The following is a 144,179-nucleotide window of genomic DNA, read 5'->3' as shown; positions in this document are numbered from 1 at the left end:
GTAAAATTTCCTCATGACACTGAAATTTATCAACCCCCATGTCCAGTGTTTTATTTTACTTTATTTTTTAAAGATTTGTTTATTTATTTATTTGAAAAGCAGAGCTACAGAGAGGCAGAGGCAACAAGAGAGAGTGAGAGTGAGAGAGAGAGAAAGATCTTTCATTTGATGAATTACTCCCCAGAAGACTGCAACTGCCGGAGCTGTACCGATCCAAAGCCAGGAGCCAAGGGCTTCTTCCAGGTCTGCCACATGGGTGCATGGGTCCAAAGAGTTGAGCCATCTTCTACTGCTTTCCCAGGCCATAGCAGAGCGCTGGATAAGAAGTAGATCAGCCATGACTTGAAACAGCGCCCATCTGGGATGCCTGCACTGCAGGCAATGGCTTTACCCACTATATCACAGTGCCGGCCCCTGTCCAGTGTTTTAGATAAAAGATGATTTGCATTTTGCCACTGTAGAATAGAGTTGACCTCTTCCTAAATTATAGATTTGTTTATTCACTTATTTATTTGAAGGAGTGTCAGAGAGAGAGAGAGAGAGAGAGAGACAGAGATCTCATCCATTGGTTCACTGCTCAAAAGCAAGCAATAACTGATATGATACAGTACTTCAAGAAGTACTGTATCCAAGTCTTCTTGTGCGACACAAATACACAGACAGCGGTATCCTAACTGATGTCTTAACTGCTAGGCCAAATATTTGTTCTACATGGTTTGTAAGTCTGATGACTTGACACTTATTATAAATCAATCCTCTTTGTCTCCTATAATGTTTTAGTCTTAAAGTCAAGTGTATCAGATATTATTACATTTAATCAATCTATCTTTTTTTTTTATTTTTTTTATTTATTTGACTGATAGAGTTAGTGAGAAAGAGAGAGACAGAGAGAAAAGTCTTCCTTCCGTTGGTTCACTCACCAAATGGCCGCTATGGCTGGTGCTGCGCCGATCCGAAGCCAGGAGCCAGGTGCTTCCTCCTGGTCTCCTCTGTGGGTGCAGAGACCCACAGACTTGGGCCATCCTCCACTGCTATCCCAGTCCACAGCAGAGAGCTGGACTGGAAGAGGAGCAACCAGGACTAGAATCAGCAACCATATGGGATGCCGGCACCGCAGGCGAAGGATTAACCAAGTGAGCCACAGCACCAGCCCCAATCATTCCATATTACAGTACCATTTTCAAGGAGCAGCTGATTCTTTCAATCAGTTATGTTCTGTAAAGTTACTCTATATTCTTAATTAGTAAATATTGCACTTTAGACCAAACAGGATTAGTTTGCTAATTTGAGCCTCTGGTCACAACCTTGTCATCAACCAATAAATATGTAGCCTCATTTCATTTGCAATCCTGTTAAAGATATATGATTAAATATGTATCATTGACTCCTGAACACTGACTCAGTCCATGTGTGCACGGAGCTTGACTAACACACATATTGCTCTTCAAATTTATTCCAGCTTTCTTGCATTTAGGAAGCATTTAAGTACTACACTTGTGAGACATTTTGAGCAGAAAAGTAATGAACAAAAAGAAAAATTGATAAAGTTTGCACTAAATAAACCATAGAAAAGACACTTGTTTAAAATGTGAGAGCTGAAACAAGTAGGCATAGAGTCATAGAGTCGCCTTCATTTGACTTCAGTGGAGAACCAGTGAATCAGGTGACTCAAGTTTTTGTTGTTCTGTACATGCCTGCCTAATATTCACAATATTCATATTAGCTTTACATACTGATTCATAAATGCAGTATCTGTGAATAATGATAATTGATTGTATATATCTCTATGTTTTATATATGAAATCTTCTTTGTATTTACCCAGAATTTTATACTTAAAATGTATGTTGACAATACAGAAAAGTGAGTGGTTTGGTTATTCATTCTGCTCACATCTCCTTTCAATCAGCATAATAATTTACTCTCATTTCATATAATTACAGATAATAGTGCTCCAAAATGTTCATGGGAAATGCAGTTAAGAGATTAGTTTACTTTGTCTCAACGACTTCTTAATTCATTCATAGTTTTTTCTTAATATGAATTTTCCAAGAACCCTGAGAAAGTCCTTCAAATGAATACATTTCAACTTTTTGCACCAATATAAACTTAGTTTTTAATTCCATTTTCCAAAAACTATTTGAAGTCCCTCAAAGGCCTGAATTTAGGTCTAAAATGTTATTGTTTATCATTTCTATTCTGCTAGTTGAGTCTGTTTCTTGTTTCTTTGCCCTCTTTTTTCATTTTTTGCATTATTCAATTTTTAAAAGACTTTAAAATTTATCTGTTGGGTTTTTAACTATATTATAGATTTTTTAATTTCTGCAGTATAAGAATTAATATTATAATGCTTCCTGTGCAGTTCATTTGCCTCACTCCCATCAACCTTTGTGCTATAGTTATCAATGTATTCCATACTGCCATTTTTATCAATGATAGACTATACACACATTGGTGTCTCATAAGATTTTATGGACTAGTGATGTCATGGTCATCTTGGTTTGTATACTCTTACATTTGCACAATGATGAACTTGCTTAAAAATATATTTCTCAGGTAATATCCTTATCATTAATTGATACATGACTGTATCATATATGTATATACATGTATATATATAAATACTGCATGAGAAAAGAATTACATGTTTTCATTTATATAGTCACATTTATTTAATTTCTTTTGCTTCTTATTGGTTTTTGAAGATCTGAATCTCTATTATGGTGAGAATAACTACATTTGCTATTTTCAGTATGCTCTGTGGAAAGCACACTGTGTAGGTTTTCTTTTATTAAATATGCCTGCAAAGGCCTGTGTTGTGTTGCAGTGGGTTAAGTCTCTGTGTAGCTGGCATCCCATACCAGAGAACCAGTTCAAGTAACAACTTCTCTACTTGCTCTTCACCTTGCTGTTCAAGTTCTAGAAAGCTAGTGGAAGGTAACCACTGGGTCTTGGGGCCTCAGAAACCCATGTAGGAGATCTGAATAGGATCCCTGGGTCCTATCATTAGCCTGGCCCAAATTGGCTGCTGCAGCCATTTGAGAAGTGAACCAGTGAATGAAAGATGCATCTCTCTCTCCCCCTTTCAAATATGAAAATAAACACATCTATAAAATAAATAAGTATGACATTATTTTGTCATAGTTCTTGAAGACTATATTACTTAGATATTTAATTCTAGATTGATAATAATTTTTGATTTAAACACTTTAAAACTAATTTCAATTGTCTTCTAGGCTTTATCACTTTTTGACATTTCGATAGCCATTCAGATCACTGTTCCCTTGTGTTCCAGTTACCCAAAGTCACATAAAAATCTCCCCAAGCTTTGTAGCTTAACATCAGCATCTCCATAATGACTGCGTGTTTTCATTCTGTGTAGAATTAGGTAAGGGTAAGCTCATCTCTTCCCCATGCCGTCTATGTTGAGAAGGTTCAAATTCAAATTCGGAATTGAAATTATTTGGATGCGTACTCATTCAATGTCAGTTATCAGTTATGGGAAGAAAAAGATGAGGGTGGAATACCCTGGTGCCATTCTTCCTTTTCAGCACTAACTTATTTTTTTAAAGAATTTTTTTATTTTTTATTTTTATTTGACAGGCAGAGTTAGACAAGGAGAGAGAGAGAGACAGAGAGAAAGGTCTTCCTTCCGTTGGTTCACTTCCCAAATGGCCACCACAGCTGGCACTGTGCCATTCCAAAGCCAGGAACCAGGTGCTTCCTCCTGGTCTCCCATGTGGGTGCAGGGCCCAAGCACTTGGGCCATCCTCCGCTGCCCCTCTGGGCCACAGCAGGTAGCTGGACTGGAAGAGGAGCAACTGGGACTATAGAACCTGGCGCCCATATGGGATGCTGGTGCCGCAGGCGGAGGATTAACAAAGTGAGCCATGGTGCTGGCCCCTTCAGCACTAACTTATCTAATCCATTGGATCATTTGTTCTCACTTTTCCTGTGCAACCTGTGTACTATGGTTCATTGTGGTTGCCGCCCTCATGACCTTCATAATTTTCTATGGAAGTTATGAAAGCAGAAGAGATGGGTAAGAGGGCAGCTCATTTGGGTTTGGAATTCTTCACAAAGCATATTAAATTATTTTAGAGAAATTCGGCTTTTAAATACAAAGTAGAGTTCATTTCTACCGCCACAAGGGTTGCATAATAAATGATGAAATACTGAAATTGATATTCTTCCAGAAACCATCCATCTTCTGTACATTTATTAACCAGACAAGATTACCTTTTACTTCTTTCTTTAATTTCGGTCCTGTTCTTGGACATACTTTTAGATTCTCTGTCCAGTAGACTTCATCAACAGCTTTCTACACAATTTTTCTCATTCTTTAGATCCAAAGATGTTTTCAGTGTTAACCAAGTTTTATTATATCCTTTTACCCTCTATCAAATGAGTCCACTTCCCTTTTTTGGCACGGAAGATTCATGGTGGAGTTTTCTTAGATTTATTCTACCCCCAGAAAATGACTATACACTAAGAAAAAAGCAATTAATGCTTTACATATGTCCAAAGTCTTAGTGCAAGTAGTAAAATCACACTCAAACATTTACTGAACATCTGGTTTCCGAATAATGTGTAATTTATTCAGATAATATAAAAATTATTAGAACAATTGAATTGGTGATATAATTTAAAAACTGTTAAATAATAATATTTAAAAATGCTAAAACAAGTGCCAGACAAAATAGCATTGGTGATCTTTCTTGCATAGCTATTTAGTTTTAAGGTTGAAATAACAGCAGCAGCAACAAAAGTATATACTAGTTTCTTTAGTAAACTAATTTGCATAGAACTTCACAGCGCATAAAAGTCTCTATATGTCCTCACAAAGGTAGATATAGATGCAATGAATGTTAATCTCAAAGTTAATTCTTATTTTTTATAAATACTTATTTCTCATTTCCTGAAACTGGAAATATAAATGCACATACTGAGCACAATTTTCAGATTGTTATTTGATTCATAAATCTTTAAACAGCTCAAATAACCCTCACCCTTTCAGGTTGATATCTTATTCTATTAATTTAATGGTATCTCATGTAGCACTCCGAGTGTACTACATAAGCATACCAAGATTCCAAATCGGTGGATTTTAGTCAGTGGAGCATCAGCTGCCTTAGCCACCAGTTCTTCTGTATTTGCCAGCTCATTCCTGTACTAAAAGTTAGTTTAACCTGGAACTTTGGAATTCTCTCTGTTGGTATTGGCAGAAGGGTTCAGTCTGTACAGAAACCCTTTAAAAATTGCATTTGAGGACAACATGTAGCTTCTTTTCCTCAAGTTGCTCAAAAGTGCTTTTAAGTTCTATTCCATTAGCTTCTATGTTTACATAAAAGTAAGTTGGTGCTATGAAATCCCGAGAGTTTATTAAATTTTATTATGTTGACTTTAAAAATGCTTTTCTTATTTTCTTTTCTTTATAAGTTTTTTTTTTTTCTGAAGTGGGCAACATATATCCCTAAATTAGGAGGGTATTACATCAGCTATGTATTTTCTTAAATTTATTTATTTGATTGATTTGAAAGGGCAAGTGACAGGAGTTGGGGAGAGGGAAGAGAGAGAGACAAAGAGTTTCATAGTGAAGGCCAAATATTTTCTCAAGAGTGGCAAGAAATAAAATAAATTATAGCCCAAGAATTCTTCAGTGCTGATACTTGTCTATTTTTCTCATCTCTCCCTGATTCCTTTTCCCAAGTGTCCATGTACATGTCTATGGGTGACTCTTCTGCTCCTCATATCAGTGTGTCTATAATGTTACTTTTATCTGGTAAAGACTTATTCCCATTAGAATCAAGGTCCTGATTTCCATAGCCTTAGATTCAGTCAGTGCCTCAGTTATCTTTCCACAGTGTGTTAATTGTATCAAAATCATAGAATTCCTTGACTCCTACTCCTCTTGACAGGAGCAGTCATACTTTTTGTTGACTGATTCTATAGTGCTTGAAACATATTTGAGGATATTCCTAGATCCTTTATAAGTAAGCATTTTGAAGTGTGTTGTTCTTTAAGTTTTAATACACTTTTTTAAACAGACGATCAAACAAAAAAAAATAGTTTGCTAAGTTGAGACAGTTGGCGGACTTGATTCCTATCAGTATGCGTTTACATTCTAGAACCAGACACTTTTTTCTTTAGCAAGAAACCTATATTTGCATGTAAAACATGCTATAATTCCCACATTAGAAGACCTTTTATTTGAAAATCATACTATCTTTAGAAAAGATTTATTTATTTGTTTTAAAGGCAGAGAGAGAGAGAGAAAGAGAGAGAGAGAGAGAGAGAGAGAGATCTTCCATCTGCTGGTTCACTTCCCAAATGGTTGCTACAGCCAGGGTTGGGCCAAGCCGAAGCCAGGAGACAGGAATTCTGTTTGGGCCTCCCACACAGGTGGCAGGGGTCCAAGTACTTGGGTCATCTTCTGTTTTCTTCCCAGGTGCATTAGAAGGGAGCTGGATTGGAAGTAGAACAACTGTAGCTCGAGTTGACCCTCCAATATGAGACACAGATGTCTTGGCAACTTAAACCTCTGCACCATAATAGTTCCCCTCCCCCCAAAATAGTGTTAAGTTTAGAAAATTTAGGATTTATTAATGGGATACTAGAATAATTCATGCAGTGAAATCTCAAGCAATAAGTAGAAAATGGATATACTCCAAGAGCTGGAGTGCAGGGAAGACATGGAAATTATTTACTCCTGGCACACTCACTCTCTTTTTTTTAAATGTATTTATTTATTTGAAAGTCAGAATTCCAGAGAGAGACAGAGAGAAGGAGAGAGGTAGCTTCCATCTGCTGGTTCACTCCCCAGACAGCCTCAACAGCTGGGGCTGGGCCATGCTGAAGCCCAAAGCCAAGAGTTTCTTCCAAGTCTCCCCCTTGAGTGAAAGGGGCCCAAATACTTGCTCTATCCTCCACTGCTTTCCCTAGGCACATTAGCAGGGAGCTGGATTGGAAGTGGAACAGCCAAGACGAAAAACGGCACACATATGTGATACTGCCATTGCAGGCAGTGGCTTTACTGGCTAAACCACAACTCCGTGGCACACTCACTCTTAAACTAGTGTTCATCCTTTTCTAAGAGCCTTCTTTAGTCTCTTGGATTACTTTGTGTTCATTTAAATATGGATCTGTAACTAGACAGGTCCTTGAAAAATCCCAGGGGAAGATTCTGACCACAAGATAAGCACTGATCAAGAGTGACAACAGAGCCTGGGTGACTTCTGTAACCTTGTCTAGGAACAAGAGGCTGTGGGATCAGTGTTCCACACTGCAGCGGTGGGGAGAATCACTCCCCCCTCACCGGAAGTGTCCTTACCAGAGGAAGGGTATTGGACAGATGGCAGCAGCACATGCACATCCTAATTGATATCCAAAAGTAATATTCTAAAATACTTCAGAGACTAGGAGTGCGGCACATTCGCAAAGTTCATTTAAAATTTCTCTCCCAATAATTTACCTATGGAATAAACTGAACTGCTTCTAATCAGAAGAATGATTTAAAAGGATTACCTTATTCAGTGTTTCTCAAATCCTCTCTTTACTTGAAAGCTTAGGTGGCAACGGAATGACTCCCAGTAGGGGAAAAATATGATACTTATTGAGATATTCTGCTTTTAGACTTACTTCAAAATTTACTTTGGCATCAGACCGGAATAAAACTCTGCAGTCCTCCTGTGAAACACCCCAAACTGGGTAACTGTAGCAGCCCCTGAGGCTACTTGGAACCAAATTCATTGAAGCAATTACTTGAGCATCTATCTCTTTTCTAAACATTCCACTTCTTTCTAATCCAAAGCAGTCAACTACTGGACAGCTATCCTACACTTCTCCCAATAAACAAAATTTTATTTTTAAAACCATTGTTTCCCACTGAAAAACATATCTGAAAGAAATCACCTTAGCAATTATATATCCTTTTCAGATCAACATAACTTGGTGATGTGTACTGACTAATGTGTTGCAAGAGATTCCAAGGATATTTAACTCATAATGGGGAAAGTAAGTGGAATTTTTTAAAAATCTGCTCCCTTTATTTCATTATAGGAATTAACATGGAAGGCTTAAAGCATTGTTTTCTAAAATGAGCATTTGCTATTTTCAGTTAAGCTTATGTGAGTGTATAGCAAAGAAATCATTGCATGAATTAATGAACACTGATAACAACTCACTTACCTTGCAGAAGAATGGAAGGTACAGTCTTACCCATTATAAAACCATATGAATGTTTCTACAAAATCAAAAATGACAAAAAGCATGTCACACAGTATACATTTTGATAGAAAAAAGGAATTTAAGAAATATTGAGTTTTTCTAATGGATGATATTAAAAAGCTAATCCTTGGCCGGTGCCGTGGCTCAATAGGCTAATCCTCCGCCTTGCAGCGCCAGCACACCAGGTTCTAGTCCCAGTCGGGGCGCCGGATTCTGTCCCGGTTGCCCCTCTTCCAGGCCAGCTCTCTGCTATGGTCCGGGAAGGCAGTGGAGGATGGCCCAAGTGCTTGGGCCCTGTACCCGCATGGGAGACCAGGAAAAGCACCTGGCTCCTGCCATCAGATCAGTGCGGTGCGCTGGTCACAGCGCGCTGGCTGTGGCGGCCATTGGAGGGTGAACCAACGGCAAAGGAAGACCTTTCTCCCTGTCTCTCTCTCTCTCTCACTGTCCACTCTGCCTGTCAAAAATAATTAAAAAAAAGCAAATCCTTATGAAGACTGCTTTTAAATACAATGGCAATGAATGTGAAATAACAGGATGTTTCAGGGAGAAAGAAGAATAGACAACCAAAAGCAACCCAGAGTGATAGCTAACGTGGAAATGAATCCATGAACAAACTAAACAGAGAAGGACAGAATTATCAACCAAATGAGCAATCATTGCTTGTTTGGAGTAAAACAAACAGAATTTGGACTTTAAGACATTATATCACTCACAGACACTCAGTCACAATACTTGAAAGGTAGAATGATTATTTTAAGGTGTACAAGGGTCCAAGAAACAAAGGGCCTAATTTAGAAAGGTGAAAGAGCAGATAATCCTCACCTGTTTGCTGTGAATACAGCCTAGAGAGAAATTGGTATAAATTAAAATTAGAATTCTTTAGATTTCTAGAAAAATGCCTTTCAAGTGGGTTCTCAATAGCAAATACAAGTTCTAACTCACCAGAATGCCTTGCATATAAAGTGCAGGCAGCTATTAAGAGAGTACACAGTGAATATATATGCATGCAAGTACAAAGGGTCTTCAAAACCTTCATGGAAAATGCATATCATGAAAAAAAAACTCTGAATGGATTTAAAAATATTCTTAGTTTATTAGCTCTTTTCTAATGTACTTAAGAAAGCAGCAGGTGGCCCACATGCTTGTGCCCATGACACCCATGTTAGAAACCAGGCTGGCCTCCCAACTGTGTATCTGTTGTCATTTGGGGAGCAAAAAAGTGAATGGAAGGACTCTTTCTGTGCTTCTCTCACTATAATTCATTCTGCCTTTCAAATAAATAAATAAATTTCAACATAACAAAAATAAAAAAAACCGCTTAGAGCACTATAAATTTTGTAAAATACATACATTGGGTATTATACTTCGAAGGCCAAGGAAGAATCTTACATTAATATTCGGCATTTGCACCACCGTTATCCATCCTTTAGGGCACACATTTTTTTCTCTGTGATAAAAGCTGAAACTATGCTAAACCAACCAGCTTTTCATTTCCCCAGGAGATAAAAGGAAGAGGGAATAAATTGCAGTTGGACTGTTTTCTACATCAAAGAGAGTATGGGGTAATTTCTTAAATAATATTGTTATGATTATGTCTCCTTGGGAATAAAGGGAAATAAGCATCCTGAGAAAGCTGGAGAATTTGGTTTGTAAAGCACTCTTTTCAGATGGAAAGGTATAGATGAAATCTTACACATAATACTATGTATTTCCTTCTGTTATTTCAGGGGTTCACACTTGGCTTCACAACACTGTTGAATCAACACTGCCAACAACAGCAACAACAAAATCCCCCTGCTTTTAATGAAATGGCCTTAGAAATAACAAAGCCATTAGGAAAGCTCATAAAGGAACCATAGGGAGATGGCTTCATGTGCATTGACTGCCTTTGGTGGCACTGGCCCTAAGTGAGATAACACTTGTTCATATTGCAGCCGTGAGAACAGCCTGAGCCTGTCACACCCTTGTACAATCTATCTAAGCAGTTTGAACTTAAAACCGTATGTCCTTGTTTCTCCTCTTGAAAGAGTTCTTAAAGTAACTACAATGGTAAACCAAAGACCAAGGCAAGCTACCATCTACCCTCACTCATTTTAAGCAAGAATGCTTGCATTAGGAAACTACATATTTTATCTTGGGCTCTAGGATAGGGGATTTGTTGGCATGTGTGTTTGTGTGACTGTGTGTGTGTGTATGTGTGTGTGTGTTGTGGAGGAAGGGGAGGGTCAGAACAGATGATGATCTCATTGTTTTATTTTGTTTCCAAAAAAAAAAAAAAAGAGAGAGAGAGATTTATTTGTTTATATGAAAGGCAGAGAGAGAAAGAGAATCTCCCAACTGTGATTTTATTCCCCGAACAGCTACAACCAGGCAAAAGCCAGAAGCCTGGAACTGCATCTGAATCTCCCATGTGAGTGGTACTTAGGACATCTTCTGCTACTTTCTCAGGAACATTAACAAAGAGCTGGAATAAAATCCGAACAACCAGGACTCAAACAGGTGTCGCTCCCCCTCTTCGTGGAGGAACGACACAGGACCCTGCACTGTTCTTTCGTCTGCTCGGCCCTCCCCGGGTTTGCTGCTGGTTCTTCCCGGGTTGGCTACTATCCCTTCCACCTCCGTGGAAGGGCGGTTCCCCCTGGCCACATTCCCCACTTCCGCAGGGGAGTGGCACACCGCCGGCCGGCTCTCTGGGGGCTGCACAGGTGTTCCCTTAGATGTTCCCCTTAGATGTTCCCCTTAGATGTTTCTGGTGCATGCCGTCTCTCTCCTCCTTTATAGTCCTCCTCTGCCAATCCCAACTCGGCTGCCCACACGCCGAGTACGCTGCTCTCCTCCAATCAGGAGCAAGTCCTACAGTTTATTGGTTGAACTGGAGGCAGCTGTGCAGAAGCTGTTTACTTCTCTCCCAGCGCCATATTGTGGGAGAGCAGATGCATAGAATAAGTCTTAATTCCAGTAACTCAGTCTAGTCCGGATTGCTCCCCACAGATCCCCCTTTCTTTTTATTTTTTGGCGTTGATACGCGCCTGTCTTCGGTGTCCCGCGGCACACACTCTGCTCTGCTTGCTAGAGTTGCCACAGGTTCTTACAAGTCCTATCAATCAGGCAAACCGAATCCGGGTCCTCTCTTCGCCATGTTGTGAGGAGGTTTTTAGGCGCTGATGCGTGCCTGTATTCGGTGCCCTGCAGCGCATGCTCTGCTCTGCCTGCAGGGGCTTACAAGCCCTAACAATCAGGCAAACCGAATCCAAGCCTTCTCATTGCCGTATTGTGGGGGAGACTTATTAGTGTTGGTTCGTGCCTATCTTCGGTGACCTGCAGCTCATACTCTGGTCGAGCTGCTTGCTGGTGCTTACCGCCTTAATCAGGCAGACCGAATCCAAGCCTCCTAATTGCGGTATTGTGGGGAGGCCTTACTGATGTTAATTCGTGCCTGTCTTCGGTGACCTGCGGCGCATAAGCTGCTAGCCACCCGCAGGTGCTCATCGCCTCACTTAATCAGGCAGACCGAATCCAAGCTCTCACATTGCAGTGTTGTAGGGAGGCCTTTCTATTTCTCTATTTCTCTATCTCCGGGCATTCCTATTTCTCCCATTTTACTTCTATCTTCCAGCATTCCTATTTCTCTCATTTTACTTCTAAACTTCTGTTTCTCTTATCCCTGCGGCTTCCCGGAGGCGCTCGCCCCGAGGCTGCTTCTCGGCACCTCGCCCCGCGGCAGCTTCACGGCTCTGCACGGCTTCCCGGCGCCTCGCCCCGCCGGCGGGCTCCCGGCTCTGCGCGCACGCTCCGCGGTCTCCACGCACTTCGCGCCCGCACCACGGCCTCGCGCCAGCCCCGCGTTCCCTATCTATTCACGCCCCGTGCTCTCTCTGCACGCGGCGGCTTCCGCGAATGTTTCCGCCACCACCGGCATTCAGTCCAAGTTCCCCGGACTAACCTGGCGAATTCCAACCTGGCGGCCCACGTCTCTGCCTCTGGTTCCAGATCTTCGCCTCTTGCTCCCCGGGGTGACTTGAAGAATTCCAAGGTGGCTTATATCTCCGCCTCGGCCTGCACTCGCGGCTTCATCCTCCCTAACATTTTTCTCTACCCGGTATGTTTCCTTAAGTTTTCTTCCAACAATATTCCTCTCATTTCTCCTGGCTACTCCCCACAGTCCGTATCCGAGTCCAAGCCTCCTCCAGGTTTCACTTTCGCTTTCAATCTCCTAGCTTCCCCGCCATAGTCCGCATCCCAGTCTATGAAAGCTTTCACTTTCGCATTCAATCCTAACTTCTTTCCCACAGTCCATATCCGAGTCTATGCCTAGACTTTCAATAGCTTCTTCCGGCACCTTTTCCGTCCAGCTTTTCCCTAGGCTGTTTGCTAGTCTCTCTCTCCGATATTTTCCCTAGGCTGTTTGCTAGTCTCTCTCTCCGATATTTTCCCAGTTCTTCCCGTTTCTTCCCTCCTAAGTTTTTTATCCGTCCTAGGTTTCCTATCCGAGTCACGGCACCATTATGTCGCTCCCCCTCTTCGTGGAGGAACGACACCAAACCCTGCCTAGGCTTCATATCCGAGTCACGGCACCATTATGTCGCTCCCCCTCTTCGTGGAGGAACGACACAGGACCCTGCGTTGTTCTTTCGTCTGCTCGGCCCTCCCCGGGTTTGCTGCTGGTTCTTCCCGGGTTGGCTACTATCCCTTCCACCTCCGTGGAAGGGCAGTTCCCCCTGGCCACATTCCCCACTTCCGCAGGGGAGCGGCACACCGCTGGCCGGCTCTCTGGGGGCTGCACAGGTGTTCCCTTAGATGTTCCCCTTAGATGTTCCCCTTAGATGTTTCTGGTGCATGCCGTCTCTCTCCTCCTTTATAGTCCTCCTCTGCCAATCCCAACTCGGCTGCCCACACGCCGAGTACGCTGCTCTCCTCCAATCAGGAGCAAGTCCTACAGTTTATTGGTTGAACTGGAGGCAGCTGTGCAGAAGCTGTTTACTTCTCTCCCAGTGCCATATTGTGGGAGAGCAGATGCATAGAATAAGTCTTAATTCCAGTAACTCAGTCTAGTCCGGATTGCTCCCCACAACAGGTGTCACAGTTGGTGGCTTAATCCTCAATTCACACCACCACCCCCTTTACTTCACAGTCATTTGTTTCAATAGCTTGAGTAGAGCCAGTCCTTAGTACAATCCTGACAAGTATAGTCACTAGGGAGTTTTAGGATAAGTGATTATTCCTTTTGCTATCTGAGATGTCCTTCAAAATTGAGAATCTGGCAACAGTAAAGAGAAGGGGATTGGCTGCCTTATTATGATAATTTTGAAGAGGTGCTCTTCTCCTTGAATAAATTAGAAGCAGTCCAGAGTTGGTAAATAAAGGTTGAAATTCTTAAACATCAATGGACTTAGATGGGACTCATTTCAGTTTGCTATGCACATATATCAGTCGCATTACAGATGTTGAAACTGTGCATCAGCTGTCAAATACCGAGGACATTGAACACACGCTTGAATGCTATTATGTATTTATTGGTCACTTATTTGAACTGAAGGCTTTTAACAGATAATCTCTGTATTTAATGGCCTAATAAGATAAATTATATTTGTCAAATGTAAAATATGGGGAAACTGAAGCTTAAGAAATGTAAGTAATATGTTTCAGGTGATACAGCTACCAAGGACCAACTATGAAAAGCAAATCTAGGCTATCTGATCCTAAATTCTAATTTCCTCCACCACAGTGTTAATTATGTAAAGTAATATGTATTTTCATAATGGTAATTTACATGTGATGCATTTTTGCTCTCCCTGAACTTGTAGTAACGGCCACCAGTCAGTCTCATACATAGAAAGTTAGGCTGTGAGATCATTTGCAGAGGGAGAGTATATATATGTAGTAGTATGGGTTGAAAACATTGAAATAATCATTTTTAAGGAAGAAATCAAGTGACTAAAACTTGTTTAATAAAAGACATTCTTCACTCAAATATCGTTTCTATTCATTAACATAGTTGGAGGACATAAATTCCCTAAAGCTAAACATAAATTTAATATAGAATCAATGTCCACATAGTATGAATTCATTAGTATGCATATATTTGACATTAAATATATGTATTTTTGCATTTTCAATATATATGAAGACACACCTGTTAACATAATGAAATGCTAAAATTATTTGTGAAAGATGTCTCAAATGTTCTATGAAAATAATCTAGTTCTGTATTAGAAAGAGAGTTAAAAGAAGAATCATTCAAGAAAATTTAAATCTTAACAGATTATAATTCCTTTAATATTTTAAGAAACTGATGAGAAATGTTTTACAATATTTATATCATATTTTAGATTTACAATATTTCCCTCATATTTAAAAGTAACTGAACCAGTTGCCAAAAAATAATATGAAATATTCTGTTTTTCTACTATTAATGGAAATTCAAAGTTTCTTTTAAAAATTATATTTTATTTGAAAGGTGGAAAAGAAGACAGAGAGATCTCCCATTCACTGGTTCACTTTTTAAAATCTCACAACAGGCAGGTATTGGCCAGGCTGCCAGGATTGGGTCTCCCACATTGGTGTCAGGGACTCAACCACTTGAGCCGTCACCTCTCAAGTGTGCATCAACAGGAAGCTAGAACAGGAAGAGGAGCTGGGACATGAACCTAGGCTCTCCATTATGGAATGCAGATGTCCCAAGCAGTATCTAAACCTTTGCACCAAACACTCAACCATGGATAGTATATTCTTATATATAGTATTAAATACAGTCATATAATTTCATGGTTATTTATTTCCAAAAGTGTATTTATCACCAAAATATTCATTCAGTGACAGTTACAAAGTATCAGAAAATCATATAAATGGCCCTCAGGTCACTTCGTATTAGAAAAAGCTATAGGTAATTGCCAATAAAGCAATTGTACAAATTATGAATTAAATTGCCTTGGAGGTGTGAGCATTTTTACTAAAGAAATCACTCCTGGTAAGTGATTTTAAGTACAAGTGACTTCTACTTTATGAGGTATTAGCTCAGAAAATCAAACTGCCACTTAATCTTGCTCTAGTGAGCCTATTGTCTTCATTTCATGTCCTTCTTGGGATACATTTTTCTCTGTATTCTGGAGGATTTATTCATGAACTCCCATTAGCATTAATAGGCGTTGTATAACTCTATCCCCTACACAGCCAGTGGTAAATGAAATCCCAGTGGCATAATTTTCTGCCATTTAAATGAGTCTTGAGCTTTATAAAATACAATTATAGTGCAATGCTACTAATGTAAATACCGAGAAGATATGGGAAAGGGAATTAAAGGTGCCCTTTATAATGACACACGATAGGCTATACCTTCTCAAATTAAAAGCCACAATTGAGAGAAGTTCACACAATATCCATTTGATCACTAGTTTGGGGAACAGTCTTGTCTCTTTTGGAATTAATAGACATTAAATCTAAAACCTGACTTAACCATCAGATCTCATAGCCTTTTTTTTTTTTTAATAAAGGAAGTAATGTGGTAAAGTTTTTTACTGGTACTACTTAATTTCTCAAACTGTAGTTTTAGTGTTTATTGCTCACCTTTCTTGCAAAAGACTGTAATGATTTGTAGATTTATTTAATCTGAGTAGCCTTGATTTTAGAAGACTTACATCATTTCTTATGGCGTGGCCAAAAATAATGTTAAGCAGCACATCTTGGAGGGGATGGGGAGGTACATGAAATTTATAACTCTAAAAGATGCCCAGCTCCTGCAGTTAAGAGCGATGATTCTTTTCTTCACTCAAAGCACCTGCCAGGGCTAATGCAGTATCAAGTTTGGCTCTTCCATGTAAACAACTGTAATGCATATTAAAATATAACATGGACATATCAGGAATCACACTTTTCATTAATTTCACTCCCATATAATATCAGTGCTCCTTTCCTTGCATGATCAATGATTTGTTTCTGTAGGCCTTGAAGTAATTTTTAAAAATATTTTTTGAAGCCCTTTATAAAAATGAACCCAGAAGGAATTTCATGGTTGCTTCTTTTTTTAGGAAGGAACCATGTGGTAATCCTCTAATAGTTTGGTGGAACTTTCTTTTGTACCGAGCAAGTCAACAGAGGGTTTGTTTAAATGGAACAAGTGGAAGACTGGGTGAGACGGGGCCACAGAGAAGGAAATAGAGAAGGAGCAGTGAAAAATGAGAATGCGGGATCACTGGGGAGCATCCCAGAGCATTTGTCAGCTTGAAGCTCTGACCTTGATGGTAGGTGGAGATTACAATTACAACCTGATGCCATTGATTCTCTTCAGTTATTACTGTCTGATACTGAACTCTGCAGTAGGCCCTTTGGATTCAACAAACTTGCCTAAGTGTCCTTTATCTTAATATTAATAAATTCAAACTTCTGGATCTCATTTTCCTAACAATGATCTTGAATAGTTGTTAGCATTGAAGAAAACAATGGATATGGTGGCAGCTAGTTTGATATTTGGCATATAGCAATGTTCCTTACACACAAAGGGAGAGAAATGTCCTGGCACTGTAGCCTACCACCGCCGCCACTGCCAGTGAGACCTTCTGTTTTGTGGATTACAGACTCAAGCTCTGTCATTCAAATCTCAGTTTTATCTCATGAATAATTTTAACTGATTGCATATGAACCATATACATTATCTTTTGAATAATCTTGATTGATTAACTTACTTGATTTTATGTTAATTATTTAATACATTCATTTCAGTATTTAATGGAATTTCAATTGCTGTGGTATTCTCACCATAGTTGTTATCCAACCCCAGAGTGGCTTTTTCTTTCTAGCAGTTGTTTCAGATCATTTTTGGAAGTTTGTTTGAATCCAGACATCAGAAGAAGTACAAAAATTGTACATAGGGCCAAAGGGGTATAAGAAGTTTTCATAAAATGACACATTAATGTCACATAAAATGACACACAATAATGTCACCGCTTGTTCAGACCGGTAAGTGCTATTACATTTGGGTTAGAAAAGTTGAGCAGAAGTTAGAGTGTTCGTACGTTACTGGTTTCAAATTTATTTCTCCACCTTATCCTTCTGAATCCATGGTGTTTGGAGAAAGCTAATATATACAAAACAAAATGTAAAAGAATGAAGCAACTTCTGATGTAATTGTTGTTTTAGCTCTTGTTTATATTCCTGTAGAATTGTGTTCTTTGTACTTTTTTCTTGCTGAATATTATGGTTAATGATGTATTAAGACTATATTTATAGAGTGACTTGAAATTATACTTCTGGAAAATTAAAAAGAAAAAGGAAGAAAGGAGGGCATTGAGGGAGAGTGAGGAGGAAGAATGGAAATATGGTTATCTTCTTAGAACTGTACCTATGAAATAAACGAAGTCAATTCTTTTTATGTTAATAAAAATTAAAAAGACATGTGCCACTGTGGTGCAGGATGTTAATGGGGAAGGCTGTGAATGCGTGGGGGCAGCAAGACACAGCAACACTCTAACTTCTGCTCAATTGTGCTGTGAAATATAGCTACTCTAAAATAAAGTCTACTTTCTTTAAAAAAATGAATTGGAATCAGCACTTAATTTTTATTATTTTTCTCACTAAATGTAAACTTTTTAGGAAACATGATCAGAACAAGTTTTGTTTAAGTTGTTGTTAGAATGCCCTTATTCCAAAGAACAGTCTATGAATCTCACAAATAATACAAGGGTACTTCAACAAGATTGTGAAAAAATAAAATTAAAAAATAAATTTATTTTGGTGGAGAATTTTAATATTCATGCTCTTTTTTCATAGTACACATTTTTCACAGACTTTTTGATGATCCCAGTATGGGAAGGTTCTATTGGGTTGTTTTCTGAAAATGTGTTAATCTCTGTTGAGCCAATTATAGATGAGAACAGCTATTTTTTCTGAAACTCACAAAGCACATGTACAGAAATAAATTTGTTCTCAAATGCATGGGTACCTTAGTCAGTCATGATTTGACTGTACTGGCATAGCTTTTCCTATAGCAGCAAAAAAGTGTGGCCGTTATCAACACCATTCAAAGGAAACGCTGTACATCTTTTGCATGTATCCTTAAATCAAAAAATAACTGTCATCCAAATATCGCAAAGGTTTGCATGTTGTACCTCTCCTACCTCAGTATCAGATTAATAAATGTTTATAACACAAAAGTTAAATTAAATGTCTTGTCAAATCCTAATCTAGTGATGTAATTACAATAGATCCTTCCATACATATGCTGCTATAAAACAATTCTACTTACTCTTAAATGTGTATATAACTAATTCTATGCATGACCAGGGGCCAGCAAATGATGCTTCAGTCAAAATCTAACCTGCTATCTGTTTTTGTTGCTTTATTTGTAAAATAGCCACAGACATGAATTTATATATGTTGTGTGGCTACTTTTGTGCTACAATGACTGAACTGAGTAGTTGCAACAGAAATATATCACATTAACTTAATATATTAATAAGATGAACCTTTACAAGCAAAGTAAAGCAACCCCTGAATGTATATGAGGAAAGTTACTAATTTTTATATTTGCAAATTAGATATACAACGCATAATAAAATCACAGATAGTGTATGCTTCATAAAATGTTTAATAATATTTAACAAATTTTAATAATAAATTAAACTACTACACAATTTTTCTTTATACTAGTAGAAAATGTTGATTATTTTATAAGACAATGCCTCAGTGCATTAAAAATAATTTTATTTTAAAAAATATTACAGGGACTGGTGTTGTGGCATAGTGGGTTAAGCTACCACATGCAATGCTGGAATCCTTCATGGGTGCTGTTCAAGTCTTTGTTGCTCCACTTCTTTTTTTGTTAAATTTTACAAAATAGGAAATCCAAATGGCCAACAGGCACATGAAAAAATATTCAAGATCATTAGCAATCAGGGAAATGCAAATCAAAACCACAATGAGCTTTCACCTCACCTCGTTTAGAATGGCTCACATACAGAACTCTACCAACAACAGATGCTGGCGAGGGTGTGGGGAAAAAGGGACACTAACTCACTGTTGGTGGGAATGCAAACTGGTTAAGCCACCATGGAAGTCAATCTGGAGATTCCTCAGAAACCTGTATATAACCCTACCATACAACCCAGCCATCCCACTCCTTGGAATTTACCCAAAGGAATTTAAATTGGCAAACAAAAAAGCTGTCTGCACCTTAATGTTTATTGCAGCTCAGTTCACAATAGCTAAGACCTGGAATCAACCCAAATGCCCATCAACAGCAGACTGGATAAAGAAATTATGGGACATGTACTCTATAGAATACTATACAGCAGTCAAAAACAATGAAACCTGGTCATTTGCAACAAAATGGAGGAATCTGAAAAACATCATGCTGAGTGAATTAAGCCAGTCCCAAAGGGACAAATATCATATTTTCTCCCTGATCGGTGACAACTAACCAACCACAAAAAAGGAAACCTGTTGAAGTGAAAGGGACACTATGAGAAACAGTGACTTGATCAGCCCCTATCCTGACTGTTGCTGTACAATTTAATACTTTATCCCTTTTATGTTTTTTTGTTCTAGTTAATACTATTGGTTGAACTCTGTAATCAACACACATTTATTCCTAGGTGTTGAAATTTAACTGAAAAGTGATCTCTGTTAAATATAAGAGTGTGAATAAGAGAGGGAGATGTACAATTTGGGACATGCTCAATTGGACTTGCCCCAAATGGTGGAGTTAGAAATGTGCCAGGGGATTCCAATACAATCCCATCAAGATTGCATATACCAATGCCATCAAACTAGTCCAAGTCATCAACTTCAGTTCACAATTGATCACACTGATAGGTCTAAGAGTCAAAGAGATCACACAAACAAGAGTAGTGTCTGGGAATACTAACTGATAGAATAAAAAAGGGAGAGAACAATCCAACATGGGAAGCGGGATACACAGCAGACTCATAGAATGGCAGATGTCCTAAACAGCACTCTGGCCTCAGCATCAGCCCTTAAGGAATTCGGATCTGGCTGAAGAGCCCATGAGAGTATTTTAGGCATGGAAAGCCAAGACACTCTGGCAAAAACAAACAAACAAACAAAACAAACACACACACATACACACAAACAAAACAAAACAAAAACAAAAACAAAACCTAAATGGAAGATCTCTGTGAGTGAGATCCCAGCGGAAAGAACAGGGCCATCAAAGGAGGTGGTACCTTTCTCTGAAGAGAGGAGAGAACTTCCACTTTGACTATGACCTTGTCTAAATAAGATCAAAGTCAGCGAACTCAAGAGGCTTCCATAGCCTTGGAAACTCATAACTAGAGCCTAGGGAGATTTCTGACGCCATAAACAAGGGTGTCAATTTGTTAAGTCAACAACAGGAGTCACTGTGTACTTACTCCTCATGTGGGATCTCTGTCCTTAATATGTTGTCCAATGTGAAGTAATGCTATAACTACTACTGAAACAGTATTTTACACTTTGTGTTTCTGTGTGGGTGCAAACTGTTGAAATCTTTACTTAATATATACTAAATTGATCTTCTGTATATAAAGAGAATTGAAAATGAATCTTGATGTGAATGGAATGGGAGAGGGAGCAGGAGATGGGAGGGGTGTGAGTGGAATGGAAGTTATGGGGGGGAAATAGCCATTGTAATCCATAAACTGTACTTTGGAAAATTATATTTACTAAATAAAAGTTTAAAAAAATTAAAAAATAATTTTATTTACTATGCACAAATTTTATTTATTTCATATATTCTGACTCATGAACACAGTGATACTATCTGCCCCCCCCTTACCCATGATCCTAATTTTCTTCCTCCTCCCTCTCCTATTTACATTATTATTTTACAAAGATCTATTTTAGTTAACTTTTACTTAAAGACTGACCATACACTAAGTAAAGAGTCCAATAAATAGTGTCAAAAAAAGCAAACAAAAAGAGTCAAGACAAGTGTTGTTAAAAATCATCTCATCTCAAATTGTTAATTTCACTCCTATAAATCATCATTTAGGTATTCTATTAGTTATCACAAACTAGGGAGAACATATGTTATTTGTCTCTTGGTGACTATCTTATTTCACTAAGTATAATGATTCCATTATATACATTTTATGTAAAACTCAGGATCTCAATTTTTCAACCTCTTTGTAGTATTCAATAGTGTATATATACCATAATTTGTTTATCTGGTTTTCAATTGATGCACATCTTGATTGATTCAAATCTTAGCTATTGCGAATTTAGCTGCAGTGAAAATGGGGTACAAATAACTTTCAGATGCTGATTTCTTTTGGTTTGGGTAAATTCCCAGAGGTGGGATGGTTGAATCAAATGGTAGGTTTATATTCAGATTTCTGAGGTATCTTCAAAATGTCTTCCACAGTGCCACAATGCCTGCACCAGGTTACTTTCCCAACCACAGTGGACTAGGGTACCTTTTCCCCCACATCCTCAACAGCATCTGCTGTTGCTGTTTGTTGGTTTCCATATGAAAGCCATTCTGAAGAGAAGAAAACCTCATTGTGGTTTTGATTTACATTTCTTTGATGACTAGTGATCCTGAGCATTTTTTCATCTCTCTTGAAAAATGCCTGTTCAAGTCCTTTGCCCATTTTTTAACTGGATTGTTTGTTTTATTGCTATTGAATTTCTTGAGATTTTTATTAATTCTGAATATAAATACTTTATCAGTTTCAAATTTTCAAATATCATCTCCCATTCAGTTGGTGAGAGTTTCTTTTGCAGCAGAAGCTTTTCAGCTTGATATAATCCCATTTGCCAAGTTTGACTTTGGTTGCCTGTGCATCCAAGAAATATTTGCCAATGCCATTGTCTTCCAGACTTTCCATAGTGTTCTCCTCTAGTATTTTGATGGGTTCAGGTCATAGATTTTTTGATCCATTTTAAGTTGATTTTTGAATCAGGTGTAAGGTAGGTGTTCTGTTTCATACTTCTGCATGCAGAGATCCAATTTTCCAAGCACCATTTGTTGAAGAAACTGTCCTTGCCCAAAGGATTGATTTTTATCTCCTTTTTCAAGGATAAGTTGATTATAGATGCATGGATTAATTTCTGGATTTTCTATTCTGTTCTATTGGTCTAAACATCTGTTTATGTCCCAGTACCAGGCTGTTTTGATTATAACTGCCTTGTAGTATGTTTTGAAATCTGATATTGTGATGCTTTCAGCTTTGTTTTTGTTGTATAAGATTGCTTTAGCAATTCAGGGTCTCTTGTGATTCCATATCAATTTTAGCATTGTTTTTTCTAGATCTGAGAAGAATGTCCTTGGTAATTTGATTGAGACTGCGTTAAATCTGTAAATAGCTTTTGGAGGTATGGGCATTTTGATGATATTGATTCTTACAATCCATGAACATAGAAGATTTTTCCTTTTTTTTGTATCTTCTATTTCTTTCCTTAATGTTTTATAATTTTCCTTGTAGAGATCATTGACATTCTCAGTTAAATTTATTCCAAGGTATTCGATTATTTTCTATACTTATTGTGAATGGGATTGATCTTAAAATTCTTTCTCAATCATGGTATTTTCTGTGTATAAAAAGGCTACTGATTTTTGAGTGTTAATTTATATCCTGCCACTTACCAAACGCTTTTGTGTGTTCCAATAGTCTCTCTCTCTCTCTCTCTCGTTTTTTTTTTTTTTTTTTTTTTTTTTTTTTTGACAGGCAGAGTGGACAGTGAGAGAGAGAGACAGAGAGAAAGGTCTTCCTTTCCATTGGTTCACCCCCCAGTGGCCACTGCGGCCGGCGTACCACGCTGATCTGAAGCCAAGAGCCAGGTGGTTCTTCTGGTCTCCCATGGGGTGCAGGGCTCAAGCACTTGGGCCATCCTCCACTGCACTCCCAGGCCACAGCATAGAGCTGGACTGGAAGAGGAGTAACTGGGACAGAATCCATTGCCCCAACCGAGGCTAGAACCTGGGGTGCCAGCGTCACAGGCGGAGGATTAGCCTATTGAGCCGCAGTGCTGGCCATGTTCCAATATTCTCTCTTAATGGAGTCTTTTGAATCCCTTTTTAAAAAATCATGTCATCTGCAAATAAGGATAGTTTGACTTATCCTATTCCAATTTGTATCCTCTTGATTTTTTTTTTTCTTGCTTAATGGCTCTGGCTAAAACTTCCTGGACAATAGTGAATAGCAATGGTGACAGTGGGCATCCTTGTCTGGTTCCAGATCTTAGTGGGAAAGCTTCCTACTTTTTGAGTCTGGCTGTGGGTTTGTCAAAAATTGTCTTGATTTCATTGAGTCATGTTCCTTATGTACCCAATCTGCTTAAGGTTTTCATCATGAGAGCGTGTTGTATTTTATCAAATGCTCTCTCTGCATCTATTATGATAATCATATGGTTTTATGTCATGTATGGGTTTCTTTAGTTTATGGATTTGCTTCTCATTGCTTCTGAGTACTCCTATGATTAATCTTTTTAATTCCATTTCAAGTATTTCATTATTTTCTTCATCTTCACATTCCAATATTGGAGTGTTGTTGTGTTTCTTTGGCTGGGTCATGTTGTCTTCCTTAATATTGTTTCTTGAATTTCTTCATTTATCTTTGGGCATTTGTGGATATTCTTGTTTTTTCCTATCATGGTTTTTATCTTTGAACTACACCTCTGTGGCTTAGTGGAGTGTTTTCTACTTCAGTGAATACTCAGAGGTGTGTGCTAGGTCACACACTGGCCAGGGAGCTCTGGTCAGTGCTTCAGGGTGGGGCAAGTATCCAGGGTGACACCCAAGTTGGAGATAACAGATCTTCTCTTGCTAATAGAGAGAGGGTATTGTCACCTCTGTTGGCATAATCACACCCTCATCTCCTTTCTTTCAAAGTGATCAATGTTTGGGTGTTAGCCCTCAGTGGGTGCAATACTTATCTGTGCTTCTGCATAAACTGTACAATGGATCTGTGCAGTCTACAGTGTGAGCACAGATCCGCTGTCATTGAACCACTCCAATCAAAGAACTTTGAGCCTATGGAGCTACACAGAGTGTTTGCCCAGAGACCCAGATACACACTGCACCTGCTAATGCAGCCGCAGAATTCCATTGTCTCAGCACTCAGAGCTCCAACAGTCATAGGTTGCAGAGGATCCACTCCGCCCTATTTACTTGTCCCATCCACAGAGAGGCTGAGACATCCCCAGAGCCATCTGCCTGTGGTTTTTCTGCCTAGGCAGTCTGAGTCCCGGGGCACTGGAGCCTTTGATGTGTTTGGAGGCTGGGGTCACCTCACAGTTGTATGTGAGTGCCCTCCACCCTGTCAATCCTCCCAGCCGACTCAGTCAGTGAGGATCATGAATTTTTCCTTCTGGTAAAATCCCTGGATCACACACATACACAATACCCACCACCTGCAGCTTTACTCATTTCCTAGTCATGCTGGGCACATACAAGAGTCTTCGCAATCATTACTAATGTTGGAATGGCTCCTTCTCCCCGCCCATTTCCAGATTTGCCCACCCAAGATGCTGTTTGTCTCTGTTGACAAGATGGCAACCGTTTCCCCCAGTTGCTGGGTGCACACACAAGGCCGGCTGCAGCTGTTACCTGCTTATGTCCAAAATGGGGGCTGCCCTCTCTCAGCCTTTGCTGGGTGCCATTGTGGTGGGGATGGGAAGACAGAGGCATACCCCTCTCCTTTTACTCTGGGTGAGCAGGCACCTTGATCTCCTCAGGGCCCTTGGCCAGCTTCAATAACAGTGTAGCCCACTAGGTTTCCCTCCAGCTTTATCACCAGTGTCCCAGCCCATGGCAGTCTGATCTCACCTTGCTTTCCAAAGCTGGCTCTTTCTCTGGCTCAGGGCTGCTGGATTTGTTTGTTGTGTCTATGCACATTGCTGTGTGTCTGAACCTTCCACACAGATCCATAGCATCTCTCCTCCTTTTGCAGACTCTCCACTTCAGTTTCCCTCCAACTCTCTCCTAAGAATGCATTTTCCCCCCTTTTTGTTTCTTTACTATTTTCACTTAGTCTGGAGTAGGCCACTTGGTCACCATCCCGCCATCTTGGAATATGCTCTACTTTCAAGACAACTGCTTGTAAATGCACTTGAAAAAGCAGTAGAAGATGGCCCAAATGTTTGGGTCCCTTCATCCAAGTGGAGACCTGGGTAAATCTCCTGGCTCCTCGTTTAGCCCTGGCCCAGCCCCACCCCTTGCTTCCATTTGGGGCTTGCACCAGAGGATGGAAGATCTCCTTCTCTCTCTCCCACCACCTACATGTGTGTCTCTCCCTTTCCTTCTTAAATCTGCCTTTCAAATAAACAAACATTTTTAAAAAAAGTTTTAGGTTAATACTACTATGCATTTTTTATTAACATACATCCAGAATTTTATCCTTTGAAGCCAATTACCTTTTCTATTCTTTTATTTATTTCTTTATTTTTTTTCCAGATTCATATTTTATTTATTTGAAAGGAAGAATTACAGAGAGAGAGAGAGGGAGGGAGAGGGGGAGAGACAGAGAAGTCTTTCATCTGCTGGGTCACTTCCAAAATGGCCACAACAGCCTGGGCTGTACCAGGACAGACAGTCCAGAACTTCTTTCAGGTCTCCCACATGCATGCAGGTGCCCAAGCTCTTGAAGCATTTTTTGCTACTTTCACAGGTGTATCCACAAGGAGCTGGTTAGGAAGTAGAGCAGCTGGCTCTCGAACAGGTGCCCATATGGGATGCCAGCCCTGCAGGCAGAAGCTTACCTGCTATGCCAAATGCTGACCCCTATTTTTAATTCTTTACATCAGTGAGCATGTGTATGAATAGAAGAGCCTGAAAGAAAAAAAAATACTTAAAGGGAGCAAAGAAAATAATCAAAAGTAATTATGAAAATATACACTTTGTCATGATGACAATTATTTTGTCAAGGGAGGAAGGCAGAAAACGGTGAGTAAGCATTTTGTTAGCTGAATTTACAAGTCCATGAATTTGGACCTAAGGTATGTGGACTTCCATTTGTTCTCTTGTCCCAGTGCCTGTAAAAGTCTGAGTTGAGCCTGATTAGCTCTAAGCTACTCAGCTTTCTGCTTCATTGTGATGTCTTTTGTGGAAAAATCTCCCTAAATTTCACACCTTCTCTGTTAGTTCTCTTCTATAAAAGAAGGAAGCACGAGTAATTCTGGTGGGCTGCTTGATCAGAAGGAAGATCCTATAAACTTCTTGTTGACAGTCACAAATCGGCATTAGCAGCCATCGTCCAAGACTGGCATGACCATATAGCACTTCTCTGGTTTCTTAGGTTTTCTTGTTTCCCATAATTATGTAACAGCTGTTTGTACAAAGGTACTAGTGTTTCAGCAATTGGAATTTATGCTGGAGTGTATATTTGTGATTGAAATATACAATTACTATAAACATTGCTTAAAGTAATGTATCTAGTTGCTTAAGTAGATTATAAAAACACATGTAACTACTTCAATAAATAAAATTAAACTTTGGCGATTTGTTTCAGTATCAAGAGAAAATAGCTAGATTCAATTGAATTAAATATGTATGATGAAATTAAAATGCAGGCGATGGTTATTTGCAAAATTCATTCAGTATGCTGTGATGCTTTGGAAGAGAAACTAAAGTCAGAGAGATCCCTGTTATTTCTGATATGGAGAAAAATGCTATATGTGTACATCAGTGAGAACTAAGCAAAAGCAAGTCCTTTGGAAATAACAAGGGTTCAACTTCAAGACTGAATTTCAGGGAACTTCCTCGGTTGGGTAATCAAGGTAGAACACTGAAGTTTATTTACTTATCCATGATTAATGTTCCTTCTGAGTTACTGGTGAGAGCAATGAACCTGAAATAAAGATGAAATGTATAGTTCTGATACAGCTCTTATGGATCTATTTCTGTGTGTGTTCTCTGACACAACTTGAACAATGTCATTAAAACGCTAGGCTTTTTTTAAAAAGATTTATTTGGGGGGCCAGCGCTGTGGCTCAGCAGGTTAATGCCCTGGCCTGAAGTGCCGGCATCCCATATAGACGCCGGTTCTGGTCCTAGCTGCACCTCTTCCAATTCAGTAGTGTAAGGAAAAACAGTCGAATGTGTGAATGAAAATTCTTAAATCGGATAAACCTGAAGTGCTTGAACATTAGCATGTATGTGTGCACTTAAGCAGATATATGAATATATATATAAGAAAGCACTATAATTTTATGAATATTTAAATTTTAGTGAGTATCTCTGCAGCTGTGCTTCAGGGTCTGATTTCTCTCCCGCTACTGCCAAACACAAGCTAAACAGATCAGAGAACCCAGAGTCTCTGTACCGTTCGTTCACCCTACAGATATTGCTCAGGTAAGAAAACAGACCTTTCAAAGAAATCCCCACTTCTGGCAGTAACAGGATCCTTGCGTCTTAGAACAATGAATGAAAGAGTCAATGAATGAGGGATGATACCAGATACCCCTTCATGCCTGCCATCTGAAATATCTATGATGTACTTGCTGAGTGTACCATGGAGAATAGTGGAAAAGAACTCTAACCAAGGACTGAGTGAAATACTCTAAATATATCGTGAAAGAGCTAAATGTTTGCTGGCCTCATGATCTCCCTCCTGTTAAAAAAAAAAAAGTGTTGGTTTTCAAAAAGAAAATGAGAGGTTATGGAGATAAAAAATATAACAAATCTGATGTCGTTTGGGAGAAAAATTCCATTAAATCATTGTTTAAATAAGAGGGTTTTTCAGAAAGTTTTTAGAAAAATAAAATGGAATAATTAGCTTATTTTGCTGCCAATAATTGAAATTCATGCCTTTGCTAATAATATGTATTCTTCTTGAACTTTCTGAAGATCTCTCATATGTGTGAACTTCAAGCTATTTTTTGCACCAAAATAAACTTATATTTCAATTACATTTTTCACAAATGATTAAAAGTACTCTATTTAGGGGCTGGCTCTATAACTTAGTGAGTAAAGCCGCCACCTGCAGTGCTGGCATCCCACATGGGTGCTGGTTTGAGTCCTGGCTGCTGCACTTCCGATCCAATTCTCTGCTATGGCCTGGGAAAGAAGTGGAAGATTATCCAAGTCCTTAGGCCCCTGCACCCATGTGGGAGTCCCAGAAGAAGCTCCAGGCTCCTGGCCTCAGATTGGCTCAGTTCCGGCTGTTGTGGCCATTTGGGGAGTGAACCAGTGATGGAAGACCTCTCTCTCTCTCTCTCTTTTTCTGCATCTGACTCTCTGTAACTGCCTGTCAAATAAATAAATAAATCTAAAAAAAAGTATGCTACTCAGGTTCACGCCACTCACATGGAAGACCTGAGTTGAGTTCCTATCATCTGGTTTCTACCTGGCCCGTCTCCAAAAGTTGTGGGCATTTGGAAGTGCACAGATGAATGGGAAGTCTCTGTCTGTCTGCCTTTTCTGTCTCTTTGCCCTTCAAATAAATAAAATAAATGTATATAAAGAGTTTCAGTAAATTTGGGGGCACATACTACACAATGCATATAAAAAGACCACAGTAGAGATGAAAAATTCCTATTGCCTAGTGACATTATGGCAGTCTAACATCACAGCACAATCTATTTCTCACATATTTGTGATGATGCTGGTGTAAACAAACTTTCTATGCTACCAGTCCTATAAAAGCATGGCTCAGTTTACAGGACATATACTTGATAATGATAATAAGTGACTATATTACCAGTTAATGTATTCACTATACTTTTTATTCCTATTTTAGAATGTATTTTTTCAACCTGTAAAAAATTAGCTTACTGTAAAACAGGGTGCTGTGTTATGTTTACATGAAACATCGAATGTTTACTGAATCTCTCAATTGCATTATTTTTTCTTGGGCTGGTTTAATTTGAGAGTTTTTGTTTATTATGTCTCTAGGAACAGTAGGCTATCCCTTGTTTAACCCATGTAGAATGGGTGTGTAGTAGGCTGTTCTATCTAGGTAACATGAGTATTCTCTACAATGTTTGCATAAACATAATCACTTGACAAATTTCTCAGGATATATTCTCATCTTTAGGCAATGCATGACTTAAACTTGGAGTTGACACAAACTCATCAATTACTAGAATAATTACAGAATTTTAAAAATATTATGTATTTTATTTATAAAACAGGGGGAGAGCAAGTACTTCTGTTTCCTGGTCCACTTCCCCCGATGTCTCTAATAGCCAGGGCTCAACTAGGATAAGGCCAGGAGTCAGAAACTCAATAGATGCTCCCCATATGGGTGGCGGGGTCCAAGTACTTAAGATACCACCTGCTGCCTCCTAGGGTGTGCATTACCAGGAAATTGGAATCCAGAATGGAGCCAAGACTGGAACTCAGGCACTCTGGAGTGAGATGTGGGCATTTCAAGTGGCATCTTAACTGCTATACCAGATGGCTGCCCCAGCCTTGCAGAATTTTGAATGGTTTCTCAGAAATGCGAAACAAAACTCTTTATCTTTCATAGAAGCAGTTGATATTGTATTTTTGTGGATTATAAACATTGGTAGAATTAGAAAGGTGATACTATTCCATTTCACGCCTCCCCTGAAAATGTTGCTACATAGACCATTTTATTTCCTTGACTAATAACTGATTTAATTTCATTAATGAGGTACTCAATTTAACAGGCAGTGACTGAATGAAAAAGAAAATCTGTAAGTTTTTCCAAATAGTGAGCTTAAGTCAGCCTTAATCTTTGTCAAGCAATGATTTATATGTTTTCTTAAATATATATGCAGCCCTAGAAAAGTTAGTGTTGGTTTGCCGTGTTTTAAGGAAATAGGCATTTCATCAACTTGATCCAATCATCAGACAGTACATAAGTTGGAAAGAGTAGATAGTTGTAATGATGATGCATTGAACTTAGACTATCAAAAACTATCCTGAGCATACAAATTTATTACTTAGGAAGAATGCTGTACATTCTTAAGGGATTATTTAGGACAACTAAATCTCCTAAAGATTTTCAAGTGTTTACAATCCAGAAAATAGACTGTGCAAAATTGAACTGTATGCTAAAATGCTTAAAATATTCACTCTAGAAAGAATTTATCATATTTGCATTTATCATGTTAATTGGCACACTGATTGTACATATTTATGGGGTTCAGTGTATTATTTCAATATATGTATATATTGTTTACATATAATATGTGTAATGACCAGATTTGAGAAATTGGCATCTCCTTCACCTCAAAGATTTATCATTCACTTGTACTAGAAGCATTCAAAATCCCCTCTACTAACTCTTTTGAAATATATAATTGATTGTTGTCACTCCCCCTCTTCGTGGAGGAACGACACAGGACCCTGCGCTGTTCTTTCGTCTGCTCGGCCCTTCCCGGGTTTGCTGCTGGTCCTTCCTGGGTTGGCTGCCGATCCCCCCACCTCTGTGGAGGGGCGGGCCCCCTGCCACTTTCCCCACTTCTGCGGCCGGCTCTCTCAGGGGCTGCTCAGATGTTATCCGGATATTGCCCTTAGATGTTCCTGGTGCATGTTGGCTCTCTCCTCCTTTATAGTCCTCTTCCACCAATCCCAACTCTGCTACCCACACGCCGAGTACGCTGCTCTCCTCCAATCAGGAGCAGGATCAGCTCCTGCAGGTTATTGGTCGAACTGGAGGCAGCTGTGTAAAAGTTGTTTACTCCTCTCCCAGCACCATATTGTGGGAGAGCAGATGCATAGAATAAGTCTTAATTCCAGTAACTTAGTCTAGTCCGAGTTGCTCCCCACAGATTGCGGTCAACAGTAGTTCCTCTACGGTGCTATAGAACATTAAATTCATTCTTCCTTCCAAGTGAACTCTTGTACCCAGTAATTATCTCCTAAGCAACCTTTGACCCCTTACTCTTCAGGGCCTCTGGTAATCACTACTCTCCACTTCTGTGGGGTCAACTTTAAAATATGATCGACCCATCAGGTTTCTTAGATATAAATTGATTTATAAAAAATTCCCAACTCTTAAGGACACATAACAAACTGAAAAATGTTATCCAGTCTTATGAGAAACACAATTCCACAGTGATTTAACAACAGATGAAGCAGTTAACATGAAGGCGATGTCTTTGCACCATTCATCCTGAAAACAGCATTGCAAAACATCTCTTTAGTGTCGGTGGAGCTGATGGCAGTTTCTCTACAATAAAGCAAGTTTTCTTCGGTCTGTGATGTTGCTGTCTAGGGGAAACAATGCTCGTCAACTGGTATTGAGAAGGGCTCACATTTTCAAATGGGGACGGTGGAAATAACAGGCTTAACTCCGAGGCCAAGAAACTGGATTATTTAAATTTTATCCATTTTATTTGAGATGTGTTGTACATAATTTTAATTTCTGGAAAATGGATAGTAGTTGTTATTTCTTTCCCTTCCTTATGTGTACATGTCAGGTCTTCATCACAACACTCCTGTTCTCTTGTTCCATTTCCTACGAATCTCACCCCAATTCTTAATTTTATGCAGCCATTCCATTAGTATGTTCTAAGCATTGAGTGTATGCCCCAAAGTCTAAATTTGCTGGGATATAAAGGTGGATGCTATAGATTTATGGAGCTTATTTACCACACACACATTATACACATCCTATACCCTAGATTTCATCAGTAATAGTGATGACATCCCGATCTCTGTGTGTCTGTTGCCATTTTTCTCAGTTTACATCTTAGCAGGAAAAGAGGAATATAATTCATCTAAATTTCTAAAACTCATACAACAGTAAGATCTATTATTAGAAGCAAATATCTCTACAATAAAATTACTTTAATTCATTGATATCTAATTCATCTAATTTTCCACAAGGAAATGTAGAATCAACACAGTGAAATTTTCCTATATAGTTGTTTATGTGTCTGTTGCATTCACCTATAACATTTACTGTTAGTTTCTTCCTTTTTTTTTTTCCTAATCCTAAAATCAGAATAGAAGGAGCCCATACTGTGGCAAAATAGGTTAAGTCTCTGCCTGCAGTGTCAGCATTCCATAAGGGTGCCAGTTCGAGTCCTGGGAGCTCTAGTTCAGATTCAGCTAACTGCTAAGGGCCTGGGAAGATGGCCCAAGTGCTTGGGCTCCTGCACCCATATGGGGGACCCAGAGGAAGCCCCTGGATCCTGACTTCCGATAAGCCAGTACCAGCCATTGTGGCCATTTGGGAAAGTGAACCAGCAGATGGAAGACCCTGCTCTTTGTCTCTTCCTCTCTCTGTCTGTAACTTTGCCTCTCAAATAAATAAATAAATCTTTAAAAAAATCAGAATAAAAGTAGAAATTATAAATATACTCTCAATGCAAATAATGGCCCATGATCATGCTTTTAACTGGTGCTTGCTTTCTGGATCTATTTCCTTTATGAAATATACAGTATTAATACGATTAGCTAATTGCATTGGAAGGCCTTGTATTTCACTTTCCCTTGAGAAGATGACTGAATAATTTGACTAATCTTCTAAAGATATGTTTAAAGACTCTTTAGCCCACCCCCAAATCCAAGGCTCACCGCCACAGGTGTATTGAAGCATTCAGCTCTTCCTAATACAAACTGCTTTATCTGTTAATTCCCATCCTCAGGGATCAAACCCTTTTGGTTTTATTTTAGAATTTGCCATAGTTGCTAAAAATAGTTTCTTCACAAATAAGAAGAGAGAACTAGAATGAAGTGTTCTATTTGGTTGAGCATCTCTTACTGGTAAACAATAAATTACACTAAATTTTTTTTTTTTCTCAAGCTCCTTAGACTTCTTTTCTTTAAGGTATATTTGTAAATGGTTTGCAATGGCCTGACATTTTGTACTTTTCCAAGGACTTTTTTTTTTTTTTTTTTTTTTTTTTACAGGCAGAGTGGACAGTGAGAGAGAGAGAGACAGAGAGAAAGGTCTTCCTTTGTCATTGGTTCACCTTCCAATGGCCGCCGCGGCCGGTGCGCTGCGGCCAGCGCACCGCGCTGATCCGATGGCAGGAGCCAGGAGCCAGGTGCTTTTCCTGGTCTCCCATGGGGTGCAGGGCCCAAGCACCTGGGCCATCCTCCACTGCACTCCCTGGCCACAGCAGAGAGCTGGCCTGGAAGAGGGGCAACCGGGACAGAATCCGGCGCCCCGACTGGGACTAGAACCTGGTGTGCCGGCGCCGCTAGGCGGAGGATTAGCCTAGTGAGCCACGGTGCCGGCCCTCCAAGGACTTTTAAACACATTTTTTCTTCTGATGTTCAGAGGGTGGGTTTTCCCTTATTTTACATATGTGTGCATTGAGATAGGAAGAAATTAAAGGGATCACTCAAGGGTGCATTGCTGTGTCCTGGGAAATGATGAGATTTTTCTAAGTCTATTTTATGGAATGTGTCTTGCCATAGAGGCATCTCACAACTATTGACTAAATTATTAGAACTCTTACAATAAATTAGCCACTTTCTTGAATGTTTTGAGTATTTGGATTTTAAACAAGGTTGATTGGCTGGTTGGTGTGAAGTTGACCATGGAACAGCTGAGAACATCTGGTGTCCATTGATAAGAACCATGACTACACTCAGCCTCTTTCCAGGGAGGAAGGAGCCGCCCTCACCTCACAGTTCAGGCCTGGGCTCCTGCCTTTGCTACCTCATATCAGGAGGCCCCGTCAGAAAAGTCTCTATCCACTTATAGAAGAAGGTGAATTTCTGATTTAAGGAGACTTCAAGTTGCTGAAAAGCCTGGATATTCTATTCTTCTGTTAGTATTTGCTGACTGATGTCAGGTGTGTCAAACTATAGGATGAATCATTTGTCTGAGAAATTCTCTTTTCTAATTCTTCAACAAGGCATCAAGTAAAACAAATGTATATGTTTAATGAAAAAAGCCTATGTTTCTTCTTGCATATTTTCCTTCTAGACATTATCACACACACACACACACACACTTAAAAAAGGTAGTCTGTTACCTAAGCAACAGACATTATTCCTAGGTTATTGCTTTTGGTTTTATTTTTAAAAAATGAAGACTGAGCTGCTCTCTAAAGCGAATGTGTAGCCCAGCAGGTGTGAAGAATGATAATCTAGACTAAACCCCGGACTTTTAATATGCATAGAAACCACGTAGAGATCTTGTTAAAATGCAGATTCTGAATCAGAAGGACTGTATCTTTAATGAGTTTCCATGTGATGTTAATTATTTTATTCTTCAGACTACACTGAGTAAGGAGAATCTAAATTTTGTGTATGGGTTGGTAGAATGGAAAGAGAACAAAGCGGAAACCTTTTACTCCCTATGGTTTATGTGCAAGTAAATTTTGTTTTCCCATTTTGTGTAGACTCATTATTTTTGGAAGTCTTGAAAAGAAGAGAAAGAATAATATTCCTGAGGTAACACTCCCCAGTCTTTCTTTTCCTTTCTGGGATGAAATATAACATTAACAAAATCTGTATGTAAGCAATGCTTTAGTTGGCTTACAGATACTTACATTATACTAAACATGTATTATTTGGGCTGTGGCCTGAAATTTTATGTTTGATAAATTCAGCTGAACCCAAAAGATTGATGAGAAATTTTCTTAGTCACATAATTAGCTATGCGTCCCAATGGCCCCCAGAAAAGGAATACATGTTCACAGCAAAGAGGGAAAGAAAATGTTATAAACAGTTTAGTTATCTGTATATATTAGTTTCAGTTATGGTTTAGATGACAATGCCAGCCTACCTCCTGGCCAATAGTAGAGGAGAAGTGGGTAAGAAGGCTGGCTGTACCCCAAATAAAGTCAGAGCATAGGATGAGAGCATACCGTAAGATATTGTAGATTTCTTATGCACTTTTTTTGTTTAAAAATTATTTTAAGGGGCCAGCACCATGGCTCACTTGGTTAACCCTCTGCCTGCAGCGCCGGCATCTCATATGGGCGCCGGGTTCTAATCCCGGTTGCTCCTCTTCCAGTCCAGCTCTCTGCTGTGGCCTGGGAAGGCAGTGGAGGATGGCCCAAGAGCTTGGGCCCCTGCACCCACATGGGAGACCAGGAGGAAGCACTTGGCTCCTGGATTTGGATCGGTGCAGGGCCAGCCATGGCGGCCATTTGTGGGGTGAACCAACAGAAGGAAGACCTTTCTCTCTGTCTCTCTCTCTCACTGTCTAACTCTACCTGTCAAATAAAAAATAAAAAAAAATTATTTAAAAATAATACTTCTATAGGACTCTAGTGAAAAAACATTTCCCATCAGCTCTTCCATCATAGTAAGTATACTAGTTTTTACTACTCAAAATATTTCATTCATTAACAATGTATTTTAATCCCATTTTTAAATTTATTTGAGAGGCACATACACACACACACACACACACAGGGAGGGAGGGGGGAAGGGGAGGAGGGAGAGAGAGAGAATGAGAGAGGCTGACATCCATTTGCTTGTTGACTTCCAAATAGCCAGAATGGCTGGGACTGGGCCAGAGGGAAGTCAGGAGCCTGCAACCTGGAACTCAATCCAAGTCTCCTATGTGGGTGGCAGAGACCGAATCATTAAGTCATTAGGAAGTTGGAGTTGAGAACCAAAAGGGAAATTGAACTGGGGCACACCAATGTATGATGTGGGTATTTTAATGACTAGGCCAATCATCCATTTGTTAACAAATATATATTAAATATGTGTTTGCTAAGTGAAACAAAGCTGTAAAGAAAAGTCTCTAACCTCAAAATTCTATACTCAGGATCACAGGTGTGCACACAGCTATATATAATACAATGAGATAATGTTCACAACAGATCATGCGTAAAGTGCAATGACAGCCCTATAAAATGGAAGAAATCACCAATATAAGGAAGACATAATATTAAAATAGGACCTTGCTTTGAAGGATAAATTTTCAAAGCAGACACATTGGGTTGGGGGAGAAAAGTAGAAGGTAGGGAAACATCCCAAGCAGAAGTAGCATATTAAAAGTCTGGGATTACTAGAGGATTGACTTCTTCTCTATGTTGTTCAGAAATGGTGAAACGGGATTTGTTAGGGAATCATAACAAAAGGTGATATTGAGCAGGTGCATGAGGCCACAAAATGAATAACCTTCCATCTTTGAAATAAAGGTTTACATTTCATCTTTAACGTGAAGGGAGTCATTTAAAAGCTAGACAATTGTATTATCACAATCTAAAATTAAGATGCATTACACATAGTTTGTCTTCTCTGCTATGGCTCTGCTATTGTCTTCTCAATATGTAAATAAATACATTTATGGACATAATAATTTTTTCACACCATTACAAAATTAACATGTCTGTGATTTTCCATCTACCTTTCTATGAACCTTTTTATATATCAATCCTCCAATAAATAAAGAACTTGTCATCTTCTTCCATCTCAAGTCTGTGTCTCTTACTTCTCCTTTTTTCCTTACTATAGGAGTGAATGAGTCATTTGTTCTACCAGTATTTCTGTCAACACCTTCTTCCAATCACTACAGATCTCAACTGTAGCGTGCTAGTTCCCCTCTCCTCTTCCCAAGTGTCCCGGTTACTTACACAGTCAGATAATCAAAACATTTCCATCACTCTAAGTTGAAGTTCTAAACTGTGTGTATGTGTATGAAATTTTTATTTGAACATCAGAGCTCTGAATTTGACTTTTTTTTAAATGCCAAGGAAAAGGGGGAAATGTGGAGATTTACAGATGTTTAACATTTGTGGTTGTCAGTGTAGCCCTGAGTACTGTAATTGTATTCCAGCTCTTGAAATGAAGGAAGGATCTCCTTTGGTAATCTTACTACATTTTTTTTGAAAAGATGCTCTAAGTTAAAACAAGTGTTAGCTAGAAAATGAGCTCATACCACCACTTTCCATGGTATGAATATCAGGATGACATTCCGTTTCTGAAATGAGAAATTTGGGAGACATGAATTATGTGTAAGATGGGATTGTGAAAGAGTGTTTTCTATAGCTGTAAGTAAAATAGTTCCCTTTGTGAATGGGCAGTTTACTATGGGAGCACCTTTCCAATGACACATATTAGAATGTAGTAAAAGACCTCATTAAATGTGGTGCTTGGTAGGAATATATGAAAATTTAAGTTGGAATGTTGGAAAAAAGATGTTGAATCTGCTTCTTCAAATCAACTCAAATGTTTCATTAGAAAATTGTGACAGAACGTCTTCTTATATAGTTTTAGGTAAGCATGGAATCTATTTAAATGGTTAGACTATTTTACCTTTTATGAGTACAGTATTCCACCTAGCAGCAGATGGCTCTTGTATAACATCCATGAACATTAGGTTGCACAGCAGATCTTTAGAATTTATGTCAGCAACCGTAACTGAATCTATGGGATTGTGCACTTCAAAATTTATCAAGAGTAGATCTCATGGTAAGGGTTCTTATTGCAATCGACAAAAGCACACAAGGGAACATGGGGAGTTGTTGAATGTGTCTACTGGAGAATTTGGGTCTTCACATATGTGCAAACTCCTCAAATTGCATACATTAAAGATGTGCTGCTTCTGTTTATTAACTTCAATAGTCTTTTTTTAAAGAAGACAGTGTACTCCTAAAAAACCCTCTAGATTAGCTTTTTCCGTTGGTCCTATGGCAAAGAGTTAGGTGCAGAACTGACAAAATGAGACAGAACATAAAGAGTGAATAGCTGACTTCCTGACATCTGTATGATGGAGAAATCAACAACCAAAAAAAAAAAAAACCTGTTTTATGATGGGGAACATACCTTTAAAATACAGAGAGCATGAGAAAGAGCTTTTGATGGCTGTTTATTCTATGAATATTCAGTTGTACATCACAGCAACTTCTTGATCAATGACAATAGTCACTTGCAGGGGTCATGGGGGACGTAAGAAGCTTCTGATATATGTCCTCATCTAGAAAGTGCTAGAAACCCGTTTGCTACACTGTTCTGAAGTTCTAATTTAGTTCTCATGGTTCCAGAATACAGCAGCCTACAAGGAATATGAGACTTGCTTCTAGTTTGTCCCCAATTCTCACCACCATTCATAAAATGTAATTAAGTTAGCAGCAAGTCCAGTTTTTCACAATATCCCCACACATCAAGAAGGACTGAATTAAAATATGGTGTAAGAGCCTCTGGCTTCACTTGTTCCTCCTCTCTATAGTCAGCCAATCAATGTCCCCTTTGGTATTACCCTGCAGTCTCTCACCCTGTTTGAATTTCCCTAGTAATTTTGGTCTATTTCTGAAATCTAAATTACATTCACCAAATCATTTCTTTGTTCTTTCTCACATGTAAAGTTAATGGAGTAGATGGAGGACTCTAAAGAAATCAGTTCATTCTACTGAACCATAATGTCAAATTTCAACTGATTCCTTCAGATTATTCAAAAACTACAGTTTTCATGGCTCTTTCACACTTTGCTATTTCCTCAACAGCAATTCCAAAATTTTCATTTCCTCCAGCAAGCAATCTCAGTATCACCTCCACTTCCACAAGCTTGCATTAGATTGCCTCATTTTCTGTCTTCAAAATTATTATTAGTGTTATTATTTTCAAACAGATACTATATGAGCTATTTAAAATGTATCCTGTTAGGCTTACCATTATTAATTATAATTAATTATAATTCAGGTTTATAGAGGAAGTAATACATATCAAAAGGATACGATGATTGGAGAATGTTGATTTTAATAACCTTTTAAAGGTCCTACAATTCTCTTTTCAAGTTAGATCACAGGGCAGTTATTGCCCTTGGGAAGGAAGAGGGTGGAAAGTACCTGGACCAAATTAGCTATTGCTCAGCTTTGAGTCTCAGAGCTGATATTCTAGATTGCATAAACACAACAAGGCTGATAAACCCAAGTGTAGGGAGTTGGTGTTGTGGCACAATGGGTTAAATTGCTGTCTGGTTTGCTGGCATCCCATACCGGCACAGGTTTGAAGTCTGGCTTCTCTGCTTTGGATCCAGCTCCCTGCTAATGTGCCTGGGAAAACAGTGGAAGATGGCTCAAGTGTTTTGTCCTTGACTCACATGGGATACCTGGATGGAGTTCCTAGCTCCTGGTTTTGGACTGACCCAGTTCTGGCTGTTGTTGCCATTTGGGAGTGAATCAGCATATGGACAGTCTCACTCTCAATTTGTCTCCTCTATCACTGCAACTCTGCCTTTCAAATAAATAAGATATAAACTGTTTATGCCAAGTGTAGTTGAGAGGGACAAAACATCCAAAAATGTCTTTATGATTCTGTTTTAACACATCTAGAACCACATCAATGGACATTAAGTCATTTTTTTCCCTACAAATAAGAGTACAAAGGAGAAAAAAAAAAGCTTCATTTCCCTGATAATAATTTGTGGGAATATATACATATTGAACTCATTTTCCAATTCTTTTTCTGGTCTGAGTTCCAGGGAAGAGAATCCTGTTAGGAAAATTGAGGAAACCCTCAAGGGTTAGATGTCTTTCTCATACTTCTCTTTGGGACTTTAACGAGTCTGCTCTGCATATGGCCCTGAGATACTGTAGAAAAGCCTTATTTGAAGAGATTATTTAAGAATCTATTTTGTCCTTCCTGGCCTTTCTTGACTCTCTACTTTTAGCAAATGATATATACATGCTTTCATGATCCTAAGGAATATGTGTGTCTACAAAGAGGGCAGCATGGGTCTTAGCATCTCTAATATCACTGGGGCTGAGGGCTGAGGGACAAGGTGCTAAATGGAGATCAAATGAAATAGGAATATCAGTGAGAGTAGTCTGCAGGAGGAGAAGGGCGATTCACCAGAGTGGTGCAAATGAGAGTGTGTGTGTGCCATTAGCATCAGATCTGAGCAGGAGAAGAAGTCCATGGAATGAATTTGCTCACACCTCAGCAGAGACCTGTAGAACCCCTGGGGATGCTGAATAGAGCTCAGTAGCTTGCTTTTTCCCACAGTTCATGCAGTTATACCCCACTCATATCCACTATTTCTTCCATGTACCCTGGCATCATCTCGCAGAGAAAGAAAATGGGAATACCTCTGAGAGGATGAATATTCCATGAAGTCATTCACATAGGTGTCAACTTCTCCAAGCAATGATCCACATTACCAGATTGGGCTGAGATTACCAGATTAAAATTTATCTAGCTCCCTTAAACACTACCACGTCTGTGTTCCATATCAGAAGGTTAGGAGTGAACAAGAAGGATAATTTTAATTATAGTAAAGTAGTGAAGATATTTCTCCTTTCAAATATTAGTGTGAATAAATTTTATTAGTTTACACAATGTATTTAAAAAATCAATAATGACAGATATCACAGAAAACACTAAAATTAAATTTTATTTTATAAAGAGGAAAGCTATAATGCAAAAGATACGGTATACACTGAATGGAATCTATGAAAGATCAGATACTTATTAAAAAGGTGAATGAGTTTGAAGTTTAGCCTAGTAGTTAAGATACCCATATCTCATTTCAGAGTGCTTGGGTTCAACAACCAGCTCTGACTTTCGATTCCAGCTTCCTGCTAGTACAGATTAGAGGAGGCAGAAGTGAGGGCCACAGTAATTGGCTCTTGCCACCCACATGGGAAATCTGATTAACTCTCAGGTCCTGGCTTTGGCCCAGCCTAACCCCACCTATTGTTGCAAGCATTTGGGGCATGAACTGGCATATGGGAGCTCCCTCTGTCTACCTCTCAAATTAAAACAAACAAACAAAATACTATACTGAGCAAAGCTGTTATCATTCAAAAATGAAGTACAAGTAAAGATTTTCCATGAGAAGCAAAAATTGAAGGAATTTATCACTACCAGAGTGATCCTATAAGAAATGCTTGGAAGATACCTTTCTCTGAAGGGAGGAGAGAACTTCCACTTTGACCATGGCCTTGTGTAAATATGATCAGAGTCGGTGAACTCAGGGGGCTTCCATGGCCTTGGCAGCTCATGACAAGAGCCTAGGGTGATTACTGAGGCCATAAACAAGAGTGTCAATTTGTTAAGTCAACAACAGGAGTCACTGTGCACTCACTCCTCATCTTTGTAGTGTGCTGTACATTGAGATTTAATGCTCTAACTAGTACTCAAACAGTATTTTTCACTTTATGTTTCTGTGTGGGAGCAAACTGTTGAAATCTTTACTTAATGTATGCTAAACTGATCTTCTGTATATCAAGAGAATCGAAAATGAATCATGATGTGAAGGGAAGGGGAGAGGGAGTGGGAAAGGGGAGGGTTGAGGGTGGGAGGGACGTTATGGGGGGGAAGCCATTGTAATCCATAAGCTGTACTTTGGAAATTTATTTTCATTAAATAACAGTTAAAAAAAAAAAAGACAAAAAAAAAAAAAAAAAGAGAAATGCTTGGTGGGGGGGAGCGTCCTTTTTTAGAAGTCAAATGAAAATTACCACTATGAAACATGTAAAGTTGAAAAATCTCAATAGTACAATGAATATAGAAAGGGGAAAGAGAAAAAAAGTGCAATGATTTATACTTCATATTTTTTCTGGATTTGTTTTATATATATTATTTTGAGGATTTTTATGACCTATATTCATTAGGACTTATAGTACTATAACTTTTTTCCCCTTACATTCATTAGGTTTTGATGTGGGGATTATATTATAACTAAAAAATTATCTTGGGGCCGGCGCTGTGGCACAGTGGGTTAACACCCCAGCCTGAAGCGCCAGCATCCCATATGGGCGCCAATTTGAGTCCCAGCTGCTCCACTTCCTATCCAGCTCTCTGCTATGGCCTGGGAAAGCAGTAGAAGATGGCCCAAGTCCTCAGGCCCCTGCACCCATGTGGGAGAACCAGAAGAAGCTCCTGACTTCCGGCTTCGGATCGGTGCAGCTCCGGCCATTGCGGCCAATTGGGGAGTGAATCATCGGATAGAAGACCTCTCTCTCTGCCTCTCCTCTCTCTGTGTAAGTCTTTCAAATAAATAAAAATAAATCTTTAAAAAAATAAAAATTATCTTTATTTTATTTGAAACTCAGACAGAGTTATCCTTTTCTCTAGTTCACTACCCAAATGCCCACAATAGCCATTGCTGGGCCATGTCAAAGCCAGAAGTAAAGAACCCAATCCAGGTCTCCCACACGAGTGGCAGAGACCCAAGTTTTTGAGCTATTCATCATCTGCTGCCTCCCAGGGTTTGCAATAACAGAAAGCTGGATCAATAGCTTAGGAGCCAGGACTTGAACGAGGCTCTTTGCTGTAGGAAGCAAGCATCTCAAGTGCTGTCTTAACCACAGCACTGATTACCCGCTCCTTCCTTGGTTTCTTAAAGTAGGAAACAGTTCACCCTTCTCTGTTTTACGAAAGAATGCGTTATTTTGCTTTGGTTTCTTTTTCAAATGTTTCTGCAAATCATCAATGAGATATCATTTACTTATATAGGGAAGGTTTGAAAAATGAACTTCATTTCTTAAGTGTATAAGTTATATATATATATATATATATATATATATATATATAATGGAATGCTCTTCAACCATAAAAGGTTGAAATCTTACCATTTACCATTTGTGACAACATGAGTGAACTCAGAGGACATTATGTTAGGTGAGATAACCCAGGCACGAAAATCCAAATCATATAAAATCTCATTCGCATTCTATTCTAAAAATCCTGATATCATAAAAGTTTAAAGTGGAACAGTGGTTAGGAGAGTAGAGGAAATCAGAGAGGTAATGTGAATAGGAGTATTGTTCAATTTAGATAGGGGGAAGAAGGCATTGTATTGCACAGTAGGGTGGCTAAAGTTAGTATGAATATACATATATTTTTAGATAGAAGAAATTTTTTGATGTTCCCACCACAAAGAAATGATAGCTGTTTGAGTTTATAGATTTGGTAATTATTCTTATTCGATCACTACAAAATGTATACATGTTTCAAAAGATTACTCAGACCATCTTCTGCTGCCTTCCCAGACACATTAGCAGGAAGCTGGATAGGAAGCGGAGCACGGAGGACTTGAACTGGCACTCCCACGTATGGCATGCTAGCATTGCAAGCAGTGACTTAAACCATTGTGCCATAACACAGACCACTGCATCCAAAATTTTAATTACTTTTATTTTTGTTTTCATAGTGTTAAATAATTTTTTAAAGATTTATTTATTTATTTATTTGAGAGGCAGAGTTACAGAGAGTCAGAGGCAGAGACAGAGACAGAGAGAAGTCTTCCATCTGCTGGTTCACTCCCCAAATGGTCGCCATGGCTGGAGCTGGGCCAATCCAAAGCTGGGAGCTGGGAGTATCCTCTGGATCTCCCATGTGGGTGCAGGGGCCCAAGCACCTGGGCCATCTTCCACTTCTCTCCCAGGCCACAGCGGAGAACTTGATTGGAAGTGGAACAGCTAGGACTCCAACCAGCACCCATATGGGATGCCGGCAAGTTCAGACGACAGCCTTACCCACCACGCCACAACACTGGCCCCAAGTTAAATAATTTTATATCCTCTTGAGATTTGTTTGATATTATGTCATGCTCTGTTGTTTAGTTTACAAATAACATGACTTTCTGGCTATCTTTCTATATAATGATTTCTAGGTACATTTATTTGTGATTTGAGAAAACACTTTGATTTCTAGTCTTTCATAATTTGTTAAGTTGTGTTTTATGTCTTAGAATGTGCTCTTTCTAGATGAATGTTTTATGTGAGCATTGATATGTATTCTGTTGTTGGATAAAATATTCCATAAACGCCAATTAGATGTAGTTGATTGATGGTGCTAGTAAGTTCAACTATGTCCCTACTGATTTTCTGCCTGCTGGATCTGTCAATTACTGACAGCTCAATTTCTCCATGCATAATAGTAGATTTTTCTATTTCTCCTTTAACAAAATTGTTTTATTCTTCATGTACTTTGCTTGTCTGCTGTAGGTGTATACAAATTTAAGATCAATATGTGTTCTGTTAGAGTTGACCCATGGAAGCAAATGTTCAGCTTGCTAGTTAAGATGTCCTCATCTTAGATCAGAGTTTCTAGGTCCCCAACGATACTTACTCTTCCTAAACATCTTCCTGGTAATGCAGAATCTGTGAGGCAGTGGTGATGGCTTAAATAGTTGTGTATCTGTCCCTATGTGGGAGCCTTTGGTAGGGTCCTTGATCCTTCCTCTGGCTCCTAGCTCCAGTTACAGTAGTCGGGCATTTGGGGAAGTGAACCAATAAAAGTGTCTCTCTGTCTTTCTCTATCTCTCCACATCTCAAATAAATTAACTGAACATAAATAAAATTTAAGAAATAGTTCACCCATTTATCATTATGTAATACCCATCTTTGACTCTAGTAATTTTGCTTATTCTGATTTCTCATTTTTTTTCTGAAATTGCTGTACCTAGCAGCTGTTTGTTTTTAAAGATTTATTTATTTATTTATTTATTTGAAAAGCAGAGTTACAGAAAGGCAGAAAGAAAGAGAGAAAGAGAGAGAGAAGGAAATCTTCCATCTGCTGGTTCACTCCCCCAAATGGCCACAACAGCCAGAGCTGGGCTGATCCGAAGCCAGGAGCCAGGAGTTCCCTTCAGGTCTCCCATGTGGATGTAGGTGCCCAAGCACATGGGCCATCTTCCACTGCTTTGCCAGTCCATAGCAGAGAGCTGGATCGGAAGTAGAGCAGCCAGAACTCAAACCAGTGCCCATACGTAATGCTAATACTGCAGTGGGCAGCTTTACCTGCTGTGCCACAGCACTAGCCCCTCTAGCCTTTTTTAATTAGGTGTCTCATGATATGTATTTCTCTATACTTTTAAGTTGTCTGAGTCTTCAATTTTAAATTCTTTTTATAAAGTGTGTGTAGTCAGATATTTTTTATCCTCTGTGACAAACTCTAGATTTGAATTATTATATTTAGTTTTCATTTTTAAAGTGTTTATTGATATAGGTGGATTAACATCTATCATGTTTGGATTTTTTATATTTATTAAACTCATTTTTTTTGTTTCGAACCTTCTCCACCTTCTATGATTTTAACTGAGCATTTTATATTATTCCATTTTATCTTCTCCCTTATTATGTCCATTATCCTTTTTTTAAAAATGCTGGGACATTATCATTCTCTTTTTAAAACTTGTTACATCACTTAATTCACTACTCAAGATGCCCTCATTCCATATCTGAATACATAGTTTGAGTTCCACCTGCTACATATCTGATCCAGCTCCCTGGAATTGTATACGCTGGGAGGCTGCACATGATGGCTTAAGTACCTGGTCCCTGCCACCCACTTAGGAGACCTGGATGGAGTTCTGCATTCCAGGCTTTGGCCTGGCCCAGTCCTGACATTTATGAACTCCTGATATTTGTAAGCAAATGGGAATGAACCACTGAATGGACGAATCTCTCTCTCTCTCCCTCCCTCCCTCCCTCCCTCCTTCCCTTTTCCCCTCTCTCTCTGCCTCTTTCTTTCTCACTCTTTTAAAATAAAAAATGAAAAAAAGATAAAAAGTCGTTAATTGCCCGAGATATTACAATGTGCTTTTCTATCTCAGTTTACCTTCAGATAACCTTTTTCACTTCATGTGAAAATATGATAATTTAGAACTAAATCTTCCCAATTCCTCTCTCTTGCTACTTGCAGCATTGTCAGAATAAATTATTATCCATATTGATTTTACTACCCAATACATATACCCGTAGACCACCCAATACTTTCATTTACTTACTTTTATTAAAGTAAATTATTACTTTTATTAAACAATTACAATATATATTAATTTGGAATAAAAAAACAGAAGATACTTTACCTCTCTTATTCCTTCTCCAACATCTTTCCTTTCTTACTGTAGATCCAAGTTTTTTATCAACATAATTTCCTTCTGCCTGCATAGTTTCTTTCTTTTTCCCATGTAGTTTTCCATGTAGTGACAAATTCACTCAGATTTATTTGCATCACAAAGTATTTTCCTTCAGTTTTGAAGGAAAATTTTTCAGAATAAGAAATTTTAGGTTAGTGTTTTTATTTTTATTTCATTCTTTCAACACTTTAAATATTTTATACCACTCTCTTTGTGTACAATTTCTATTGAGAAATGTCTTATAATTCTTATCCTTTTCCCTTGTAGGTAAGACTGTTTTTCCCTCAATCTTTATGGAATATACTTAGATGTAGTTAATTTTTTAAATCATACTTGCTGCTCTTCCTGTGGTTTGATGTTTTCCACTAATTTGGAAAATTCTTGGCCTTTATTGCTGCAAATAGTTCGGTTGTTTTCTTTTTTCTTCTCCATCTGGTATTCCAGTTATCCATGTGCTATACCTTTTGAAATTCATCTGCAGATCTTGGATGCACTCTGTGGTTCTCTTTTGTTTGCATCTCCCATCCCCATCTCCTTTGGTTTTATTGGCCTAGCTCCAAACTCCCTAATGCTCCCCTCTGATGTATCCCATCTACTGATGGGCCCATTAAAGGCATTCATCATAACTACCGTTGAGCATTTTACTCATTTATTTTTAAAAATATTTTTAGTGTTTCCATCTCTTTGCTTACCTTTTTTTAAAACTTTTATTTAATGAATATAAATTCCAAAGTACAGCTTATGGATTACAATGGCTTCCCCTCCACAACGTCCCTCCCATCCGCAACCCTCCCCTTTCCCACTCCCTCTCCCCTTCCCTTCACATCATGATTCATTTTCGATTCTCTTGATATACAGAAGATCAGTTTAGCATACATTAAGTAAAGATTTCAACAGTTTGCTCCCACACAGAAACATAAAGTGAAAAATACTGTTTGAGTTATAGCATTAAATCTCAATGTACAGCACACTAAGGACAAAGATCCTACATGAGGAGTAAGTGCACAGTGACTCCTGTTGTTGACTTAACAAATTGACACTCTTGTTTATGGCATCAGTAATCACCCTAGGCTCTTGTCATGAGCTGCCAAGGCTATGGAAGCCCCCTGAGTTCACTGACTCTGATCATATTTAGACAAGGCCATGGTCAAAGTGGAAGTTCTCTCCTCCCTTCAGAGAAAGGTACCTCCTTCTTTGATGACCCGTTCTTTCCACTGGGATCTCACATGTGGAGATCTTTCATTTAGTTGTTTTTTGTTTTTTTTTTTTTTTTTCCCCAGAGTGTTTTGGCTTTCCATGCCTGAAATACTCTCATGGGCTTTTCAGCCAGATCCGCATGCCTTAAGGGCTGATTCTGAGGCCAGAGTGCTGTTTAGGACATCTGCCATTCTATGGGTCTGCTGTGTATCTCACTTCCCATGTTGGATCATTCTCTCCCTTTTTGATTCTATCAGCTAGTATTTGCAGACACTATTCTTGTTTATGTGATCCCTTTGGTTCTTAGTCCTATCATTATGATCAATTGTGAACAGAAATTGATCACTTGGACTAGAGAGATGGCATTGGTACATGCCACCTTGATGGGATTGAATTGGAATCCCCTGGTATGTTTCTAACTCTACTGTTTGAGGTAAGTCAGCTTGAGCATGTCCTGAATTGCACATCTCTTCCCTCTCTTATTCCCACTCTTATATTTAACAGCGAACACTTTTCAGTTAAGTTTCAGCACTTAAGAAGAATTATGTATTGATTACAGTATTCAACCAAAAGTATTAAGTAGAACAAACAAACAAAAATACTAAGAGGGATAACATATTAAGTTGCTCATCAACAGTGAGGGTGAGGGCTGATCAAGTCACCATTTCTCATAGTGTTCATTTCACTTTAACAGGTTTCCTTTTTGGTGCTCAGTTAGTTGTCACCTATCAGGGAGAACAAGTGGTATTTGTCCCTTTGGGATTGGTTTATTTCACTCAGCATAATGCTTTCCAAATTCCTAACAGGGATCACTTTTCAGTTAAAATTTAAACACCTAAGAATAATTGTGTGTTAATTACAGAGTTCAACCAATGGTACTAGAACAAAAAAAATACTAAAATGGATAAAGTATTACATTGTACATCAACCATCAGGACAAGAGCTGATCAAGTCACTGTTTCTCATAGTGTCCATTTCACTTCAACATTCCCACTCTTATATTTAACAGTGATCACTTTTCAGTTAAGTTTCAGCACTTAAGAAGAATTGTGTATTGATTACAGTATTCAACCAAAAGTATTAAGTAGAACAAACAAACAAAAATACTAAGAGGGATAACATATTAAGTTGCTCATCAACAGTGAGGGTGAGGGCTGATCAAGTCACCATTTCTCATAGTGTTCATTTCACTTTAACAGGTTTCCTTTTTGGTGCTCAGTTAGTTGTCACCTATCAGGGAGAACAAGTGGTATTTGTCCCTTTGGGATTGGTTTATTTCACTCAGCATAATGCTTTCCAAATTCCTAACAGGGATCACTTTTCAGTTAAAATTTAAACACCTAAGAATATTTGTGTGTTAATTACAGAGTTCAACCAATGGTACTAGAACAAAAAAATACAATAATGTATAAAGTATTACATTGTACATCTCTTTGCTTACCTTAATCATCTATTCTTGCATATACACTTTTCCCAGCAGAAACCTTAATATATTAACCGTTTCATTAAATCTCATCATATAATTCCAACATCAGTGTTATACATAAGTGCAGTCCTCTTGCTACGTTATAACCTTTAAACTATGATTTTCTTTACCCTTTTAAAATATTTATTTATTTATTTGGGAAACAGAGTTACAGAGAGAGTGAGATATAGAGAGAAAAGAGTCTTCCATCTACTGGTTCACTCCCCCAAATAGCTGCCAACAGTGGGAGCTGGGCCAACAGAAGCCAGAAGTTTACTTTGGGTGCTCCCTGTGGGTGCCAACCTCCACTGCTGTCACAGGCACATTAGCAGGGAGCTGCATCAGAAGTTGAGCAATTGGGACTTGAACTTGTGTGTGGGTAGCAACTCAGACTAGACTAAGTTACTGGAATTAAGACTTATTCTATGTATCTGCTCTCCCACAATATGGCGCTGAGAAGGGAGTAAACAACTTCTACGCAGCTGCCTCTCGACAACTTGAGTGATGACCTGCAGGAGCTGATCCTGCTCCTGATTGGAGGAGAGCAGTGTACTCGGTGTGTGGGTAGCAGAGTTGGGATTGGTGGAAGAGGACTATAAAGGAGGAGAGAGACAACATGCACCAGGAACATCTAAGGGGAACATCCGGATAACATCTGAGCAGCCCCCGAGAGAGCCGGCCGGTGGTGTGCCGCTCCCCCGCGGAAGTGGGGAAAGTGACAGGGGGGCCCGCCCCTCCACAGAGGTGGAGGGACGGCAGCCAACCTGGGAAAGACCAGCAGCAAACCCGGGAAGGGCCGAGCAGACGAAAGAACAGCGCAGGTCCTGTGTCGTTCCTCCGCGAAGAGGGGGAGCGACACTTGTGCCCATGTGGGATGCTAGCAATGCAGGCTATAGTTTCTCCTGATATACCATAGTGCTGGCCCCTTTTCTTGCCTTTTTATGTGCCTTTTGTTGTTGTTGTTTTTGTGTAGACATACTGCACTGGGTGAAAGAAGTAGAAGTAACTAGGATATTAGCGTAAGGATTTACATTAATGTGGCTAGGTGTTGAACTATATTTAACATTTGCTAGATCTACACTTGCCAGAAGTTTCAAATTCCATTATGCCCTTGTTTTTGTCTCCTCTGATGGTTTTGGGCTTCCTTAAGTTCTCCTTTCAGTGAGAATCTGACAATCATCTTGCAGCCCTTATGCGTCTGGACAGCAGCTGTCTTGGATTCCTACTGATGTAGCAGTAAGGTGTTCTGTAATTTTATGAATACAACTCTGGCTTTGAGATGTGTGTGTATGTCTCTAGGCTTTGATCTCCATTGTTATTGTATTTTTAATGTACTTCCCAATATTATATCTTCCTTCATTGTCCCTTATGTGACACAAATGGCCAGAGGAGCTAGAGTGGGAGCAATGTGTTTTGACCCAGATGAGAGAAGAGTGTACTCATTATTTTTCATTGGAATATATGACTTTGATAGGGAGAATACTCTGCATAAAACTTCCAATGATGATTCTACTTTCCTTTCCAGAGCTAGAAAGCCATCTTTCTCAGATACTCAACTCAAGAACATGAAGGTAAAGGCAGTGAACATGGGGGTCTCCCCCATGACTGTGACCTTCAAGAATTTCTCTCTCTAAGATACGCTCATTTGCAGTCTCAAACAATTGATCAAAATTATCATTCATCTTCTGTGGCCGCTTTATGGCTCAGGCACTTTGCTCTCTTGGATAAGTGATAAGCAGATCTGCCATGTGATTCTCTAGATGATGTCTATCTCCAGATTTAGTGTGTGGTGGTTTGCTTTACAGCATAAGTTCTCTGATGAGCTTAAGAAACTCATTGGGTTTATTTTTCCCCAAGGTTATCTTACCTTACAGATGAAAGTTGTCTTAATTAGGCTTTTGTATTAAAATATCATAAACTAGGTGGTTTATATATAACATACCTTTATTTCTCATAGTTCTGAAGCCAGGAAAGTCCTAGACAAAGGAGTTGGTAGCTTCAGTATCTCATTAGAGCCCCATTTCCTGGTTGGTTCCTAACCCACAAATGATGCCTTTTCACACGCAGGGGATAGGGCAAAACAACCCTTTGGATTCTCTTTTATAAGGGCACTGACTTCATTCATGTCTTAGCCCTCATGACCTTAATCTCATTTCAAAAGCCTCATCTCTAAATAGCATCAAACTGGGGATTAGATTTTAGTTAATATTAGAGGAGAATGTGGCACAATTATTCAGATGGTTATACAGAACCTGCTAAGCTTGCTAAGCTCTTACGTGTTGGGGTAGAACATGCAAGACAAATTATTTTAATGTTTCTTGGGTACATACAGCTTAATAAGTATATTTTGACATTTAAAAAATATACTATTAACTGAAGAACTGAGCTTGAATTTGCAATCTATCAATTGTCTTATGACTGCAAGTCTCTGAACTTCTCACTATCTTAATTTCTGTTAATTCATTAAATAAAAATTATAAATATCCAATCCTGGAATAAGAGAATTTAGTTGTTATTTTAACCAGGTTTTCATTACTACAAGAAACACCTGACAGAGGCAACATATGAAGGACGTTTTTATCATTCATGTTTGAAATACCAATTATCTAAGGTTAATATAATTTGTTTCCATCTATATAATGTAAGGTCATTAAGCATTTTAACCCCAATCTCTTCTTTCTTCTTTTATGTTTTCTCTAATTTTCTTTTCTTTTTTTTTAATTTGACAGAGTTATAGACAGTGAGAGAGACAGAGAGAAAAGTCTTCCTTCCGTTGGTTCATCCTCCAAATGGCCACTACAGCTGACACTGTGCCGATCTGAAGCCAGGAGCCAGGTGCTTCCTCCTGGTCTCCCATGCAGGTGCAGGGGCCAAGCACTTGGGCCATCCTCCACTGCCTTCCTGGGCCACAGCAGAGAGATGTACTGGAAGAGGAGCAACCGGGACTAGAACCCGGTGCTCAAATGGAACACCGGCACTGCAGGTAGAGGATTAACCAAGTGAGCCATGGTGCCGGCCCCTCTCTAATTTTCATACCACTACATTTTTAGTCCCCTGCAGTCTTAGTCTCTTCCTCCTCCTCTCTCTCTCCCCCTCTCTCTAATAAAAACATGTTTGCATTTAAATGCCTGTGCACCCTTTTCTTAGCTCAGTGCTTTACTCTCTTTTGTCTGCCTTTACTTTCTGAAAGAGAATTTTTTTGAAGTTCTTTTGATGAAGGATTGAAAGAAATAAGCTCTTTCAAACTTAGTCTATCAATTTTTTATTTTGCTTTTACTCTTGACTGATGGATCAGCTGGATACAGAATCCTACAATTATAACTTTCTCCTTGCCATGCTGAAGAAATAATTTCTTTATTTTCAGGTGTCTACTGCTGTTGAAGAGAATCTAGCTGTACTGTGTTTCTGTGTCATTTATTCTGGTGTCCTACAATTTTTCCATGATAATCCATTGGTTCTTATTCATACAGAGTAATACTCTATTTCCTACAGATAAATACTTATGCAAATACTTACGCACTTAATGAATATGGGAAATTTTACTCTTGAGCCATTATTTTTTGAGGATTCCCTTTCTCCCATTCTCTTTTCTACTTTTTTTTCTTAATTTAAGATATAGCATGAAGCAGGAGACATAGGGATCTCTCATTCACTGGTTCACTTTACAAATGCTGGGGGTTGAGCTGAGGCTGGAGCTAGGAGCTAGGAACTCAAGTCAGGTTTCCCACGTGGGTGTCAGGGACTCCATTCAAAGTTTCACCTGCTCTCCCTTGAGTCTGAATTAGTAGGAATCTGGAATTGGCAGGAAGCAGGAAGCCTTGGCTGGGAGCTGATCCTGGGCACTCCAATGTGGAATGTGAACGTGTTAGCCACTCAGCCAAATGCCTGTTCCTGATTTTTCTTTTCTTTTCTTTCTTTCTCTCCCCCTCCCCCCCACTTTACAATTCCATTTCAACATATACTGGACTTTATCCTATGAAACATGTCTCTTATTTTTCATGCTTTCTTATTCTTTTAGTACTGGTTTTGTTACATTTTTATATTATTTTAATCCTTTTTAGCACACTTTAAAAATTATTTATGATTGTTCTATTACTGTATACTGTCCACATCATCATTCCTAGCTATTTTTTCCTCAATGCTTTATAGTGTTTCAGTGAGGGGAAGCTGAAAGAGAAAGAGAGAGAGAGAGAGAGAGAGAAGAGAGATAGAGACTCTGCCACCCTATGATTAATTCCCAAATTCCACAATAGCTGAAGTTGGGTCAGGACAAAGTCAGGAGCCTAGGGTGGGTAGCAGGGGCCCAAGTACCTGGGCTATATTATCTGCTGCCTTCACAGGTGCATTAGCAGTGAACTGGTTCAGAAGCAGAGCAATGGGATTAATCTGGGCGATATGGGATGTCCATGTTGCAAGCGACAGCTTAACTTGCTGAACTAAAAGGTCAGCCCCTGCATTTCTTCTTTAGAGAAGCCCCATGGAGAGGTTTTCTTCCATGTCTCCAGCTTTCTTGGAATATTTAAATGTATGCTCTTTTGAGTAGCACATTAATACTTGAAATAATTATGCTGTCAGAATAACATTTTAGTATTCCTTATTGATGTTTCATATTTGCTTAAGGATGGATTGAAGAACGACTGCACACAATTTGAATTCTCTGGAGAGTAGGCTTAAAAGATTCATTATCCATACTCTTTTACCAGAAATGTAGATTTTTAGCTCTTCACTTGATCTAATTTATGATGTAATTAGATACATTTTGGATAAGCTATTAAAACTTTTAAAAAGTGTTAGGTCCACTTAGTGAATTTGTGTTTGTATAAAACCTCATTCTAATCCTAGTTTTTATTTTTAATATTACTTCTATATGACTGTGACAATATTAACTTATTGTTAATTATTGTAAACAATATTTTGGTTTTTACTAGCATGTGCTAATAGGGAAGACTGACTTTTTTTTTTGTTTTACAGAAGATCAGTTTAAGTAAAGATATCAACAGTTTGCACCCACATAGAAACACAAGGTAAAAAATACTGTTTGAGTACTCATTATAGCATTAAATCTCAATGTACAGTACATTAAGGACAGAGATCCTACATGAGGAGTAAGTGCACAGTGACTCCTGTTGTTGACTTTACAAATTGACACTCCTGTTTATGGCATCAGTAATCTCCCTATGCTCCAGTCATGAGTTGCCAAGGCTATGGAAGCCTTTTGAGTTCACCAACTCTTATCTTATTTAGACAAGGTCATAGTTAAAGTGGAAGTTCTCTCCTCCCTTCAGAGAAAGGTACCTCCTTCTTTGAAGACCTGTTCTTTCCACTGGGATCTCACTCACAGAGATCTTTCATTTAGGTTTTTTTTTTTTTTTTTTTTTTTTTTTTTTTTTTTTGCCAGAGTGTCTTGGCTTTCCATGCCTGAAATACTCTCATGGGCTTTTCAGCCAGATTCGAATGCCTTTAGGGCTGATTCTGAGGCCAGAGTGCTGTTTAGGACATCCACCATTCTATGAGTCTGCTGTGTATCTCAGGGAAGACTGACTTTTAATGTAATAAATAAAGTTAATTCTCGACAGTACATCTTTTTAGATTAAAACAAAGATAGGGCTTTACAGATTGAGAGTCCTTAAACATTTCTTCGAATAATTAGATGAGTATGTTGTCTTAGTGCTCATTTTGTTAAAATGTTCCTGAACACATTTTTTTTTTTGCTTGCTATACATTACTTTGACATATCATTAAACATAGCAATATATTTTGGATAATTAAAAGGTTTCATGATATGTACTTTTAGGAATTAAAAACTAAAGGAATTTGTTTTAAGAAAATACGCATATTGATGCCTGTGGGACACAGAGAAAGCAATACTAACAGCAAAGTTTATACTATTAAGTATTTACAATAAGAAAAAGAAATGTCTCAACTAAGAGATATTTTGATGCATCTTGAAGATTTAGAAAAACAAGAACAAAGAAAACCCCAGATCAGCAGGATACAAGAAATAACGATGATCAGGCCAAAATAAGTAAAGTGGAAGGAAAAAAAGGGCCAAAAACCAAAAAATCTGGTGTTTGAGAATATTTGTTATTCTAAATATTGTAAGTAAAAGTATTGAAGTCAGCATAATAATCAATTTACAAATGTTTGGTGGAAATAAGAGACAGATGTCTGTTAGATGTTTGTATCACTAATATCTTCTGATTAAAAATATTATTTTATATTATGGATGGAATAAGTTTGTGTTCAATACATTCATATAACAGAGTTTCTGAAACTGGTCCTGACCTCTGAATATGTATGTGCTCATACTTAACTCAAATGTTGTTAACTTCCAGAGAAGATTCCTTAGGGACATTTTGTGATATTTTGCTTGTTTATGTTTTGACGGTGAGGCCAAAGTATTTAAATAATATTATGCTCTATAGTGAATAAGATGAAACCATTTTTAAAATAGGTTTATAACCCCTGCTGTTATTCATAAGACTCATAGACTATGTCTGTAAATTGTGATATTTTCAGTGTCATTTGTTAGATTTATAGAAAGAGTTTGGAAACCAGGCACGAGGTGAAGGCTCGAAATCTTGAAGAGGCTGCATATCACATAAAAGAGCATTTGAGAACACCAAAACATTGTAGAAACATGGTGGGCAGTAGATAATGGGAAGACAAAGTCATTTAGAGTTTCCAGAACCTTGAGGAAAAATATTAACTGTGTTTATTTAAAAAAAATAGAGAAAACACTGTTTCCTTTATTTTCACAGGTTGATTATAGGAAAAATACTAAGGCCAGAGAAAACATTGGTCAATTGTTGGTATGGAAAGTGATGAGCATGGGCCAGTGCTATGGCATAGTAACTTAAGCCTCTGCCTGTGGGCCGGCATCCCATATGGGCACTGGTTCCTGTCCTGGCTGCTCCACTTCCCATCCAGCTTTCTGATTGTGCCTTAGGAAAGCAGGGGATGATTGCCCACGTGCATGGGAGACCCAAAGGAAACCTCTGTCTCTTGGCTTCAGATTATCCCAGCCCCCGGCTGGCGGTTGCAGCCATTTGGGGGAGTAAACCAGAGGATGGAAGACCTCTCTTTGTGTCTTTCCGTGTGACTATCTATAACTCTGCCTCTCAAATAAATAAATCCTTTAAAAACAAAAGAAAGTGATGAGCAGAATAAAGTCTCATGGATGATCTATATGCAGGAAATGTAGGTAGAGAAAATTACTGTTATGAGGAAGGAGACAATGGAAAGGTAAATTGTGAACAACTACGCACTGACTGATCAGCCAACCATCAACCACATAATTATAACATTCTTCACTTTTCTATGATTTCAATCATTCCACTTAAAGAAACATTAAATTAGATTATTGCTATTTTCTACCTTGGGTTTCTGTTTATTTGTTACTTTAACTCTTCAAATAGGCTTATTGTTGAGTTCAGAACTTTTCCTCTGTAGTTTTATATATCTGTAACCCTAAATTATTTGTCTCATAGGTATGTCAATAAATATTCAGCCATTTGTCATTAATCTGCTGATTAAATGTGCTTTAATAACAGTATTTCCCAGGGGCAGGTATTGTGACATGGCAGATTATATCACCACTTGGGATACCTGCATCCCACATTAAAGTGCCCAGGTCAGGTATTGGTTACCCTGTTTCCAATCCAGCTTCCTGCTTATACCCCTGGGAGGCAGCAAATGACGACTCAAGTATTTTGGGCTCCTGCCTCCCACATTGGAGACCTGGATGGAGTTCCTGGCTCCTGGCTTCTTGAGCCTCTCCCAGCCTTGGTTGTTATGGATATTTGTGGCATAAATCAGCAGATGGAACATTTATATTCTCTCTCTCTCTTCTCCCACCATCTCTCTCTCTCTCTCTCTCTCTCTCCCTCTCTGTCTCTGTTTCTCTCTCTCTGCTTTTCAAATAAGTAAATAAATCTTAAAAATATTGTGTAACACATTATTATATAAGAAGAAAAACAATTTCAGTTTAGCTTAAGTACTAACCAGCAATTTCTTTGTAGACTCAATATATCATATGAATTCTAACTGTAAAAAACCTCAACATGGATTTATCAAAATTAATGGTGAAAATAATAATAGGTTTTAACAAGATAAATCTTTTTACAAAGATCTGTTTGAAGTGTTATTTAATTTTTCATTTATTATAAATCATAACTCCATGAAATGCTTATGATTTCTAATATATTGAGGCAAACTGATTGACAAACATATTATTTTTTCATAAAGAAAAGGAACCTTGCATAATATTTGCAGCTGCATTATCCATGCTGGGCCAAAGTGCTGCTTTTGTTCATGACTTTTAAACTTCTACAGAAGCAGTATGTGAGGCTGAAACTGAATGCCTGCTTCTTTTGTTCTTTCTGCAAAGATCCTCTGCCTTATATTAAACTTGCCCATAAATCTCTCGGTGATTATGTATTATTTTTCCTGCTGTCTCTATGGTTTACACATTGTATTCAACTTAAGGGATATTCTGCTTTGTGCAGTGGTATGGCAGGTTTATGGGATGTTGTAAAGCTGGAAGAAGTAAGGCAATTATTGTTAAGCCTTTGTAAGCTGAGAAAAGACATTTGCTGCAAACATGGTCTGAGGACCAATTCTAATAGCTGCAGGTTTACTTGGATTTTTATGTAAACTCTTTCTAAATGAATGAGTGTTACTGCAACCTTCTTAAAAATGAAAAAAAAAATATTTAAAAACAAAGTTTCTTATCAGTTTTTAAACAGCAATCAAGGGATTTCAGATAGGAATCATATAAATAACATAAGTGAATAAAATATTTTGATCTAATGCAAATGGACTGAGATGATATTCTGAAGGAGCTATATGAATGATAGACATAGTCAAGTATCTATGAATTCCCTGACAAATGAGAATCTTCATAGACAAGCCAACTTTTATAATGTTAACATTTTGTCCTTTTCTCTGTAAGAGATGTAGATGTAAATGGATGTAGATTCTTTAGCGATGAGATGAACCAAATCTTTTTGTTTTATTTTTATCTTTAATATCTTAACACTAACATATTAAGCAATCAGATTATTATTATTTTTTTTTTTTGCCAGGCAGAGTTAGACAGTGAGAGAGAGCGAGAGAGAGACAGAGTTATAGACAGTGAGAGAGAGACAGAGAGAAAGGTCTTCCTTCCATTGGTTCACTCCCCTAATGGCTGCTACGGCCGGCGCTGCACCGATCCAAAGCCAGGAGCCAGGTGCTTCTCCTGGTCTCCCACGTGGGTGCAGGGACCCAAGCACTTGGGCCATCCTCTGCTGCCCTCCGGAGCCACAGCAGAGGGCTGGACTGGAAGAGGAGCAACCGGAACTAGAACCCGGGGTGCTGGCACTGAAGTTGGAGGATTAGCCAAGTGTGCCATGTCACTGGCCTAACTTATGTTTAAATAACATCTGACAACATGCATTAAAATGGAAAATATGTCCTTCTTGTCATTTGAAAGAAGAATAATGGGCATGCATGCCCTTCACAGCAGCACTCTCACTTTTAAAAATATTGTACCAGAAACCAGAATAAGTGCTATAGCATGATCATAACTGCCTTCTGTTTTTCAGGATATGGTAGCAACTTGAATGGAACATCCAACAAAGCCTTGAAGCATAAGAGAAAATCATGTGATTCCCATTACACTTAAGCACTCAGAACATCACTTAGATCTTCTTTCTAATCCAGTATTCATCTTCGCCTTGCTTTGCTTAAAAAAGACTTGCTCAAGGGTAAGTTCTAGATTAGATTCATCTGAACTGTAGTCAGCCTGCAGACTTATTTTCATTATTAATAGTTTTGAGCATTGAGGAGTTGCTTCAGTATTTCCTTAGGTATAAATTAAAGCAGAAGTCTGTAGTCTTTGATAAGAGAATGAGAAGAAGGGTCATCCGCTTCTCAGTATTATTATCTTTTGTGCCTAGAATAATAATTCTACACACTTTGTGTGTAGAATCTCAACAAGTGCTCAGTTCTTGAAGATGAAGGTCACTAAAGCATGAAACAAAAGCTCATTAGCAATCAATGAAATATGATAATCTAAGAAATGGAGAATCTAAAAAATATAGTCAAGCAAGCACTTTAGGGCTTGGTGGTGTTGTATAAGTGCCTGTGACACCAGCATCACACCTGAGCCCACTGTGTACGCACCTGGGAAAGCATGAAGATGACCCAGGACACTTAGGTACCTGCTACTCACGTGAGTCCCTGATGAATTTTCTGGCTTCTGGCTTGGACCATCATTCTATTGCAGCCATTTGGTTACTGAACCAGTGGATGGAGGATCTCTCTATCACTATCCCTCTTTTTGTAATTCTGCCTTTCAAATAAATAAATCTCAAAAAAAAAAGAAAAACTAGGCAGTTTAGATCTCATGTTTCATGCATGAACAATATTTTCCTTTACTAGATAAAAATATTATATATACAGTTCATTCTCATATGTAAAATTGTAAGCATAATATAAAATTTATATTAATTAAAATTTTCTACTACAATAGAACAACATACATTTTATGTAATTTTGAGCATAGCTTTATTAGGCAATTAATATGTGATAAAACCATGTTGATAGCATGTTAACTGTTCATTCATGATATACAAATGACAACTATACATGTTGTAAAGAAGAGCAATAAGTCTAATCACTCAATTTAAACAAAAGTATTAAAATCATAGGATTTATAGAGCATAAACTCATGAGGTCATTGCTTATTTCAAGCCACCTGTACCAAAACAGCAGGAAAATATAGTTTATTAAGATTGGGTATATAAACTGAAACGAAAGAGAATTACAGGATTTTGCCTATACTGGGCCTCAAGGGAATAACAGAATTTTCTAAATTAATTTCTAGGTAAAATACAATGTATATCAAATAATAAATAATATAAATGTACTATTTTGAAAAACCTATATATGCTATTAAAATTTGACAGTAATCATGACAATCAATAGAATATTTTAATGTATTTCCTTTAATGATTATTCTATTTTTGATATTGCTTAAAATTATTGATATGTGGAAATACTTCAAAACAGATTGATATTTGGTAAATTTTATTTTTTTTAAATTCCTCCTTTTGGAATTTGAAAAGCAGAGAGATGAATAAATAGATTCACAAATAGAGAGAGATCCCATCTGCTAACTCACTACCCAAATGCTTGCAATGGCCTGGCCTTGACCAAAGACAAACTGGGAGCCTGAAATTCAATCCAAGTCTTTCACATACATAGCCAGAAAGCAATTACTTGAGCCATTACCACTGGATCCCTAGGTCTGCTTTAGCAGGACACTATTATCAGAAACTGCAGACAGGACTTGAACTCAGATGCTCTGATATGGGACAGGGAGGTCTTAAATTCTATGAAACCCCCACTCCTATTAACTGTTTTTCATTCTATACTGCCTATTCCTCTTACTCTTCACCTCCTGAGACAATCACACTCTCCCATTGTTGGTGTGGGGAGCAACTCGGACTATACTGTTACTGGAATTAAGACTTATTCTATGCATCTGCTCTCCCACAATATGGCGCTGGGAGAGGAGGAAACAGCTTCTACACAGCTGCCTCCAGTTCAACCAATAAACTGCAGGGCCTGCTCCTGATTGGAGGAGAGCAGCGTACTCGGCGTGTGGGTAGCAGAGTTGGGATTGGTGAAGAGGACTATAAAGGAGGAGAGAGACAACATGCACCAGGAACATCTATCTGAAGGAATACCTGTGCAGCCCCCGAGAGAGCCGGCCGGCGGTGTGCCGCTCCCCCGCAGAAGTGGGGAAAGTGGCAGGGGGAACCGCCCTTCCATGGAGGTGGAAGGGACGGTAGCCAACCCGGGAAGAACCAGCAGCAAACCCGGGGAGGGCCGAGCAGACGAAAGAACAACGCAGGGTCCTGTGTCGTTCCTCCACGAAGACGGGGAGCGACAGTTGGGATGCTGGTCCTTCCAAAAGTGATCTAGGATTTTCAGAGACTAACATAAGTCCTATAGTCCAAATTATAGAAAACTCTTATTTGCTCATTACTTGTGAGTAAAATACATAATTTATCAATTATCACTCTTTTTTTCCTTGTCAGGGAGGTTGTTGTTCCTTCCATTAGCTTTTCAGAAGAAATCTTTCTCTGGCACCTAGAGATTGAGCTTTTATTAAAAAATAATCAAATGGTCAGATTAACTATAATCAAAGTGAATTTTCTCAAGGCTTATAATTTAAAAATCATTATTAAATTTTTTAAAGGTAAAAGGGTTAGCAGTTAGGATAAATTGAATCATTTTAAACTTATTTCATATCAATAGAACACAAAAGAAAATGTGGCATGTATTAAGAAATGATGATTCATATTGAATGCAGTAGTTCTGATTTTTTTCTGCTGTGAAATCTGACAGAAATAACATGTTAGTAAAGAACACAGCAATTAATTTTTCAAATATTAAAAATTCTCATGTGATCATGATCTGTGTTAAAATAATCATTAAAATGTATGTCAACTTTTGTTTAAAATAAGCAGATAGAATTATTATTCCTCTTTCTTTTGAAAATTTAGTTTTTCATTTCTGTATTGTAGATGAGAGAACAATTAATAGTCATCAACATGGTTTAACTCAATGTTAACTGTTTTAAAAACTAGGTCCAGAATCATAAAAAATGTATGTCACTCTGTTGCAGTAGAACAGTAACATTTTTCTTCGTAAAGATGAATATTGTTAGCACATGAAGTACTTTACTGAAGTTGAATACTTTAAAGTTGAATTTTATTTTTCTTTAATTGCTAATTGATTTAAAATTAAAGAAGAAATTAAGAGATAATAGATTATAATCATGTAAATAAAATATTTTCTTAAAATGAAAGATGATAGATGTAGTAGTTGTGTAAACTCTACCTTTTGTAGATAACTTGGGTTTATTAAAATTAGCTTATTTTTAATTGGACACAATATACACAGTTACTACATAACATTATCATCAACTTTTAATAGCTAAAAGTGCTGTGGAGTAAATATATCTGCTCTTCCATTTTTCATGAACTTAGAATAGTGACAGTTATTTTAGGAAAGTAAGAGCAGGGTCATAAGCATTCTGATTTCTATAAAAATATTTAAATTTGGTGCCTGTCAATATGAGAAGGTATCAAATAATTGAGACTCAATGAAGAGATACTCAAGAGAAAATCAAAGGAGGAACAGAGTCTGCTTATATTTTGAAATATATAATAACATCAACATTATGCATGCCTTCATTTCATAATAATGCAACAAGTTTGGTACTGAGAAAAAGGAAAATATTAAAAAGCACTGTTGCAAAGTGCATATCACATAAATCTTTGTTGCCTCTAATAGAATGGGAATAAAGCTGAGATATAGTATGAGTGCTCTGTTAGGCAAAAAGACAAACAAAACAAACAGAAACATATACTGTAGGACTAAATATAGGTCAGGAAATCCCTGTTGTAAAGAAACTGGTGGGTAGCATATTATGCTAGCTTAAGAATGAGTCAGCATCTGTATCTTAGATGTTGTGTTTCCTCTTGTCTATTTGTGGAAAAGCTCAAATGAAGGATATTTATGGGTAGATCAAATGTGGATTGGTAAATGCAATGCCTGGCTCTTTGGTTTATTTTAACACTTTTGAGAAAAACATAACTCTATCATTGATAATATAAGAAAAATAACTTGAAACAATCTCTGAAACTGTTTTTTTTTTAATGTGCCTAAAGATACTAAATAATAAAGTATTTAATTAGCATCTAAATGTGATCCTTATCAACTGTCCATAGCAAACTTAAAACAACTCTGTCCTCAAGTTTGGGAATATAAGTGTTGGTTGTAAGGATGAGAACTACAAAAGAGTGAGAGCTTGAGGGAAAATCTGTTAACTTTCAGTTTTCTTCTGTCTCCTAAGACTAGGTGATCAAGATGATAAGAAGTTGTTAAAAATACTGTGTATGTTCACAGTAGAAGTAAAGGTCATAGGATCTACCAATTACTTTTTTTGTTTGTTTGTTTGTTTGTTTGTTGACAGTCAGTGGACAGTGAGAGAGAGAGACAGAGAGAAAGGTCTTCCTTTGCCGTTGGTTCACCTTCCAATGGCCGCCGTGGCCAGCGCGCTGCGGCCTGCGCACCGCGCTGATCCGATGGCAGGAGCCAGGTACTTCTCCTGGTCTCCCATGGGGTGCAGGGCCCAAGCACTTGGGCCATCCTCCACTGCACTCCCTGGCCACAGCAGAGAGCTGGCCTGGAAGAGGGGCAACCGGGACAGAATCTGGCGCCCTGACCGGGACTAGAACCCGGTGTGCAGGCGCCACAAGGCGGAGGATTAGCCTAGTGAGCCGTGGCGCCGGCCCGATTACTTTTTTATTAAGATTAGTTGGGCGTATGTTATGATTCAACTTGCTTGCTTTGTTGTCTTATTAGCTATAGCTCTGGAAGTTTGTTTTCATTTTTGAGTGATTATTTAGTGCTTATAGCGTATGTTTATAATTTATAAGTTATCTTCAAATAATATAACTTCATGTAGAGTGTAAAAACCTTACAACCGTATAGTTTCATTGCCCTTTGCCCTTCATTAACAAAGTCTCAATCTTTGTCCTACATTCTATTCTCCAAAAATGGTAAACCAAAATATAATTTTATGATTTTTATTCAGTCAGCAACCTTTTATTTTTTTGCAGCTTCACTGAGGTACAATTAAGAAATAAAAAGTGTGGATATTTAAAGAGTGTAACATGTTTTGATACACGTATACATTATGCAAGTTTTATGTGTCAATGCATTTATCACTTCACAGAAGCTGCTTTTGTGTGTGTGTTGAGAACATTCATCGAGCCTCTGAGCAAAATTCAGGTGTACAGTCTAGTAGTTACTATGGTCACCATTCCAAACAGTCAATTATCTTTTTAAGAGATTCAAGTAATTCAAAAGCACTGTTATATATTTAACAAGGTGATTATTTCTGATGCTCTTCATTCTTTTAGAATGAGAGCAGTTTCCATCAAATATCCTTTTCCTTTTTTCCTGAATGGTGTCTTTTAATACTTAATTGAGTCCTGTCCTGCTGGTGATGAATACCCTAAACTTTTAAAAGCCTAAAATTATTTTTTTCTAAACTGCTTTAATAATGTTTATAGAAGATGTGACTGGAAGAATGGTGGAAATACAAATGACAGTATAAAAATCTCCTCAAGCATATAACTGCAAAATACTTAAATCTTTAATTTCCTTTAGCTCTGTTTTAAAATCATTTTGTAATTTGTTATTAACATTTAATATTTATATATTTTGATTGGCAGAGTGAAGTATTTATATCTATAACTGTATCTATAATTATCTATATTTATAGGTACAAACAGATTAAGCCAGGCAGAAACCTCTCCAGTTCCTTATCTTTGTGTGTATGTTAAGAACTAACTAGATCCTCTATCCCTTTCTTTATATAGTATATAAAACATTATTGTGACTGTAATCACATCATTGTTATGTGATATACTGGAATCACCATGTCGATCTGACTGTTGTTGCACCCAATATCAAATCTTCCTTTATTCTCCATCTTTCTCACCATCTACTAATCACTATTCTAAATTGAGATCTTTTTCTTTAATTATACAAGTGAGAGGTAATTTTCTTTCTGCATTTGGTTTATTTCCTTTGACATAATGATCTCCAGTTCCATCTAATTTGTTATAAACCTCTAAATTTCATTTTTCATGACCAAATAATATTCCATTCCATATTTATACCATATTTTCTTACAGAATGATTTCATTTTCTTTACAAAAACACCCAAATGTGGGATAGCAGGGTCAAATGGCAGAACTAGTTTCAGTTTTATGAGAAATTTCCATATTACTCTCCAGAACATCTGTACTAATTTTCTTTCCCACCAATAGTGCATTAAGTTCCCTTTCTCTGCAGCCATTTGTTGGCAGTTTTAACTCTCTGATAGTAGACATTCTAATTAAAATGAAATGATAGCTCATTTTGGCCATCACTTGGCTAGTGATATTGTGGGCTTTTTTTTCATTTTTTTTTTTTGGTCATTTGTATTTCTCCTTTTTTAAAAAAGATTTATTTACTTATTTATTTGAAAGGTGGAATTACAGAGACAGAGGCAGAGAGACAGAGAGAGAGAGAGAGAGAGAGAGAGAGAGGTCTTCCATCCACTGGTTCACTTCCCAGATGATTTGCAATGGCCAGAGCTGCACCGATCCAAAGCCAGAAGCCAGGAGCTTCCTTCAGGTCTCCCACATGGGTGCAGGGGCCCAAGGACTTGAGCCATCTTCTACTGCTTTCCCAGGCCATAGCAGAGAGCTCAATCAAAAGTGAAGCAGTCAGGACATGAACCGCACCCATATGGGTTCCTGGCATTGCAGGTGGTGGTTTTATCCGCTACACTACAGCGATGGCCTCTTGTATTTTTTTTGAAAAATGTCAATTCAGATCTTTTGCCCATTGTTTATTCTTTGATGCTGAGTAGTTTGTGTTCCTTTTATTTTTTTAATATTTATTTATTTATTTGAAAGTTAGAGTTACACAAAGAGAGAAGGAGAGGCAGAGAGAGAGAGAGAGAAAGAGAGAGAGAGAGAGGTCTGCCATCCGCTGGTTCACTCTCCAACTGGCTGCAATGGCTGGAGCTGGGTTGATCCAAAGCTAGGAGCCAGGAGCTTCCTCTAGGTCTCCTACATGGGTGCAGGGTCCCAAGGACTTGGGTCGTCTTTCACTGCTTTCCCAGGGCATAGCAGAGAGCTGGATTAGAAGTGGAGCAGCCGGGACTAGAACCAGCACCCACATGGGATTCCAGCACTGTAGGCGGCAGCTTTACCTGCTATGCCACATCACTGGCCCCTCCTTTTATAATTTAGATATTAATTTTTCTCAGATAGCTTGCAAATATTTTCTCCCATTCTGTCAGTCATATCTCACTCTGTTGATCATTTCCTTTTCTTTGTGGAAGCTTCTTAGTTTGATATAATCCCATTTATCTGTTTTTGGTTTTGTTGCCTGTGCTTTAGGGTCCAATTAAAAAAAGCACTCTGCCATTCCAATGTGTTGAAGTGCTTCACCCAGTTTTTTTCTAGTAGTTTCACAGTTTCAGGTTTTATTTTTAGAAATTTGGATACATTTTTTTAGGCATGGAAAGCCAAGACACTCTGGGAAAAAAAAAAAAAAGACTTAAATGAAAGATCTCTGCGAGTGAGATCGCAGTGGAAAGAACAGGGCCATCAAAGGAGGAGGTACCTTTCTCTGAAGGGAGGAGAGAACTTCCACTTTGACTATGACCCTGTCGGAATAAGATCGAAGTCGGCGAACTGAAAAGGCTTCCATAGCCTTGGCAACTCATGACTAGAGCCTAGGGAGATTACTGATGCCATAAACAAGAGTGTCAAATTGTTAAGTCAACAACAGGAGTCACTGTGTACTTACTTCTCATGTGGGATCTTTCCTTAATGTGTTGTCCATTGTGAATTAATGCTATAACTAGTACTGAAACAGTATTTTACACTTTATGTTCTGTGTGGGTGCAAACTGATGAAATCTTTAGTTAATATATACTAAACCGCTCTTCTGTGTATAAAGATAATTGAAAATGAATCTTGATGTGAATGGAATGGGAGAGGGAGCAAGGGATGGGAGGGGTGCGAGTAGGAGGGAAGTTATGGGGGAGGGAAGCCATTGTAATCCATAAACTGTACTTTGGAAATTTATATTTACTAAATAAAAAAAAGAAAAAAGAAATTTGGATACATTTTAAGTTCATTTTGCACAGGGGGAAAAGTAGAGACCATTCAATCTATTAATCTTCTGCATATGGATATCAATTTTCTCAATACCTTTCATTGAAGAGACTGTCCTTTTGACAACTTATGTTTTTGGTGCCTTTGTCAAAGATAAGCTGACTGTATATACACAGATTCTCTCCTGGGATCTCTACTGTGTTCCATGCTGTTTTGGTTAGAATAGCTCTATAGTATAACTAAAATCAGGTATTGTGACCCCTGAAACTGTTCTTTTTGCTCTAGAATGCCTTTGCTATTTGGGAGCTATTGTGACTCCAGTTGAATTTTAGGACTGCTTTTACTAGTTATTTCAAGAATATTTGAGTATTTTTAAATTTTTTATTTTAATTTTAATTAGTTTTGAACAGATTTAATGTGATTTATAGATACAATTACAAGAACATAATGATATTCCCTTCCTTTGTCGCAAGCTCCCTCCCCCCTCCTTCCTTCCTTCTACCTTCCTTCTTTTCTTTTTTCAATTTTTGAGATAACATATTTTAAATTTACTTTTTCAGTAAAAAGGCTAAATACTCCACTGAATAAGAAGTTTAACGAGTAAAAATCTAGTTTAGTGGGAATATAGACAATGGCTATAAACACTAATTGAATGGGAAAATGACCATCTCATCCATTTATAGTAAATTTCAAAGTAACCACATATCTCTTAATATTTTAATGGGCACTGTGTTGAACTGATACTCACCTTGATTAATACCAACTTTATTTTATTTTATTTTTTAACTTTTATTTAATGAATATAAATTTCCAAAGTACAGCTTATAGATTACAATGGCTTCCCCCCCCATAACTTCCCTCCCACCCGCAACCCTCCCCTTTCCCGCTCCCTCTCCCCTTCCATTCACATACCAACATTTTAATGCTAATTTCCCAACCCATGGGAATTGAGCTCTTTCCATTTTTTGTGTGCTTTCTTCTGTTTCCTTCATTAGATTTTTTTAAGTAATTTTCATTGTAGAGGTCTTTTATATCCTAGGTTAAATTTATTCAAAGGAATTTTTACAGCAAATGTGAATAAGATTGTTCTTTTTTTTCCTCTAAATTTGAAAAATACATTTTCTTTATTTTTATTGATATGACAGGCAGAGAAGCAGGCACGGAGGCAGACAGACAACGTATCTCTGCTGGTGCCTCACCTGGTGCCTGTCAGGGTCCATTGGCAGGAAGCTGGAGTCTACAGCAGTGAGGAGATTCTAGCCAAGGCGCTCCACTATGAACGCAGGCATCCAAGCATTGATGTGACTGCTGCACCAAACACCCACACCAGGGACTGTTCTTGTAATTTCAGTGAGTTTTAATGTGCATGACTTTTGTGTGTTGATTTTATACAGCGTGCAGTTTTACTGAATGTGTGTGTCAGTTCTTTTAGCCTTTTGGTGAAAACATTAGCATTCTTTAAAACATACATTTATCTGCAAATAGGGATAATTTCACCCCTCCTTTCCTATTTGCATGCCACTTATTATTATTTTTTTTTTTTTTGACAGGCAGAGTTAGAGAGAGAGACAGACAGAAAGGTCTTCCTTTTCTGCTGGTTCAGCCCCCAAATAGCCGCTATGGCCGGCGCACTGCACCTGATCTGAAGCCAGGAGCCAGGTGCTTCCTCCTGGTCTCCCATGCAGGTGCAGGGGCCAAGCACTTGGGCCATCCTCCACTGCCTTCCCAGGCCACAGCAGAGAGATGTACTGGAAGAGGAGCAACCGGGACAGAACTGGCACCCCGACCAGGACTAGAACCCGGTGTGCCGGCGCCGCAAGGTGGAACATTAGCCTAGTGAGCCACAGCGCCGCCCTCTTTCTCTTTTCTAATTGCTCTTGCTAAAACTTTCAGCACAATACTGAGTAAAAAACAGTAAGAATGGACCACCATAACTAGTTCCAGATCTTAAAGACAATACTCTCAGCTTGCCCTCATTTGATATGATGATGACTTTGGGTTTGTGATAAAAAGCCTTTATTTTGTTTTGAATAATCATAATTTTTATATAATTTTGATATTATGCCTAATTAGAATTCGCCAGTTATGTGTTAGGTAAAATATATATTCTCTTTAGTCAAAAGTTACAAACATATTATTTAAATGTTTCTTCACTGCTTTTAGTTGCATGGTTTGTGGTGCGATGTCTGCTATCACACTGATTTTGTTAACACTGTTTTGTCTAGTTGATCTAAAGATTTTCTCTTCATGTTTTTCAGCCTTTTGATTTTAATGTGTCTTGTATAGTTTTCTTATGTTTTCCCAGTTTTATCCATTCTTTTGGATATATCAGCATTAGTTTTCATTAAAGTTAGTAAAATTTTGACCATTAATATTTCCGTATTTTTCTCCCTACCTTGCCATCCCAAATACTTTCTAACTTACTTGAGGGACTCAATTTATAAACTTTGATGACTTCTTGAAATTCTGTTTTGTCTAATATGCTGTTAATAATTCCATGGTACTCTTCATGCAAGACATTAACCTTTTATCTTCTACCCATTCACTTTAAATTATTCTGTGTTCAATACCTCTACTTTCAATCAAAAATCTTTCTTCTACATTTGAATGTACAGAACATTATTGCTATTTATTCTGGTAGCCTAGAAGAGCAAGTATGAGAGGCAATGCCAGGAGATGAATTCTGAGTGTGTCACTTTTACCTTGTCAGTAAGTACTGGAGTGTAGGGAAGTCAGTGTCTGAATCATAGAAGACTCAGAAATGTATGACCGCTCTGCTTTTTCAAGGTACACCTGAGGAATGCAGTCATTTTCTTCCATTCTCCTGTCTTTGTGAGGGGCTTTGACACGATTTGTGGATTAGAACTCAATCTTGAATTAAATTCCAAAGTTTTATATTTTAAATCCATAAAAGTAGTTTCCCTTATTGACAACAAAGGCAGAGTTATGAATTTTAGTATTTACCAAGACCAATTTCTTCTGAGCTAATGATGCTGCTAAATACAAATTAAAGTTCATAAACCTGATTTCTGCTCTTTTTGTCCTATGTAGGCCTAAAAGCTTAATTTCTATTTATAGAGCACAGATTATATATATAAATTTATATAAATGCATATACTTAAGTATATATATATACACACATTTAAAAATGCACACTGATTTTTCTTATTCCATTACTTAATGAAAATATCTATAACCTACATAGAAAGAGTGAAAATAAAAGTAACTTTCCCTGTGTTTGTATACATGGAGTCATAGAAAAAATTGATAATCATACTCAAAGGATGTAAAATTATCCAAGTGGAATACAAATCATTTCATCCTTAGTAAGCACAGAGTAAATAGACCTGGGAGAATGAAATTGGAGTTTTAATGAATGTCCAGAGTCGCAGGTATTCTCATTCTTCCTTGTTCCTGATGAAAGAAAAATAAACGTATTTCCTGAAATCATGCACAGGAGCAAATTCCCAGACTTCACTATTTTATTTTTAAAATTCTCTTATTCTTAAAGTACTCTATTCAAGGTAAACATTTTTAAATCATATTGATTGGAATCTTCAAAATTCAAAAAGAAAAGACTTTTAAAAATAATCCCTGCCTACCCTCCAGAGAGCTTTGAGTGGCAGAGAGATTACTGAGCTGTTGCTAATGCAGGCATTTCTCTTCTTTTCAGTCCCAAATGAGCACTTGTGTGCAAGACAAAGGAAATATTGTAGCCCAGTCTGTCTCTACACAAATGGACTATAAAATATGCACTTAGGAATCATCTCTTGCAGAAAGTCTTCCACTGACTATCTAATGGAAAACAAGTACCCAGTTGTAGCATGGCAGGTGTACCTCACTTTTCTTGATAGTAAATGAAGTGCCCATTTAGAGAAGAGTTATTTAATAATTTATTGATAATAACTATATTGTGGTTCCTCAAATACAAATGAATATATTTGTTTCAGATCTCTTATTAAAAGATACGTTTATGGTCAGCACTGTGGTGTAGCAGGCTAAGCCGCAACCTACAATGCCAGCATCCCATATGGGTGCCAATTTATGTCCAGGCTACTCCTCTTCCTATACAGATCCCTGCTAATGGCCTGGGAAAGCAGTGGACAGTGCAAAGTGCTTGGGCACCAGTGTGGGAGACCTGGAAGAAGCTCCTGGTTCCTGGCTTCGGATCAGCCCAGCTCCAGCCCTTTTGATCATTTGAAGATTGAACCAGCAGATGGAAGACCTTTCCCTCCATCTCTCCCCATGTCTGTCTGTAACTCTACCTCTCAAACAAATAAATAAAATCTTAAAAAAAAAAAAAAAAAAACAGATATGTTTAGGGGACAGCATTGTGACACAGTGGGTTAAGTCACTGCTGGCATCCTATATGGGCATCTCTTCAAATCCCAGCTTTCCCACTTCAGTTAAGCTCCCTGTTAATCTGGAAAAGCACCAGAAGATGGCATAAGTACTTGAGCCCTGCCACCCACATGGAAGACCCATATGAAGCTTCAACTTTCTGGTTTCTGTCTGGCCCAGCCCTGGCTCTTATGACCGTTTGGAGAGTGAACCAGTAGACAGAGGCTCTGTCTGTCTCTCTCTTTAACTCTTTCTGTCTCAGCCTCTCCCTCTTAACTCTTTCAAATAAATAAATCATAAAAAAGAGATTATGTTTGATTCAAACTGTGAAGTTGTATTCATTTTCTTTATAGGAGGAAGTATTGTCTGAGCCATATTAACAGGATAAGGGGATCTATCAGCCCCAACAACCTTTCCTAGAGGCTTTTCTAACATTTTGGTTAGACACTATTTTCTCTTAAGACCAGCTATTTTAGTTCTTCACTATTGTAAGATTGTATTCCCCAGCATATCCACAGATTGCGCATATGAAAACCCCATCCGGACCACTCTGTCGAGGCTTCCCTTCAAGAAATATTGAACTTCCTTCCTGGGTTTGGTAAGATGTGTCTTGTGCATTTGTTGATTCATGGAAATGCACAAAAGCCTTGATGGAACAACATTTTCTCTGGGATAGTTTTTATTTAAGCAGAGCACAACATCATCATCGTCATAGGTAGCATATGCCCATGTTATATTTATAATATGTAAAATGAGCAATATTCATTGACATGTATGAAGAATAACAACTAATTTTTTGAAAAAGGTTAAAATCAGAGACTATGGCAAGTGCTATAGTATAGTGATAAAGAAAACAGGCATTAGCATTAGAACAGTTATATGCAAACTTTTGCTGCCATTTACTGTGTCACTGATACAGGGATTAAAAGAGATGAAAATTAAACCCTTAGTCTACTGTCTGAATGATCTATTACAATGGATCTTGCTACCAATCTATAATTTATTCCTACCAAGAGATTATGATTTGGTTTTATCTAAGGAAATATCTTGGCATGGAATCTATGATTCTTCTAGATTTAGAAGATCTTTTGGGTTTGTTTTGTTTTTCTCTTAGTAAAACCTTTTTTAATGGATTTAGGATCATTCATACAAAATAATTTTTTGCTTATAAATAGTTCATATTAAAATTGCATTATTTGGGCTAGTACTGTGGCAAACAGGGTTAAGTCACTTCCATCCACACAAGCATCCAACTTCAGAGTGTCAGTTCTGTCAGCTCCCTGCTAATATATCTGGGAAGGTAGTGGATGATGACTCAGTTAATGGGCTTCTGCCACCCTTGTGGGAGATCAGGATAGTAATTCTGGATCTTGACTTTGGTCTGGCCTAGTCCCAGATGTTGTGGCCATTTGAGGAGTAGATCAGCAGATGGAAGATTTTTCTCTCACTTGCTCCAATTCCCTCATGTCTCTATTGCTCTGCCATTAAAATAAATCAATAAATGATTTGGGGAGAAAGATTGCATCATTCGTTTTTATCAAAAGTTTGTTTTTACAAGTACTAGAAAAGTACTTGCCTAGTCCTTCTCAGGTTTGTCTCCTTATTCTTTTACTGCTGGACTTCTAAAGGTTAAGTGTGACTTAAATGCTGACCAGGTCACTTATGCTATTGTTAAAAAAATGGAATCATGAATAAGATCATTGCTTCTTATATTCTGACTGCTTTGGCAATGACCAATGACTAGAACAGGTTTTTGAATTTTATTTTCTAACTTTCATGCTAGTATTGGCAGGATATTTGCTCAGATGCAAATAATCCATCCATCAGAGCCACAATTTATCTGCTATCCATTGGATATTAATTTTTCTTAAGTGCAATAACCAGGGATATTTCTGAAGTGTCCTTTCTAATTACTCTTGAAAGTAAATATTTATTAAATAAGAAAAGATTTAATACTGCTATACTGTAGATTATCTACAGGAAGTAAAATTCTCACCCAGTGGTGAACAGTTTCTTTTCTTAAATCCATGGATTCATATGCCATGTTAAATATATGATAGAATATTATTTTTGCTTCTAGGTTAAAATAAAAATTGTATTCCCTTTCATACATGGATTTTGAAGCTGTGGCCAGTATTATGAAGAATATTTTATACTCCCCAGTCTAAATTGAATACTGTCATAGTCTTTTTTTATTTATCTCATGCTAATAGTGACCCAAGAATCATGGAGATTATCAAAGTTGAGATAACTAGCTACTTCTCAGTGCCACACACATATACATACACACAAATATACCCTCACTTTTTTTCTTCTGGCTCTGTATCAAAAATCTAAATCTACAACCCAGTACCATCAAATTACTAGAGATTATTGAGGAAACTATATATGACTTTGGCATAGGCAAAGACTACTTGGAAAAGATGCAGAAGTACAGGCTATGAAACCAAAATTTAAAAATGGGATTACATCAAGCTCAGAAGCTTCTGCATTGTAAAAGAAACACTCAGCAAAGTGCACAGAGAACCAAAAATATTTGCAAACAATAATACTTATACAGGGTTAATATCCAGAATTTATAAACAACTCAATAATTCAACAAGAACAAAACAAACAATCCAGTTAAGAAATGGGCAAAGGACTTGAACAGGCATATTTTCAAGAGAAGAAATTCAAATGTCCAACAGACACTTGAAAAGATGCTCAGGATCACCAGCTTTCAGGGAAATGCAAATCAAAACCTCAAAGAAGTTTCACCTCACCCCCGTTAGAATCAGCAAACAACAAATGCTGTCAAGGATGTGGGAAAAATGGACCCTAATCCACTGATGGTGGGAATATAAACTGGTGCTGCCACTGTGGAAGACAGTATGAAAAAATAGATAGAACTGGAAACCATTATACTTAGTGAAATAAGCCAGTCCCAAAAAGACAGATATCATATGTTTTCCCTGATCAGGGGTAACTCACAGAGTGCCTAAAATATAATGTGTTGGAGTGAAATGGACATTGTGAGATTCAATGATTGTTTCCAGCCCTTGTCTCTTCTGTTGAGGAACGTTATTTTTTTTCTTCATACTATTTGTTAAACTCTTTTACTTAGGTGTGGTTAACCTTACAATCATTAAGTAAACTAAAATTAGATTTCTGTAAAAATTAACGGTGGGAATGGGAGATAGAGGAGGAAGAAGGGTAAATCATGGGAGGGAGGGAAGTACCACTATGTTTCTACATCTGTATATATGAAATATATACATAAAGCTTGTATAACTTAAATTAAAAAAGAACCCTTATTCCACAGGAATTTGTACATTGGAAAATTACTCATTCAATTATTATTAAATGGGTTAGCAAAGCCTCATAGCTAAAGGCTTAATGGAATCATTTTGCATCAAAATAGTGTCTATAGAAAATAAAACAGCATTAACTTTCCTTTGAAATGTATTGTAAATGACTTCAAAATAGACATTACAGCCAATAAATGAGGCTTATGCCATATATAAAAATATTCTACAATAATTATGCAAACTATAACATATTCATAGTAGCTTCTCAAAGACAGTATACCCTCATCTTTTCATGTCTTAGCCAATGATGTGACTCTTTTTTAAAATTAATTTATTTGTTTGAAAGGAAGAGTTACAGAGAAATAGAGATTGAGAGAGAGCACGCGTGTGAGAGAGGGATGGGGGAGAGCGAGAGAGAGATCTTCCCTCCACCAATTCATTCTCCAAATGGCCACAATGATCATGGCTGGGCCATACTGAAGCCAGGAGCTAGGAACTTCCTCCAGATCTCCCACGTGGATGCAGGGGCCCAAGGACCTCAGTCATCTTACACAGCTTTCCCAGGTGCAGTAACAGGGAACTAGATCATAAGTGGGGTCGCTGGGACTCAAATTGGTGCCCATATGGGATGCCAGCACTGCAGATGGCCCCTTAACCCACTGTGCGACAGTGCTGGGCCCCATAATGTGCCCCTGGCTACTATATGCAGTTTTGTCTCTCTTCCCATGAACTAGGGAAAAAAATACTCCTCAATTAAATTAGTTCTAGTATTTCCAGTTAGAGTTCACTGATTATCGATTAAAAACTTGTCTCCTTTTTTTTGCAACATGAGTGCTAGATTTTAAAGATGCAGGATTTTCTTGTTCAATTCATTTTGATGCCTATACAATGCCTGAAAATGCTTACTACATAATGGACACCTATACAGTGAGGATACAAAGTTTGAAGATAATTCCTGGCTTGCCGTGAATTGTGTGCTGAACTTTAAAGACAAGAGTTAAGCAACTTCCCTTCTCTAATTGTTCTCTGACTTGGACACTGTCCAGAGACCCTCAGACTTTCTTGATTGATATCAAGTTCTTGTTGTATGACCGTCATGTCTGAGCCTAGAAAGTATTGGTTAATCATGCAATGTCAATGTCTTCAAGTCAATGTTTGATTATCAACCCCTTATTACGCTGCAAATGGATTGCTAGATTCTTCCACTGCTTCACCATACAGGGCCACCTTCTGATGTGTTTGTTCTTCCATCTTGAAAAAAATTAACTGTTGCTAGATTATCTAACTCAAAATTACTATATCCCCAAATTGATGATTACTAATTTGAACCACTTCACCATTTACATTGCTGTTCTGATACTTTTGGGTCACACCTTCATATTTAACACATTGTACTGTCTTCTTTATCTCAATGTGAGCATGGTTCATTTTAGTGAGCAAGCAATTCTCATGTTCTTCATGTTCTTTTATATTTTAAAAAGACAGAACATTAATTTCCAGAAATTGTTGAAGTACCTTACATTGGTTAGCAAAGCTGTCATTGATTCAGCCATATTTACTTAAACCAGACATCTCCTAATTCTTTTCCTCACCATTTGCTCCTGTCAGAACAGTTTCCTGACTAATCTGTGAATATATCTTATTCATTTTTACCTTCACATTTTAAACAGTGATATTTTCTGTGATCTCATTTTTCTCATTTTCTTTTTTAATATTTGTCTTTCCAAACCCCAGTTATGCTACTTTGTGCTAGTTTTGCACTCAGACTCTTTCACGTCACAAAGAATGTATCAGTGTCTAACAATTTAAGGGCATTGTGAAGATTTAGAATATAAATATAAATGTAACCATTAAATGTGCCCTGTTGTAAACATAAGCAAAGCAATGGCTATGGTAGCTACTTTGTGTTTCACTACTGACTTCTTGTGTGTCCTTAAAACACAGAAAGAAAGACAGAGAGATAGAGATCTTCCACCTGATGATTCACTCTTTAAATGCCTGGAACCACCAGAACTGGGTCAGGCTGAAGGCAGAAGCTTAAAACTCAATTTGGGTTGACCACAGTGCTTGAACCATCACAACAGCCTCCTAGGATGCACATAGCAGGAAGCTGGATTCAGAAGCAGAGCCAGGACCAGAACCCAGGTACTCTGACATGAGATGTTGCTGTCCCAAACAGCATCCCAACTGCTGTGCCAAATGTCCACCCCTGCTTTGTGTTGTTTGAAATTTTGGAAAGGAAATGTACACTACTTGACATGTGTTTTGTTTGCCATTTAGTACCTGACATACATTAGCAGCGTAGGACCTCAACAAAATTGTACTGTTGGATTTTTCTAGATTATTGTTTTAATTTCTAATCATAAAAACATTGCAGATGATGACCAGTATGTTAATATATTTCTAATCCTTTTAAGATAAATTTCAGGGGCCAGCACTGTGGCACAGCAAGTTAAAACCTCAGCCTTAAGTGCCAGCATCCCATATGGGCACCAGTTGGAGTCCCAAATGCTCCATGTCCTATTCCAGCTCCCTGCTAATGCGCCTAGGCAGGCAGCAGAGGATAGCCCCAATCCTTGGGCCTTGCATCTGCATGGGAGACCCTGAAGAAGCTCCTGAATCTAGACTTCGGATTGGCTTAACTCCAGCCATTGAGGCCATTTGGGGAGTGTACTTGAGGTTGGAAGACCTCTCTCCATCTCTACCTCTCTCTGTAACTCTTTCAAATAAATAAATCTTTCCAAAAAAATTTCAACATGGAAATACTAAAGTGCTAATTCTAAAAGTGTTTAAATTTGCCTTTGAAATGTAATCTTATTCTTACCCTTGAGCGTGAGTATGACAAGCAGTGTTACACCTGCACAGGCAAAAGGAGCTAAAAACTGCTGGACTTCTTTGCTCATTTATAGCCGTCCTTTCTGGCTCCAGACCCACATTTAGTATTTAGCTCAGCCAATTTGAGGTGCTAGGATGAAAAGAGCAGGGAGTACTAGATTTTAAGAATTTAAATGAAAAATGTACTGTTACTTAAAGGGTGTCAAAAATGACTTAGTCAGAAATCTTAATTTAAAGAGACTTGATATAACAACATGATCCATCAACCCCCAACTCTTTGTTTATAAAAGTCCATAGGAATCTATTGAGTTAGGCCAGATGAATAAAAATATGTACATGAATATTAATTATGTATTATGACTGTTGACATTATAATATGTTATTATTATAGAATGTAGGCTTTATATGGAAACTATTTTGTCTAACTCATTGATGTATATATAAGGGCTAAAACAATCACAGCATAAAGTAGATATTCAATAAGTGCTTCTGGAATGAATGAATTAATGAATAGTTGGTATGGTTTTGTAGATGTTGATATTATAAAGGATTAATTGTGGATTCATTCTGCCCAGTAACTAAATCTTGTGAAAATCAGTGTTTTTCTAGATTCATCAGACTTATTCACTATTTTTCAAATGTTCTGCATTTGCAAATCTTTTAATGAATTTGGCCTGAAGCAGTGTTTCTCCACTCCATGTGTTTCTGATTCCCTTACAGTTAACTCTTACCCAAAGTGTTTTAATTATTTATTTGAGTTCCAAGAAGCCTTTTGAGATTGCCTCAAGGAACTCTTTATGTCTGAGTTTTTATAATAGAAAGTCCGCTTTTTTTCAACATGTTGACCATATTTAAAAAAAATCTGTAGCCATTGTGAAATTCTTTACTCTGATGCTTTCCCCCCATTTCTACTTGTACTGTCATTAACACAAAAATGTATTTATCATAGTTAAGTGAACAAATTGTCACACCTCTTCTTCATTTCAAATGTGGGTTTTCCAACAATTTGTAATGGATTAATCATAAAATTTACTTACATTTCTCTTAAAATACATAATTTTGAATATATAAGTGGCCGTCTTCCCTGAGATTCTGTAAAGGTAAATGTGCTGTTTCCCATAGAAATGTATTTTGAATCTATGTGTATAAGAGGAGGAGGGAACAAATGTGAGAAAAAAAATCTAGTGGAATAGGAAATACTACTATTATCTCTCCCTGCTGTTTTTAATTTTACCATGTCACACTGATAAATGCATTTGATTCTTTCTGCAAGAATGTTTAAAAGTTAGAGACGACTATCATCTAGGTTCTTTTGGTAGGATGGAGATACTAAATCTAATCAAAGTAAACAGAAATCTTTATGTCAATGCTTATCTCTCCATTTGATCCTTTAACTACTAGACATTTATTTATGTACTTGATCTTATAAATCTTATCCTTGTTTTGTGATGGGGGATACCACACATGCTTTATTTTTCAGTGAATTAAAAAAGCTTCTCTGATGAGGTCTGGATGCTTATTATTCATTAGTACCTAGTAATCAATACAAACAATGAACTTATTGCTAAAAGAGGAGAATAACCCCATGTTTTTCAAATAGTTTGTGCAGTTTTCTCCTGTGTGATAGTTTCAGATAAAAAAGGCTTCACTTCTTTGAAATAGTTTAAGTAGTTGGAAAAGATAGAGTTGTTCTATATAAACTTTCAATTTTATATTGTCATACTCTAATGCATAAGTAGATATAAAATATAGACTGTTAAATGTGTTTAGATATTTTGAAAAACTAAAAGAAATAAAATGGCAAATGAGTACATATACCAGCCATTTAACAATATGAAGATTTTCTTGTTTTGAAGTATTTCTTTTGGACTAAGAGATTTTGAAATCTAAATAGTTCAACCTTTAATGATTTTGGAAGAAATGTAGGTACATTTATTCTTAATGTTAATAATTCTTAAACATAAGTCATATTTTTAGTAAATAGAAATAAACCCAAAACAAAGAAAAAAATTTATGCTTACATACCTGTGTAAGATTTTAATCTGTTTAATGTTAATTCTCCTAGAATGTGAAAATATTTTCCAATGCGTAGTGTCAGAAATCACAAGCTATTACATAGATTTACTGAAAAAGGTCATTTTGTAAATAAAACATTTTTAATATTATGCATTTTCCTGGAGACTCGAGAGTAAAAATTAAATTTGCCATGTGCAAATAGTATTGGGACAGAGGGTAGATTCAGGGATGGGTCAGGTCTGCTGTCCTGGCTTTTGATGACAGAAAATGTTATATTTATAAAATGGTGCCATATCAAAATTAAATAAGCAAAGAAAATGGAATTCATTTTTAATATGTGATATCAAAATGTAAGTTATTTTAAAAATTTTGTTACGTATACTTACCTAAAATATTTTTAAGTTACATTTTATCAGTGAAGAATGAAGGACAATATTATGTGATTTATTTTGACATGCTACTCTGATCCTAGAAATAAGGAAAATTACAGATTGAATCTCAAGAAACAGTGGAAATAGAAAAAGTGATTTGAAACACCATAGCTTGGGTTTTATGTGTCTTGAAACCTATAATGATGAAGGTCGAATTATCTGTAAGACTCAGATCAATGAGAGTTACGATTTACACATAGTAATTCCATGTTTTGCAGAAGCAGTTAGACTGCAGCAAAGGGCATTTTCAGGAACTTTGAATCCCTGAATTGTTCTATTTTGGCCATTGTCACTTAATTTTGTGCTATTAATATATACAGTGTCATTAAATATTTAGGATTAGAAAATGGAGTTTAGACTGATTAAAAATCTAATATATATTTGAAGCTCTTAAATTCCTTTTTTTTTTTTTAAAAAAAAAAAAAGGCTTATTGAAAAGCAGAGTTAAAGAGAGAGCAAGAGAGAGAGAGAGATCCTCCATCCACTGGTTCAATCTCCAAATGGCCACAAATGGTGGGGGTGGCCAGGTTGAAGCCAGGAGATTTTTCCAATCTGCCATGTGGGTGCAGGGGCCTAAGCACTTGGGGCATATTCCACTGCTTTTCTAGACACATTAGTAGGGAGCTGCATCAGAACTGGAGCAGCTGGGACTGGATCCGGCACCCACATAGGATGCCAAGGTTGCAGGTGGCACTTAACTTACTACACCAGTACCTGAGGCTCTTAAATTCCATCATTATTGAAGGATCATTTTCATTTGCTTAGACTTTGTGAAACTACTGATTGGTTAATTTTTTCACTTGAATAGGGAACTTTTACTATTAAAAAAATAAAAACATTTTAAAAGTGGAGAAAATTTGTGTTCATGAATGCCATGTTAATTGGTATTACTGTTTCATGAAAATGTATTGGCATATTTTTAAAAGAAGGAAGTGTCCAAAAATGCACATGCTTAGCTAAATTAACGAGACTGCTGAAAGGAGAGGGAAAGGACCAGACAGACCATGCTTAGGCAAAGCCATTTTCAGCCAGGAAATACTGACAAGGTCATGCAACAAATATGGCAACTATTTTATTTATTTATTTGACAGAGTTAGACAGTGAGAGAGAGAGAGAGAGAGACAGAAAGATCTTCCTACAGTTGGTTCACCCCCCCAAATGGCTGCTTTGGCTGGAGCTACGCCATCCGAAGGCAGGAGCCAGGTGCTTCCTCCTGGTCTCCCATACGGGTGCAGGGCCCAAGCACTTGGGCCATCCTCCACTGCACTCCCGGGCCACAGCAGAGAGCTGGACTGGAAGAGGAGCAGCTGGGACTAGAACCTGGCGCCCATATGGGATGCTGGTCCCGCAGGCGGAGGATTAACCAAGTGAGCCATGGCGCTGGCCCCAACTATTTGTTTTATTCATCCAGATGTGTCAGACTGTAAGGCTTACCGAGTGGCTTTTTTCTGAGGAGTTAGGTGTCAATTACACTAGGGTTTGTGATGGCTGCAGCCATGTTTTTGGTGCTGCAGGAGCCGGAGGGACTGCCCCCATGTCCCAAAGTGTGAATGATGCTGCGGCTTGGGGAACCAGTAACTATGCCCTTGGACTGTAAGATGTAGATAGAACCTTCCACAGGTCCTGCTGTGTAGGAGTGACCAGTGCTGGGCTGATAGCAATAAAAGCCCATGTCTCAGCAATGGATGATGTTAGAGGACCTTGCCCAGTCCCACAGGGCAATATAGGTTTTGCTGCTGATTGTGACCTGTTGAAAGTCTGGAGGGCTGAAATGCAGGTAACTTCTTCCCTAGGTTCCACAGGGTATACTCTGATGACTCTCAGGAATGTGGTACTAATAGTGCCAGAGCTGTAGGATCATAAGGACTGTGAGGTCTTTATCCTGGGTCTCACAGGGTAAATACCAGTAACTCCAGGAACCATGAGCTGGCGGTCACCAGCCTGAAGCTCAGGGATGTAAGAAAGACCTGCGAAAATCCACATGTGAGTGCAAGTTACTGCAAGGATTATAGCACCAGATGCTGGAGTCTCAGACTTGCAGGGTATAGAGGGGACTGTCCGCAGTTCCCACAGGGCATGTAAGGGTGAAGCTGGGGATTTTGCTTTAGCTGCCCAGCACCCTGTAGTGAGAACTACAAAAGGGACTTCCTTCTGGTCCTCTGGGATTGTGTATGGGGTACTGCTGGCGACCAGTCCCAGAAAAGCACTGGGAACTTGCATCTGTGGTACAGAACAAGCAAGTGCGGCCCCAGGGCTTGTGCCCAGAGCTTCACCAGCCACAGGATTCGCAGGAGCCGGCTCTCTGCCCTGGAAGGTAACACTGTCCCTAGGAACTTCGGGCAGTGAATGTGTTGCTTACTTACCCACTAAGACAGATGGAGCTCAGCAGCTTCTCAACACGAGCTTGGGTCTGGTACTTTGGAGGTGGAAGGAGGCAGTGTGACTTTTTTTTAAAGAATTATTTTATTTATTTGAAAGAAAGTTAGAGAGAGAGGTCTTCCATTTCTCTGGTTCACTCCCCTAATGATCATGACGGCCAGAGCTGAGCTGATCCGCAACCAGGAGCCAGAAGCTTCTTCCAGGTCTCCCACGTGGGTGCAGGAGCCCAGTCCTTGGGCTACCTTCTAGTGCTTTCCCAGGCCATAGCAGAGAGCTGGATCAGAAGAAGAGCAGCTGGAACTCAAACGGGCACCCATATGGGATGCTGGTGCTGCAGGCTGGGGCTTTAACCCACTGCACCACAGCACCAGCCCCGCAGTGTGAGTTTTGTATTTGGAGCAAAGCAGTTGCCCAGATCCTAGTCATCCCTCTGGATTCTATTTAAAGTCAGTGACAAAAACCCCAGGAGATATTTGTAATTACTGTTTTGAAATTGTGATTTTACTAATAATAAAGCATTTAATAATTAATACTTGCCTTTTGCCTGGTACTACTCTAAGCTCTTATGCATACTATCTCACTAACAATCAAAACAACCCTATGAAGGAGGTGTTGCCTTTTTTTCTATTTTATTGAGAATGTCACTGAGAAGGACTTTAAGTTCTCAGCACTAATTAGAGCACTAAAGAGAAACAAATATAAATGCCAGCGAGCTCTCACTAAGTTTAAAAAGTGAAACCAAATCATATGAAACTCCCATTTCATCAGTTATTTCCTGTTATGTTACAAGATGTCAACAGACTGGCATTTACTATAGATTTTTACATTTTCTTTGAGCTATCATCTTCACAGTTCTTATAATAATTATAATAACTTCATATAAAAAAGAAAAACGGGATTCTTAGTTTCTTTTTCTTTAATCTTCAGAATAGCCATAAATTGACATTTTAAAATAAAATTTAAATATTACACTATGTGCCTCTTCTTTTTTAAAAAGGAAAATTGTAAGGTTTATTTCATTTATCTGAAAGATAGAGTTACAGGGAGATAGAATGCTTCCATCAGCTGGTTCATTCCCTAAGTAGCCACAATGGCAGGGGTGTGGGGCAGGGACTGGGCCAGGAGGAAGCCAGGAGGCCAGGAGCTTTCTCTGGGTCTCCCAGGACTTGGGCCATCTTCCACTGCTTTGCAGGTGCATTATCAGCAGCTGGGACTCCAGCCAGTGCCCATATGGGATGCTGGTGGTGCAGGCGGCGTCTTAACCTACCACACCACAATGCTGGCCCCATCCCTATGTGCCTTCCAGCCAGGAATTCTACAGAAAGAGATCCTTCTTAATTTAGAAGGCAATGCAAAACCCTCATTTTGCTGAATGCAATATGTTGGTGAGCTTACTGACACATACACTAGACAGCTCATTTATTTTATTTATTTATTTATTTATTTTTATTTTTTGCCGAGCAGAGTTAGACAGTGAGAGTGAGAGAGAGAGAGAGAGAGAGATATAGACAGTGAGAGAGAAACAGAGAGAAAGGTCTTCCTTCCGTTGGTTCACTCCCCTGATGGCTGCTACGGCCGGCGCTGCGCTGATCCGAAGCCAGAAGCCAGGTGCTTCCTCCCTGTCTCTCACGCTGGTGCAGGGACCCAAGCACTTGGACCATCCTCCTCTGCCCTCCTGGGCCACAGCAGAGAGCTCAACTGGAAGAGGAGCAACCGGGACTAGTACCCAGTGCCCCAACCGGGACTAGAACCTGGTGTGCTGGCACTGCAGGCGGATTAGCCAAGTGAGCCATGGTGCCAGCCCCAACAGCTCATTTATATATTTCTTGAAAGTTAACTTGCACAGCCCATTTTCACTGATTTCCATTTGTTTCTAATTTATTAACAGCATGAGTTTGACTAAAGGATTTAGTGACCTCCTGTTGATGTTCCCTCAGACCTGGATTAGGTAGTCTCAGTTGGGTGTCACTTGCTTTTCAAAGTCATGGCCTTGACAGGTATAAAATACACATGATCTCTTATGTATTAACACCAGTTTCTCAGTTTTAAGTTCTCCTTCAGCCCATCTTATCCAAAAACAAATGTGAAACCTTGAAGTTATCTGAACAGAGATTCCACATTTTCAGTTTTGTAAAAAGGCTCACATATGTTTGCAAATAAAATTAATGAGTTTATAAAGAATAAATATGTAGGCAGGACAAGCAGAAAGCAATTGAAGCTAAATCTGGATCTGATTATTGCAGTCTCTGTTGGTGGCAATGTCTGAAATATTTCAGAATGTGATAGGGAGGGAAAATGATATAGATGTGGATGAGTTTTGAGTAAAATCCTTTGCATTTTCCTGTAATGATTAAACCCGCAATCAGTGCTATCTCATGCATTTTGCTTGAGAAAGATAACGCACTTAAGTTGCAGGGTTTCCATGCAACCATGAAATCATTCAATGCTGCACCATTCATAGCATGAGGAAAAATTAACAAAACCATAAAGTATCTGAAACACAGTGATAACCTAAACATTCCAAGTTGCAAAAACTACTTATTTTCTCCAATCAAGTTATATTCAAGAAAAACTCAATCTGAAAGAAAAAAAATCTTATTATGCAATTAACTCTGTCATTTTATCATTTCACACTGAATAGCATTAAATATATAGAACTAAAAATATATGTATAAAGCTTGCCTCACAACCAAGGGCAGTGCTTAAGAAGCATTATTTTTTTCATATTTTATATTCCTTTAACTCTATGGAAATTATTTACAATAAAAGACTAAAATGCAACTTCAATGATGGGGTAAAACTTAAATGGAACTTGTCATATTTAATAACTCATAAAGGACATAAGTATTTCAACAATGAACATAAAATTATACCTTCATTAATTATGTGTGGTGCAAGTGATTTCAGATGTTGTCCTTTGGTTAAGGGTCATTTGAAAAATAGAGGTCATTTAATTTATAAATGTTAAATCACTGAGCTACTGGCTGTTTGTGAATAAATTAAATTTCTTTTTTTCTAAGACAAACGTCAACTCACTACAATTATTGAAAACATTAGGAGACAATGCTAATATATTTCATGCTTCAAAGGCTACAGCTGCCAAAAATTCATAGCAATCAATCAACATCTTTCTGCTATGTTTCATACCTTAAACAACCCACCAGGGATAATTATTATGAACACATTTTCCTTTTTTAGGTAAACTTGCTGGATATATTGATTAACCTATTGTTCCTTTGTGACTGCCTTATGTGCACTAAAATATTAAACTATAATCCATTCTTTTTCTTTTATAGGAAAAAATTAGAACTGACCCTAGACAATTTAACACAATTCATTGCTTGTGAATAGAAAAACCTTTTTTGTGAGAGCTATTATAATCTACAATTCAGAATTAGAAAGCTGAACAAAGGAACAAAAATGTATAAAGTATTTTTTTTTATAGCTGAGACACTTTGCCTTGGATTCTAAAATACATTTTGGTGGTCACTGAGACCCCAGGGCAAAGAAATCTTTATTAGATAACCATCTCAGTTCATTGCCACGTAAGGTCAGGTCATAATTCTTCAATTGTTCATAACAACGACTTCTTAGCCTCACATGATAAAAAAAAAAAGTGTGCATTTTAAGTGAAAATTCTTAAAGAAGGGAAGATGCAGACAATTATTTGCTTGGATTTGGCTTCCAATTAGAAAAATCTGTTTCTAGTTCTTTCAGTCTCCTACCTACCATCATAGCCACACTATAATGAAATCATTTAAATAAACATATCATAAATTAACCCGAGAATATGACCACAACCATGATCGAATTTCTTAAAAATTGGCTAGAGATGATTTTTAATTAAGCGGTTACAAACTGACTGCTTTGGTCTAAATAATTATCTACAAATGTGTTTCATTTGGCCTATATATTGTTTCAAAATGTTGTTAAGTCTATTGATTATATTTTTAGAATAAAATATATGAAAATCTGGATTTTCAGTTTTTCTTGAAAATGCAATCAGAGTATCTGGCCATCTTGAGAATATCTTGCTCATGCCATAAGAGGCGGGCACTAGCATAATTCCCTGAGTTCCCTGGTGCATTGATTAACTGCTGCCCACTTTTATCATATTTATTATTGGGCATGTCTTACTGCTGTCATCTTCTTGAAGGCAGAAAAACATGTTTATCCTTTGCAATATGTGATACAAATATAGAATGAACATAGTTATTGCCCTGTGCTTTTTAAAATGCATGAACTATAATATGGATGACAGAAAGTGAGTTAATACGTCAACAAGGATAGAATGTTTTTGAATGCAAAGAAAGGAATTTCCAAAGGATGATCATAACATTGAAGTAGTGCTTATGTATAATATTGCCTGTCAAATTTTAAAATATTTTTGAAAATTTGCGTAAACCTTGATTATGGCCTGGTACCAAGGCTTGGAATTGTGCTCTCCCTTAGCAGAAAAGCAAGTCTCGAACTGGACATCAAGACCACGTCAAGCAAATACAGAACAGCACCCCTCCCCACTGCCCACCCTGCAGAGGTAGATACGGAGGGTCCAGAGACCCTCTGCTAAGCCTGCTTCTTGGCCTCAGTGAACTTTAAAATTGTCACTTAGGGCTTCTGTGGATCCGTTCAGAAACAACTAAGCATTTCAGATTTAAGAAAAGAAGAAATTGATGAAAGAGGAAAGAGGAAATTGATATTTAGGGAGGTCACAGCTTTGCTCGTTATGAGCGCACCTGGAATTACAGGTTACATAGCTCGATCTGAGTCATATAGGAACTGAGACTGAGTCAGACATGCCTGCAGATAAAATGAGAGGAAAGAGGCAGAGTATGACAAATCATCATAGAAACAAGTATCATAGACCTAACGACTTAAGACATGAAAAGTGCCTCTGAAAAAAAGACAATTCAAAAAGAAAAAAAAAAAAAAAAAAACCTCAGCAATGCTACGGCAAATGGACTGTGTTTAAGAGAGTAGCCATATTATTCAGTAATCTCACTAATGGCTATAAATCCAGGGAAAGTAAAATATGTCTGCCTGTTAAAGAAACATCTGCACTCCCATGCTTGTTGCAGCACTATTCATAATAGCCACGAAATAGAAGCAAAGCAAGTGTCCATCAAATGATGAAATGATAAAGAAAATATGGTACAAATGCATGTCGGGCTACTAGTCAGGCATAAAAACAATGAAATTTGCCATTTGCAATAACCTGAGTGTAACTGTAAGTTCCATGTTAAAGGAAATAAGTCGAGCACTGAAAGACAAATACCACATGATCTCAACCATTTGATGAATCTGAACAAGATGATCCTAGAAATCGAGAGCATAATGGGATTTACTGGAGGCTGCAGAGAGTAGGGTAGAGGGCAGAGTGAAGTTATAGTTCAAGGAGAGCCAGAAGTGCTGGTGTTTATCATATACTATGGTGATAACAAATAGTAATGATGTCTTGCTTATTTTCCTAAAACTAGAAAGCTGGAAGAAAGAATTAGAATGCTTTCTCATAAAGGAATGATAAGGAGGAGATAGATTTGTTTACCCTGATTGGACTTTGAACAATGTACACATGTATTGAATATCACACAGTAAGATCATCATGGAACAGTGAGTTAAGCCACTGCACAGGACGCCCACATTCCATATGAATATTTGGTTTGTGTTCCAGCTACTCCTCTTCTTATGCAGTTTCCTACTAATGCAGTTCTGGGTGGCAGCAGGTGATGGCTCAAGTACTTGAGTCCATGTCACCAAGCTTGGACACCAGGAAAAAGTTCCAGGATCCGGCTTTCGCTTGGTCCAGCTCTGACTGCTGCAGGAATTTGGGGAGTGAACCAGCAGTGTAAGATCTCTCCCCCTCTCTCTCTTCCCTTCCACGCTATGTTTCTCTAACTTTCAAATAAATAATAAACTTTAAAAAGCACAAGACCCCATAAATATGTACAATAATATGTCATTTAAGAATAAAACGTTTTTTTAAAAAATATTTATTTGAAAGGCAGACCTGCGAGAGAGAGAGAGAGAGAGTGAGAGGGAGAGAGAGAGATATCGTCCATCTTCTGGTGTACTCCACAGGTGGCCATATGACCAGGGCTAGGGTCTTCATCTGTGTCTCTTACGTCAGGGTGGTTGGCAGCACCCAAAACACTTGGGCCATTCTCTGCTGCTTTTCCCAGGTCATTAGCAGGGGACTGGATCAGAAGCAGAACAGCCAGGTCATGAATTGGCATCCATATGTGATGCCAGTGTTACAGGAGGCAGCTTTACCAGCTACGCCACAGTGCTGGTCCCAAGAATAATAAAAAAGTTTTAAATAGTGTGGGGAAAAAAACTTAAATATTTGGTGCCTCTGTTTCTATGGCCAGACATTCAGAAGCAGAAGGTGGATGCAGGAGTCTATTTGCAGAAGGCCTCAGGTCCTTGCTAACCAACACGTTGGTCTCTCTAAAAGCATGCTTGTCCTCACCAAACTGATTCAAGGAAATTGCATCTTGCTGTTTCTCTTATATTCTACTGGTTACACAGGCAAACCTATTTAATGTGAATGATGTATATATGTAGAAGAATGAAGTTAGATGTATACCTTTCACTGTATTCAAAGATTAACCCAAGATGGATTGAAGACTGAGATAATGAAGTTGTTGGAGGAACAAGACATTGGAATAATGGATGACTTCTTGGATGAGACATGCAAAGCATAGCAACAAAAGCAAAACTAAATAAATGGGTCTATATCAAACTCAGAAGCTTTTGTGCAGCAAAGGACATGATCAATAGAGTGAAGAGACATTTAGCAGAATGGGGAAAACTATTTGCAAACCACCTGACAAAGCAATAATATCCCAAATATATAAGCAATTAAATAAAAAAAAAAAACTCAACAAAAACCAATCCAGTTGGGAAATGGGAAAAGGACTTCATTAGACAATTCTCAAAAGAAGAAATACAGAAGACAACAAATATATGAAAAAATGTTCAATATCACTAGCTACCAGGGAAATGCAAATCAAAACCACAATGAGATATCATCTCACCCCTATCAGAATGGCTAAAATCCAAAACACAGAGAGTAAAAAAATGCTGGTGAAGATGTAGGCAAAGAGTGACATTTATGCACTGCTGATTGGAAATAGGAATTGCAGCAGCCAATGCGGAGAACAGCTTGGAAATTTCTTAAGAAACTAGTGAGATCCCAGTGGAAAGAACGGGTCATCAAAGAAGGAGGTACCTTTCTCTGAAGGGAGGAGAGAACTTCCACTTTGACCATGGCCTTGTCTAAATATGATCAGAGTCGGTGAACTCAGGAGGCTTCCATAGCCTTGGCAACTCATGACAAGAGCCTAAGGTGATTACTGATGCCATAAACAAGAGTGTCAATTTGTTAAGTCAACAACAGGAGTCACTGTGCACTTACTCCTCATGTAGGATCTTTGTCTTTAGTGTGCTGTACATTGAGATCTAATGCTATAACTAGTACTCAAACAGTATTTTTCACTTTATGTTTCTGTGTGGGAGCAAACTGTTGAAATCTTTACTTAATGTATGCTAAATTGATCTTCTGTATATAAAGAGAATCGAAAATGAATCTTGAAGTGAATGAAAGGGGAGAGGGAGTGGGAAAGGGGAGGGTTGCGGGTGGGAGGGACGTTATGGGGGGGAAGCCATTGTAATCCATAAGCTGTACTTTGGAAATTTATACTCATTAAATAAAAGTTAAAAAAATAAAAAAAGAAACTAGAAATAGACTTATCATATGATCCAGTAATCCCACTATTGGGATTGCTACCCCAAAGACTTGAACAAAATGTATCAAAGAGTTACTTGTACTTGCACCACCATGTTTATAACAGCACTGTTCACAATAGCTGAAATTTGATATCAACCAAGGTGTCCATCATCAAATGAATGAATAAGATAATACAATGGAATATTATTCAACTATAAAAAATGAAATTCTGCCATTTGCAGCAAAATGGATGCACCTGGAGAATATCATATTGCGTGAATAAGTCAAACCCAGAAAGATAAATACTGCGTATCCTCCCTTATATGTGAGAGCTAAAATTCAAAAAAGAAATGAAGAAAAAAAAAAGAAATGTCTTTGTTGCAAATATAGTTTTTTAAAACTTTGTTTGATATCTTTGTGAAACCAATGGTTAAGAATATCATACTACTGGCCGGCGCCGTGGCTCACTAGGCTAATCCTCCGCCTTGCGGTGCCGGCACACCGGGTTCTAATCCCGGTTGAAGCGCCGGATTCTGTCCTAGTTGCCCCTCTTCCAGGCCAGCTCTCTGCTGTGGCCAGGGAGTGCAGTGGAGGATGGCCCAAGTGCTTGGGCCCTGCACCCCATGGGAGACCAGGATAAGTACCTGACTCCTGCCATCGGATCAGCGCGGTACGCCGGCCTCAGAGGCCATTGGAGGGTGAACCAACAGCAAAGGAAGACCTTTCTCCCTGTCTCTCTCTCTCTCTCACTGTCCACTCTGCCTGTCAAAAAATAAAAATAAATAAATAAATAAATAAAAGAATATCATACTACTATAGTTTCAATGGTTTGTGATTATTAAAATTTACTATAAATGGGTGAAATGTTCATTTTTCCATTTATTTACTATTTATAGCCACTGTCTACATTCCTACTATACTAAGGTCTTTTTGCTTTTTGCTTATTAAACTTTTTATTTGGTGAAGTATTAAGCCTCTTTATTGTAATGTAAATTTAAAATGTCATCTAAAAATTTGAAAAAAAAAGAAATGGTGAGTGGGAGATAGAGAGGAAAAGGAATATTATTATATCCTTAGAATTGCATTTACAGACACATGAAATATGTTAAAATACTAATTAAAATTAAAATAAAGAATTAAAATTAGCCAGATAATATCAGAAATCTTATTTTAAAAATTCATTGAGTTTTGACATTGAATGTACAGAGGTTAAAATATCACACCTTGGAAATTTGTTTCTCTCTGTGACAAACAGCTGAAAGTGCTAGATCTATATTTCATTTAATAAAATAACTTCTTCATGTGGAAATGAACAGTGTGTAGATTCTTAATTCCAGAATCTGGCATATAGGACACATTCTAGAGTGAGTCAAACATATACATATACAACCATCTATAATGTATGGCTAATAGTGAATAAAATATGTGTATGCATATGTACTTTATAAATGAGAATATGTGGGTGCATTTCTGTATATTGTTTATTACATTTTCCAGAGTGGAATTGAGTGATATGTATGTATTCTTTCCATGTAGACCAGAGAGCTTCACCTTTTTACAGAGATAATTTAAGCGTTTCAATCCTGAGCTCTTCTGGTGCCACAGTCTCCAATCTCCTAGACTGCCTGCACACTGACTGATAACAAACAGACTTTGCTTCTTTGCTAACTAGATTTATCTTTAACATAAGAAAACTCATTGAATTTCTTCTGTAATTAGATCAGAACTTGGAGGCTCTTGGTCTTTTTGAAACATCATTAAAGGGGGAAAAACTCAAAGAAGTCTAGCCATTAAAAATATGAATGATATACATACAGTTCCAAGGGACTTTTCTTCTTAGAACTTAATGATTTCTAATAGTTATCAGTTTTAAAGTATTATAAAAACTGAATGACATTTTCCAGAGCCATGATTAAAATAGCATCTAAAATATTGTGATTATACATCTTAAACAGCTCATATTTCTTAGAAGTTGGCTCCTGATTTATTTTTGTTATGCTAAAACTTCATTTTCATGTTTCTATAAATGTGGTTGGTTATTTTCAAATGTCAGTTAAGTTTTAATAGTTTTAAATATCTGATTTAATTTGAATGGTTAAATACCACTTGGCATCTACAGAGACTTCTGTGTCACTTAGAAGGTGAAATACTTCCTCAGGCTGAATGGTTCATTTAGTACTATAACTTGTATCAAAATCAAAAATTACTAGATCCTTGTTTAATTTTTAAAGAAAATATGAAAACAAAATATGATTTTGCAAACAAGACCAATGTAGTTTTAGGTAAATTAAATTTATTTATTTATTTATTTATTATAAGGCAGAGTTATGCATTTCATGTATTTTATATATACAAACTTAGAAACATGGTGATACTTCCCAGCCTACCCTCCCTTTCACCCATGCTCTATTATCATTATGATCAACAGTTTGAACTTTATTTAAGGATGAATTTGAGTAGCATTAAGTTTCAGGTTTCTATTTATCCAGCCAGTTTCTTCTTAAACTTTATCTATATTGTATTCTTTCTCTTTCATGGTATTTTATAATTTTTATATACTGTAGTAGCTACTTTTTCCTCCACAGGATTATTATGACATGATTTAATATTTAACTGCTCATTAGACAATTAATGATTATTTCAAACAAAAAGAAGAGCCTCTAGCATATGCAAAATCCCCTCAACATCTTTTTAACTGCAGATCTTTCACAGAATGTCTTCCCTTCTGTGGATATTGAGTTAGCAGATCTAGGATGGGGTTCAAGTATCCATGGATCATTAAACTTTTGCAGATTATTGTTATGAAAATGAACCTTTGAGAAATATGGCAATGATGAGCAAATAGCTCTGTCATTTAAAGCAAGTCACTTACCATGTTGGAAGCTCAGTGACTTCTGGATAAGCTGATACCTGCCACTTATGGTTATTCTGAGAAATGATATTAGGTGAATTTGTTAAGGAAAGAAAGTAACTGATGTAATTTTCTAAAAATATAAGAGCTCTTTTTTTTCTTTTTTGTCTATATAGAGAGAAACAATGCATTTTAGAAATATGTAAGAACCTTGTTAGTATGGGAACCTCTAATCTCAGGTCTCATAGAGCCTGCCCCTGCTGTTATAAGCCAGATAAAAATAATTGTCTACAGTCATGTTAATTTTCCCTGATTATTACTGGGTGTATACTTGGTAACATCCTACAGAACTCTCTAATTATGGTATCTAATGGAGGACTGTATTTACTTTTTCCTGGACATATCTAGAATGCAGTATGAGGCCATTCTAGCCACCCTGCTTAGGTTTGCATAAAGGAATGTAACTTCAAAAGCCAAACAGCAAAATATCAAGAGAATCTGAAGTGAACATGCCTAAAGTTCTGTGTTTCATTTTTTAGATATATTTTATTTTATAACTCTATGTTGTATTAATAGAGGACAAGATAGAAACTATAGGTTTACTTTCAAGGTAGGATTTTGGATAAGATCTGATTTTTACTTCTCACAGATTTTTCCCCCATAGTCCATGTTGTTCACATCTAGTATATTCAGTTTTGTTAAACTCTTCAAAGTTTATGTTAAATTTTAAGTTTTTATGAGGAAGTTTTTAAAGTCTCCCATGGTAATCTGATTTCCATAAGAAAGAATGAACAATTAAACATACACAAATATAACTGAAATATTGGCAAATGCATTTCATGCATTAATCAAAAACCTGATTCAATAAATAAGACCAACATCTGTACATAATATTCCTGGGGCATGTAAGCTCAATATAATGTTAAATATCACTTAGTTCCTCATCCATATCATTCTGCATCAAATTAAAATTTATTATGTAAAACCTTATAAGTTGCAAATGAATAATTCTGTTTCAATATCTCTTTAATGGAAAATATTTTAATTCACTTGAAATTGAAAGATTTACTAAAGACAATTGATGTTCATTTGTAACAGATCACAAATATGCACTCAATAAATAATGACCTTTCTGTTGTTTTATTTCCCACTTTAAATCAGCAGCTAATTATAAAATCAATAGATGTTAAAGAAAATTTATATATGTTACAGAAAATCCAGGTTTGAAAATAGTATTTTTCAAAGAGTACAAGTTAAAAGCTAATGAAGATTCAGATTATCTTAATTCTAATTTTAATCTATTTAAAGGTAATCATCGTTCACAGAGAAGATAATTAAATATGAAAATCAAATTGCCAAAGTAAGCAGTAAAATCATATAAAAACACAAAATCAAAAGATAATAAAATTTTAAATGCTAATTAATTACTAAAGACAGTTAAATAATTTATGGTCTCAATTGGATTAAGATGGCAGAGTAGGAAGGGATTTTGCTGCTTGAGTCTAAAAGATAGTTTTAAAAAAGGGGAAAGAGCACAGTCTCAGGAAGATTTAGGGAGAAAATAGAAGAGGAAACTCTATGTAAATTAGAGGAACACAGTGAATCTATGTGAAGGGCGCACAACTTAGGACCCTACCAGCTGAGAGCCTCTGCATCATTGTTGGAGAGCAAGTTGAGACCAGACTACAGCAGCCCAAGCCACTGGCAAAAAAAAGCTGCAAAAAGAGCCTAGAGAGAATTCAGCTTAGAGTCCTGTGGGGGATAGTGTACCCACCAAGCTAGAGGAGAAAAAAAGGGGGTGGCACATTTTCTCTCTCCCCGACCATCCTGCAAAAGTGCCCTGAAACATCTAACAGGAAGCAGGCACCATTTTGGACATATGTAACAGTTGCACTAACTTGTATCTATACCCAGCAACCAGCCCAATGGAGACTCCTAAGTCTGGTGGGCAGAATACACTGGAGGCTGGGTACTCGTGACTGTGGGAGGCTTCTGTGCCAGGTCTGTGAAAACGCTGAGGCTGCATGGGAGGACTCAAGGTGTGGCTGGGACATCGGGCAGTCACTGTGAGAGGCTTCACATGATCAGGGCTCCCTGGTTACCTGAAAAGAGGCATTGCTGAGTAATCTGAGCTTTTACTGAGAACTGCACAGATACTTTGTGTGGTCTTTGTGGCAGAGCAAACAGGCACTGGTCTCCTTCGAGGAGAGGAGCTCAGCTGAATCTACACCAACAGACAAGATGAAACCTCTCTTCTGATTAAAAAAAGAAGGAAAAACAAAGGATATTTACCATGCTAAACCTGAGTTTGTCACCTCAGACATGCCCTTCACTTTGGGCCACTGAACAGCTACTTCTGTCATGAGGCTCTTGGTATTCCCTGAAAGCAGACAATCTAGTAATCCAATCAGACATAGTTTAAAGATAAAAGCTGACACAGCAAAAAATCAAAGCAGAAACCAATAAGTATACCAACAAATGCTAAATAATAAGCACATCAATCCAAGAAACAAGGAAGGCAGCATACCATGAAAACATGACATCCCCAAAAAAACACAACACCTCAATACTAGATTGTGAAGATGATGAAACTGAAGAAATGCCACAACTTGTATTCAAAAAATTGATCATAGGATTACCAGAAGTAATCAGAAGCAAATGCACAAACTAATGAAATCGATACATGACATGAAAGAAAATTTCTCCCACAATATTGAGATCTTAAAAAGAAATAAAAATGAAATCTTGGAAATGAAGAATTCAACAGAACAAATTAAAAATACAGTGGAGAGCCTCAACAACAGAATCAGTGAAGCAGAAGCAAGAATATCTGACTTAGAAGACAAAGCAGAGTAAATTATAGCCAGACCAAACACAAGAAGAAATTAGAAAACTAAAAAAATACTGTTGGGAATCTACAGAATACTACCAAATGGCCCACAGAATACTACCAAAAGGCCCAACATATGGGTCTGAGAGTTCCTGAAGATATGAAAACAGAGAAAGGATTAGAAGGCCTTTTTAGTGAAATAATAACAGAAAACTTCCCCAATTTGGAGAAAGAAAAGGGACATCCAAATACAATAAGAACATAGAACTCCTAATAGACATGCCAGAAAAGATCCTCACCATGACACATTGTAATCAAATTCTCCAGAGTAAAACATAAAGAAAAGATTCTAAAATGTGCACAAGAGAAATACCAGATTACTTTCAGAGGATCTCCAATTAGACTCACAGTGGAATTCTCATCAGAAACTCTACAGGCAAGGAGAGAATGGGGAGATATTATCTAAGTCTTAAGAGAAAAAAACTGTCAACCCAGAATACTGTACCCTGCAAATCTCTCATTTATGAATAAATGTGAAATAAAGACCTTCCATGACAAACAGAAACTGAATTAGTCACCAACTGTCCATCCTTGCAGAAGATATTTAAGGATGTGCTGCACACAGAAACACAGAAACATGGTCATCACTATGGAAGAAGGTAAAAGAAGGAAAGCTCCCTTTAAAAGTACAAGGTAAATCCAAAGTAAATCCAAAGTAAAACATAGGAATATTTATGGAAAAATGGTAGGGCAAAGTCATTGATTATCAATTGTCACCTTGAATGTAAATGCCTAAAACTTTTTTTTTTTTTTTTGACAGGCAGAGTGGACAGTGAGAGAGACAGAGAGAAAGGTCTTCCTTTGCCGTTGGTTCACCCTCCAATGGCCGCCGCGGCCAGCATGCTGCGGCCAGCGCACTGTGCTGATCCGATGGCAGGAGCCAGGTACTTCTCCTGGTCTCCCATGGGGTGCAGGGCCCAAGTACTCGGGCCATCCTCCACTGCACTCCCTGGCCACAACAGAGAGCTGGCCTGGAATAGGGGCAACTGGGAATGCCTATAACTTTTAACTCTAGTTAAAAAAACACAGACTGGCTGAATGGATGAAAAAATAAGACCCATCTATTTGCTGCCTACAAGAAACACATCTCACCAACAAAGATGCACATAGACTGAAAGTGAAAGGATGGAAAAAAAAAAAAAGGCTGGCACTGTGGCCCAATATGCTAAACCTCCACCTGTGGCGCCAGTACCCCGGGTTCTAGTCCCAGTCCGGGTGCCAGATTCTGTCCCGGTTGCTCCTCTTCCAGGCCAGCTCTCTGCTGTGGCCAGGGAGTGCAGTGGAGGATGGCCCAAGTGCTTGGGCCCTGCACCCGCATGGGAGACCAGGAGAAGCACCTGGCTCCTGGCTTCGGATCAATGCGGTGTGCCAGCTGCAGCATGCTAGCCGCAGCAGTCATTGGGGGGGTGAACCAATGGAAAAGGAAGACCCTTCTCTCTCTCTCTCTCTCTCTCTCACTGTCCACTCTGCCTGTCAAAAAAAAAAGAAAGGATGGAAAAAATTATTCCATGCTAACAGAAACAGAAAAAAGAACTGGTGTAGACATCCTAATATCAGACAAAATAGACTTTAACACAAAAATTATAAAAGAGACAAATAAGAACACTTTGTAATGATTAAGGGGTCAATTCAATAGGAAAATGTGACTATTATAAACGTATATGCACCTAATTACAGGACACCTGGCTATTTAAAATAAATGTTAAAAAATCTAAAGGTACTCTCACTGCCTAACTCTGCCTGTCAAAAAAAAAAAAAAAAGTCTAAAGGGAGACATAGACTCAAATACTATAGTAATGGGGGATTTCAATATCCCACTTTCATCCATGAACAAATCAACCTTAAAGAAAATCAGCAATGAAACAGCAGAGTTAATCAACACTATAGACCAAATGGACCTAACAGATATCTACAGAACTTTTCATCCTAAAGTTACAGAATACACATTTTTCCCACCTGTGCATGGAACCTTCTCTAGGATTGACCACATACTAGTCCACAAAAAAAGTCTCAGCAAATTCAAAAAATTGAAATCATACCATGCATCTTCTCATACCACAGAGCAATAAAGCTGGAAATCAGCAACTCAGGAATCTCTAGAACATATGCAAACACATGGAGACAACAAAATGCTCCTGAATACAGTGGGTCATAGAAGAAATAAAAAATGAAATTAAAACATTTCTGGAAACAAATGTAGACAACAATACAGCATATCAAAACTTATGGGATACATTGAAAGGGGTGTTAAGAGGAAACTTTATAGCAATTGGCTCCTACATCAAGAAATTGGAAAGGCATCAAATAAATGAACTATCAATGTATCTTAAGGATCTAAAAAACAACAGTAAACCAAGTTCAAAACTAGTAGGAGGAAAGAAATGATTAAATTAGAGAAGTCAACAAATTTGACACCAAAAAAATACAAATGATCAACAACATGATGAGCTTATTTTTCGAAAAACTGAACAAAATTGACACATCATTGGTGCAACTAACCAAAAAAAAGAAGAGAAAAGACCCGATTCAATAAAATTGGAGATGAAAAAGTAAATGTGACAACAGACACCATGAAACAAAAAGAATCATGAGAAATTTCTACAAAGAGCTGTATGCTAACAAACTGGGGAATCTGGAAGAAATGGATAGATTCCCTGGACACATACAACCTACCTGAATTGAGCCATGAAGACACAGAAAACCTAAACAGACCCATTACCAAATATGGAAATTGAATCACTAATAAAGACTCTCCCAACAAAGAAAATTCCAGTACCAGATGGCTTCACTGCTGAATTCTACCAGGCATTAGAAGAAGAACTAATTCCACTTCTCAAGTATTCAAAACAATTGAAAGGAAGGGAATCCTACCAAATTCTTTCTATGAAGCCAGCATCATCTTAATTTCTAAATCTGAAAAAAGATGCAACAGGGAAAGAACTACAGACCAGTTTCACTGATGAACATAGACACAAAAATCCTCAACAAAGTTCTGGCCAATTGAATCCAAAAACACATCAAAAAGGTCATTCACCCAGATCAAATGGGATTTAGCTCTGGTATGCAAGGATGGTTCAACATTTGCAAATCAATCAATGTGATTCATCACATTAACAAACTGAACAAAAAACATGATCTCAATAGATACAAAGAAAGCATTTGATAAAATACAATTTCCTTTCGTGATGAAAACTCTAAGCAAACTGGATGTAGAAGGAACATACCGGGGCTGGTGCTGTGGTGCAGCGGGTTTACACCCAGGTCTGAAGCGCTGGCATCCCACATGGGCACTGGTTTGAGACCAAGCTGCTCCACTTCCAATCCAGCTCTCTGCTATGGCCTGGGAAAGCAGTGGAAGATGGCTCAAGTTCTTGGGTCCCTGCACCCATGTGGGAGACCCAGAGGAGGCTCCTTCCTGGCTTTTGGCTTCAGATCATGCAGCTCTGGCCATTGTGGCCAATTGGGGAGTGAAGTAGCGGATGGAAGACCTCTCTCTCTCTCTGCCTCTCCTCTCTCTGTGTAAATATGACTTTTGAATAAATAAATAAATCTTTTTTAAAAAAAGAAGGAACATACATCAACACAATCAAGACAACTTATGACCAACCCACGACCAGCATCACATCGAATGGGTAAAAGTTGGAAGCACTGCCACTGAAATCTGGTACCAGACAGGGATGCCAACTCTCATCACTGCTATTCAATATAGTCCTTGTAAGTTTTAGCCAGAGCCATTAGGCTAGAAAAAGAAATCAAAGGGATACAAATTGGGAATGAGGAAGTCATACTATCCTTATTTGAAGATGACATGAAACTGCTAGAAGAGTTTGGTGAAGTAGCAGGATACAAAATCAATACACAAAAATTAAAGAGCCTTTGTGTACAGAGACAATGCCACTGCTGAAAAAGAACTTCCAAGGTCGATCCCATTCACAATAACAACAAAAAATCAAATACCTTGGGATAAATTTAACCAAGGATGTCAGAGATCTCTACGATGAGAATTACAAAATATTAAAGACAGAAATAGAAGAAAATATTTTAAAAAATTGAAAAATCTTCCATGTTTATGTATTGGAAGACTCAATATCATCAAAATGTCCATTCTTCCAAAAGCAATTTACAGATTCAATGCAATACCAATCAAAACACCAAAGACAGTCTTCTCAAATCTAGAAAAAAAAGTTGCTGAAATTCATATGGAGACACAGGAGACCCCGAATAGCTAAAGGAATCTTGTACAGCAAAAACAAAGCTGGAGGGGTCACAATACCAGATTTCAAGATATACTACAAGGCAGTTATAATCAAAACAGCCTGGTACTGCTATAAAAATATAGATGGATAGACCAATGGTACAGAAATGCGAGAAATCAATCCAAGCATCTACAAGTAACTTATATGTACCACGGAGCTAAAGCATAGTCTCTTCAACAAATGGTGCTGGAAAAACTGGATTTCTACATGCGGGAGTATGAAGCAGGACCCCTACCTCATACAAAAATCCATTCAAAATGGATTAAAGACCCAAATCTATGATCTAATACCATCAAAATACTAGAAAGCTTTGGTGAAACCCTGCAAGACATTGGCACATACAAAAAGAGTTTTCATGATCCTCTGTCCGTATTTCATCATTTACTAGAGCAAAAAATCTCACAGAACTTAAAAATATCTATTTATTTATACTTAGTAGTTAATTATAAATGATATAAATGAGCAACTAGATGAAAAGGTTACATAAGGCATGATCTAAAATGGAGGTAGTATGTTAGAATGGAAATAATATTGTAGAATTATTGTCAGGATTCCATGACTTAGCATATGTAATATCTTACAATTTTGCTTGCAAAAGAGCTTATTAAGGATTTACATGTTTTACCACTAATGTTGTTTTTTTTGGTGCCAGGCAACATAGAGAAAATATTAGGAGGTCAGGGTTCCAGTCCAGAGTTTGAATTCCAGCTGCATCACTTACTCATTATGTGATCTTGCACATCTTTACTTAACATAACTAAACCAGTTACTTTATATGTTAATAATCACTAACTCATATAGTGTTCTATGATTTAATGAATTAACCTATAAACAAGCATAAAACATTACCTGAAACCTAACAAGCACTCAATAATCACAACTGGTATAATTATTGTTGTCATTTTTTTAATTGCCAAGATGACAGATGTGAAATGATGTCTTAATTTAATTTGCATTTCTGATTCCTGGTAAAGTTGAGCATCTTTGAATGAAAATATTGACAATTTGTTTTGCTTCTTTATATGAGCCATCCATTGCAGGACAAATGCAGCACTTAATATAAGGATTTAGCTTTTTTCTAGAAATATGTGTTTTGACAGCACTCAGTTCAGAAACAAACAAGGACCAGACTGCCCAAACTTGAAGAGGTTGCCAGTTATTTTGAAGTATTTTTTCTCTTATTATAGACTGCTATCAAATTGTGTACCTTATTATTTTTAAAATTTACTTACTTAATTGAAAAATGGACAGAAAGATAGGGGTCAAGAGAGGGCCAGCAATCACTGGTTCAATACCTAGATGCCAACAACATCCAGGCAACCATTTGAATTACCACCTGTTGCCTCCCACGGTTTGCATTAACAGGAAGCTGGAATTGGAAGCAGAACTAGGACATGGCCATCTCTAGTGGTGACATCTCCACTGCCATACCAAACTTCTACTCCAGTGTTGTGTACAGACGTATGTCACCCAAGGAAGTGGCCTCTGCCATATACCAAAATAAGGCCAAATGAAGGACTGTTAGAATATATAAAACTTATTTGTATTACTCAAGAGATTTTGTCAAAGTTTTGACCTCAATCCATTCCTACTACTAGTAAATTCAATTAGGGTCTCCTCAACTGTTAAGGTCTTTGCCTGTGTTTCAGTAGAATTACTAGTAGCTTTATTAGCAGAAATTGTTTCCATATTTTGGACAATAATTCCTTGTTATATGCATCTTCTCCTAGTTCAAGGTTTATTTTATTTTGTCCTCCATCTTAAAAAACTCTCAACCAATATAATAAATTTATCAGTAATTTTGGGGATGATTTGTAATTTTAACTTGTTGATTTAAACACCCTTTAAACTGTTACGGATAGCAAGATGTTATGAGTATCATTATAATAATTTGGAAGCATACTGTCATCTTTATGTTTTCAATGTATCAGTTTTTAAAATTAAAAAAACACAAATGTGTTGGCAAATGTGACATGACAAATGTGAGTCCTAGGTCAGTATCAGCTCTTGTAGCAGTTCCTCTCCAGTAGCCTCTGGTCATGTTCCCTCAACCTTTTTGTGTGGTCTTTTTACCTTCTTTAAGTGTTCTCATCTTTGTACCTACAGAGAGGATTTTACTGGATTTATAGGGGGCCAGTACAGAGTCCATGGCAAGCTAGAAGTGTTAGGGAATGAACAACCCTGCTATGGTTTGGAAATTAGTTTGGGTATCCCCCAGAAGATTGTGTGTTAAGGGATTGGTCTACAGGGTGGCAGTACTGAGAGGTGGTAGAGCATTAGGGGATGGGGTGAGTGGGAGGCATGAGTTCACTGGGGACTTGCATTGGAAAGTAGATCTCCTTTGATCTCTTCAATTCACAGGAGAGAGTTGATATCAAATTCTGAGTTTGGGCCACAATTCTCATTTGCTGCCCTCTCAAGGCCAAACCATTGGGGTTACTAGATCTTGGACCTGAACCTTTGAAACTGTGAAGTCTTTTTGTAGAGTTGTAGAATTAGCTTCCTCAAGTGTTTCATTATAGCCATAGAAATCTAATGTAACCCCCAAAGAAAGCAAACTTATCAAGACACAGGCTGAAAAATTCATCTCTTCACTGACCCCTTTGTCATTTATAACTATAGAATGTGCCCACCTTGTTAGTCATCAAAAATCACTAGTTTCAAATATCATGTTTTCATTCATGAAATATAATGCTATGAGTGTAAGAAAATCACAAGCAATACTTTGCACTTTCTATATAATCAAACTATAATGCAGAGAATATTTATTTCATTTCAATTACTCTAATATTTATAGAAAAAGAAAGGCATATCTTTTCCTGAGATAAATTTTACTGTATAGAAATACTGAATTGATTTCCACCTATTTTTTAACAAAATAGAATAGTGAATTCAAGGATTATTGCTATCTTTAACTTGAACACTTATATAAAGAAGAATATTCAGGAAATAAAAGGATGCAAAGCATATGTAAATTGTTTAACCATAATTGTTGGTATATGAACTGAAATTCAATAAGTGCTTTGAGAAATACATCTTGTAGTCTGTTTTATGAATCCACTTGAATCTCCCACTTAGAGACTGCTATAGTTTAAACTTAAAAAAGGGACCGCCGCCGTGGCTCACTTGATTAATCCTCCGCCTGAGGCGCCAGCATCCCATACAGGCGCCATATTCTAGTCCTGGTTGCTCCTCTTCCAGTCCAGCTCTCTGCTGTGGCCCAGGAAGGCAGTGGAGGATGGCCCAAGTGCTTGAGCCCCTGCACCCGCATGGGAGACTAGGAGGAAGCACCTGGCTCCTGGCTTTGGATCAGTGCAGCGCACCTGCCGTAGTGGCCATTTGGGGGGTAAACCAACAGAAGGAAGACCTTTCTCCCTGTCTCTCTCTTTGTCTAACTCTGCATGTCTAATAATAAAAAAAAAAAAAAAACTTAAGAAAGACAAATTTTATTTTTTGACCAAATTATTGGATGCTCTAAAGAATTTTCATACCATTTTTGGATATGATAAGGATCAAGATGGAAAATAGTCTATTAAAATTAATATTCTTTAAAGATTCTAATTTGCAGTCTCAGGAACATATTTGTATATTATAAATACATATTCGGTTACAACATAAATATGCACTAGGGTGTGATAGGGATTTAGATATATTGCATTTGTTATAATAACACTTTTGTATTTAGTGCTGTGTACAATATGATGTCCAAGTCTTTTTGAAAGAAGTAGTGCTTTCTCTATATTCTTAGGAAGGGAAATTAATAGAAGGATCCTGTGCAATGTGAAAGAAAATAGTGAAAATGTATTTTTTAGAAAGTATTTCTCATTATTTTGATTAGACAACTTTGTACTAATGCAGATTCTGGGAGTCAGTGGTAATGGCCTAAATAATTGAGTTTCTGCATCCAGAATGGGAAAACTATATAGAATTCCTAGCTCCTGCTTCAGCTCCACCCAGCCCTACCTCTGTGGGCATTTTGGGAGTGAACCAGAAGATGAGGTCTCTGTGCGTCTGTCTCTCTTTTGCTCTGCTTCTCAAATAATCAATAATAAAGTAAAAACTGAGTGTTACGTGATTTATGTACTACTTCTATTTATATATTTAAATGTGTGAGTAATTATAATGAAATCACTCTAAAATTTAACATATTTACATGTGGTTACTGCAAACAGAGAAATGAAGCTCAGGGAATTACTAGAAAATGAGTGGTTTCAAAGCCATTTGACAATGTATGACAAACGATAATAATGCATGTAAAACATAGTGCAGACAGACACTGAGAACATACAGCACAGAAAGCCGCCGGAGTAGTCATGACAACTGAGCGTGTGAGACAGGATCATCATGAAAGCCCAGCTGTGTGAGCGTGCAGCTTCCTCCGCTCAGTCAAAGCAAAACCTACTCTTGCTGCAAGGGTGACTCTAATTCTGGGCTCCGGTTCATCATTAGAAGGGGTTCCACAGTATGTAAATGGCACTGGTGTGAGACCTGGGCAAGGCCGACTTAGATGCACCTGGAAAAATGAATTGATAATTTAAAGGAAGGGAAGAAAACTAGCAAAACTGAATGGCAGTGTTCTGATCACCAAGGTAGAGGACAGCGTAGTTGTATGGCTTTCTGTCTAGTGAATATGGTTGCCCGTGCTATTTCTGCACTTTCAAATTTTTAGGTAAAACACAGTATGTCCTTCACCCAAGTTCAACTGTTACTTTTTTACTTTTTTGAGATTTGCTCCAATTTATATTAATGTGAAAATAAATAGTTTTATCTATTTGATTCTCTGTAAGTAATACATACTTTGGGGACCAGCATTATGGTGTGGCAGGGTGAGCTGATGCCTGCGATGCTGTCATCCCATATGGGTGCCAGTGCAACCCCCGGATGCTGCACTTTCAATCAAATGTGCCTGGGAAAGCAGTGGAGGATGGCCCAAGCATTATGGGCTAGGTTTGTGCCTAAACGACCTTTCCAGACTCTTGCCTTTTACCTAGAGAAGAATTCCAAGTACAGGCCCAAACACGGCATGCAGTATGATATACTTTATTTACAAAGTGAGAAAAATACAGAAGCTCATTATGGCTTTATTTCAAGGAAGTGGGCCAAAGGAAAGGAATTATCATACCCTGAGTCCATGAGGAGAGAGAGCTTCTGTTCTTCCTAGCTTTTTATGAGCTTTAGAAAAATGGAAGTGTTTAAATGGTACTGCCCCAATGTCTGGGGCAAGAGGAAATACTTCCTGGGGAGGGGTCTTCTCTGAGCAAATGTGTGGCCTGAAGCTTACAAACTTAAAATTATCTATCTAAGCTTCTCCACATCACAAGTGCTTGGTCCCCTGTACCTATGTGGGAGAACAGGAAGAAGTTTCTGGCTCCTAGCTTCAGTCTGGCCCAACTCCAGCTGTTGTAGCCATTTGGGGAGTGAACCAGAGCATGAAAGAACCCAACTCTCTCTCTCTGTCTCCTTGTCTCTGTGTGTGTGTGTGTGTGTGTGTGTGTGTGTGTGGTGTGTCTCCCTCTCTATGCAATGCTCTGCCCTTCAAATAAATAATAATAAATTTTTAAAAGAAGAAATACATATGTTTTCTATTTTGAAAGTTATCTTGATGTATAGTGATTTAGAATCTGAAAAAATATCTTTGGAAAACAACAGATTTTTGACTCACAAAATTCACACTTGATTTCAAATTACTGAAAATCACAAAGAGATTTCATTAGAATAAACTTAACTTGAAGTTAAATATCCAAAAGGAAAATAAATTTGCATAAATATATATTCATCAATATAAATTATTCAAACTGATTACATTCTTCCAAAGGTGATCTTGTGTTATGTGACATTGTTTAGCGTTAGCCACACTCACTGTGTGAGGAGGAAAGGGTCACAACTGAACATCATTCCCCCTAATTCTGAACGTGTATAATTAATCGGCACTCATGATGTAATTTATTTTCTTTTTTATTGTAATTTCTTTTCTTTAGAAACATTATTATATGAGGATCAGAGTTTCCTTTTTGTTTACTTAATATTTGTTAAGTTGTGATTCTACATCTCATTTTTAGTATTGACCTTCATATATCCATTTTATTCTAGAAGAGCAGGTGATGGCCCTCTTCTGTCATCTTAGCTGTTATTAATCAATGTCATTTTGTCACTGTAAGAGGCTTATGCTACATCTTGCATAGTGATTGATTATATTTAATAATGAGAATGCTGACAACCTGATAGTGGCTTTCAGTCTTTTTTGGTTCATAATAGGAACATTCTGGGGAGAAGGAAAGACAAAATGTCTTTTTTATAATATTTAGTGTTCTTACATCTTGCATGGCATCTTTGACTAAGTTTTGTTTCATTACATTTTTTCAGATCTAATTTATAAATGTAGTTTCTTCCCCTCTGAATTTCGTTAAGCTACGTCTTGCATCCATTCCTTACATAATTAGTTTGTCAAACCCATTGTTTATGTCATTGACAACGATTAAACTGTTTTAGTCTCATTAATTTTTATTCTGACTTATTTAGTTGTTCAGACTTTAAGGCTTTATGAAGTGGAAAACTTCACACATGCACATAATACCTTTGATTTTCGTACACACTGTATCACTTTTGAAAGTCTGTTCTACAACAATGACCTCTTTGTGGATTTAAAGGCTCATTAGTGTAACAGCTATAATTACTCATTTTTATAACTAAATTGATTAGTTAATGCTGTGAAGGGAGCATTGCTTTATAGAGCTAATTAAGTGTAATATTATTTCAATCAAAGAAATATTCCCCTAAAATATGCAAACAGGACACTATGCTTTTTAGTTCAAGCTAATGATAACCATTTATCATAAGAGCATTAGAACACATCATATTATTATGCACAGCATTATTGTTTGTGTTCTCTCTGTTAGCCTAATGAGACATGCATTTACATTCTTACTGTTTTGCTATTATAAATGTGGACTATTCCTATTCTTTTGTGGAAAAATTTCAAAATATTTTGCACCTGGATTTTTGCGGTGATATGCTATTTGGGAACCAATACCTAGAAACTACAGTACCTCATGGTCATCCTGTCGTATACCTGTTTTACGGCCACAAGTAGTAAGTTCCTTCACATCTTTAATAATACATAAAATTTAACGAAAAAAAGTACACACATATATATATACATATATATGTGTGCATATATATATATGTGTATATATATATATATATATATATTCAAAAAAGCAACCCATCAACACAAAGTAATTTACATGGGAGTTTTGATGACTTATATACAATTTTCTTTCCTTGTGAAAGGTTAAAAGAGCAGAGAAGAGCATGAGGTGCCAGAGCTGAATGTCACTCTAGAGGCTGAAAAATATGTGGACCAGATTAGCTTGAATGAGAGGCTGTTATCTTGGTCTATTTCTTTTTTTTTTTTTTTTTTTTTGACAGGCAGAGTGGACAGTGAGAGAGAGAGAGAGACAGAGAGAAAGGTCTTCCTTTGCTGTTAGTTCACCCTCCAATGGCCGCTGCGGCCAGTGCACCGCGCTGATCGGATGGCAGGAGCCAGGTGCTTCTCCTGGTCTCCTATGGGGTGCAGGGCCCAAGCACTTGGGCCATCCTCCACTGCACTCCCTGACCACAGCAGAGAGCTGGCCTGGAAGAGGGACAACCGGGACAGAATCCAGTGCCCCAACCGGGACTAGAACCCGGTGTGCCCGCGCTGCTAGGTGGAGGATTAGCCTATTGAGCTGCAGCGCCGGCCAGTCTATTTCTGTTTACTGTTCCTATCACTGTTACTATCCACATTAGTTCCTCTTCAGGCACTTGCTGATTACTTTATGATTTTGCTTTGTGAGTCACAGTGTCAAATGGTAAATTCCTAGATAAAACAATTGTAATGATTTCTGTATTTCCAAATATCCTCCAAAACACTAACTGCATTTTCTATAATTTTCATGGAAAATTCATGCATAACTTCTCTGATGATTACTTTAAGCCTTCCTATGTGCCGTTGCAAAAGAAAAGTAATTACAAAAGATGCAAAAGCATGAAGACCTGTGATAAGACTCATATGTATCTCCATTATTCTTTGGAGTTACTTAGGCTGTTTTTTGAAGTGTGTTTGACAATGCTTATTTAACAAACATAAAAAATATGTAACTTTAAGTTCAGTCACTAAATAAATATACTCAGATGGATTTAGAAGGAATGGTAGCTTACATTCATGTGTCTGACATTAATGCTCTTTTCTTTTTTGGAAAATTTATGTATTAATTTAACTGTCAGAGTGATACAGAGAGAGAGAGAGAGAGAGAGAGAGAGAGAAAGAGAAAAAGAGAGAGAGAGATCTCCAAATGGCAGCAGCAGTCTGATACGGGCCAGGCCAAAGCTAGGAGCCAGGAACTTCATTCTGGTCTACCACATGAACAGCAGGGGTTCAAGTCCTTGGACCATCTTCCACTTTCTTCCCAGGCACATGGAGAGGGAGCTGGATTGGAAATAGAACAGCCGGGCTTGAACCAGCAATCCTATATGGGATGCTGGCATCACAAGGAACATCTTAACCCACAGTGCCACAATACTGGTCCCTAATGCTCATTTCAAAAGTGAATCCTATGGTACTCTTGTCAATATTTAATTTTTCCTTATTCTACATTCAATTAAAGGTCAGCTCGACACAGTTACCTTTGTTTAAAAAAAATCATAATAATCATGTTATTACCTCCTTCTCCTGCTCTCTAAAGTGTGCATCTAAAATAAACAGAATATTCTTGTAAAAAAAACATATCTTTGTAATATTTGGGTGATTACTTATGCTTCTGAACCAAAACGAATAATTCTTATAAATGAGGTGCAGGATGGAATACAGTGTAGAGAACTGGTGAGGACTTGAAGGGAGACAAATTGAAAGACCTCATTTGACACATCATTTAACGTGTCTCAGCCGGGTCAAACTGAACATTTTTTGTTTCCTGCGAAGAACAGATTGATGTCAAACTGATGTTTTCTTGAAGAGTGAACTTTGGCCCAGGAAAAAGGAAAAGTTCCATTAATGTTTGAGCAATGAAAAATGTTCTATTCTAAAAGCTTTATTTTCCTGCCACAAAAGAATTAAAAAAAATTTAGGTGTGCAATGTGCGCATACTGTGCATTATATGTATAATAGCCATCTGTTCTTTTGGACAATTTATGTTAAGTGAATAAAATACTTTGCACAATAAAAAAGAATAGATCATTGTAAAAATTAAGAATGAGAATCTGAGAGGGAGTGGAGAGGGGTTGGATTGTGGGCAGAAGGGAGGGGAAGCCCCACTTTGTTCCTAAATATGTATATATGAAATATATGAAACTTGTATAACTTAAATAAAATTTTAAAAAGAAAGATGAAATGTATTTGCTTGTAATTATTGTGTGCAGAAGTCTAAGTGTCTAAAATACAATATAGAGCATGTAAACGTGCATACATTTTGTGTATCACATATAATAGAATAATTTAGAAACAGCACTGATATAATTATTGATGCAGAAATTATGAACAATGTCTGGTATTCATTCAACAAAGAACTTGCAATTATGTGTCATGCATTGCTGTAGACATATGTGATGGAAGACACAGCCTTGAAATATTGTCTGCAGAAAATATGAAATGAAATGAAATGAAAGGCTACATTTGTGTATTGCTTTAACAGAAACGATAATATTCTAATAAAATCCATAATTTATAGTAAGTTTCAAATAAAACTAGAATAATGTAAAGGAAGACATGCTTTTCCTAGTTTGCCAAAATATAACATATGTGTATGTTATTCCATATGCACAGCAAGTTTATCCATGCTTCATTTTTCACTAATTGACTTACTAAACCTGTAGTTATGAATCTGATTCTCTAATAAGTCTAGTGTTGCATTTAGTTGGCCTTGAGCCTCAGGCATCTTAGCATCCCACGATGTGGATGGCCTTCCTCAATATTATTTAATCTTTATTTTTTCATTTTTACTTTTTTGAAAGGCAGAGTGACAAACAGTGAGAAAGAGAGACAGTGACAGAGCAAGAAAGAGATTTTTCTATCTGTTTTACTCCATTAATGCTCACAACAGCTGGGGCTGTGCCAATCTGCAGCTAGGAGCCAGGAATTTCATCAAGGCTCCCACATGGGTGGCAAGTACTCAGTACTTGAGCAAGTACTCAGTACCTGTTGCCTCCCAGACACATTAACAGGGAGCTGCATAGGAAGCAGAGGTGGAGGCTGGACTCAATTCCAGGCACTCCAGTATGGAAGTGGGTGTCCCAAATGTCAGATTACTCCACTGCCACAATGCCCTCTTCTCTTCCTTTATATTTTTAACTGCATGTTTACTGCCTGGGACAGACAGTGCCATCCATGTGGAGTACGTGGAAGACCCTCTGTGAAGACACATATCTATGTGGTCATAGATATCCAATCCTTTTCGTGAAGTCTTTCTTTGACCTTTTACTCTATACGTGGAGTCGGCAGGATGCCTGAAGGAGCTCTAGGCACTCCTCCTGTGGGTCCTGACAGGCACTGGGGCCAGGTTCCATTGCGAGGAAGATGACCTGGCAAGTAGAAGCAGATCACCATACTAACTATCATGGTATATTATTTTTTTCCACAGAATCAAAAAAAAAAAAAAAAAAAAAAAAAACAACTAGGCCACTAAAATGCTGCGGCTGTTCTGATCTTAGGTGACTCATATGGAGTGTGTGTGTTTGTATAAAATCTGCATTAACTTTTTCCCATAATACTGTACAAGATAGGAAGGAGTGGCTCTGATTGGATTAATTAGCTTTCCCATTTAAAAATAGAATATAGTATTCACCCTTATAAATGTGTCATAAATGAATTCTACTAATAACTTCCCTCCCATTACCTTCTTTATTATAGCACTTCTTTTAGCTTTACTTATCTTAGTTTGTATTCAATTTTAAGGAGGTAGAAAAAATAAATCTATGCATCCTAAATGAGAATTTCTCTCTTTATCTTAACAAAAGTTTTTTACTTAAGTGATTTTTGAAGAAAATTGGAGAATTCAACAGGAAAATGTAACCATTATAAATATATATGTACCTAATTACAGGGTACCAAGATATTTAAAAGATATGTTAAGGAACTTAAAGGGAGACTTAGACTCCAATACAACAGTATTGGGGGACTTCAATACTTCACACTCAGCAATAGACAGATCAACCAGATGAAGACCAACAAGGAAACAGCAGATTTAATTGACACTATAGTCAAAATGGATCTAACAGATATCTATAGAACTTTTCATCCTGCACTTAAAGAATACACATTCTTCTCAGCAGTACATGGAACCTATTCTAGGATTGACCACATACTAGGCCATAAAGGAAGTCTCAGCAAATTAAAAGATTTAGAATCATATGATGCAATTTCTCAGACCACAGTGGAATGAAGCTGGAAATTAGCAACTCAGGAATCCCTAGGGCATATGCAAACTCATGGAGACTGAACAGCATGCTCCTGAATGAAAAGTGGGTCATAGAAGAAATCAAAAGAGAAATCAAAACTTTCTGGAAGTAAATGAGGATAACAACACAACATATCTAAACTTATGGAATACAGCAAGAGCAGTGTTAAGAAGAAATTTTACAGCAATAGGTGCCTACATCAAGAAATTGGAAAGGCACCAAAAAATGAGCCATTAATGCATCTCAAGGATCTAGAAAAACTGCAGCAAACAAGACCCAAAACTAGTAGGAGAAGAGAAATAATTAAAATCAAAGAAGAAATCAACAGAATTGAATCCAATAAAATTACAAAAGATCAGCAAAACGAAGAGCTGGCCCCAAATGGTAGAGTTAGAAACATGCCAGGGGGTTCCAATTCAATCCCATCAAGGTGGTATGTTATCAATGCCATCTCACTAGTTCAAGTGATCAATTTCAGTTCACAATTGATCATAATGATAGGACTAAGAGTCAAAGAGTTCACATAAACAAGACTAGTGTCTGCAAATACTAACTGATAGAATAAAAAAGGGAGAGAACTATTCAACATGGGAAGTGGGATACACAGCAGACTCATGGAATGGCAGATGTCCTAAACAGCACTCTGGCCTCAGAATCAGCACTTAAGGCATTCGGTTCTGGCTGAAGACCCATGAGAGTATTTTAGGCATGGAAAGCCAAGACACTCTGGCACACACACACACACACAAAAAAGCCTAAATGAAAGATCTTTGTGAGTGAGATCCCAGTGGAAAGAACAAGACATCAAAGAAGGAAGTACCTTTCTCTGAAGGGAGGACAGAACTTCCACTTTGACTACAAACTTGTCTAAATAAGATCAGAGTCGGCAAACTCAAAAGGCTTCCATAGCCTTGGAAACTCATGACAAGAGCCTAGGGTGATTACTGACGCCATAAACAAGAGTGTCAATTTGTTAAATCAACAACAGGAGTCACTATGCACTTACTTTCCATGTAGGATCTCTGTCCTTAATGTGTTGTACAAGGTGAATTAATGCTATAACTAGTACTCAAACAGTATGTTACACTTTGTGTTTTTGTGTGGGTGCAAACTGTTGAAATCTTTACTTAATATAATCTAAATTGATCTTCTGTATATAAAGAGAATTGAAAATGAATCTTGATGTGAATGGAATGGGAGAGGGAGTGGGAGAGGGGAGGGTTGAGGGTGGGAGGTAAGTTATGGGGGGGGAGAGCAGTTGTAATCCATAAGCTGTACATTGGAAATTGATATTTATTAAATAAAAGTTGAAAAAAGAAAGAATAAACAAAATCGACACACCATTGGCCTAACTAACTAAAAAAAATAATAAACTTAACCAAGGACGTTAAAGATCTCTACGATGAAAATTACAAAATCTTAAAGAAGGAAATAAAAGAGGATACCAAAAAATGGAAAAATCTTCCATGCTCATGGAATGGAAGAATCAATATCATCAAAATTTCCATTCTCCAAAAAGCAATTTATAGATTCAATGCAATACCAATCAAAATATCAAAAACATTCTTCTCAGATATGGAAAAAATGATGCTGAAATTCATATGGAGGCACAGGAGACCTCAAATAGCTAAAGCATTCTTGTACAACAGAAACAAAGCTGGTGGCATCACAATACCAGAATTTTAGGACATACTACAGGGCAATTATAGTCAAAGCAGCATGGTACTGGTACAGAAACAGATAGATAGACCAATGGAAGAGAATAGAAACACCAGAAATCAATCCAAACATCTACAGCCAACTTATATTTGATTAAGGATCTAGAACCAATTCCTGGAGCAAGGACAGTCTATTCTACAAATGGTGCAAGGAAAATTGGATTTCCCATGATCACTATCTTATAACTTACACAAAAATTCACTAAACATGGATTTAAGATCTAAATCTATGACCTGAAATCATCAAATTACTAGAGAACATTGGAGAAACCCTGCAAGAGATAGGCACCGGCAAAGACTTCTTGGAAAAAACCCCAGAGGCACAGGCAGTCAAAGCCAAAATTAACATTTGGGATTGCATCAAATTGATAAGTTACTGTACTGCAAAAGAAGCAGTCAGGAAAATGAAGAGGCAACCAACAGAATAGGAAAAAAATATTTGCAAACTATGGAACAGATAAAGGGTTAATAACCAGACTCTACAAAGAGATCAAGAAGCTCCACAACAACAAAACAAACAACCCACTGAAGAGATGGGCCAAGGACCTAAATAGATGTTTTTCAAAGGAGGAAATTCAAATGGCCAACAGACACATAAAAAAATGTCCAGGATCACTAGCCATCAGGGAAATGCAAATCAAAACCACAATGAGCTTTCACCTCACCCCAGCTAGAATGGCTCACTTACAGAAATCAGCTAACAACAGATGCTGGTGAGGATATGGGGAAAAAGGGACACTAACCCACTGCTGGTGGGAATGCAAACTGGTAAAGCCACTATGGAAATCAGCCTGGAGATTCCTCAGACACCTGAAAATAACCCTACCATACAACCCAGTCATCCCACTCCTTGCAATTTACCGAAAGGAAATTAAATTGGCAAATAAAAAAGCTATCTGCACCTCAATGTTTATTGCAGCTCAATTCACAATAGCTAAGACATGGAATCAACCTAAATGCCCATCTTCAGAAAACTTGGTAAAGAAATTATGGGATACGTACTCTATAGAATACTAGACAGCAGTAAAAAAAATGAAATCCGGTCATTTGCAACAAAATGGAGGAATCTGGAAAACATCATGCTGAATGAATTAAGCTAGTCCCAAAGGGACAAATATCATATATTCTCCCTGATCGGTGACAACTAACCAAGCACCAAAAAGAAAACCTGTTGAAGTGAAATGGACACTATGATAAACAATGACTTGATCAGCCTTTCTCCTGACTGTCTAGGAACAACTATTTTATTCCCTTTAGTATTTTCTTTTGTTCTACTTAATACCATTGGTTGAACTCTTTAATTAACACACAATTATTCTTAGGTGTTTAAATTTAACTGAAAAGTGATCCCTGTTAAATATAAGAGTGGGAATAAGAGAGGGAGGAGGTGTACAGTTCGGCATATGCTCACTCGGACCTTCCCCTAATGGTAGAGCCAGAAACGTACCAGGGGATTTGAATTCAATCCCATCAAGGTGGCATGTACCAATGCCATCTTGCATATTAAAGTGATCAGTTTAAGTTCATAATTGATCACAAAGGTAGGATTAAGTGTCAAAGGGATTACATAAACAAGACCAGTGTCTGCAAATAATTGATGGAATTAAAAAGGAGAGAATGATCCTACATGGGAAGCAGGATACACAGCAGACTCATAAAATGGCAAAAGCCCTAAACAGCACTCTGGCCTCAGAATCAGCTCTAAGGCATTTGGATCTGGCTAAAAAGCCCATGAGAGTTTTGCAAGCATGGAACGCTAAGACATTGTGGCAAAAAAAAAAATAAATAAATAAAAAAATAAAATATGACCTAAATGAAAGATCTCTGTGAGTGAAATCCCAGCGGAAAGAACGGGCCATCAAAGAATCAGTACCTTTCTCTGAAGGGAGGAGAGAACTTCCACTATGAATATGGCCTTGTCTAAATAAGATCAGTGTTGGTAAACTCAAGAGGCTTCCATAGTTGTGGCAGCTCATGACAAGAGCCTCAGGTGATTACTGACATCATAAATAAGAGTGTCAGTTGTTAAATCAACAGCAGGAGTCACTGTGCACCTGCTCCCCATGTAGGACCTCTGCCGTTAATGTGTTGTACTATGAGAATTAATGGTAAAACTACTACTCAAACAGTACTCTATATTTTGTGTGTCTCTTTGGGTGCAGTCTGTTGAAATCTTTACATAGTATATACTAAGTTGATCTTCTGCATATAAAGATAATTGAAATGAATCTTGATGAAGAATGGGATGGGAAAGGGGGTGGGAGATAGGATGGTTGCGGGTGGGAGGGAGGTTATTGGAGGAAAGCTGCTATAACTCAAAAGCTGTACTTTGGAAATTTATATTTATTACATAAAAGTTGAAAAGAAAAAAAGAAAATTCTGAAGAATAATTAATTTGTGTGTGTATAATTGTTGAACATAAAAATAAAAGAAATTCAGAACTTTACTGTGTCATTTTAGTTACCTTAGCTGTGCTCTCAGAATGGGTTATCACTTCTTAGAATGAAACCGTGATTTCAAGAGCTAGGTTTCCATGGTAGTCAGAACCAGAAATATAAGAGGCTATGTATGCAAAGAATGATTGAAGACTGTTAGAGGAAATATATACCATATGGAATATTTTGTCCCCGCTCTTTATTCAATCAACAGTAATAGACATGAAACCGTTATGGCTGGCAAGCAAATTAGATGTTGCGGAAAGGAAGTTAAAAAGTTAGAAAAGCACAAAGCTATGGAAATGTAACTTTTTGTGTGTATCTAAGGTCTCTAGCTAACTAAAGAGTGTAGCTGATTTTTTATAGTATATTTGCAGGTGACCATTGGGACAAGAGGCATTTGGGGAAGACTCAGACTCTCAAATATCCCAAATGAATTCTTAATGAAAGAGATTCATGTGTGTCTGTGGGTGTGGGTGTGGGTATGTGAGTGCGTAAACAAGGCCTTTTAGAAATTACTTCATTGTGCTTGTAACTCCATTTCCCATTAATGATTTGAGGAACTACTGATATTCACACAAACTGATTTTGAATATAATAGAAATTACAAGTTCCTGGACACTTGGTCAAAGGTGACCACCATATGTTAAAAACTATTATAATCAGAGGCCGGCTGTGGCGCAGTGGGTTAACATCCTGGCCTGAAGCGTTGGCATCCCATATGGGCGCTGGTTCTAGTCCCGGCTGCTCCTCTTCTGATCCAGTTCTCTGCTATGGCCTGGGAAAGCAGTAGAAGATGGCCCAAGTGCTTGGGCTCCTGCACCCGTTTGGGATACCCAGAAGAAGCTCCTGGCTCCTGCCTTTGGATCAGTGCAGCTCCAGCCTACATGGGCAATTGGGAAGTGAACTAGCGGATGGGAGCCCTCTCTCTCTCTGCCTCTCCTTCTCTCTCTGTGTAACTGTGACTTTCAAGTAAAATAAATAAATCTTAAAAAAACTTAGACACTTTCATGCTCATTCACAAACATGTACATTTGCCAAATGGTGAAAAATTTAAGTTACTCTAGACCATATTCTCAACTAAAGTCCACCAAAGTGAGTCACTACTCCCTTGCTTCTACTATCATACTGCAAATGAGTGTGCTTTCCAGGTTCCTGGCCCCCAAGCCTAGTTCTGAAATGCTGTCGGTTGTTCCCCAGCACCAGAAGGCTGCAATGTGCCTTAGGCAGAAATAGAAGTGAGTTAGACAAGCTTCTGAGCAGCATGAGTTACAGTGCTGTTGGCCATGTGGTCAGTGCTAAAAAGGCAGCACTATGTATTGTTATCTTCAAACTACGGAATACTTAAAACAAATTTACTTTGATCAGTAACTGGATATGCTGCTTTTAATGTTGTTCTCTTGAAGAAATGGCCATCAGGAATCTAACCCTGGGCTTTCCCTATGAAGAATGATTGCACATTTACTAATCAGCGTTCCTGTGATTTAAAGGGAAAAAAATCCTACAAGCATAACTCTGGCAAATAACAAGAGTCACTTGTATATTGGGTTTTCTTACAGGTCATGTTACTAATAGCCAACTAGACAATAATATGTTTGATGTTAATTTATAAACCCTGATTTCTTTTTTTTTTTTTTTTTTAAGATTTTTATATATTTACTTGCAAGGCAGAGTTACAGAGAGGCAGAGGCAGAGGCAGAGGCTGAGAGAGAGAGAGAGAGAGAGAGAGAGAGAATCTTCCACCCACTGGTTCACTCTCCAAATGGCCACAGTGGCCCAGAGCTGGGCCGATCCAAAGCCAGGAACCAGGAGGAGCTTCTTCCAGGTCTCCCAAGAGTAAACCCCTTTTCCTAAATGTTGCTGAAATAACGTACCCTCGGTCTCACAGCACTAGGGCAGGTCTCTGATCTTGTCTGAATCCCCTTCTTTTATTCTGCTAGCTTACGGACACCTTGTTCAGCCACTCTTTCTGATGACTTTCCTCATTGCCTGTATCCCACCCCCCAACAGCTGCTTCCTGCTAAGGGGAGCAATTTCCTTACTGCTGAAACCTTTGGATTTCTCTTTACGCTGTAGCTTTTTGTTAACTTGCTAAAAGTACTGACTTTCTGCCTCAAGAGCATAGGCTTTATCAGCTGCATTTCTGTTCCTGCCGCTGTTTCTCTTCTTAATTGCTCTGGCAAAAATTCATGAAAATACTGAGTGTCAGGAGAAGCAGCTTTCTTTGTATGCAAACTCAGTCACAGTACTTTGTGAAAACATCGGCACATGCCCACTTTCCCTCTGATTTAGAGATTTTAATTTTAAGCAAGAGGAAGAAAAGAATTAATCTTTCAGGTTGCTGTCTGGATAACATTGTGTCACTATTATTCAAAAAACTTTATTCTCAGATTTTTCTTGTCTTTCCTATAATACATCCTGTCATGATACTGTAAGACAGAATCACAAATCTGTAAGACCAGCTGGAAAAGCCTAAAATTCAGAATAAATTATGGATTGTGTGAAGCATCAGGAACACAATGAAGACATTTAGAAACTTGTGTTTATTTTAACTTAAGCAATCATCTCAACAGTTGAGAAAATGTACAGCACAATATTCTCTCTCCTCAACTTAAAACAGTATTTTAGCCATAAAGGAGTTTTGCAAAAGTTAAGAGGAAATTGAAGTGAAAGATAATCAAAATGAAAGTGAGGAATTGATTGTAATTTAAATGGTGATATTACCAGTCCAAGCATGTCTTGCTCAAGTAGTAAGATATCAGGTATAATCTTGGAATTGCATGCCGAGACTTGAGGTTTAAGGGGTTTTTTCTTTTTTAGAAATGAAAGGATTGATGCTAGAATATAATATACAGTGTAGAAAGCATATAATCAAGTCTTGTAAAAATTCTGAAAATATAGAATAAAGTGTTTTTTAAGAACTTAAATGAGAAAATAGAAGTTCCAAAAAATAAAATCAACATTTATTTGCTTATGACACATCATAACCAAACCTTTTAAGCCTTCTTGCTAAATTTATTAGACTAGTATATTCCAGGAGTTTAGTTTATGGGTAATCTAACATCATCTTTTATATATACTATATATCAATAATCTTAAGTTCATAAAAGTGGAACCCATGGTTTTGAAATTTGGAAGACAGACACCTGGTTGCAGTGTCTCCAGCTGGTCGGTGATGTGCACACTAATGAATCTGGTGGTCTGCAGCAATCATTGACCAGTTTTAGCAAAAGGCCAAATCCGACTTACAGACTGTGCTTACACAGCGCTTGAGCTAAGAATTATGGTTTTGCATTAGAAACAGTTTTAGGAAAAAATGTAAGTCAGAATAAAAAAAATCACCTACAAAGTCTAAACTGTTTACTCTCTGCATCCATCCTTGACAGAAATATTTTAACAGTTGCCTGAGAGGTTAGTTGCTGTCTGTGTTTTCACGTCTCTGTCTTTGAACCAGTGCTGTTCCATATTGATCAGAAAAATGAAGGGGTGCACAGAGGCCTACTCACTAAATGAGTAGATAGCAAAACCCAGGGAGGATTAAGTCACAATGAGGGGAAATCTAAATTTCAGTGCACACATATCCACAAGCTCACTTACACACACCAGCTGTCTATGTAAAACAAGTGTTTACATAAAACAAATATGTGAAACATGGATTTTAGTGGCCATTCATATATTTCAGTAAAATACTAATTTAAGTGCAATGGTTTGGTGATTGTACTCTTGCATAGGTAATGTGAACTATTATGTCAGTTGACATTGGGTTTAAAAAATGATATTTTGGATATCACACCAAATGCACAGGTAACAAATTAAACAAGCAGGAATACATCAAACTAAAAAGCTTCTGTACAGGAAGGAAATAATTAAAAATTGTAAAGGCAGCCTGTGGATTTATAGAAAAATTGCATACCATATCTGTGGTAATGGGTTCACATACAAAATACTTAAAAATTCACAATCCAATAGCAAAAAATAAATTATTCCATTTAAAAATATATAAAGTATCTAAATAGACAGTTTTCTAAAGAACATATACAAATGGCCAACAAGTATATGCAAAGGTGCTCAATATCACATATCATCTGGAAAATGAAAATTCAAGCTATAGTGAAATATCGCCTCACAGCTATTAGTGTAAGTATTATGAAAAAATACAAACAATGAAAAAATATTTACAGAGACAAAAGACACAGAAACAACCCAAGTGTCCATCAAATGTGACATATATACATGTCTCTGTGTATTATTGAAACTCATACATATATACAGCATTTATAGAGGATATTATCTAAATAAAATAAGAATTCACAAAAGGAAAAATACACCATATTCTCACTTGTATTTTGAATCTTAGCAACAAGGACTAGAATGGTGATTACCAAGGTGGGAAGAGTGAGAAAATGAGGAGATGTTGGACAATGGGTACAAAGTTACAGTTACATAAGATAATAAGTCTAGAGATCTCTTACACAGCAGGAATATTATAGTTAATAATATTGCAAGATATATTGAACATTCGCTGAGGCAATATTTTAAGTGCTTTTACACATACACATGCATAACAGTTAACTATGGAAAGTGATGGGTTTGTTAATTTGCTTATCTGTAATAATCATTGCATTATATAAATGTATATTAAAATGTCATGCTGTGTACCTTCAATATATATAATAAAGAAATCAACCAGAAGAATTATACACACTTTCAACCTCCATATCTACCACCTAAGTATGTCTGAATTTTTAAATCCTTCTGCTTCTCTTTTTTCTATGTCTCTCTTCTTTGATACCAAGTGTTTTAGGCCATGTTCATTCTCACCTACTCATCAGCCCTCACCTTACACCACTTTCACGCATTACTAATGTTTCTCACTCATTCCCATTAGTGATAAGCATGAGACAATTTTTTTTACTGTTTAAAAAAAAACTCTATCCGAAGTCAGCTTGCATTAATAACTCTTAAATGTAAAACCATGTGCACAAGATTCCTACTCACACTCAGTCTTCCCATTGCCTCTTGTCAGAATTTTTTTAACAGTCATTTATTCATTTGAAAGACAGAGATACAGAGAGACAGAGGCAGAAAGAGAGAGGTCTTTCATCTGCTGGTCTGCAGCCCAAGTGGTTGCAATGGCCTGAGCTGGGCTGATCTGAAGCTAGGAGCCAGGAGACCTCTTGGCGTCTCCCACACAGTGCAGGGGCCCAAAGAACCAGGCCATCTTCCACTGCTTTCCCAGGCCACAGCAGAGAGCTGGATTGGAAATGGAGTAGCCAGGACACGAACTGGCGCCCAGGGATGTTGGCACCACAGGCAGCAGCTTTATCTGCTATTCCACAGCATCCAATTGTCAATTTTGAATCCTCTTTTTTTTAACCTACCAAGAACATTGGACACCATGATTATTATTTACCCATGGAAGCAATTTCAAGGCATAAATGCCAGAATACACTTTCTGTGATTAGTACTTAATTAAAATTCAAGGAAACAGCAGCAAGCATCGTAGCACAGTGCGTGAGCTGCTGCTTGGGATGTCCACATCCCATATTGGAGTTCCTGGGTTCAAGTTTCACCACCACTTCCGATTCAATGACTTTCCAATGTGCACCGTGGAAAGCAGCAGGTGATAGCTCAAGTAGTTAGGTCCCGCCATCCACATGGGAGACTTGGTTTTAACTCCTGGCTCCTGGCTTTAGCCTGGCCCAGCTCTGACTGTTGTAGGCGTTTGGGGTGTGAACCAGCAGATAAAGGGGGTCTTCCCTTTCAAATAAATAAGAAGACAATTCCACAATATATGAAAAATAGTGAACTTTTAAAAATTTATTTATTTTATTTATTTATTATTTTTTTTTGCCAGGCAGAGTTAGACAGTGAGAGAGAGAGATACAGAGAGAGAGTTATAGACAGTGAGAGAGAGACAGAGAGAAAGGTTTTCCTTCCATTGGTTCACTCCCCTAATGGCCGCTACGGCCGGCGCTGTGCCAATCTGAAGCTAGGAGCTAGGTACTTCCTCCCGGTCTCCCATGCAGGTGCAGGGACCCAAGCACTAGGGCCATCCTTCACTGTCCTTCCAGGCCACAGCAGAGAGCTCTACTGGAAGAGGAGCAACCGGGACTAGTACCCGGCGCCCCAACCGGGACTAGAACCCGGGTGCCGGCGCCAAAGGCAGAGAATTAGCCAAGTGAGACACGGCGCTGGCCTGAATTTTTTTAAAATTTAAAGAATTATTTATTTACTTGAAAGGGACAGAAAGAGAGAGAGAGCAAGAGAGAGCACGCGATGTTTCCATGCACACATTCACTCCCAGATATCCATGACAGCCTGGACCAATGTGAATTCAGGGGCCAAGAAGACCTCCATCTGGTTCTCCCATGTGGATGAAAGAGACACAATACTTGATCCATCACCAGCTGATTTCCCAGACGTGTTAGAAAGGAGGCTGAATAAGAAGTAGAGCAACTAGCAATGGAAGTAGGGCTTTGATTTGGGATACTGGTATTGTAAATGTCAGCTTAAACCTGCTGCATCACAATTTGATACTCCATACCTGATTATGTTAAAAAAATCAAGAAGAGGCCGACGCCGTGGCTCACTAGGCTAATCCTCCGTCTTGCGGTGCCGGCACACCGGGTTCTAGTCCCGGTCGGGGTGCCAGATTCTGTCCCGGTTGCCCCTCTTCCAGGCCAGCTCTCTGCTGTGGCCAGGGAGTGCAGTGGAGGATGGCGCAAGTGCTTGGGCCCTACACCCCATGGCAGACCAGGATAAGCACCTGGCTCCTGCCTTTGGATCAGCGCGGTGTGCTGGCTGCAGCGTGCCAGCCGCGGTGGCCATTGGAGGGTGAACCAATGGCAAAAGGAAGACCTTTCTCTCTGTCTCTCTCTCTCACTGTCCACTCTGCCTGTCAAAAAAAAAAATCAAGAAGAAACATGAGGTTCTTTCAGGTAATTATTAAATTAAGAATTGATAGTAAGAATACTTTAATAAATATAACATTTACCTAAATGTCCACCTATAATAAACCTATGATTTTCCCCACATTAATGAACGTAAAAATTCAGATCAGAAATGGAAGGTCATCTTCATCACAGGAGCTTCCTTTATGTCCTTACAAGCCGAGCCTCCTAGAGCAAACATCTACGTTGACTTCCCACACCATAGATTTGCCTGTTTGTGGATTTTTCGTTTACATGTCTTGTAATTGTATCCTTTGATTCTATTTTATTGTGCTTAACATTGTCTTTGTGAGATACAGCTATATTTTTGCATGAATTGACATGAAAATGAGTATTTTATTGTGGTAGAATACTCCATATTTTTAAAATATTTATTTTATTTATTTGAATTACAGAGTTACAAAGAGAAGTAGGGACAGAGAGAGAGGTCTTCCATCTGCTGGTTCACTCCCAGATCATTGCAACGGCAGGAGCTGTGCAGATCTGAAGCTAGGAACCAGTAGCTTATTCCGGATCTCCCATGTGGGTGCAGGGCCCCAAGAACTTGGGACATCTGCCACTGCTTTCTTAGGCCATAGCAGAGAGCTGGATCGAAAGAGGAGCAGCTGGAACTAGAACCGGGGCCCATATGGGATGCCGGCGCTTCAGGCCAGGGTTTTAACCCGCTGCACCACAGTACCGGCCCCAGAATACTCCATTTTATGAAAGCTATCAATCGTTATTTTGTTGGACAACACTTGGATGTTGTCCAATATTTTAATGCTGTTTGTACAGACTTTACATCTTCAGTGAATATAAATGAAGGTACTTCAAGAGGCTTGTGGAAATTTTTAATTAAGTTAATTTTGCTGCAAAAAAGTGAAATTCATGTATACAATTTCTACAAAAATACTTTCCAGGAATATTTAGAAAACCCTTTGTAAGAATGGACTTACAAATTTTTGCACTAAAACAAGCATCTTTTAATTCTATAGTCTATGAACTTTTTATATTTTTTCATTTTTTAAATTTTTAATTAGCTTTCAATAAATTCATTATAGTTCAATTATTGTCCCTGAACTTTTTTAAGTGCCTTCTTCCTATACTTCATTCTGCTGAATATGTCAAAGATTGGAAGTTATGATTCAAAAGTATGCATAGGTTTTGCTTTAATAGATACTACCAAATGGTTTCCTCCAAAGTGGTTTTCCCAGTTTACATTTGATCAGTGTAAAGTCATGTGCTGTATAACAATGTTTAGGTCAACAAAGAATTATATATATATAAGGATGGTCTTATGACATTATAAGAAATCCCTATTGTCTAGTGGCTTCACAGCCGTTATAATGTTGTAGCACAATACATTACTCATATGTCTGTGGTAATGCTGGTGACAACAAACTTACTGCACAGGCAGTAAAAACAGCACATGCAGATATGTACACTGCATAATAGTTCATAATATAATAAATAACTGTTACTGCTTCTTGTATTTACTATACTCATTATTGTTATTTTAGTTATATGCTCCTACTTATTAAAAACATTTACTGTTAAACAGTGTGCTGTTTTTTCCAGCAGTAACCTCATACATCCCATGTTTATTGCTTAGGATTCTATCAACAGACCACACTGGGTGACTGATCCACACTGCCTAGGTTCAAGTACGTGCACACTATGATGTTCTCATGAAAAGGAAACTGTCTAATGATGCATTTCTTAGAATATGTTCCCGGGGTTGGCGCTGTGGCGCAGCAGGTCAACACCTTGGCCTGAAGTGCCAGCATCCCATATGGGTGCCGGTTTGAGTCCCAACTGCTCCTCTTCCCATCCAGCTCTCTGCTATGGCCTGGGATAGCAGTAGAGGATGGCCCAAGTCCTTGGGCTACTGCACCTGCGTGGGGGACCCGGAAGACACTCCTGGCTCCTGGCTTCAGATCTGCACAGTTCTGGCCGTTGTGGCCAACTGGGGAGTGAACCATCGGATGGAAGACCTCTCTCTCTCTCTCTGCCTCTCCTTTACACAGAAACTCTGACTTTCAAGTGAAATAAATAAATCTTAAAAAAAAAAAAATCATATGTTTCCATAGTTACTCGAAACACGACTGTATATAACAGTTCTACTTGTCCCATGTCCTATTTTTTCAGCCCTTCTGGTGGATTTAGAGTAGTATTTCATGATGATTTTAATTTGCATTGCTTGAAAGTCTAAAAATGGTGAGCTCCTTTTTTATATATGCCTTTGCATGTGGGCTTTTCCTTTTCTAAAATGGCTGTCCATGTCCTTTACCCAATATTACCTTTCTGCTTTTTTTTATTTTTTATGGTTGATTTTCACAATTGTTTCTTTATCAAACTAGGAATTCATCAAATTGTTTTAACATTTCTCTTCTTTTCTATTGTCTCCTTTCCCATCTTCCTTCCTCAGAATGTTTAATGAAATTTTGATTCCAGGGTTAAAAGAATTCATGTGAGTGGGCTTTGTCCCAGTACCAAATGGTGTCAGATCATGAGGCTGTTTAACATTTTGTATGAAGAATATTACAAAGGGTATAGATGAAGAAATACCCTGGAAGAAGTATGCGAGAATGGGAATGATGCTTCCATGTCCTCTCTGGCACTCTACTCTGCAGAAGCCTACCTCTCCTTTTTGAAAAATATGTATAATTGTCACATTTGTCTACTCTTATACTAATTTAATACTCTTAACTACCCCAGCTTTATATGTTGATCTCAATTTGTGGTAAAGTGAACCACATTATTTTCTACAAAGTTTTAAAAAATACTCATGTTTTTTGAAAAACCAATTTGTTTTAAATCTTTGTTATATAACATTTATTTCTAAAATCTACTTATAACATTTTCGATGTATGAAAAGAACATTGCTGATTCTTTTTAAATTACATTCAAATAAACTCTAAACTCCTTATTAATAACATGGATCAATACATTTAACAAAACTCTGTCTCGTAAATCTGTAAAAAATCTGACACAGGGCAATAATTTGACACAGAACTTAAATTGCCCGCAGAGTTGCCCACATCCCATATTAGAGTGTCTGGAGTTCTGGCTTCTCTCTTTCTGATCCCGTTTCCTGCTAATCTTCACTGTGGGTGACAGCCAGTTAGTTCCAGTTTGTGGTCACTGTCCCATGGGGAGAGTTCCACTGAGTTCTGCGCTCCTGTCTTCAGTCTGGCCCAGCTCTGGGCATTTGGAGAATGAACCAGCAAATCAATGTCTGTCTGTCTGTCTGTCTGTCTCTCTCTCTCTCTCTCTCTCTCCCCTCTCCCTCCTCCTCCTCTTCCTCTTTGTCTTTCAAATGAAAATAATCACTTTAAAAATTTGCCACACCCAGGAAGGCAGTGGAGGATGGCCCAAGTGCTTGGGCCCTGCACCTGCATGAGAGACCAGGAGGAAGCACCTGGCTCCTGGCTTCGGATCGGTGCACTGTGCTGGCCGTAGTGGACATCTGGGGAGTGAACCAACGGAAGGAAGACCTTTCTCCTCTCTGTCTCTCTCTATCTCACTGTCTAACTCTGCCTGTCAAAAAAAAAAAAAATGCCACAATGATGTCCTTCTAAAGAGTAAGATTTATGAATAAATGAAATAGCTCGAATCAATGTTAGATTATCATATGGAATCCTAGGAATTTTCTATCAAAGGATTGGAAAATATAGCAGAGACAAATGACTTCTGAAGGATATAAGAAACTGAAGTGGACAGCAGAGAAACCAAGTATATAAGTTTGAAAGGAAGGGAATGAATTATAGGTTCATTTGGTGCTACAAGGGACCCTTAAAAACAGGAAGGAGGTGGCTGATACCCTAGAATTTAAGGGTGACTGGAAGAAAGACTTTACTTACTCCAAAAGACAGGTAACAAAACCTGTTGGTGCATTAGTCCTTTGCTTAAATGAGAGCACCAGGCAAATTTCAAGTTTCTCAAAGGAAATGGAAGCAGTGAGAACACCCTCTTTATCAGAAGGAATGATGTACCTTGTTTTTGGCACTAGGTATTTAATCTCTGCATGGGGCGAGCTCATGGAAGCCTGCTTCTGGACTGTGATTTCTGGGGAAACTCAGAAAGGAAGATAACTTTGAGTTACTTCAAAGAAGTGAGGAGTAGCAACTTTTGAATCAAGACTTCATTGGGAATGTATGCTAAGATTAACTTTTAATTTTAACATTCAGATAAAACCTGTATGAAAACTCTCTTAAAATCAATGAACCTCTGGCACCCTCAGTCATGCTTTCTAATCCAGTCAACGTTTGTCTTTTACTCTCGATCTTTTCATGTTGGTTTCCATTTTACTTCATGCAAAGGAGCAACAATTTTATGTCCTGAGTTTATTTTTGTTCCCAAACTGAATAATGTACTGTAGCTTGAAAAAGCATTTGGTGTGTGTGAAAATCAACGACTTTTGCATAACTAGTTCAACAGATTGTATTGAAAACAAGTGTCAACAATGTCCTGCCACTGGTGCAGACATTTATTAACTTTAGGTTTATTTACAAGCAAGCACAAAAAAGTTGAAATACACCTTTAAGGCATTCTGACCACATGTTAAAAGGGTCATTATATTGGGGCCTGCACTGTGGCACAGTAGGTTAAGCCACCGCCTGCAGCACCTGCATCACATATGGGTGCCGGTTCAAGTCCCTGCTGCTACACTTCCAATCCAGCTCCTTGCTAATGTGCCTGGGAAAGCAGCAGCCGATAGCTCAAGATCTCTGGGCCCCTGTCACCTATGTGGGAGACCTGGAAGATCCTAGCTCCTGACTTCAGTGTGGCCCAGCCCAGGTTGCTGTGGCCATTTGAGGAGTGAACCAGCGGTTAGAAGATCTCTGCTTCTCTGTCTTTCCTTCCGCCTCTATAACTCTGACTTTCCAATAAATAAATCCAAAAAGGGATGGGAGTGGGGAGAGGTCACTGCAGGTACTCCCTCTACTTTCAGTATAGGGCAGGATTTTTATGAGTGCTGGAGTTGGTATCCCAAATGCACCTACAGCCTTGGCTGGATACAGGACTTTCTAAGAATGAAGCCGAACCCCTGTGTTGGCCTTCCTCACTGGATTTGTATATCTTTCTTATCCATGAGTGGAAGTGTTAAAAATACTCTAGCCATTCTACACAATTGGAATACAGTTAAACTTATCAAAGAAAACCTACCTGAATACTTATCATAGTGGTTAATAGAATACTATATTTACCAATGAAAAATTCATTTTTGATACTTACAGTGTTTATGCTGCAAGTCACAAATCTTGAACAATTTCAGATAAAATGCCCTTGGAGGAGCCATCTCTGTTTCACATCTATAAGATAAAATGTTGGATGAATATATATAGGCTGTACTTTCCTCATTTGCGCAGTTATATTTTAATCAAAATAACACAAACATAACATCACACTGTATTTGATATTAAAGTAAGTCACAAAGTTGTAAAATTTAGTTAGTCTAAAATAATCATAGAAATATCAGGAGACCTATTGCTATAAGGGGAAGTATGAAGTTAATGAGTTAAGATGTTTAAAACTATAAGTAATTATCAAGTTGAAGCTCTATTCTGTATCTTAGCAATTTAGCTATGTCTAAAAGAACTTCATTAAACTATAGGATCTTCTTGAGACAAGAAATTTATCCTGGGATAATGGAGTAAACATCTTGTTTAATTAGTATTGAAACAATACTCACATACAAACATGAAATTCTGTGTGAGTTATGTTTCACATTCGAAATATTCCTAAAAATAAAGGGAGGATCTGCATGTCAAATTACACTCTTCTGTAAGTATTTTCTCCCCTTCCAGTCACTCCTAGAAGCTAGCCCCATCTGTGCCATCCTTTTAAATTTGTCAGTAGAAGAGGAGGGTGGCATGCCACATTCAATTTTAGGATTCATAGCTTAACTCTCACCAATCATCATTTCTAGGTTTCCACATACAGTGCTTTAGTATCCAAGGCTGTATTTTCAGATTCTGTTCACATAAAAACCATCATCGGGGCCGGCGCTGTGGCTCACTTAGTTAATCCTCCGCCTGCAGTGCCAGCATCCCATATGGGTACCAGGTTCTAGTCCCAGTTGCTCCTCTTCCAGGCCAGCTCTTTGCTGTGGCCCCGGAGGGCAGTGGAGGATGGCCCAAGTGCTTGGGCCCCTGTACCCAAATGGGAGACCAGGAGGAAGCACCTGGCTTTGGATCGGTGCAGTGCCAACAGTGGTGGCCATTTGGGGAGTGAACCAACGGAAGGAAGACTCTCTCTCTCTCTCTCTCACTGTCTATAACTCTACCTGTCAAATAAAAAATAAAAACCATCATCAACAAAGAGCTGCCAATTGGCCATCTCTTGGGATTAGGATTATGCCCAGTAATGGATTTATGATCCATTTTCATAAACCAGTTCCTACTGAAGAAACCCTGGTAGGCATTGGATGATTGGAACTATCTGGGCAGCGAGGGTTAGCATCCTATGAGCCAGGACTGGCACTCAGAAGGAGGGAGCACCCACTCAAAGTGGGCACATTTCTTTGGGTCCAGGAATCCCTCTTCCTATTGGAATAGGGTTCCCTAAGACTCAAAAAGTCCCAGTATTTTGCTAATAAATAAATAAATAAATAAATAAAATGGGAAGCTTTTATAGGCACTAAAACTAATAGAAATGCTTATACATTAGCCTGAAGACTAAGTTTTCAAAATTACTCAAATATTGTTTAATTTTATTCAAACATGCTTTACAATATGATTTAAAGTACCCTTGTCCTATAAAATGTTAATATCATCTTGGACTAAATGTGATAGAACTGACACTTTTATTTCTGTTAGGAAGACTTATTCTGATATTTCATGAAAATATTAATCTGTTCTATCCATACATACAGGGAGTTTCAGTCTTCTTATATCATTTGACCTCTAATTTTTAAATGTTGTCTATGCTTAAAAATTCCAGGTAACAGTAATAACTGACAAAATGGAAAAATAAAACGAAACCTTTAACTATAACATAATAACTGTCCACATTACATAGATCTTAGAGATGGAAAAGGAATGCCTCTTTTATATTATTTCAATAAGTTAGATGCAAATAAGATATTCACATAGAAGTTATGATTCTAAATATTAGAACAAAACTATGACTATTACAACTTATTACATATGTTAAAGAAATATATAAAGAATGCTAGGAATCAAATGTTATATTAAGTAGATTGTCTTCTTGTAACTTTTAAATATTGTCTTGTCTCTGTGACTTTTCAACCAATTAAAATGAAAATAACTTAAAGAATGATTGCTAATATTATCTCCACTTACAGATGAGAAAGATGGGACACATCATGACCTTTGATGAACAGGTTTAAACATTTCTATCATTTTAATATCAGTCATTTACATTATTCAGAAGATTAACATATGAAGGGTCTTTACAAAATTCTTAGAACCTACGTATTATGAACAATGAATTATTAAAAAATGAATGCATTTCAAAAATTTGCACCAAAATAAACTTACTATTTCAAATGCATTTCCTACTAACTTTTTAGGGTACTCTAAATGGTTTAGTTTTTGATAAAGAGCATATGTAAATTTACATTTCAGAAGTGTGCTAATTCAGTTTATATCATTAGTGTAGTTTAAATTTGGTAGAGTAATTAACATTGAATTTGTACGTTGAGCATAGAAGCTGACAGGATATAACATATCAGCATTCTGACTTCCAGAGGCAGGTTTATTTTTCCTTTGGGAGAAGACATTTTTATAACTTGCTGCTCTGGAAAAGATGTAGATCTTTTTTTTCTGACTAATTAAGGATCTTCTAGGGAATTCCAGTAATTTATTGGAACCCATTCTCAGTAAAGAATGGCAAGTACATTCTAAATACTATTATAAAATTAATATCAACAATAAAAACCATTTTCAACATACTTATAATCATTCAAATATGCTATCTATATATGATTCAATATCAATTATGACTCATAATTCCTATTTAATTGTAATTTTTCAGTATCAAATACAGTATGAATGGTAGTGGATATTTCAAACAGTTAACATGGAAGACAGAAATTGTACCTATGTAGACTATGGTTATTTTAATGAGTTTATGTGCAATAATTAGATTAAATGTGATAGCAGAGATGATGAAAATATATAAAATATTACTGTTTAGTAAATTATTTTCAAATAATCATCCATTTCTTTCTTCTCCTATGAAAAATCCAAGTTTTTAAAACATTTTCCCAGAAATTCTGGAATTTTAATACTGCATTAGCATTTTTTGAAGAAATAAAAATCTACCATTTTAAAATTATGGTGAAAAAATTGCCTCTTGATACATTAGCAACGATATTTTTTAAAGTTTGACAGTGCTCTATTTTTAATATGAATTGGGCTCCCTAACCCCATGCTATAGATGCTGCAGAAAGAAATTTCAACACCTGGGTAACTTACAGATGCCAATCACTGCCTCTCTTGAGAAGCTTATGTGTGTTTATTTTGTGAGTTGTTTTTCCTTGTATTTAAGTCTTTAGAGCATGAGACAGAAAGAACACAGAAATCATAACTTGAGGATATTTTCTTAGCTCATAACTTAGCTGCACATATAAGGAAATAAGAGGAACCTGATAAGCATGAGACATACTGTGCCTTCAATTTAAAAAAAAAAAAAAAAAAGAAGAGGGGTCTGTGCTGTGGCACAGAAGGTAATGCCCTAGCCTGAAGCACCAGCATCCCATATGGGCACCGGTTCGAGACCTGGCTGCTCCACTTCTGATACAGCTCTCTGCCATAGCCTGCAAAAGAGGTAGAAGATGACCCAAGTCCTTGGGCCCCTGCACCCATGTGGGAGACCCGGAAGAAACTCAGATCAGTGCTTCAGATCGGTGCAGCTCCAGCCATTGCGGCCAATTGGGGAGTGAACCATCAGATGGAAGACTTCTCTCTCTCTCTGCCTCTCCTTCTCTCTGTGTAACACTGCCTTTCAAATAAATAAATCAATCTTTAAAAAAATAGCCAGAAGAATACTTAGGAATCAAATCGTATCAAATATTAAAAGAATGTTGATGTTAACGAGCATTGAAACAGCTGTTGAGTTCAGAGTGAGGGCAGCTACATACAACATAATGCAATACTGTAATGTTACTGAAATACGGATGGAGGAATCCAGAAATTTAAATACTTACACAACTGCAGTTTAGTCTCCATGTGATCTGAGGGTTTTTTTTAAGATTTATTTATTTATTTGAGAGGCAGAGCTACAGAGAGGCAGAGGCAGAGGCAGAGGCAGAGGCAGAGGCAGAAGCAGAGAGAGAGAGAGAGAGAGAGAGAAACTTCCATCCACGGATTCACTCCCCAGAAGGCCACAACAGTTGGAGCTGCACCAATCCGAAGCCAGCACTGCAGGCAGTAGCTTTACCCACTATGCCACAGTGCCAGCCCCTGAGTGAGTTTTTTAAAAGGAATTTCAACTGATTCACTTCTTTTTATTTTTTTTTAAGTTTTAAGCTTTGTATTCAGTAAAAGACATGCAAAGGAGAGAGAGGGCCCTGTCTAAAAAAGGAAAATCTGGATTCATACCTTGCACCAGGAGCCAGCCACATGGAGGAGCGTGCAGGCCAGAAAACATGGAGCGGGTGGCCCAAAGGCCACACTCCCGGAAGGCACAGGGGCAGCAAGGGTCCACAATGCTGAAACAGGGCAAAAGGGCTGGACCCACCGTGTTTCAGGCCTTTAATCAATCCACTTCCAAAGGGGGAGTGGTTAATTAGCCTGATTGGCCGTGGGGCACACAGGTGTGGTCAGGCAGGGGAATGAGGTCACACAAGGATGTGGTGTAGGCATGGTCTTCCAGCTCGCACACCTGATCCATTTTATCTTATACACCTGCCTACAACATTCCCCCCTCAGAAACTCCATCCATTAATCCTAAGCGATGTTGAAGGGCCTAGAATCATCAGATGTTCTACAGCTGCTTCCCGCTTATGAGATGAGTGGTGCAGGCCCTGCCTGTCCTGGGTCTGGAAGTCTCTATCTCATCTAACGAATTTGTTTTGTGAGCTGGAGCAGTCTCAGTCACGAACAATGGCTGTGTCCCCTGCATGGTCAGTTATTCCCAGAAATTGAGTTCTAAAACATATACTTTTGTTAATTAGCATAAACAAAACTGGAACAAGACCAGCTGTAAGTGGAGTGCCCCTTAGGATGAAAAGAGCGTATCTTACAGACTCCCAGATAGTGGGTGGTGATTGGCTACCTTTATGTAGATCAACTGAAGTCCCTCATATGCTCAAAACCTAATGTTTTTCTGTCCCATTCAAAATACCTCTCACATAATTCCCTGTGTTTTCATAGGCTCCTCCTTCCTTCACACATGTCTCTGCCTCAGCATATCTCTAACTTCAAGGACTTTGTATGAACGATTTAATCCATCAGGAAAGTTCTTATGTTGGTCAGATACATCCGGAGCTCAATTCCATGTTTAGTCAGTACTTAGTTAGGCATACCCAGGAGATCCAGAAGCAATGCAGGCATGAAAGAGCTATGGCAGTGAGTAAATGGAAAATAGGCTACAAACTGAAGATTAGAATTGGCTACTGCCCATGGTAGGCTTGCTGCTGTCCCCAGACCTCTGAAGACAGCCATGTCCTAATTTCTAGAACCTGTGAATATGTTCTGAGAATATGAGAGGGAAATTTAAGATGGCAGGTGGAATTAAAAATGTTACTTGATGACCAAAAAATTAAGAAACAGTCCTGGATTGTTCAAGAGGGAAGACTAATCGTAGCAGGCTTTAAGAGCAGCAGAAGAATCAGAGGCCAGAAATTGGAAGATGATGCTTTGCAGGCTTTGCAGATGGAGGGAGGCCATTGCCAAGGAATGCAGCACCCATCAGAACTGGAAACAAACAACCTGTGCTAGCAGCTTCCCAAGGAATACAAGAGGGCTGACAGAATAAGCCTGTGTTATTTTGAAACTATTGGGTTTGAAGTTATTCATTAAAACATCAATCAGAAAATAAACCACCACCAATTAACTACCAAGTCTTTCCTTTTGGGCTGGTGACTGGGCTAACCACCTAAACATCATAAATACAGGGCTGTAACTTTCTTATTTATCATAGGTTGTTACAGACTGTTTCACATTTACTGGGCATTCAAATTCATTTTAGGGTGTTAACTTCCACTCATATACTTATGTTTTCTAATGTAGTCTTTTACCCTTGAATACTGGATTGAGTGTCAAACATGTATCATTTTTTTCTGCTAGATAGTTTTTTGTAGACATTCACAGTTAAACTAATCTCTTTGTATTCAGTATAAGAGCCATTGTATTCTGACAAGATTTGCAGGATAGGCATTGTGGTTCAGAGGATTAAGCAGCCACTTGAGACCGTGCGTCCCATATTGGCTCTCTGGTTGATGCCCTGGCTACTCTGCTTCCAATCCAGATGCCTTACAATGTTCCTGGGAAGCAGTGGGTGATGGCACACGTATTTGGGTCCCTGACACCATGGGGGAGACCGAGTTGAAATTCCTGGCTCCCGGCTTCAGCCTGCTCTAGACTTGGCTATTGTGGCCATTTACAGAGTGAAACAGCAGATGGAAGACACCACCCTCTGTCTCTGTCTCTCTGAATCTCTCTCTTGCTCCTCCTTTCAAATAAATAAATCTTAAAATTTAAAAATGCCCATGAACTCCTATTTCTCTATTCCTCGTATCCTTTTTTAGTTTTGTGTTGAAATATCTGCTATCACCTGATATTTTACAATCAAAAGGTAGACTTATAACATATTGATTATTCTGTTTCCTAACTAAATTTTGACTTTTTCTTTCTTTATCTTCTGGATCATGCTATTACCCATTGTATGCATTCTGGTCGTAATTTTTTTCTCGCCTAGGCTAATGTCTTCTTTCTGATAGTGTCTTCCACTTGCAGTTAATGGTTTTCAACCCTGCCTGCCTACATCTTTTGAATGAATTTTGTTAATTTATATTTTTAAAGACTGATTTATTCATTTATTTGAAAAGCAGAGTAACAGAGCCGGTGAGACAGAGAGATCTTCCATCCAGTGGTTCACTTCCTAAATGGCCAGAAAATCCAGTTGGAGTCAAGCCAAAGCCAGGTACCTGGAACTCCATCCTGGTCTCTAACGCGGTTGGCAGGGGCCCAAACGCTGGAGTCACTTCACTGCCTTCCCAGGTTCACTAGCAGTCAGCCTGATGGGGAGTAGAGTAGTGAGGACCCAAACTAGTGCTACAGTATGGAATGCGGGTGTGCAAAGTGGTGCTGTGACACACTGCTCTGCAACACCAGTCCTTCTTTTAACAATTTGGTAATATCTCACCTTGTCAGTTCTTCTTCAAAAGGGAAAACCCAAAAGCTACTCTTTCCTAGTCTCCCTTGTAGTTAGTACGCAGACCTGTGATGTGGATCTCACCACTCGAACACACACAGGCAAATTCCAGTTTGAAAGGAGCAGCCAGGCATCTGCTTCACTGTTCCTAAGTTGTCATGAAGGTGGAATTGTGTTCAGGCTCAGTCTGTTTTGCAGACTCTATGGTTGATTAGCATCGGCAGGGAAGGCTGCTTTCAAAGCCTACCTTCCAGAGTCTTTCTGAGTAGGTCTCTGGAAAATTTGATGTCAAGACTGTTTTCCTACACATCTCAATGATTTCATGAGCTAATATCCTTTAGCAAATTCTTTGACTGGTTAACTAGCCAAAATTACAGAGAATTATATTCACTTTCTCCATTATGACTGCAGTGATGTTTCAAAAGTAAAAGTTTACTCATGCCTAACCTCATCATGCTGAATTTCTTCAACAACACACTGCAGGGTGAGGTCCTGGCTCCTTAAATTACCTGTATGCCCCTCCATGGCATAGCCACGGCCTCAGGTTCTATCATGTCTAGGGTTGTGTGCTGTGGGGAGCAACTGGGAGCAACTCGGACTAGACTAAGTTACTGGAATTAAGACTTATTCTATGCATCTGCTCTCCCACAATATGGCGCTGAGAGAGGAGGAAACAGCTTCTACACAGCTGCCTCCAGTTCAACCAATAAACAGCAGGATCTGCTCCTGATTGCAGGAGAGCAGCGTACTTGGCGTGTGGGTAGCAGAGTTGGGATTGGCAGAAGAGGACTATAAAGGAGGAGAGAGACAACATGCACCAGGAACATCTGAGGGAACATCTAAGAGGAACACCTGTGCAGCCCCCAAGAGAGCCGGCCGGCGGTGTGCCTCTCCCCCGCGGAAGTGGGGAAAGTGGCAGGGGGAACCGCCCTTCCACGGAGGTGGAAGGGTCGGTAGCCAACCCGGGAAGAACCAGCAGCAAACCCGGGGAGGGCTGAGCACACAAAAGAACAGCGCAGGGTCCTGTGTCGTTCCTCCACGAAGACGGGGAGCGACAGTGTGCAACTTGAAGTTTAACAACTGCATGACTCTTTTTTTTTTTTTTAAGATTTTATTTTATTTCTTTGAAGGTAGAGTTACAGAGAAAGGGAGAGACAGAGAGAAAGATCTTCCATTCGTTGGTTCACTCCCCAAATGGTTGCATGTCTGGAGCTGGGCTGATCTGAAACCAGGATCCAGGAGCTTCTTCCGGGTTTCACACAAGGGTGCATGGTCACAAGCATTTGGACCGCCTCCTACTGCTTTCCCATCCCATAGCAGAAAGCTGGATCAGAAGAGGAGCAGCCAGGACATGAACTGGCACCCATTTAGGATTCTGGCACCGAAGGCAGAGGCTTAGCCTACCATGCCACAGCACTGACCCAAACTGTATGACTCTTGCTCCCAATTCTATCTGAGATGTCTGCTACCCCAACCTACTGCCACCCAGGCACTAGACTCAGCAATCATCCGAAACTCAAATCAAGCATGATCTCCTATAGGCAGCGTTTTGAAGTCTTTTCCCCATTTTCCTCCCATTTGGGGCAAAAACTGTCATTCCTCTGAGATCTCTCTGCCTCCTGAAGAGGCCTCTCTCATAATTCTCTCTTCATTACAGTTATTTCTACGTATGTGTCTCTCATACTACTTAGTATATTGGTTAAATTTTTTCCCAACTGTTAACTGGCACCTGCTATTTAAGTCATATTTCAGTGATTCTGTTATGAGTATAAATGTAAATTATATGATTGATATTATTGTTGGAACTAAAACGGACAGAAGAAATGACCAGGAGAAAGGTTTCTCTTTCCAAAGGAATATGGATCAGGAGACATTTACCTCTTCCAAGATGCTGTGTGTGAAAGAAAGTCTATGAACAAACAGGTTTAGAAAACGTTTCAGTGTATGATACTTAAATTTTTTTTTCTTTTTTTTTTTATCTTTTATTTAATGAATATAAATTTCCAAAGTACGACTCATGGGTTACAATGGCTTTCCCCCCCATACCGTCCCTCCCACCCACAACCCTCCCCTTTCCCACTCCCTCTCCCCTTCCATTCACATCAAGATTCATTTTCGATTCTCTTAATATACTGAAGATCAGCTTAGTATACCTTAAGTAAGAATTTCAACAGTTTGTTCCCACACAGAAACATAAAGTGAAAAATAATAGATGATTTTTTTTAAATGATGATGAAATCAGATCAGACCTATTGTCATGTTTAATCCCAGTGAGAGTCAAGTTGGGAATTGATAATTTCTTTCTTTTTTTTTTTTTTTTTTACAGAAGATCAGTTTAGTGTACATTAAGTAAAGATTTCAATCGTTTGCACCCCCATAGAAACACAAAGTGAAATATACTGTTTGAGTACTCGTTATAGCATTAAGCCTCAGTGTACAGCACATTAAGGACAGAGATCCTACATGAGGGGTAAGTGCACAGTGACTCCTGTTGTTGACTTTACAAATTGACACTCCTGTTTATGGCATCAATAATCTCCCTATGCACCAGTCATGAGTTTCCAAGGCTATGGAAGCCCCTTGAGTTCTCCGACTCTTATCTTGTTTAGACAAGGTCATAGTCAAAGTGGAGGTTCTCTCCTCCCTTCAGAGAAAGGCACCTCCCTCTTTGAAGACCTGTTCTTTCCACTGGGATCTCACTCACAGAGATCTTTTTGCCAGAGTGTCTTGGCTTTCCATGCCTGAAATACTCTCATGGGCTTTTCAGCCAGATCCGAGTGCCTTAAGGGCTGATTCTGAGGCCAGAGTGCTATTTAGGACATCCGCCATTCTATGAGTCTGCTGAGTATCTCACTTCCCATGTTGGATCACTCTCCCCTTTATTTATTCTATCGGTTAGTGTTAGCAGATACTAGACTTGTTTATGTGCTCCCTTTGACTCTTAGTCCTTTCATTATGATCAATTGTGAACTGAAATTGATCACTTGGAATAGTGAGATGGCATTGGCACATGCCACCTTGATGGGATTGAATTGGAATCCCCTGGTATGTTTCCAACTCTACCAATTGGGGCAAGTCAGCCCGAGCATGCCCCAAATTATACATCTCTTCCCTCTCTTATTCCCACTTTTATGTTTAACAGGGATCACATTTCAGTTAATTTTCAACACTTAAGAATAACTGTGTGATAATTACAGAATTAAACCAGTCATATTAAGTAGAACAGACAAAAAAAAAATACTATGAGGGATAATGTATTAAGTTGTCCATTAGCAGTCAGGGCTATGCTGATCAAGTCACCATTTCTCATAATGTCCATTTCACTTCAGGAGGTTTCCTTTTTGGTATTCAGTCAGTTGTCCCCGATCAGGGAGAACATATGGTATTTGTCCCTTTGGGACTGGCTTACTTCACTCAGCATGATGTGTTCCAGATTCCTCCATTTTGTTGCAAATGACTGGATTTCGTTGTTTCTTACTGCGGTATAGTATTCTAAAGAATACATATCCCATAATTTCCTTATCCAGTCTACCATTGATGGGCATTTAGGTTGGTTCCAGGTCTTGGCTATTGTGAATTGTGCTGCAATAAACATTAGGGTGCAGACCTCTTTTTTGTTTGCCAATTTAAACTCCTTTGGGTAAATTCGAAGGAGTGGGATGGCTGGGTCGAAAGGTAGGGTTATATTCAGGTTTCTGAGGAATCTCCAGACTGATTTCCATAGTGGCTTGACCAGTTTGCATTCCCACCAACAGTGGGTTAGTGTCCCTTTTTCCCCACATCCTCGCCAGCATCTGTTGTTGGTAGATTTCTGTATGTGAGCCATTCTAACCGGGGTGAGGTGAAACCTCATTGTGCTTTTGATTTGCATTTCCCTGATTGCTAGTGACCTTGAACATTTTTTCATGTGCCTGTTGGCCATTTGGATTTCCTCTTTTGAAAAATGTCTATTGAAGTCCTTGGCCCATCTCTTAAGTGGGTTGTTGGTTTTGTTTTTGTGGAGTTTCTTGATCTCTTTGTAGATTCTGGTTATTAACCCTTTATCTGTTGCATAGTTTGCAAATATTTTTTCCCATTCTGTCGGTTGTCTCTTCACTCTCCTGACTGTTTCTTTTGCAGTACAGAAACTTCTCAATTTGATGCAATCCCAATAGTTGATTTTGGCTTTGACTGTCTGTGCCTCCCGGGTCTTTTCCAGAAATTCTTTGCCTGTGCCAATATCTTGAAGGGTTTCTCCAATGTTCTCTAATAACTTAATGGTGTCAGGACGTAGATTTAGGTCTTTAATCCACGTTGAGTGGATTTTTGTGTAAGGTGTAAGGTAGGGGTCTTGCTTCATGCTTCTGCACGTGGAAATCCAGTTTTCCCAGCACCATTTATTGAATAGACTGTCCTTGCTCCAGGAATTAGTTTTAGATCCTTGATCAAATATAAGTTGGCTGTAGATGTTTGGGTTGATTTCTGGTGTTTCAATTCTGTTCCATTGGTCTATCCATCTGTTTCTGTACCAGTACCATGCTGTTTTGATTACAACTGCCCTGTAGTATGTCCTGAAGTCTGGTATTGTGATGCCTCCGGCTTTGTTTTTGTTGTACAAGATTGCTTTAGCTATTCGAGGTCTCTTGTGCCTCCATATGAATTTCAGCATCATTTTTTCTAGATCTGCGAAGAATGTCTTTGGTATCTTGATTGGGATTGCATTGAATCTATAAATTGCTTTTGGGAGAATGGACATTTTAATGATGTTGATTCTTCCAATCCATGAGCATGGAAGATTTTTCCATTTTTTGGTATCCTCTTCTATTTCTTTCTTTAAGGTTTTGTAATTTTCATCATAGAGATCTTTAACGTCCTTGGTTAAGTTTATTCCAAGGTATTTGATTGTTTTTGTAGCTATTGTGAATGGGATTGATCTTAGCAGTTCTTTCTCAGTCATGGCATTACTTGTGTACACAAAGGCTGTTGATTTTTGTGCAATGATTTTATATCCTGCCACTTTGCCAAACTCCTCTATGAGTTCCAATAGTCTCTTAGTAGAGTTCTTTGGATCCTCTAAGTACAGAATCATATCGTCTGCAAAGAGGGATAGTTTGACTTCTTCCTTCTTGATTTGTATTCCTTTGATTTCTTTTTCTTGTCTGATGGCTCTAGCTAAAACTTCCAGAACTATGTTAAATAGCAGTGGTGAGAGTGGGCATCCCTGCCTGGTGCCAGATTTCAGTGGAAATGCTTCCAACTTTTCCCCATTCAATAGGATGCTGGCTGTGGGTTTTTTATAAATTGCTTTGATTATATTGAGGAATGTTCCTTCTATACCCAATTTGCTTAGAGTTTTCATCATGAAAGGGTGTTGAATTTTATCAAATGCTTTCTCTGCATCAATTGAGATAACCATATGGTTTTTCTTCTGCAGTCTGTTAATGTGGTGAATCACATTGATTGATTTGCGAATGTTGAACCATCCCTGCATACCAGGGATAAATCCCACGTGGTCTGGTTGGATGATTTTCCTGATGTGTTGTTGTATTCTATTGGCCAGAATTTTATTGAGGATTTTTGCATCTATGTTCATCAGGGATATTGGTCTGTAATTTTCTTTCAGTGCTGCATCTTTCTCTGGCTTAGGGATTAAGGTGATGCTGGCTTCATAGAAAGAATTTGGGAGGATTCCCTCTTCTTCGATTGTTCTGAATAGTTTGAGAAGAAATGGGATTAGTTCTTCTTTAAATGTCTGGTAGAATTCAGCAGTGAATCCATCTGGTCCTGGGCTTTTCTTTGTTGGGAGGGCCTTTATTACTGTTTCAATTTCTGTTTCAGTTATGGGTCTATTTAGTTTTCGATGTCTTCCTGGTTCAATTTAGGTAGGTTGCATGTGTCCAGGAATCTATCCATTTCTGATAGGTTTTCCTGTTTGCTGGCATACAGGTCCTTGTAGTAATTTCTGATGATTCTTTTTATTTCTGTGGTGTCTGTTGTTACGTTTCCTTTTTCAGCTCTGATTTTATTGATTTGGGTCTTTTCTCTTCTTTTTTTAGTTAGTTGGGCCAATGGGGTGTCAATTTTGTTTATTTTTTCAAAAAATCAGCTTCTCGCTTGGCTGATTTTTTGTAATGTTTTTTTGGATTCAATCCTGTTAATTTCTTCTCTGGTTTTAATTATTTCTCTTCTCCTACTAGATTTGGGTTTGGTTTGCTGCAGTTTTTCTAGGTCCTTGAGGTGCACTGAAAGCTCATTTATTTGGTACCTTTCCAATTTCTTGATATAGGCACCTATTGCTATAAATTTGCCTCTCAATACTGCTTTTGCTGTATCCCATAAGTTTTGATATGTTGTGTTGTTGTCTTCATTTACTTCCAGAAAGTTTTTGATTTCTCTTTTGATTTCTTGAATGACCCAGTGTTCATTCAGGAGCATGTTGTTCAGTCTCCATGTGTTTGCATACTTTCTGGGGTTTCCTGAGTTGCTAATTTCCAGCTTCATCCCGCTGTGGTCTGAGAAGCTGCATGGTATGATTCTAATTCTTTTAAATTTGCTGAGACTTGCTTTATGGCCTAGGATGTGATCAATCCTAGAGAAGGTTCCATGCGCTGCTGAGAAGAATGTGAAGTCTGTAGATGTAGGGTTGAAAGTTCTGTAGATATCTGTTATATCCATTTGGGCAATAGTGTCAATTAAATCTGCTGTTTCCTTGTTGATCTTCTGTCCGGATGATCTGTCTATTTCTGAGAGTGGAGTATTGAAGTCCCCCAGTACTATTGTATTGGAATCTAAATCTCCCTTTAAGTCCCTTAACATATCTTTTAAATAGACCGGTGCCCTGTAATTAGGTGCATATACATTTATAATAGTTACATCTTCCTGTTGAATTGAACCCTTAATCATTATATAGTGTCCCTCTTTGTCTCTCTTAACAGTTTTTGTATTAAAGTTTATTTTGTCTGATATTAATATGGCTACACCTGCTTTTTTTTGGTTTCTGTTGGCATGGAATATCTTTTTCCAACCTTTCACTTTCAGTCTGCATGCCTCTTTGTTAGAGAGATGTGTTTCTTGTAGGCAACAAATAGTTGGGTTGTGTTCTGTGAGCCAGTCAGCCAAACGGTGTCTTTTAACTGAAGAATTCAGACCATTAATGTTCAATGTGACAATTGATACGTAGTGACTTTGCCCTGCCATTTTCCCGGAAATATTTTCTAGTATATGCTTTGAGCTTCCCATGCTCTTTTACTGGTAGGTGTTCTTCCTTTCCCTTCTTTCATATTGATGGCCATGTTTCTGTGTTTCTGAGTGTAGCACATCTTTAAGTATCTTTTGCAGGGCCGGACGAGTGGCCACAAAGTCTTTCAATTTCTGTTTGCTATGAAAGGTCTTTATTTCACCTTCATTCACAAATGAGAGCTTGGCAGGATATAATATTCTGGGCTGGCAATTTTTCTCTCTTAGCACCTGTGCTATGTCTCGCCATTCCCTCCTAGCTTGTAGGGTTTCTGATGAGAAGTCAGCTGTGAGTCTGATTGGAGATCCTCTGAGAGTAATCTGACGTTTCTCTCTTGCACATTTTAGGATCTTTTCTTTATGTTTCACTGTGGTAAGTTTAATTACCACGTGTCGTGGTGAGGATCTCTTTTGGTCATGTTTATTGGGGGTTCTATGAGCTTCCTGTACTAGGATATCTCTGTCCTTCTCCAAACCTGGAAAGTTCTCTGCTAGTATCTCACTAAAAAGGCCTTCCAATCCTTTCTCTCTCTCCATGCCTTCAGGAACTCCTAGAACTCGAATGTTGGTTTTTTTAATAGTATCCTATAGATTCCCAACAATATTTTTTTTTCTTTTTTTTTTTTTTTTTACAGGCAGAGTGGACAGTGAGAGAGAGAGACAGAGAGAAAGGTCTTCCTTTGCCGTTGGATCACCCTCCAATGGCCGCCGCTGCAGCCGGCGCACCCCGCTGATCCGATGGCAGGAGCCAGGATCCAGGTGCTTTTCCTGGTCTCCCATGGGGTGCAGGGCCCAAGCACCTGGGCCATCCTCCACTGCACTCCCTGGCCATAGCAGAGAGCTGGCTTGGAAGAGGGGCAACCGGGACAGAATCCGGTGCCCCAACCGGGACTAGAACCCGGTGTGCCGGCGCCGCATGGTGGAGGATTAGCCTATTGAGCCACGGCGCCGGCTCCCCAACAATATTTTTTAGGTTTCTAATTTCCTCTTCTTTTCTTTGGTTTGACTGTATGTTTTCCTGTGCTCTATCTTCTAAGTCCGATATTCTCTCTTCTGCTTCACCCATTCTGTTTTTAAGGCTTTCTAATGTGTTTGTCATTTGATCTATTGAGCTCTTCATTTCATTTTGATTTCTCTTGACTATTACACTTTCCTGTTCTACTAGTTTCTGAGTTTCATTTTGACTCTTCCTTAAAATTTCATTTTCACGAGAGAGATTTTCAATCTTGTCCATTAAGGATTTCTGTAGTTCAAGGATTTGCTTTTGAAAACTTCTAAATGTTCTTATCATAAATTTTTTGAAATCCGTATCTTGCATTTCTTCTATCTCATCATCTTCATACTCTTGGCTTGGGGTGTTTTGCTTATTTGGAGGCATCATAGTGTCATCGTTGATCTTGCTCCCTCTATTTCTGTGTTTGTTACTAGGCATAGTTAATTCTTCTTGCGTCACTGTGCGTTTTTTTTTTTTTTTTTTTTTTATACTGTGTCCGTGTTAAGTGGACTGCCTGCTGTTGGAGGAGCCTTGGAGGCTTGAGATGGGTGCGGCCTGAGAGCTCTGCCTGGTTCTTCCTGGTTAAGGGTGTGCAAAGGTGACACCCTCAGGTTATGAGTGGTAAATCTCTCTCTTTTTATTTATTTATTTATTCAGGGGGTAAGTAACACCGCAGGGCAGGGCTGTGCAGAATTGATGGTATTTAGTTTCCAGTCTTTGGCTCCTCTGGACTCCCACTGGGTTGCCTAGGCTACTGAATTGTAGTGACTCAGTTCCTTAACTCTCCCCCATTGATATGTAAATCCAAAGAGGAGGCCTGCTCTTTGTCTCTTGGGAATTCTTCAAGCCTTGCAGCCTTGTAACCTTTGCAAGGTTAGGGGGAAGAGAAACCCCAAAGCTTTTTTTTTTCCTTCTTTCCGGTAGTGAGTTTGCTGCACTTTCCGGCCCCCCTCTAGATTCTGACCCCCGTTTCCCCACCAATGTCTCGGGTTATTGAGCTCACCTCCCCTTCCAGCGCTGATGTGTGGACTCGGAGCCCTGAGCATCCCAAGTCTCCCCGCTGTTGTCTGTGTGGCATGCACTCCCCTTGGAGCACTGTCGCGCAGACCCTGGGGCTTCTGCGGCTGGGTCCCGCGACTTGGCTTCCGCGCGGTGGGCGACCTTGTTCTCCCAGTAGGTCCTCCAATTCACGCCTGCTCCATCCAGAAGGGTTTCCCCTGCAATTTTTTTGGTTCTATTTTCTGCGGCTACCGTAACTCCCCTTTTATTAAACTAAATTTTCCCGGACTATCGGTGCGCGCCCTCACTATTCCGCCATCTTGGCTCCGCCCCTGATACTTAAATTAATTACTTAATTAAAGGTTTTAGAAAATCACACAGTATGAAAACCATACTTTATTTCTCTAGTTCTTAGTGTTGCTGGTTAATAGATTGAGGAACAAGGATTCCAGAGGATACAGGTTGAATGGAATGGGATAAGTGAAAATAGATACAGTAATGCCCCACACTGTTATTTTGTATGTCATTTTCAGAGCCAAGGAAAGAATTTATTATTCCATTATGTTACACCTTTTTTCCAATGTTCAGAAAACTACACTTTAAATGTTTTTACAGAAAAAGAGAAGAATGTGGTTTTTTTAATCCCTGATCACAATCAATGATGGCATTGCCAAGACTGAGCAAAAAATATTTGACAGCAAACTTCTTTTTTTAATCCATTCATTTCAAATTGATCTTTCAAAATTGACCTATGCAGCTGTCAACAAGCCCCACTTCACTACTGATTTGACTCAATGTCAAACAAACAAGAGAATTCAAATGAAATGCAGGG

The 144,179-nt window shown here is 38.2% G+C and overlaps 1 long non-coding RNA gene across 13 annotated transcripts; it reads right to left on the bottom strand.

Annotated features, from left to right (window-relative positions):
* Positions 1-69,518: 69,518 nt before the first annotated feature.
* LOC149127130 (uncharacterized) lies at positions 69,519-131,616 on the bottom strand. Of its 13 annotated transcripts, XR_016232733.1 has the most exons (4): positions 131,364-131,616; positions 127,033-127,109; positions 98,248-98,363; positions 93,600-94,235 (listed from the first exon to the last, which is right to left on the bottom strand). It is a non-coding gene; the product is annotated as an uncharacterized LOC149127130 (long non-coding RNA). The 13 variants fall into 13 exon arrangements; XR_016232731.1 differs by lacking the exons at positions 93,600-94,235; positions 98,248-98,363 and adding an exon at positions 69,519-69,678 and having other exon boundaries at positions 131,364-131,607; XR_016232727.1 differs by lacking the exons at positions 93,600-94,235; positions 98,248-98,363 and adding an exon at positions 81,640-81,827 and having other exon boundaries at positions 131,364-131,603.
* Between the last annotated feature and the right edge of the window lie 12,563 nt (positions 131,617-144,179).

This window comes from Oryctolagus cuniculus, chromosome 4 (assembly GCF_051225735.1).
Source record: "Oryctolagus cuniculus isolate XC-2025 breed Fujian yellow rabbit chromosome 4, ASM5122573v1, whole genome shotgun sequence".
Classification (NCBI taxonomy): Eukaryota; Metazoa; Chordata; class Mammalia; order Lagomorpha; family Leporidae; genus Oryctolagus; species Oryctolagus cuniculus.
Note: the sequence above shows the minus strand (reverse complement) of the source record. Positions and strands in the feature narration are given on the sequence as shown.